Here is a 144,179-nt window from a genome sequence, read left to right as displayed (position 1 = left end):
GAGTTCAGCTTCATGGCAGTCCTTCAGAACTCAGTAAGTATCCAGAACAGTGGGATGCAGAGAACCCTCATGGTCTTCACCTTTTGAACTATCTGGAATATTCCTCTTCTACCTTCCTTCAACATGCAACAAGATTTGAACCCAATCACTAAGATTACCAAGCCAGGATGAGCAGGGTTCTCTGAAACTTCTGCAGGACCACCATGCCCACCTATTGCCCAACAAGGGGGCCATGTAGCTAGACCATGGACTAAATGGGGTAAGGGAGAGGTGAAGTATAAGAAGCCTAGAAAGGTTGGAGAGGGCCACTAAAAACCCAGTGTTTTTATATACTACCCTCTTCTACCATTCTCTTCCTTCCCACCACAGCATGAGGAAAGCCCATGCCAGCAAGGAGTCATGGCGACTCTTGTACTAGGGATTTAGGCCCCCATTCTGCATTGTTGCCCCCACTATATGGTCTCCCTGGGACATTTCTCTGTGCCCTCCCCTTAGGATCTCCACCCCCATCCCTTGCCTTGGGTGCTTCCCTTCTGGTTTTGAGTTCAGGTGGGGCTAGTCCTAAATTCCAGTTTTCTTTTTTAATTGTGATTTTGAATTTTTATTTATTATTTTATTTTATTATTTATATATAACATATAAATATATATTTATCTTTAAAAATAATTATTTGATTTTTAATTGTTATTGATTGCTTTCATTTTTACATCACTTCCATGTTTGAACCCATCTCAGCCCCCTTCTCTCCTCATTGAGCCATCCCTTGTAATAAAAAAAATCCAAGCAAGCAATTCAGCAATGAAGTCTTATAGTCCATGTAATGTTCCACACGTAGAGTTCCCCAGTTCTGCAAATAAGGGGTGAGATGCATTTTCTCATCTTTGGAATCAATCTCTGTCATTCCACAGGATTAAGCTTCAAGCATTTTGTTTTGTCTTCTTTATTTGTCTAGGGTTTTTAATTATTTTTTGTTTTTGCTTATTTGCTTTGCATTTACCTTACTGGAGTGATTGTGTATATTGTTTTTCCTAATTCTGCTTGTTTCACTTTTCATCATAAGTCTTCCCTTGCACCTCTGAGCTCATCCTACATCTTATTCATTCTTCCTAAAATGTGATAATATTCCATTATATTCATTTTCCACAACTTGTTATTGTCAGTCCTTAATGTATGAGCATCTCTTTGTTTCCAGTTTTTTACTACCCCCCCAAAATGATGTTATAAATATTTGGGCCAAATAGGACCTTTCTTTCAGACTTTGACCTCCTTGAGATACATGCCTGGCAGTGATATCTCTACGTCAATGAGTATAGATGTTTAGGCACTTTTCAAAAAGCCTAATTCTGAACTACTTTAGAGTCATTCTGGAATATTTTGCATTTCATCATCTGGACCAGGTTGCAGACTGCTCTTCCCATCCTCCTTCCCCCTGAAATAGAACTATTCTTGTCCCCTTTTTGGCCGCCTCAAGCTTTGCCCCTCCCTCCCTGCCCCTGGGTGTCTTGCCCTTTTGCCTCCCATCCCTTTCCCCATCTTCTCCCTTTGCTCCCTTGTCTCCCCTTCTGGGAGCCCGCTGGTCCTCTGCTCCTAGAATGGCAATCCAGATAACCCCTCTTGCTGTGGTATTGATGGCATCCTCGAGGCCTATCACCGAAGCCTTCGCACTGTGCAGCTCTATGGCCCTACCAACTTTGCGCCAGTGGTCACTCACGTGGCCAGGTGAGTCCCTTTCGACACCCTTCCAGGAGAGACCCTCCCCCTCACCCCCTTCTCGGAGAGACGCACTCATCTCTGAAGACACATGCCTTTAGGCCAAAATACTGGCACCAATGTCTTGCTTCAGCCTCACTCGGGTCCTTCTCAGTCAGTTTCATACACAGAGTTCCTCTTCCTGGGTGGGGGAGAAAGGGAAGGTGATTATGTCTAGAGGCCACCCCATCCCCTCCTCAGACCCTGCCTAGGTTCTGCCACCTAACCCCCCCCAAAAAAACCCCAAAAGGCATGCAGCAACTGTACAAGATGGTTCCCAGTACTCCGTGCTGCTGATCATCACAGATGGGGTCATCTCCGACATGGCACAGACCAAGGAAGCCATCGTCAATGTGAGTCTGAGGGAATGGGATGGGCAAATTCTTGGGTGGGGATCTGAAGGAAATGTCATGGGGGTGGCTTTGGATCTTCTTTTGCTCATCCCCGCCTCTTTTGTGGCCTTGCTGCTAGACACCCAGTGTTTGGCCTGAAACTTTGTTCTGCATGTGGGTATAGAGTTGTAGGGAGAACCTGGGAGGGGGCCTGAGGTTCTTTGCCTTTTTAGCTTTGGATCAAATGAATTCAGACCATTAAGGGGCCTGAATTGATGGAGGAAAGAAAAACTCAACAAGGGCAGTCCTAGAGGATATGGCTGGGGGGAGGTGGTGGCAGCCCTAGTGTCTCTCCCTGCCCCAAATAAAACTTAGAAGAATCTCCTATTGCTAACCCAGCAGTGTCAGGTTCTTACTGGTCAAGGTTAAGTTTGGAGAAAAACGCAGAGGGGAAGAGCCCATCCTGGGTGGGCTCCTGCTACTCCTGGGTGTCAGACTTTAGACCAATCCCCGCTTTCCCTGTCTCTCTCCCTGTTTCTGATCCTCTGTCTGTCTTTTTGTCTGACTTTGTCTGACCTTCTTCTCTGACTTCTCTTTGGTCTTCCTTTTCTCTCTTACCTTGCCTTTCCCTTTTTCTTTCTCTTCCCTCTACTCTTTCCTCCCTCTTTGTCTTTTTATCCCTTTCACTCTACCTCTTTCTCTCTGTATCCTTTCTGCTGTTCCTTATGGTTCCCCCCACCCCCATCTCTTTGCCTCTTCTCCCTCTCGGTGTGCTCTGTTTTCCTTCTGGCTTCCTACACTGGTGCTCTTTGCCCAACAGGCTGCCAAACTCCCCATGTCCATTATCATCGTGGGCGTTGGCCAGGCTGAGTTTGATGGTAAGACCCAGTTGCTTTCCTTTTCCTTCTTCCTTTCCTATCATTCTATGCTTCCCTAGGGGCACCATGGGACCCATGGGGTGGGCTCCAACTGCTTCTCTCCATGAGAGAAGAGAAAGAGAAAAGAGAGTTAAAAGAGAGAGATTGAGAGGGGGGAGGGAGAGAAGAGAAAGAAGAGAGAGAGGAGAGAAGAAAGAGGGGGAGAGAGAGAAGAAAAAGGAGAGCAAGCACATGTGTGCAAGAGAGATGGAGAGAGAGGAAAGAAGAGAAGAGAAGGAAGAGAGGAAGGGAGAGAGAAAAGAGTGACAAGGGAGAGAGGAGAGGGAGTGTGTGTGTGTCTGTGTGAAAGTCTGAAAGGAAAAAAGAATGTATGTATGAGGGATGTAAAAGAGAGAGTATGTGAGAGGAAAGAGAGAAAGCTTATAAAAGAGAGAGCTTGTATGAGAGAGATAGAAGAGAAAGAAAAGTCTGTGAGAGAAACAGAGTAAAGAAAGAGTATGTGTGAGGAGAAAGCTAGTGAGGGAGACAAGACAGAAAGAAGGGAGTGTTTATGAAAGGAAAGAGAAGGGAGTGTGTGAGGGAGGAACAGAGAGAGAGAGACGGAGGGAGAGAGAGAGGGAAGGAGGGAGGGGGAGAGAGAGAGAGAGAGAGAGAATGAATGAGAAAGAACAGGAATAGAGAGATCATCACTGGTTGTGTGGATGTGTTATCTTCTGCCCTGCACCACCAATGATGGGCGATGTGATCCTTGAACAAATTATTTCACCTTTTTCTGACTCAGTTTCCTTATCTGTAAAATGGGCATTAAAAACCCCTGCTCTCCCTATCTCCCAGGGGAATTGGGAGGATCAATTGATTTGTGTAACAGCAAAATGCTATACAGGCTGTTATTTTTATCATTTTCATGATGATCATCATTGTCCTGAGGGAGGACAAAATTTAAACACTTAAAGGAGATGTGGGGACATTTCTTCCCTCCCCTTCTCCCCCAAAACTCTCAAATAAGTCTCGCCTAGATGACCCCTAAGGTCCCTTCTGGCTCTAAATTTATGTTCCTGTGAATCCAGGTAAATTTTGCAAACTGTGGCTACATTTACATGCTTCAAACACTGTGTGTAGGTCTCAAGGGGACAGGTATCTGGTTTGACCAAACAGATTTCTGGGAGGAAAGGAATTTTATTCAGGCTGGTGGAGAGGGTCAGGCTGTGTAGGGAGGACAAATTCAGGGTTCTAAGAATGATGTGCAAAGGCAGGAATGGGAGATTCATATTCAGGTGACAAGGGACAAGTAATTTATAGTATTTGAATTTAGAGCTAAAAGAGAATTCAGAGGTTAAGTCATCTAGAACATTCCCCTCATTATACAGTTGAGGAAAGTGAGGTTGAGGAAAGTTAAGTGACTTGGCCAAGATCACATGTGGACTAAGCATCAGAGGCAGAATTTGAATCAGCACTGTCTGACTCTGGGGCTGGTCTCCTCTTCCCTGGGGGCTGGTCCCCTCTTCCCTGTAAATGCTATATAAACGTTAGCTATTATTCGGATAATGATCATCATTACCTGCTGCCTCCTGGCTAGAGTGGAAAAATCTGCCCTGGGAAGTAATGAAGTAAAGCCCTGAGATGTGTGTGAGTTGGTGAGTGAAGGTGTGGGTGTATGTATGCATATATGCATACACATGTATGTATGTATGTGTGTATGTATATATGTGTGTGTCTGTGTGTCTAGCTGGCTGTCCCTAGTGGCAGGTGAGTGCACAGAGTGATATTTGTAAAAGGAAGGTGTGGAGCAGTTCCCAATGTCTATGAACACACACACAACTCTTATGCATTGGTCTGGGGTATACAAAACTCTCAGTCACCCTTCAGCTGCCTTTCTTCACTGCCCTGCCCAGCAATGCCCCAAATCCCACTCTTCTCACTCGACTTTGAGAACCTAGGGGAGGAGGAGAGGGTTGGCAGTAGGCTATTGAGGAAAGACCTCTGAGGGGGAAATCTAGAAAATGGTCTTCATTCCAATTTTGCCCTTTCCCGTGAGACCTTGGGCTAGTCAATTCCCTTCACTGAGCCTTAGTTTCCTCACCTGTAAAATGAAAGACTAACTTCCTCCTCTGATTCTTGGCCTCAGCATAAGAGGTGACCCTGGGTTCTCAAAGGCTCTGTCAGCAGAGAACAGGCCCTGGTGGGATGGCTTTAGGTAGTGACTCTGGGAGAGGCGGTATGTCTGTTGTCCAGGCACCAGCCTGATTAAGGAAAGAGAGGCTGGCTAATCACCTGGTTGGCTCAGTTTCTCAGTTATGGCTATCCTCAAGGTTTTTAACTACGCTATAGGGATATAGTGGTTTGTGCCAGTGGTGAGCCAAACCCAGTCAAACCATGACTCCTTGTGATTACAGTTTTAGATGAAAGAAAAATTAAGGCTTGGATTGGGTCAGGGGCTCACAACATGTTCCCTCTCTTATATCTCTTAACTTGCAGTAGAATTTCCTACAATATAAAAGGAAATAAAGTCCAGCATTTACTATGCATATACACAAAAGAAATAACTAAAATAAAAAGATTATTTTTCATAAAGAAAGCTTTACTCATTACATAGGAACATTTGTTCACTAGCTCTAGTATTTTGAAATATTTCCATTTTATAATAGAACTATTTGCTAGATATTCCCCAGACCCTTCCACAAGTTCCTCTACAGCTTGAGTGTATGTGTACCTCAGGTTGGTGGCTCCCAGACTAGATGGTCTCTAAGGCCTTATCCAACTTGGACATTCAGTGAATCTGTAATTGTGAGTGGAGATGTGGGAATACACAAATTCAGAGGAAGCCCCTCCAGGCAGAAACCCTACTGTGGTCAGGCCAGGCCTATACCTCAATTAAACCTTCATGATCTTTTCTTCTTGGTACAGCCATGGTTGAGCTGGACGGTGATGACATCCGGATCTCCTCCCGGGGGAAGTTAGCAGAGCGTGACATTGTCCAGGTAGCTGTCCAAAGGCCCCCATCCCTGAGTTACCCAGCCTGTCTGTCTCTAGTCTCTCAGCTGAATATGGTACCCTCTCCTCTCCCATGGGGACTTTACTGGGGAGGACAAAGGAAGAACAGTACTTGGAACCCTGGGCCAATCTGGATGAAGATGGGGACTCAATTTCATGCTTCTTACCACCTCCCTATCTTCGTGGACATGTGTCCTGCTCTTCCCACCTCCACCCTATTCCATTCTTTACCTTTTGCAATCCTACCCATTTTTAAGGACCTCCTACACACACATGCACAGACACACACACACACAGACACAGACACACAGACACACACAGACACACACACACACACACACACACACACACACCAGAGTCACACTCTCCCTCTCCCACCAACCTCCACATCTATCCAAATTCACCTCATCCTTCCAGACCCAAATCAAGGCCCACTTTCTTTAGGAAGTCTTCCCTGACTATTTCATCCCCTGATCTTGCCCAGCTAGCACTCCTAATCTATAGCATTTGGTTGGCCATTCTGTTCTTTTCTCATTCTGTTTATCCGTGTTCTGCCCATCCAGCTAGATTATAAATTCCTGGAGGGCAATGGTCATGTCTTTACTCTTTCTGTATCCCCTACAGGGTCTAGCCTAGTGCCAGTCACATAGTAGACACTCCGGTTATTTCGTAATCGCACAATTGACTAGTTTATTAGGTACCTGCAAGAGTACACAACATTGTGCCAGAAGCTCTGATGAGCACATATATTATAAAGGTAATAGCAGACACAGTCCCTGACCTCCAGGGCACTTGTTGTCACCACAGCTAGGGAGATGGGACAAGGAAAGTGAACTATGAGGTGTGGAGAACATTGACTTCTTTCCTATCCTAAGGCAAAGGCAGCACAAAGAGCCTGCATCTCTGGCCTGATGACCCTTACACTGTATCCCTTGTACTGAGTGTGCCGATAGGATGGAGAGCATCAGCATAGCTCTAGGGAATCTGGTGACCTGAGTGGTTTTCCTTATGTGTCTGAATCTGTATTCCCTTGGGTTATGTATTTCTCTGGGAAAGGCATCTGTATTAGAGGCAATTGGGTGGCTCAATGGATAGAGTACTGCACCTAGAGTCAGAAATTGAGTTCAAATCCAATCTCAGACACTTACTAGCTGTGTGACCCTGGCCAAGTCACTTAACTTCTGTTTGCCTTAATCCACTGGGGAAGGAAATGGCAAACTACTCTAGCATATTTCCTGAGAAAACCCCATGGACAGTATTGGCATGCCATGGTCCATGGGGTTACAAAGAGTTGGATACAACTGAACATCAGTAAATAGGGAGCAGCTGAAAGTCCTTCAACAAGACAGTGATATGTTGAAAAGGATAAATGAGAGATAGAAGGGAAGGGGAAATGGAGGCTAACTGGGAGGGAATTGCAGGAGTCTAGGGGTAGAGAGAAGAGACTGTGAACATGAGAGGAATGGGCAGTGAGAAATGCTGAAGAGAAAAAACAAATTGAAAATCCTCCCTGTTGGGGGTCTTCGAGCAAAGGCTGAAGGATACTGGAAGGAGTTCTTGGTCACATACAGATTGGACTAGATGGTCCCTTAAACCACTGATGTTCTGTGTTAATTAGGTCTCCTTTCGTTGTTCAGTCATTTCAGTTGTGTCTGACTCTTCATGATCCTATTTGGAGTTTTCTTGGCAAAGATACTGGAATGGTTTACCATTTCCTTCTCTATCTCATTTGACAGAGGAGGAAACTGAGGCAAAGTGTGATGTGACTAGGGATCACACAGCTAGTAAGTAACTGAGACCAGATTTGAATTCAAGATGAATCTTCCTGAGTTTAGGCATGGTGCTCTATCCACTGTACCACCTAGCTGCGCCCCCCTGACACAGACATGAATAAATACTGAATCAGAAGCAGTTCCAGAAGTTTAAGGTCTGAAAGCAGCAGGAAAAGTGGTGTCATTGATAATCAAGGAGTGATCAAGAGAAGGCAACAGATTTGAGAGGGAAAGGGGAGACAGGTAATCTTAAGATCTTGGTGAAATCTGTAAAAGTAGCTCTCTTCTAAGTACCTGAAGTGAGGAAGACTAGAGAGAAATCAGGGCTAGAGATATAAGTGGCAGGGAATTATCCATGCTGAGGTGGTAATTGGAACCACAAGAGATGACCAGTGTCAACCTAGAGGAATAGGAGAACCAGGCCTGGGGCTGAGTCTTGGGGAACAGTGATGATAATGAACAGCAGCCACTAAGAGAGACAGAAAGAACAGCCACAGAGGTGAGGGGAGACCCAGTAAAGGGGTGTCCTGGAAGCAAATAAGAGGAGAATTTCAAGAGGGACAGGTTTCATTAATCTGTTAGTGGTATCAGAGGCAGTGAAGATGAGACAGACAAGAATCAAATCCCTAGAGAAGGGGTCCTTGCCAAAAGCTTAGGCCAGGGCCCTTCAGAACTATAAGTCTATTGGAAAAATCTCCCATGTTCCTTTTAGAAATTATGATGGTACTTTGAACAGGATGGCACCATAAACTTCATTCAAAAGGGCTGTAATAGCCACATGAACTCAAAAGAATTTTTAAGTTGTTGCAGTCATACTAAATTCTGACCATAGGAGAGGTCCCCACACCCTTAGGAGGTGGATGTCTTTGATACGAGTCCATGCCTGCTTCCCTTGGCTGAGAGGATAGGGTCGGGGGGTGATCTGATTGGATGGAGGGTGCTGCCAGCAGCCTGGTCTGACAGCCTTTCTCTGTTTCTCTAGTTTGTGCCATTCCGGGACTATGTGGATCGAACGGGGAATCATGTGCTAAGCATGGCTCGCCTAGCCAGAGATGTACTGGCTGAGATCCCTGACCAGCTGGTCTCCTACATGAAAGCACAAGGCATCCGTCCCCGCCCACCCCCAGGACCTCCTGCCCACACCCCATCTCGGTCCCCTTCGCACACTCCACCTGCTTCCCCTATGCACACAAACATCTAAGGACAGGGCATAGGTGGGGTGGTAAGAGGTGTGGGTTCCCTGGGACATGCGCCTGCACACACGCACACACACACACACACACACACACACACACACACACACACACACACACCACTGAGGTTCAAATTCCAGCTCTGTCATTTACTACTGATGTGACCTTTGGCAAGTCACCCATCCCTGGTGGGGAGGGGGTGGAGAGGCAGCTCAGTCTTCTCATTTGTAAAATGAGGATTTGGCCTTGATCATCTCCAAGGCCTTTTCCCACTATACCCAGTGATCCACAATGACCAGAGGGGGTAGAGTCTAAAGGATGAGCCTGGGACCTCCTAGGCAGAACCCTTCACCATGCCTCTGACTCTCTGCCAGAGTCCCTAACCTCCCATCTTGCAGGGGCCCAGCACCAGCCCAATTGTTCTCCCCACCCAGAGCCCTGACTCTTCCCTCTGTTTCTCCTCACCCACACCCACCCCCTAGCCAGTGTCACAAACATCTGGACCTCCTGAGGATCGAGGCAAGGAAGAGGGACTCACTGGGTTGGGGGGGCAAGGCTTCACAGAATAATAGGGAGACCCAGTGGCTTGGGACAGAAGAGAATCAGAGTGGATCAGATCAGGAGCCAGGCACCAAGGCAGCCCCCCAGGAAACTGTGTCCCTCCACAGTCCCTGGGCTCGCTGCCTCCTGTCTCCCTTGCCAAATGAGGTGCGGCAATGTGAGGGCAGACCTCTCCTCTCAAGGACAGAGGGCATCAAGCCTTTCCCTTCCCCCACAAAGGATTTCCCAGGAGCTCCAGAGCCCGGGGCTCGTTCTGCTGGAGCTGAGCCAATCAGATGGGGAGCTTCTGCCTACCCTCTCCCCACCCCCACCTGCCAGCTTACCTCCTGACCCAGCCCCTGAGGGGGACAGGAGGAGGGAGAGGCTCTGAAACCTTCTCACTCCCTCCTCTGTCTGGCTTCTTTCCTGACCATTTGAGCTTCAGGAGGGTGTTAAAGAATCTTTCAGCCAGGGCACAATGCAAGGCAGGGAGGGGGCTGTGGGGCAGTCCACACTCCGGTCTGTGCAAGGTCAACCCTCTGACAAAAGTGTGCAGCAAACGAGAGGGGTGATCAGGCACACCCTTCTACCTCCCCTGGTAACCTGACTCCTCTACTTGCCCCCCACAGACCTGAGCTCCCTCCTATTTCTATTGCTAAAGATTGCCCCATTTAGGTATGATAATGGGATATTTGCATGATATTGGGGGGTCACTGAAGACTCCCCTCAGAACAGACCCAAAGAAATGGATCTCTAATAGTGGAATTTCAGATCCTGGAGAGGAGAGAGATTTGAATTATAGATGCTGCAAAATTTGTGGCTCCCTCCTCCATGCCCCTGAAAACCTGTGTCCCCAGTACCCGGGCCAAGCAAATGCCCCCTCACTGGAGTAATGTCTGGTCAATAGTCCATGCCAGATGTGGACCCCCTTTGAGTATAAAGTACCCCAGTTGTATCCAGTCCTAACTCCAGTCTTAGGAGAAGCAGGCCCCACAAACCTAGATGCAGCTCTCCAGGATGAGGGCTATCTCTGCCCAAACCTGGGAAGGTGTTTTTTCTGGGTGGCAGGTGACATGAAGAGGCTGGCTCCCCACATGCCCACCCTTGACCCCCAAGTAGGTAGTCGGTGATGCATGCCAGTCCATCCTGCTGCATGGGGCTGCCTGTGCCCACTGAACACTCAGCTTCCCTCAAATCCCCATTGGAGACACTCCCTTGTTTGCCCAGCTCCCAAGTAATACATCTGTGCCCAAAGCCGGGGGTTCCCTGCCTGCCGGTCCCTGTCCAGTTCCATTCCTCTTTGTTCTGTGCATGATGGTCGTATTTCTAACCCATGTTGTCCTCGGTGGAGTCTTTGGTGGGAGCTGCTGTGTATTGACACTGCCTTAAACTGAAATAAATTGGATCCTTTTATTAAAAGCAGCCACCCTCGCTTTTCTTCTGTTCTGTGGGAATCTCTCTGGTACCTGTAGCTAACATGGATGAAGTCCTAGCCAGGTGGTAGAAGTGAAGCAGGGGAGTAAGCCTATCACACGACTTGGGCAGAGCCATTGAATGTCAGAGCTGGGAGGGACCGGAGAGGTCACCTACACCAGTGATGTAAATTAACTCAAATAGAAAAGGTCCACTAAACCAGACCCAAGGATCCCTGCAGGCCACCATGATTTTACTGACTTAGAAAACCACATGGTAACATCATCTTATGATCTTCTACTGTATTTTTACTTATTTTGTTAAATATTTCCCAGTGATATTTTAAACTGGTTCAGGTGGCATTCAGGAATGCTGCAGGTCCTACTGGGGCCTCTACTCTAGACTAACTCTCTCATTTTTACAGAGGTGGATACTGTGACCATGTCACCCCTCCTACTTCAACCTTAGCCACTTACTGTGGCTCCGTATTATCTCTGAGACAAAATGTCAGCTTTTCTATTTGACATTTAAAGTCCTTCCCCATCAAGGTTTGGTGATCAGTGTATGCCCTAATGACAGGAAACAGGGACACTTTTTTGGACCAAGGACAGCAGTCCCATCCCTTTCCTTCTCTGAAATGAGGAGAGCTTCTTGAGAAACTGGAATTTTTTGAAGACAGGAGAGAGAACTTTAGGATGATAATTAGTGGAATAAAGCAGGGGAAAATTAACTTGAGAGCCTCAGTTCAAACCCCAGGTCATTTTGAGACATTATATATTTCTCCCTTTCGTGAACTCTGTATTTCAGCCAAATTAATCCATTTGTGGTTCTTCATACATGATATTCATTTTCCTATCTCCAGGCCTTTGCCCCATGCCTTCCTCCTCATGTTGGTCTCTTGGAGAAGGGGCTCTTGGTCACACATGGATTGGACTAGATGACCTTTGAAATCCCTTCCAACACTAACATTCTGTGGTGATTGGGTCCCTTTTTGTTGTTCAGTTAAGTCATGCCTGACTCTTGGTGACCCCTTTTGGGGTTTTCTTGGAAAAGACACTGGAGTGGTTTGCCATTTTTTTCTCCAGCACATTTTGTAGGTGAGGAAATTGAGGCAAACAGGGTGAAGTGACTTGCCCAGTGTCACACAGTTAGTAAGTGCCTGAGGCCAGATTTGAACTCAAGAAGATGAATCTTCTTGACTCCAGACCTAGCACTCTGTGCACTTCGGTACCACCTAGCTACTCCCTTATAATTCCTAGCTTCCTTCAAAACTCAACTAAATGCCACCTCCTCCCTCCTACAGGAGGCCTTCCCAGCTGCTGGCTCCTCCTTCCTACCAAACTACTTTAAATTTACTTCATATATATTTGTATTTATGTCTATGTGAATCTGTTGTTTTTCCCTAAGGAAAGGAAGTTCCTTGAGCCGAGGGATTATTTTATTTTATCTTTGTATCCCTTCAACCTAGCAGAGTGCCCGGTATACAGCAGGTACTTCATAATGGCTTGGTTTTTTATTAAATTAATTTTTTTTGATGAACAAAATTTATTTTCTCTCCTCTTAAAAGAAAAAGAAAACCCTTGTAACCAGCATAGTCAAACAAAACAAATTTCTATGTTGGCCATCTCAGAAATGTATCTCTCATTCTGTGAATCCATCAGTCGCTTCCAGCAGGAGATGCATAGTGTGCTTCATCATCAGCCTTCTAAAGCAATTCAAATCCAGCCTCAGACACTAGTTGTGTGACCTTGGGCAAGTCCCTAAATCTGTTTGCCTCAGTTTCCTCAATTGTAAAATAGGGAATAATGAATGACAGCAACTACCTCTCAGCATTGTTTTGGGGATCAAATGAAATATTTGTGTAGCACTTAGCATGGTGTCTGGATTTTAATTGGCAATATATAAATGTTAGCTATTATTATTTTCATTATTATTGCTACGATTGGATTGGCTATGGCTTGGAGAGGTTGATTCAGATGACTTCGAAAGCCACTTTCCAATTTTGTGAGCTTATAAGTGAAAGGATTTGTTGTAGTGAAATAAAGCAACAGATCTGGAGTCAAAAGCCCTGGGTTCTCATGCTGGCACTGCCACTGCTTATCAATATGACCTTTAGAAATTGTCTTCCCTCCCCCCACCCCACTCCCATGGACCTGAGTTTCCTCATCTATAAAATGAGGAAATTGATTCCTTTGGGATGATCATTAAGATCTCATTCAGTTGTAAATCCTATAACCTGTGTAAGCTATCACAGTAAAGTCAGTCACAAAGCAGGGATTGACAACTGGGTCTCTTGTCTCCCCATCTTTCCCTCTTTCAAGTGGCCAAAACTCTCTTTCCACATGGTCTGCTGCCTTTTCATTATCCTCATTTTAAAGCTTAAATGAGACTTGTACAAACTGCCCATTTTACAGATGAAATTAGGTCACTGAGTATCTGAACCATGATAGACATCAAGGAAAAGGAGGGAAGTGCTGCATGCTGGCAGGGTTGGTGGGTTCAGTGGTTAGAACACAGTGGTAATGAAGGCAGGGCTCCACCTCCTGTGAGGGGCCAGCTAGGTTGGCTGTGTTCCCAGGTCAGTGGCAGCAAACAGCCCTAACCCCCCAGTCAGCTGTCTCACAAATGTGTCCAACAGGTCACAGAAGGTCCGACTTGGGTATGTGACTGGTTCAGGGCAGACTCATCCATCCCCAAAGCTGAAGAAACAGCTCTGAGAGTATGCCCTGATCATAGGAGACAGGGACGCTTTCTTGGACCAAGGACAGCAGTCCTATCCCTTTCTTCCTCTGAAATAAGGAGAGCTTCTTGAGAAATTGGGGTTCCTTAAAGGCAAGAGGGAGAACTTTAGGATGATCATTAGTAGAATAAAGCAGGGGGAAAATTAGCTTGAGAACCTCAGTTAAAACCCCAGGTCTTTTATTTTATTATGAATGTGATCTTGGGCTGACTCTTTCACTCCCCCATGCTGAGGACTCAGTTTCTTCATTTGTAAAATGAAATGATTAGATTAGATGATCTACAGATCCTGTAAGGCTGGGCAGAGAGACCTGAAAAAAGACCCAAAGGGCAAGGAAGAAGAAGAGGAGAAAAAGAAAGAGGGTGAGAGTCAGGCTGGGGATTGGGGAAAGAAAGGGACACTTGGAGACATGTCACTGGTTCACCAAGCAGAAAGGGCCTGGTACTGGACTCTGTGAGTGTGTGTGTGTGTGTGTGTGTGTGTGTGTGTGTGAGAGAGAGAGAGAGAGAGAGAGAGAGAGAGAGAGAGAGAGAGAGAGAGAGAGAGAGAGAGAGAGACCTTGACTTCAAGAAACTTACATTCTCCTGAAGGTCCACCTGTCCACAGGTAAAGAAATATGGGATATAAATAAATAAATACATGAATGAATGAATGCTGGGTCATTACAGGATGGGCCGAGGGCCCTAACAACTACTGGAAACAGGAACAGCTTTTTGAAGAAGGAGGCAGTAGAACAGAGGCTTGAAAGTAGAATTAGAAGCAGTTGATGACTCAGTGAGCTGAACTCCAGACCCAGAGTCAGGGAGACCTGAGTTCCAATCCAGCTTCTGACTCAACTCAGCCAATCTAAATAGCATGGTTGAGGTGGGAGTGAAATGACTCTTGTGGGGAGTAAACGATTGTCCTGGGGGAGAACCTCTACTCTCTAAAACCAATCCAAAGGAACCTTACCTTGAACTCGGGGCTTCTTTTCATCTTGTGTGTGTATGTGTGTATGTGTGGGTGTGTGGGTGTGGGTGTGGGTGTGCATGCATGTATTGATTTTATTTGATTGGATGGTGAAGAAACTCCCTCTACAAAGCAGGTCTGCAATTGATAGTCTGAGAGAGCTGCCTGAGGAATTGAGGAATTCAGTGACTTGCCCAAGATCACACATCCAGGATGTGTGTTAAAGGCAAGACTTGAACCCAGGTCTTCCTAACTCTAAGGCCAGCTTTCTGTCCTCTATACTATCCCTCTCATCAGAGATGATAGACTCAGCTGGAAAGACTTTAAGAGGTTATGCCATTCAATTCCTTCATTTTATAGATGAGGAAACTGAGACCCAAGAGGTTAAGTGGCTTCCCCAAGGTCACACAGCTGTTGTTTAGTTGTTTTTGTCTCATTTTGGGGTATTCTTGGCAAAGGTGCTGGAGTGATTTGCCATTTCCTTCTCCAATTCATTTTACAAATGAGGAAACTGAGGCAAACAGGGGTAAATGACTTGCCTGGGGTCACAGCTAGCAAGTTTCTGAAGTCATATTTGGACTCAGGTCTTCCTGACTCCAGGCCCAGCAGTCAATCCACTGAGCTATCTAGCTGTCCCCAGTCATATAAATAGTAACTGCCAAAGGTCAGATCTGTAGTAGGTGCTTAATAAATTTGTATTCATTGTTGAATGTCACCTTAACAAAAAGTGATTGAGTGAAGATTTGAACCCTCCATCCCTCAATTCTAGAAACCACCAATGCTTTAATCCAGAGTATCACAAGCCAGGGAGACTGGTCCTTAAGAAAGCCAGTATAGGGGATGCTCACTGACATTACAATGGGCATTTTTCCCCACATAATTCTGGTAAAGAACAGTTTCTCCCACCAATTCCCTTGCCCTGAAGCCTCTGTTTGTACATCCCTAAAATGGAGGAGGTCAGAGAAGGATCACCTTAGATGAGACTTCTAGGGAGTCCCTGCCAATCAGAAAGGAATCAGAAATAGAGACCTCATAACACAGGAGATGGAAATCCCTTGTGTAAACAGTTGGCTCCCTTGTGCTGCTTTCTCTTCTCCGCTCCCATTGCTATCCCATCCAGACTCCCATTCCCTCTTGCCTGATTATGGCAATAGCCCAGCTGCCTTCAGCAGGGGAAGTCGTGGAATAGCTAAATTAATCTCCACAATGCATCAGTCTGATCATGCCTCCCTCTGTTCAAAGCCCTTCAGTGGTTTTCTGTTATCCACCAGCCAAAGTCTAGAATCCATAGCTCGGCATTCAAGGCCCACTTTAAGAGAATGAAAACACAGGAAAGCAAAGGAAGAAATGAATTGGAGGGCAGCATAATAATTTGGAACTGAGATCCACCTATAGCTACTTCTATTATTCACTTATATGAACTGATGCAAAGTGAAGTGAGTAGAACCAGGAGAACATGGTACACAGTAACCACAGCGGTGGAGCAATGATTACCTGAGAAGGACTTGACTCCTGTGATCAATACAATGATCCAAGACAGTTTCAAAAGACCCATGATGAAAAATGCTATCCACTTCCAGAGACAGAACTGATGAATTCTGAGTGCAGATTGAAGCATATTTTTTTTACTTTCTTTATTTTTCTTGATTGTATGTGTTTTATTTTGTAATATGGCTAACATGGAAATATGTTTTGCATGACTTCACATATTGTGAGCACAAGCAAAGGAGGATATTTTGCTGTTTTTGTTTATACCAAGAAGTATAATTCCTTTGAATAATGGATTAAGGAGGATCTTTCCCACCCATTGTTGACCTGGGAAGATTTGTAGGAAGATCCACACCTTTTGTTAATGAGGCACTGGTTCTCAAGGGATGTGATGGCCTCTGGCTCTAAAAAGTGTATAAAGACTCTGAGGTGTGGTTTTATTTTGGTGCTGAGTTTTTGGAAGAAGGTTTGTGTGCCAAATGAGAGACTCTGGGAAGCCACTAAGCAGCCTCCCAGCTTTGAAAACTCAGATGTTGGTGCTTTCCTTTCTGGTAACTATGGTCAGACAGTTGGACCTGTCTGTTGATTTGGGATGTATGTATTGATTATGGTCAGACAGAGGAAGCCATGTCAGTTGATCTTTGATTTCTCTTTATTTTCTCTGAAGTTCAGGGTGCTGACTCCCCTGAACTAGGTGAATGATACCTGTGCTTGATTAAAGTGATTGTTAACCCCTCAAAAGCTGCCTTTCATTTTAGAGAAACAGATCAAAGAACCTGTGGTAGCACGCCCCCCTGTGTATGTTGGGGTGCTTACTGTTACACAAATTTAACCAATATCATATTGCTTACCATTTCAAAGGTGGGGTAAGGCCGGAAGAGAGAAAATTGGGAACTCAAAATTTCAAAAAATGAATGTTAAAATTTTTTACATGTAATTGGGAAATATTTAACAAAGTAAATAAAAAAATATATTTAGAAAAGAATCTTGCCTTGAGACCTCAGAAACCTGGACCCATGGATAAAGCCCAAACTCCTTAGCTGGGTTTTACAGGCTGTTTATATTGGCATGGGATGGCATCCTGTGGTCTCAGGCATCATTTACAGATCTCTCCTTGACTCTGGAACCCATCGCCTACTCCCAATCCACCCCACTACCCCCAAGCTAAGAGAAGGGAGGGCAGAGAAGAGAAAAAGAAAATATGGTCAAGACAAGTTGTTCAGTTGTTGATTTAATTTTTGTTTATTTATGGGGGTGGGGGAAGGGATAGAGAGCTGGCAAAAGAGTTAAGAAGACTCAAGTTGAGTCCTGACATATACGGGTAGTGTGACCCTGAGCAGGTCACTTGGTGACATTTTAAATATAATTATTATTATATTATTAATACTATATATTATATTATCTATATAAATTGCAGAGTTGGTGCTATATTGATGGAGCAAGTTTTCACACTGGGGGTCCCATACAATGATGAGATCAGAGGTCAAGTTAACTACTAAAGAAATGGAAGGGAGGAGAAAATGTGAAGGGCCCTGTGAGACTAGGTCATGGAAGGAGAAGAAACCATGAGTCGCATGCAACCTTTTCTTCTGCTTCTGAGTGCCATCAGCCTCTGCTCAGTTCCTTCTATCAGACAATTCTCTTAGCCTTCCAGTCTTCTTTCCCTTCATCCCTTTAGATATTCTACTTATTTCCATAGCCTATTATCCTTTCTCTGGACCCAATTTCCCCTCCTGGCTCCCTCTTCTCAGACATCCTTCAGTCTTCAATCTTACCTTCACCCATCAGTTGTCTCTCCCTCAGATTTCTCATATTCTACTCTATTTGATTATCTACTGCATAAGAAAAAGCAAAATAATGAAGAGAGATCTTTGGCCTGGGACTCAGGATACCTAGGTTCTGTCTTTTCTTCACTACTAACTTGCTGTGTGCCCTTGGGCAAGTCATTTCCCCTTTCCTTGGCCTCAGCTGCCTGATTTGTAAATGAAAGGGTTTGGATTACAGATAAGGAAACTGAGTAAATGACTTGGACTTGCCCAGGGTCATACAGCTAGGAAGTGTCTGCAGCCAGATATGAACTCAGGTCTTGCGGAATCCACTGAGCCATCTAGCTGTCCCTTGTCACATAAATAGTAACTGTTGAAAGTCAGATCTGTGTCCTGACTCCAAATCCAGCACCCTATTCATGATACCATGACCCCAAAGACTCCACATTCTGTGGTTCCTATGAGTATATTTTTAAATTTTATTTTTTTAAATTTATGGAATAAAACAAGCATTTCCATAGCATAATACAACAAAAAAGATGATTGCCCATGAAATCACAAATTCACTTTGTGCAACTTGCTGTTTCTTTTGAACACGTAGCAAAGTTATCATGTAAATTTCCTTTTCCCCCTCCTTTTTACTCTCTTCTCCCTTCCTCATCCTTTAGACACAAATAGGTATGTGTGTGTGTGTATATATATTTCTCTGGATGCAGATGGCATCTTTCTTCATATGTCCTTTATAGTTAATTTGGGTACTTATAATAGTTGTACTGACTCATTCACTCAAAGTCATTCTTAAAACAATATTACTGTTACTGTGTACAATGTTCTCTCGGTTCTGCTCATTTCACTCTTCATTATTTCATCAAACTCTTTCTAAGTTTTCCAAGACTATTGAGCTCATCATTTCTTGTATTCCATCACAATCATATACCAGAACTTGTTCAGTCATTCCCCAATTGATGGGCATCTCTGCACTTTCCAATTCTTTGCCACCATGAAGAGAGCTGCTACGGATATTTTAGAAAATATAGGTTCTTTTCCTTTTTCCCTAATCATCTTTGAAAGAAGACCTAGTAGTGGTATTGCTAGGTCAAAAGGTATAGGTACCTTAATAAGTCTTGGGGCATAATTCCAGATTGCTCTCCAGAATGGTTGGATCAGTACACAATTCCACCAACAGCGAATTAACGTGCTAATTTTTTGACATCCCCCATATATTTGTCACTTTCCCCTTCAATCATTTTAGTCAATTTGATAGGTTTAAAATAATATCTCAAAGCTGTTTTAATTTGCATTTCTCTAATAATGATTTAGAGCATTTTTTCATATGACTACAAATTGTTTTGACTTCTTCACTGGAAAACTGCCTGTTCATATCCTTTGACCATTTATCAATTGGGGGATAACTCATATTCTTAGGTTTCCATGAGTTTATGATTCTAAACATCTCAGCTCTCCATCTTGCCCCCTCCCTTCAGGCAGGGGTTCCCCATAGACTCCCTGGGGCTCCCACCCTTCCACTTTCACCTCCCTGGACCCCATGTACCACTCTACCATGTCTTAGGACTACCCTTTCCAGGGTGGAGCTGCAGAAGAGGTCCTTGAGCCCTGCCTGGAACTGCCTCGAGAGACAGAAACAGAGAATTGGGCTGATGGCACAGTTGGAGTAAGCCAGGATGGTGCAGAGGCTGGTAGCCACAAAGACTGTGAAGGTATTGGGCAGGTCTCCTGAGGCAGCCACATAGCCCAGCACAGAACAGGGCCCCCACATGACCACAAAGACAACTAACACCACCAGAATGAGGCCAGTGGCTTCTCGGTGCTGTCGGACATCCAGTGGGACCTGGGGCCACTCACTGCTCCACAAGACCCAGCCCAGGTGAGTGAAACTAAGCACCAGCACCAGGGCAAAGGGCAGGAAGGCCAGGGCCCCAAGGAGGGTGAAATAGCAGGAGGTCTGGGCGGGGCCCAGGAACATCACGCAAGAATGGATAAGCTTGGATCCAGGTCCCCCAGCTTCTTCCTCCCCATCTTCCCTGCCCTCTTCCACCACTTTCTGGTACAGCCAGTTGGGCAGAGACACAGAGAAACCCAGGATCCACATGGTCAAACAAAGCAATAGCTGAGCCCCTCTGCCAGCTGGGAAGGTCAAAGTGGGGAAGGCCACGGCAGCATGGCGGAGAAGGGCAGTGGCCACCATGCTGTAGAAGGTGCAGAACATGGTGGCCATGTTGAAGCTCTGGCTGATGGTGCAGATGGAGGAGCCCAGCCACCAGTCCTCCTGGAGAAAGGTTAGCAGCAAAACAGGAACCACACAAACCACGAAGACCAGATCTGATAGAGTGATGTTCACCATGAGGCTATTGGTCAGAACCAGGAGTGAGCCCGGGGCCTGGGCCCTCAAGCCTGTGCCCCTGCTCAAGATAATCAGCATCAGCCCATTGGCCAGCAACCCAGCCAGCAGGATGAGGCCGCAGAGGGTAGCAAAGACAGGGCGAAGTTGAGACTCAGACAGGCTGTAGTGGTTGTCCTTGGTGGTGGCATTGAGTCTTGGAGTGAACTCCATCCTTCTCCTTCTGATTGAATCCCGAGATGATAGGTTAGGAGGTTGTCCTAAAGCCCAGTGAGCAGAAATTCAGAGGATCATAGAATTTAGAGCTTGAAGGAGATCGAAAGACCTCCTCGTCTAATATCCTCATTTTACAAATGAGGAAATGGACAGAAGTGACTTATTTAAGGTCACAGAACTAGTATTTGTCAAAACTGAGGCTATTACTCAGGTCTCATGGCTTCCTGCTCCTTCCACTCCTCCACGTTACCCCTTGGGGTACATTCCTAACCTAAAGGGTCTCCCCCAAACTGGACTGAAATCTCATACAGCCACTCAGTTCCCTGAGATTGGACTAGAATTCAGGGGTGGGGAACCTGAGACCTCGAGGCCACAAACTTGTTTGGATTCAGTCAAAGGGCTGCACTTGAGGACCTAGAGGGCCACATGTGGCCTCCACGCTGGACTAGATTAACTCTATTAATAGCTCCAGGCACATTAAGGGCAGCTGAGTGGTGCTGTGAATACAATGCTAGACTCAGAACCAGGAGAACCTGAGTAAGAATTTTACCTCAGCTACTTACTATGTAATCCTGAGCAAGTCACTTAGCTACTTTTTGCCTCAATTTCTTCGTCTATAAAATGGGGATAACAAGAGCACCTACCTTTAAGGGAGCTGGGTGGCATGATGGATAGAGTGCCAGGCATGGAGTCAGGAAGATTCATATTCCTGAGTTCAAATCTTTCCTTGGACACTTACTAGCTCTGTGTCCCTGGGCAAGTCACTTAACCTTGTTGGCCTCCATTTCCTCAACTGTAAAATAAACTGGATAAGGAAATGGCAAATCACTTCAGTATCTTTGCCAAGAAAACCCCTCTCGAAGAGGTTGACATGATTGAAACAACTGAACCTCTCAGGGTCGTAGTGAGGATCAAATGAGATCATTTTTGTAAAGTACTTAGCAGAGTACCTGGCACATACTAAGCATTTAATAAATGGTAACTGTTATTATTAGTAGGTGCTTAATAAATGCTTTCTGATTCATTGGTTAATCCATGTTCCACAACTGGATTTTGCTGGGTAACCTGAAGCAAGTCACTTAGCCTCCCCCATCCCTCCACAAATCAACAACTCCTCATTGAGTTCCTCCTGTGGAACAGCACCAGATTCTGAGATTTGATTTTGGCCAGAAGTCAGGAAGACTCCCAGCTCCGCTGATGATTTTCTCTGTGACATTGAGTAAGTCACTTGACCTCTTTGGGCTTTAGTTCCTTCCTCTGGGAAATGGGGATGATAGTTCTTGCCTTGCCTATTTCATTATGAGTCAGCTAAGTGTCTCATAATAGATAGAGTGCAGAACGTGGAGTCAGGAAGACCTGAGTTCCAATCCAGCCTCAGATACTTACTAGTTCCCTAGGTAGGAAGCTGCTAGCTAGCTATTTGGTGGTCCTTCACAGCCCAGGCCTATCTCGATTTTCTAGCCTTATTACACACAACGTTCTTCATATAGCTGATGTTCCAGCCACGCTTGACCTTGCTGTTGCTTACACACACACCCCCACCCCAACTCAACTCAACCCCCCCATAGCTATGTCTTTGCACTGGACACCACTTTACATTGGAGAATGCCCTGTCTCTGCAGCTCTACCTCTTAGAATTCTGGGCTTCCTTCCAGAGGGAATTCAAGGGCTGCCTTTTGCCTGAGGTCCTTTCCTGGGCTCCCCTCCCTCTCCCCAGCGGCTAGGGCTCCCCTCTCCCATCAAAGTACTCTGTGTCTGGTTTGTATGTGTTTTATAAACCCTTTTACAGCATGTCCCAAAAGTCTTTGTGCAATTTTAAGCTTTACTAGCCACTAAAATTTAAGCTTTAATAGCTAAAAACTGCCATAAGGGTCTTGGGACACACTGTATATTTGCATCTTGTCTCCCTTGTTAGAATGGCAGTATCTTAAGAGCCTTGCTTGCTTGTATTTTTATTCCTTGTACCTAGCATATTTAGTGCCTGGCACATGGTAGGCACTTAATAAATTGTAGATTGATTGCTCAAAATCATTTAGGTCTTAGAATTTAGGGAATGGGCACCTGGGAGAAAGGGAGGGATAGAAGAGACATCATGAGAGAGAAATCATTCCTGCCCATCCCTGCTCCATATAATTTCATTCCACTTTCATTTTACAGATAGAGAAACTAAGGCCCAGGGAGGAGGAATAACTTTGAGGGCCAAAGAGCATGGTAGTGGCAGAGCTGGGCTAGCACATTATTCTTCTGATTCCTAGTCCAGTGCTCCTTTCACCACCAAGGGTTGCCTCCCAGAGCTGGAAGGGACTTGGAAATGTCAACAGATCCAGTCCCCTGCCTTCAGACGGGGTGGTCAATTAACAACAAAATGAAACATGTCTAACGGAGCATAACCAAAGTTTTGAGCAGTCATAATAAAAATGCCAAATACAGCTTAGTTGTGGGAACCAGGCTGTTTAGTCTGGAGATAAAAAGGCTCAGGAGAGAGAGTTTGTCATGTACGTGAACATAAGAATAAAATAAAGAAACTGATTCATTTTAATATATTATATTTATTACATATATTATATACAATATATACGTAATATAATATATTTAATATTCTATAATTATTTACCAAATATTTTCTGACACACTTTTCATACTCCTGAGAGGGTTGGGAATCCCTGTAATAGAGCCTCCTCTGAACACCTAAAGAGTTGTCTTGTGAAAGATTCATTTTCTTTTACCTGACATTCTATGAGCCTGATCTGCCTGTTTGCCCTTGTTCACTGTCATAGGGTCTTGTAGACCCTAGCAGGCAACGTGGGATTGTAAGACCTAGGCTCAAATACTAACTCTAATACTTCTCAGGTATTGGGCAAGTCAAACCTTGGACATACAGTCTTAAAGCTGGAAAGGACCTTAGAGGTCATCAAGTCCAACCGTCTCCTTTTACATATGAAGAAACTAAGTCCCAGAAAGATCTTGGCTGTAGTCAGCCAAGTAATATGTGGCAGAGCCAATATTCAAACTCAGGTGCTGCAGCTCCAAATTTGAGGTGCTTCCTATCGTACCATGTTGTTTTCTTCTGGGTTTCAGTTTCCTCATTTGTAAAATGAAGAAGTTGGATAAAGACCTCAGGTTCCTTTTTTCTAAATGTATGATTTTTGGGGGGGGGAAGCTCTATCTCTATTTAACTTGGGCAAAGAGCTTTATAAAGTCACATGGGTGGGTGCTGCCCCACCTCACTGATGGTAGAGAAAACCTTTACAGACAAAACTTGGAATATCAGGGGAGAAGAAAGAGAATAAGACTTTCTTAATCACCTACTATGTGCCAATCATTGTGCTAAGTATTTTACAAATATTATCTCATTTGAGGATTTTATTTGATCTTCATAATAACCCTGTGAGGTGGCTGCTATTATTATCCCCATCTCACAGGTAAGGAAACTGAAGCAGACAATGGTTAAATGACTTGCACAGGACCATACCACCAGTAAGTGATTGAGGCTGAATTTGAACTCAGGTCTTTTTGACTTCAGGACTGCAGTTCTATCCACTGTGCCACCTAGCTGCCCTTGTAACTACCTAGCCGATTCGGTTTCCTCCTTCTTCCTTCCTCTCTCATCCTTATCAGAGTTTCTGTCCTCTCTTGCTTTCTCTTTCTCTATAGCCTGTTCCCACCCCCCTTTCCTGGTCTTTCCAACCACCATCCCCCACCTCAAACTCCTCAAACTAAGAGCTGACTTTCTATTCTCTAAATATTCTATAGAGAAGTGCCCCACCACCAAATCCTAGGGTCTCTCCAAAGTCCGAAGCTCATCTCATATCTTCACTTACATGTCTCCTGCTGCTACATACCCCAATTGTGGCTCCTGCTTCTGTTGGCTGACCTTTGGGGGTAATGGCTCACTCCATTCACTCCTTAAAGGCTAGAGGCAAAGATGGCAGCTCCACCACTGACCAACTCTGGCTGAGAGGAAGCAGGAAGATAAACTAAGCGGAGAGGGGTTGGTCCCAGGGGTCACCCCCCTTTCAGGACCTGCTGAAGACAGATGAGAAGACTGTTATATCCTGTGTGTGCCTCCTCTAACTCACACCTTGCCAACTCTGCCTCATTAACACATGCATCCATGCATCCCATAGGGCTGAGATGTCCAACCTAGCCCCAGCCCTTGGGCCCGAGAGATACAGGGAAGGGTTGTTGGCAAAACTGTAGGCAACCAGCACTCAGTTACTGCAGTTGACATCCCCCACCTCCTCTCTCTCTCTCTCTCTGTCTCTCTCTCTCTGTCTCTGTCTCTCTCTCTCTGTCTCTGTCTTTGTCTCTGTCTCTCTCTCTCTCCCTCCTCCTACTCACTTTCTTTGCATGTGTCTCTTTCTGTCTCTGCCTCTCTCTCCTTTATCTTTCTTTGTCTCTCCCTTCCCTCCCCCATGTTTCCCCCTCCCTCCTCTCCCCTGTTTCTTTCTTTCTCTGTCTCCCTTTCTGTCTCTCTTTTGGTCTCTCCCTCCCTTCCTCCCCCTCTCTTTTTATCTCTGTCTCTACCTTTCCCTCCCTCCCAGCTCTCTCACTTTCTTTGTGTAGGTGTGAATGTCTCTCTGTCTTTGCCTCCCTCCCCTTTATCTTTCTTTGTCTCTCCTTCTCTCCCTCCACCATGTCTCTCTTTCTGTCTCTCTGTTTCTCCCTCATCTTTCTTTCTTTCTTCCTTCTTTTCTTCCTTCCTTCCTCCTTTTCTTTCTTTCTTTCTTTCTTTCTTTCTTTCTTTCTTTCTTTCTTCTTCCTTTCTTTCTTTCTTTCTTTCCCTTCCTATCTCTGTCTGTCTCTGTCTCTCCTCTCCCCTCTTTCTCTCTCTGTCTCCCTTCCTATCTCTCTCGGTCTCTTCCTCCTTTCCTCTCTCTTTCTTTCTGTCTCTCTCTCTCTGTGTCTCTCTGTCTCTCCCTCTCTCCCTCCCCCTCTCTCCCTCCTCTTCTCCCCTTCCTCTAGAAACAGCTCAGAGAGAGGTGAAGAGAGGGTAGGGAGAGGCCAGTGGAGGAAACCTGTGTCAGATTTTTGTTCTGGGGTTTAGCAACAAGGTGATTTCAGCTTAGTCATTCCTGCTCTCGAGGCCTCCGCTTCCTCATCTATAGAATGAGGTACTGGAACTGAGGCTCTTCAAGATCTCTGCCAGCTCTCTATGAAGTAAGGATAAGGACAGAGGCTTAGACCATTCTAGACTGAAAGTGAATAGAGATGTAGGCCAAATCCTTCATTTTACAAATGAGAAACTGAGGACCAGAGAGGTCCAAGGTCACCTAACTGTTTCAGGGCAGCTAGGTGGCTCAGTGAATAGGGTGCCAGACTTGAAGTCAGGTACTTACTGAGTTCAAATCCAGTCTCAGAGACACTTATGAACTATGTGATTCTATGTTACTTGACCCTGTTTGCCTCAGTTTTCAAATTTGCAAAATGAGCCTTAGATACTTACTAGCTTATGTGACCTTGGGCAAGTCACTTCACCCTGTTTGCCTCAGTTTCCTCATCTGCAAAATATGCTGAAGAAGGAAGTGGCAAACCACTCCAGTATCTTTGCCAAGAAAACTCCAAATGGAGTCATGAAGAGTCACTGAAAAGGACTGAACAACAACATCTAACTGCAAAACCAGCTCTCTTTTCCACTGTGTCACGGTTCAGGGTGGGGACTTGAAGGAGCTGGGTAATGGAGGAAATGAGTGGGTGAGGGACAGAATCCCAGGGTCAGGGGAAATGTAACCCAAACAGAATCCTCAAGAGCCCCAGCTGGAGGAAGAAGCTTTGTTAGTGAAAGGCAGTTTGGCATCATAGAAAGTGAAATGAGGATCCCAATATGAATCCAGGCTCTGCCACTTCCTGTGTGACCTGAGGCAAGTGATTACATCTCTCCAGGCCTTATTTACCTCCTCTGTAAAATGCTTCCTCCTCCAGATTTTCCTACTTTGCAAACTGAGAATCATCCCTGCCTCTTCCTCTCTCCTGCATCCCCCTCTACTCCATCAGTTGCCAAGTGGTCAATTCTTCATTCACAACACCTCTGACCTCCATCTTCCACTGCCCTTTTTCAGTCTTTTATCACTCTTTGCCTCAGCTGTCACAATAGCCTCCTAATTGATTTCCCCTCTTCCCGTCTCTTCCCTCTTTTATCCATCTTTCCACAGTTGCCGGATTGATATTAATAAAACACAGATTCAAGAGTGTGAGTCACTTACTAAAAATTTTTTCATGACTCCCTATTGCCTTTAGGATAAAATACAATAAGACTTCCCACAATATAAGTCTCATCTACTTTTCCAGTCTTTTTTCAAACTAATTCCCTTTACCCATTCTCTGTTCTAATCAATTATTCTGTTAGCTACGCAATCTATGCCTTTCCATTTCCTCAACTTCATGTGGGTCCCCCATGCCTAGAAGGCACTTTCAAAGTACAACTTCATCAGATGCTCCCTCTTACACGAGGCTTCTCTTGATCCCCTCAGGTGTAGTTGTCTTCTCCCTCTTGAGATTACTTTAACAACATTTCCAGTTTATTTACCAGTAGGTCCATTGTACTCACACAATAGAATGTAATAAGTTCCTGTGCCCAAAGGGCTTATAATAGTGGGCAAACCCTTTGACCCAGCAATATCACTTCTAGATCTGTATCCCAAAGAGATTATAAAAAAGGGGAAAGGACCCTCATGTACAAAAATATTTATAGCATCTCTTTTTGTAGTGGCCAAGAATTGGAAAGTGAATGACTGCATAAGGTTGTAGTATATGAATGTAATGGAATACTATTGTACTATAAGAAATGATGATCTGGCAGATTTCAGAAAAACCTGAAAAGACTTATATGAACTGATGCTGAGTGAAGGGAGCAGAACCTGGAAAACATTGTACACAGTAACAGCCACAGTGTGCAATGACTAAATTTGATACACTTAGCTCTTCTCAGCAATATAATGATCCAAGAAATTCCAAAAGACCTATGATGGAAAATGCTATTCACATCCAGAAAAAGACCTAGGGAATCTAAATGCAGATCAAAGCATACTATTTACTCTCTCTTTTTTTGTCTTTGTTTTGTTTCTTCTTTATTTGGTTCCTCCCATTGGTTCCAATTCTTCTTTACAGCACGACTAATGTGAAAATATGCTTAATATGGATGTATATGTAGAGCCTATATCCCATTGCACATCATCTTGGGGAGGGGGAGAGGAAGGGGAGAAAATTGAGAAATCAAAATCTTATGGAAGTGAATGTTTAAAACTAAAAATAAATAAATTAAAATTAAAAGAAAAAAAAGAATATAAGTTCCTTGAGGACAGAGACTGTCTCATTTTGGTATTTCTGTCTTCAGCACCTAGCGGAATATTTACACACAGACCCTTTATAAATCTTTGTTGAAGTGAACTGAATTGGTTGGACTGTTGTTTGTAGTTTTCAATCCTGTATGATTCCTTGTGACCCCATTTGGAGTTTCCTTGGCAAAGATACTGGAGTGGGTTCTCCAGCTCATTTCACAGATGAGGAAACTGAGGCAAACAGAGTGAAGTGACTTGCCCAGGATCACCAACTCATGACAATGAGTCTTCTTGACTCCAGACTCAGCACTCTATCCCCTGTGCCCACTAGCTAACTGAATTAGATGATGCCTAAAGTGTCTTTCAGTTCTACATTTTATGATTCTATGATAAGGACCCAGATTCAACACTGACATTTCCTGGCTGTGTGACTATGGTAAGTCATTTAACCTTTGAATTTTAGTTTTCTTATACGTAAAACTAACTGAGGCAGCTAGGCGATAGAGGGGATGGAGTGCCAGACCTGGAGTTAGGAAGACCTGAATTCAAATGTAGCCTCAGACACTTATTAGCTACGTCACCTTGGACAAGTCACTTAAACTCTCTTTCACTTTCTTCATTTGTAAAATGAGTGTAATAATAACACCTACCTCCTTAAGCTGTAAAAATGAGATGGTTTTTGTAAAGTGCTTTACAAACCTTCCAATGCTATCTAAATACTGACAATTATTAAAATCAATTAAAAAATAAACCCCAGTATCTCCCTATTATCTCCAGGATCCAATGTAAATAAAGAATTTTATATTAATATAAAGTTCATATATAAATATATGAATATATTTATGTAGATTAACCATTTCGTTTTTGTTGTTTGATCATTTCAGTTCTGTTCAACTCTTAGTGATTCTATTTTGGGGTTTTCCTGGCAAAGATACTGGAATGGTTTGCTTCTCCAGCTCATTTTTACAGATGCCATACAAGGACACTCTCAAGGTCTCTCTTAAGAACTTTGGAATTGATTGTGTGACGTGAGAGACACTGGCACAGGACGGCTCAGCAGGGCGTACCCACATCAGAGAAGGTGCTGTGCTCCATGAGCAAAGCAGAATTGAAACACCTCAAAGGAAACGTAGGATGTGCAAATTCAGAAAATCCACCCCAAATGTCCACATGGACTATTTATGCCCACCCTCTGGCAGAGCATTCTGAGCTTGTATTGGTCTGATCAGCCACAGTCAGACACACTGTAACTTGACTCTAGGATAGTCATATCATTTTGGTCCTCTTTGAGAGCAAAGGACAATCAACTAACCAACTAACCAACAGAGGAGGAACTGATTTGGTTAGTGATTTGTCCAAGGTCACACAGCTCTGAGGCCCAGTATGAACTCATGCTATTCACATCCTGCTTTCTGCTTTCTAAGCCCAGTGTTCTATCCACTATGTAACCTCACTTCCCCACACTAAATAGATATTTATATAAATACATGTACATAAATACAATGTCCTTTATATTTGATCCTAGAGATACTAGGGAGACGTTGGAATTTTTCTTCATGGGGGAATGGGGAGTCAGTTAGTCAATAAGCGTATATTAAGCCCTTACTGTATGCTAAATACCAGGAGAGCTTTGAGGCAGCCCTGAAAGCATGTGGACTTGACTGGGATCCTGTCTCGCTCTATAATACTTTGTTACTAGAGGCCCCCAGGGCCCGCACATCCTCCAGTACAAGTGACTGATTTAGACTGATAAATCAAATCAGTGAACAGAAGTCACACATGACAGTTTTCCAACCATGCCCTGTCATCACTACGATTTGAGCTACTGAGCAAAGCCATTTACTTTCCTTGGTCTCACTAAGTCGGTGACCTACAGCAGCTTGGTCAGTCACTTCTAGCCTGCTGAAGCCTGAAGGTTAGATAACAGAAGCCAGGGAGAGTAAATAATCAAGGATGACTCTGCATTTTTTAATCTGGGAGGGTGGTAGTGCGGGGGAAGTGTTGAAATGAATTCCATTTTGGATGTGTTGAGTGTGAGATCCCTATGGGACATCTGGTTAGATGTTCAACATGTAGTTAGACTAGAGCTCAGGAGAGAGATGGGGGCAAGATATATAAATTTCAGTCATCTCCATAGAATAATCATTGAAATTATGAAAGCTGATGAGCTCACTCAGAGTGTAAAGATGAGAAGAGGGTCCAGCAAAAAGTTCTGAGGGACACCCAAGGTTAGGGTGTGGAACTAAAAATTGACATCTCACTATTTTTGTATTGTTTTTGTTGTGGTTTGTGTTGTCATTTTTTTAGTCATTTCAAACTCTTTGTGACCCCATTTGGGATTTTCTTGGCAAAGATACTGGAGTGGTTTGCTATTTCTTTCTCCAGCTCATTTTATAGAGGAGGAACCTGAGGCAAAGGGGGGGGGGGGATTTGAGTGACTTGGCCAGAGTCACACAGCCAGTAAACATCTGAGGTCAGATTTGAACTCAGGAACATGAATCTTCCTGATTCCAGGTGTAGAACTCTATCCCCATCATCATGTAACTGCCTCATTATTTTATTAAGGTTTAATCAATTTACTATGTAGTAACGATCAAGTTACTATGGATTAGTTACTTTCCCCTAATATGTGAATTTGAATTCTCTCTGAACTTCTTACTCCTGCAGTTGAAAGTTCTCCTCAGGAGTTTCTAGTCACAAAATTCTAGGCTATAACATAATCTTTCAAAAGTTGCTGGTATTTAAACCACAAGTGCCCTATTCTCCCTCAGAAATTGCCAATCACGGGACTTTCCGGAGGATGTTAGTCCACCTGGTGATAAATAGATGTAATTTGGGGTTAATGACTTTAGCACTGACCAAACAGATGTGAGATACATCTTTGCTATTCCAGATTGCTGTCAGTCGATTTTTTTTCTTTTATGTGACTACAAAAGAACTTCTCTGACTGTCAACTGTATCCTTGGCTACTGAGGAGCCTTCGATCTCTTCTATTGGCTGTTGCTAGCCTTGCCAATAAGTTGAACATGCTCAGAATTTTATTGCCTCAGTTTCTCTTTAGTGCAGATTGTTTTTTTTTATCATGACAGAACTGGGATCTAGCAAAGGAAATTGAGAGTCGTCAGAAAAGTAGAAAGTGAACTAGAAGAGAGCAGTCATGAAAACCCAGGGAAGAAAGAAGATCTAGTAGAAAAAAGTGATCAGGAGTACATCTAGAGATTCAGAAAGGTCATCACATTTATTAATTAAAATATGATTGTATAGCACCCCATTGACATTTGACCATTCAGAATACTACCTTAGATTTGAGGCTCATTGAGGGTATGATCTAGCATCTACTTAAATCCTCATGAACCCCAACCAATGTATTAATTTTTTACCAGAAAGGATATATAGATTCAAATGAGAAAGATATTTAATTAAATGACAGAGTAAGATAAGTAAGCAAAAAAACTGCTTCAGGCAAACAGGAGTACGTTCTTCCACTGGGTACTCACCATCAGTGGTGAAATGGACCAGGAAAGAGACATAAAGACAAGATGTATTGTGACCAGGACAGCTCATACACCTAGAGCTACAGAATCCCCAGTGTCCTCTGGTGATGCTATTATGTTGCTTCTTGCTATGTGTTGAGTCATCTTTGCTGGGTGAGTTGTGTCTCTGCTAAGTACAGAGGTTTCATTCTGTATTGGGAATCTCTTTAGGTATTGTGGTCCTTGAGCTACATCTACCATGGCCTCTTAAGGACCATTTGCTGCTCTCTGCTAGTATTTGCTACTAGTAAGTTTAGTGGCTACTAAGCCTCTCCCTGGAAAGGGAGGACTAAATTTCCAATCAGGTAGCTAACAAAAGATTACAAAATGCCCCAGACTAGGATTAATATTGAGTGGTACCAATCTGAGAACCAAGTAAACTGTCTGATTTACAATGAGAAAGTCCTTTATAACTTCTTCCAAATTCCTTAGTTTTGTTTGTCTCCCCTGGAAGTATTTCAGGGATTCTATTCAACAGTATCGCCACATGAACATGGTAGTGTAACAGGTGAAAGATGAAATGACTGAAGAAACAAAAGTTCAAGCTTCCAAGCATTTCAATTTATTAAGCAATGCATGCCAATTGCAAAACAAACTAGGATCAGACTTCCTCAGCTTAGGCCTGGACCCTGAATATAGGGGGAGAGAGTTTTTTATATGTTAACAAACAAGACTGATTCATTAAAAGGAAATAATTAACCAGGGTACAACATTAAGTAATCTGATTTCTAATTGGAAGAAAGATTAGGGACTTTCCAAACCGGAAGAAGAAGAGTAAACAGGTATGATTTCCTGAAATCAGAAAAAAAGGTGTCCCACTTCCCCACCCCCAAAGTGTTTGTGAGCAATCAAAGGAATGTGGAAACAATACTGATTGATATATGGGGCCAGTTTTCAGATAAGATATAGGCATTGCTTGAGATATACAGTTGTGAGAAAACTCACATCGATCCTTGGGTCTGACCGGGTTTCTACTCAACAAAAGCTAGGTTAAGGGTCTGTACGCAGCAAGTAGAGGCGGTCCAGCTTCCCAGTCATGCAGGGCTAGGTTCAAACAATGTAATAAAGTTTTCTCATGAGATAGAAGTTGGACTAAACCCATAATTGAATAGAAAGGGAATGGAGTTAATTCCAGAACTGAGTCACAAGATGGAGTCAGTGTGGTTCTCTTAATTCCCACCACCTCTTGCTGTTCCAGTCCTTTCAATTCCCTCAGTAGATGGGGTTTGTTGTTACCCTCCACTCCCATTTTGGCCCCTGATTTTCATGCAGATGAACCTGAGGGTAAAAGCAAAAAGGCTTAGACCCAATGGACTTCATCTCTGTTCTGTATTCCTGACTTTATAATGCCTGTCTGATCACAACCAAACCATTGACTTCAACCAGGTCAGGGCAAACCTCCTATAACTCCCTACAATTGGTACCTTGGAGAGGGCAATTTCAGTTGCATGGTGAAATCCAAAACTAGATACAAACGGGCTACAAAGTGAGTGGGAGAGGAAGTGGAGAGCCTATCAATCACTGTCAGTAAACATCTATTAAGCTTCTACTATGTTAAGCACTGAGAATATAAAGAAAAGGGGGATGGGGGGAGGGGGGTAAGAACTGTCCCAGCTCCTAAGGAACTCACAATCGAATGGGGGAGATAACATATAAACTATGTACAAATAAGCCATATACAGAATAAATTTGAAATAATCAATGAAGGGAAGGCATTAGAATTAAGGTGAACTGGGAAAAGTTGTCTGTAGAAAGCAGGATTTTAGTTGGGACTTGAAGGAAGCCAGGAGGCAGATATGAGATGAGAGAGCATTCCAGGTATGGTGAACAACCAGAGAAAATTTCCAGAGTTGGGAGATTAGATGTCCTTTTTTGAGGAATACCAAGGAGGCCAGTGTCACTGTATAGAAGATTTCATGTGTGTTTGTGTGAGGTTCAGATGGAGTGTAAGTTTTAAGAAGACTGGAAAGTGGGAGGGGGGAGGCAGGTTATGAAAAGTTTTGAAAGCTAGAAGATTTTATATTTGATCCTAGAGGTGATGGATAAGGAGTTACTGGAGTTTATTGAGGAGGAGGTGAAAATAATGGACCTGTTCTTTAGGAAAATCCCTTTGACAGCTGAGTTATAGATAGTGTGGAGTAAGGAAAGACTTATAGCAGGGAGACCAGCTATTTCAATAGTCCAGACAGGAGATGATGAGGACTTGCACCAGTGGTAACAAGATCAGAGGAGAAAAGAGGGTATTAGTTTGACGTGAAATGCAATAGGATGATAACTGAGGATATGGTTGGGTCATTTTTTGTTATTTATGTTGTTTTTGAGAATAAGGAAGAACTGGATTGTTTGTAGACAGTGGGGAAGGAGTCTATAGATATGAAGAGACTTGATGGGGGAGGTTGAGGGGCCTTGAGTGATGATTGAAGAGGGTGTGATCAAGAGTTCAAGAATGGAAACTGTTCTTGATGGGGAGAGTTTTGATGTCAGAGACTGGCACAAAGGAAGAGAGAATGCAGGATGGTATTAAGGGACATGGAGGTGTAAAATAGAGGAGGTAAAGAAGCATCACCTATATTTTCTACTTTTCAGGTGTCAAGTCAACAAGTATTTATCAACTGCTTACTATGTGCCAGTCATTATGCTAAGCAGATGAAGTCCTGTCCTGAGAGGGAGTGGGACAATGTAGGAGAATCTAAGTGGAGAAATGCAGACAGGGACAAGATATGTTGAGGATATAGAATCAGTGAGAGTTGATCACTCATTGATCAAGACAGAGAGACATTCAGTCTCTCCTTTCTCCCACAAGGAGAGAAGATTTGGAACATTTGCTGGGGGGGAGGGGGGGGAGGGAGGGAAGGCAATGGAAATTAGGAAAGGATAAAAGGTCTCCTGATTCCCAAACCTGTGTTCTGGTCAGTAAACAGTACTGTCTCTTCTTTCCATTCACACTAAGGATGGTTTGTCTCTCCTCTGAATTCTCGCATTTCCATTCCCTGAGGCTAAGACTTGTGCTCAACATGTCATACAAACTGATTGGCTGTCTGTCAGCTGGGACAAATAACCACTTCAGAGGGCATCCAGAGGGCACTGGGACAATGGATGTCCCCTAAATGCAAGTTGCCCATTAACGATGGATGCTTGGTTGGAGAACAGGAAGAAGAAATTGTGTCATAGGCCACCATCACTCTTTGGTCCTAGATACACTGATTTAGATGAATTGGAGGGAGAGGGGCCCTTCTCACTGATTAGAATGAACACCAAGTCTGAACTGCAGAATATTTTCAAGGAAATGCATTTTGATTATTTTTAAGTGCATAGTAATAAGGCTAACCCGTGTTGCCAAGTAGAGAGCCTTGGGGAACTTTTTTTAATGAACAGGTAAGAACAAGATGTAATTAACTAGCTCAAGGAGGATAGGGACCCGTCCTTATCTAAACTCTGTATGTCCCAGCTTAGGAAAGTGTTCTTCAGGGCAGGTGCTTAATGTTGCTTGAATAAATTAGCCTAGCCAGGTTAATGAGCATTCAAGTTTCAATTCTTTTAAAACATTTGACTGGGTCTAAAAATGGTTCATTCCCTTAAGGGATTTAAAACCATTTAAGTCTGCAATTTCTTTTATGATATTAATTTGCTCAAGCAAATTTCCTTCAAAGTACAAGCCTGAACCTCAGTCCAGACCGGATCTTGATTATTAGGGCTAGGGATTAGACCTGGAATTTCGTCAGTATAAGAACCCCCATGTGAGGAAATTTCATCAACACATGCAGGTTGGCACCTTCTCTGCAATGAATGGTCTTAGAGAGTCTCCTAGAACACTGAGAAGTTAAGTGACTTGCCCAGGATCACCAACCAGTTATGTGTCAGAGTTAGGAAATGAACTCAAGTCTTCTTGACCTCTGTTACCATCATTTTGTCCCTGTTGCTCAGTAACGTTCAACTCTTTCGTGACTCCATTTGGGGTTTTCTTGGCAAAGATACTGGAGTGGTTTGCCATTTCCTTTTCCAGCTCATTCTACAGATGAGGAAACTGAGGCAAATAAAGTGAAGTGACTTGCCTAGGGTTACACAACTAATAAGTGTCTGAGGCTAGATTTGAACTCAAGAAGGTGAGTCTAGTCTTCCATTATTGCAACTCCTGAATCCCCAGAAGTCCAATTCAATAAGTTTTAGGATGTATGTGTGTTTATATATTTATATATGAGTATGTGTATATGTGTGTATACACATATATACATATACACATACATATATGCACATATATACATACATAAATGTATATATAATTTTTATTATAAACTCAAAATTAGCAAACATAAAGACTTCAATACACAAAGAAGACAAGAAAAGGAGAATTATATATGAAACTGAGCTTGTTCCATACAATTCTTTTAAAATTTGTATTAAATTTAACACAAAAGTATGCACATTGCCCTACTCATCTGTGCCTGCTTTCAAACATTCTTCTGCTTTTTTTCTGTGCATTTTTTTTAAAAAACATGTCATGGATACTCTTTTCTTTGAGTTCAAGATCCATGGATTTTCTTGGTTTTCCTTGCTGTTGCTGATTCTCAAAGTCAGATGGAAAGGAGGAGGAACTGAAGGGATTGAGTCCTGCCACCTTTGCACACCACTGGTCCAAGCCTGCCAGGCCCATGAGGCTCAGGAGCAGCAGCCGGCCTTCTTTACCTCCTTCTTCTCCAGCTCCACCACACTGTGTTTCAGTTTGGCATCCTGTTCCTTCAATAACCTGTGAGGTGACCCAGGTAGTGTGAATGAGTCAGTTAGGGAAGCCTTTGGATCTGCAGGCCTAGAGCTCAGGATCCTACATTTCTGCAGTAGGAAAGAAGATCAGCTGGGCCAGCCCCCTACTTAAAGCTTTATTGTCTCTGAAACATCCATCCTAAATAGCCACCCCCACAAGAGCTCCTGTACTTCCCTGTTTCATACATGTGACCATGCAATACCATGTGTTATGCTTATCTATATCTGATGCCCTTGATGACAGGGACTGTCTTAATTATTACTTGTGTTAGCTATTACCAGTCATGTCCAATTCCCTGTGACTCTATTTGGGGTTTTCTTGGCAAAGATACTGGAGTGGTTTGCCATTTCCTTCTCTGGCTCATTTTACAGATGAAGAAACTGAGGCGAACAGGACTAATTGACTTGCCCAGGATCACACAGCTAGTAAGTGTCTGAGGTCAGATTGGAATTCAGGTCCTCTTGACTCCAAGTCCAGAGTTCTATCCACTGGGACATGGAGCTGCCCCACCTACTACCTACAGGATGAAATATAAATTCCTTGGAGGACAGACTAGCTAAGCCCCCAAAAGCACTGACTTTAGAATCAGACGACCTTAATTCAAACCTCTGTCTCTGTCCCTTATTCCTTGTGTGACCTTCAGCAAGTCACTTATCTGAGACTTTCCAGGCCTCAATTTCTTCATTGGTAAAATGAGGGAGTTGTACCAGATGACCTCTGAGATCTGGTATTTAAAGCCTGCTACAACTGGGCCCTATTCTAGCTTTCTAGGATGATTATTCCCATTTGTAAACTCTCCAGTACAGTCAAGCTACCATCTTGCTCATCAATTTCACTCCATCTCCTGTCAAGGAGCCTCTGCTTGTGTGCTTCCCCTGCCCAAATCCTAGTATCTCCCCACCTATAACATCAGAGATGGAATATCAGCCAGACAGTCCAGAGTCAAACCCACAGCCTTCAGAAGGCTTGCTGAATTACTGGTGTAGGATCCAAATACCCCACATATCTACTGGGAAGAGAGGCAGAGAACTGGAGAAACTGGTGTGGGTTAAGGTCAAGAGTGATTTCTCTGAAGGACCCCCAACTCTTTTCTTTTTTTTTGGCCTCAAGACCCATCACACCCAAGGTCTGGTGATCCTGCCTGGGCAACTGAGATCTGCTATTATCTTTGGTCTTGAATCTCTCATCTCTTGTCCCTGCTCCTCCATGACCCTGTATCTGTCCCTGGGCATCTCACTTTAGGCCTTGGTTCTTCCTTTGGGCAAATTAAAATAGGCTTCAACAAAGACCTGTAGCTTTGTGCTTCACTGCCCTGTCTTATTCTTTTGTGAAGACCTCTTTTCAGTCCCAAAATTGCTGCTAAAGACTTGGAAATCTACTATCTTCTTCACCCTCCTCCAAATGTACTCTTAGTTGTCTCTTAAAATGACAGCTGATCTTTTTTTGAAAGTGAGATGGACAAAGCCTTTTCTGGGCTTCTCAGAAGCTTAACTAGGGCAAGAGCAGCTGCCAAAAGTCAGGAATACCTTGGTTCAAATCTCACCTCAGCTACTCACTAACTGTGTGACACTGGCAAACCTCTCTGAACCTTCCTTTCCTCATCTGGAAGATGAGGCAGGAGTGGGGAGCTGGACTCAATGACCTCTAAGGTCCCTTCCACCTTTAAATCTATAATCCTATGGATAGAATGAGCTGTGTGACAGCAGATAGGTCACTTCACCCCTCTGAACCTCAGCATCTCCATTGCCTTATCATTTTATGATGCAAAATTCTGTATGTTACACAGAACAATGAAAATATATATATATATATGGCAAGGCAATCAGGTTAGGTAACTTACCCAAGGTCATACAACTAGTAACTGTCAAGTGTCTGAGGTTGGATTTGAAGGTCCTCCTGACTCCAGGGCCAGTTCTCTATTCAGTGCACCCTCTAGCCACCCCCAATTTATATATATTTTTTAAAGGAATGAAGTTCATGGAAGAGAGTATGAGTACTCAGAACTAGTGAGATAAAGTAGGAAATGTGAGAAAAAGTAAAGTGATGGTTTAGTAGGATGTGAAAAAGGAAGCTGATAGAGAAGAGCTCCAGGGATCTGTCCTTGGTCCTGTACAGTTCAACATTTTCCCATTGGCTATGAGGAAGACATACAGAGCATGCCTATCAACTGTGTAGATGATACCAAGCTGGGAGGGATACCTGTCACATTAGACAACAGACTTAAAACTTGAAAAGGTCTCAGAAGGCTAACGTGATGGCCTGAATCTAAGGAGATGACATTTAAGAACGATGGGTATAAAATCTTACACTTGGGTTTTATTTTTTTTAAATCACATCATGAGTATAAAATAGACAGTATGTAAAAGACCTGGGGGTTTTAGTGGACTTCAGGCTCAAGAGGAGCAAATAGTGTAACAAAACAGTCCAAAAAAGCCCATACAATCTCAGGATTAAAAGATGGCTAGGGTCTAGAAAGAGAGATGTGATACCTCCTACCTTCCCCACCCCCACCTCTGCCCTTGCCCTTGCCACTGTATTCTATGCTATCAGACCACATTTGAAATATTTTATTCAGTTCAGGTCATCACATTCTTCAAACAGCACTGAGAAACTGGAGGAAAGCAACTAGGATGTTGAAGTAACAGGAGAGAATGCTGGATGTAAAGTCAGAAGACCTGGGTTCAGATCCTAGCTCTGCCATCTTCTGTTTGTATGATCTTGGGAAAGTCATTTAATTTTCCTACTCCCCAGTTTCCTTATATGTAAAATGAGGGGCATAGACTAAATGACCTCTATGGTTCCCTCAAGCTCTTAAATATATGATTTCATGATTTTTTTAAACTGGAAATGTTTAACATGGAGAAGAGAAAACTTTGGAGAGGAATAGAATGGCTGTTTTCAAGTACTTGAAGAGCTTTCATGTAGAGGGAGGGTTAAGGATTGTTCCTGAACTAAGAGCAGTGAGTAGAAGTTATAGGAAGGAAGATTTCAGCTTCGTGTTAAGAAAACTTTCCAACAATTTGTTATTGTTCAGGCATTTTAGTCATGTGCAATGCTTAATGATCCCATTTGGGGTTTTCTTGGCAGAGATACTGGAGCAGTTTGACATTTCCTTTGCCAGTTCATTTTACAAGATGAGGAAACGGAGGCAAACAGGGTGAAGTGACTTTCCCTGAGTCACACAACTAGTATAAGTGTCTGAGGAAGGATTTGAACTCAGGTCTTTCTGACTCCAAGGCCAGCTCCCTTACCCACTGCATTATTTAACTACTCATTATCTCTGTCCAGCCTCAAAATAACCTTGTGAGGAATAGGGGATGGGAAAAAGCATTTACACGTTGCCTGTTACATGCTAGGCACTTAAAAATACTATATCATTTGGTCCTCAAAACAATTCTGGAAGATAGGTGTTAATTATTATCTCCATTGTATTATCTCCAAGTGAATTGCTTAGAATTCCACAGATGATGAGTGTCTGAGCTAGGATTTGAATTCAGGTCCTTTGGACTCCAGGCTTAGAGCTCTATTCACCACCGTATCACAGACTGTAGTAGGAACTACAGATACTGTTATCCCCATTTTACAGATGAGGAAACTAAGACCTGGAGAAATTAAATTATTTCAATTGACAAATATTTGCACCAGGCAGTGGGGAAAGTCTCTTGTCTTTAAGAACCTTTCATTCTACTAAAGACACACATATTACATATGTACAATATAACATGTGTTAATACATACACATAAATGCAAACTCATTAGGGGCTCCAGGGGTACTAACTAGAGGAATAAGGAAAATCATCTTAAAGGACATGACCCCTTTGAACTGAAGCTGGAAGGGAACTGAGTGTTTCATGAAGCAGAAGGGAGGAAAGACAGCATCCCTGCTTCGAGGGACAACCCATGTAAAGGTGAGAAGATAGCAGATAGACAGTCATGTAGGAAGGAAAACAAGTAAGACAGCTGAGCTGGAATAGAGGGGGAGTGTGGAGGAATCATGTTTAATCAGGTAAGGAAAGATAGGCCAGAGACAGCTTGTGAACGGTTTTTAATGTCCCAAAAGCGAAGTTTATATTTTTATCCTAGAGCCAATAGGGAGCCATAGAAATTCAAGCAGGAAAGTGGGGAAAGTATGGAGTGGTGGATAGAGGATTGGATTTGGGGGTCAGGAAGATCTGAATTTAAATGCTACCTTGGATACTTCACTAGGTTGTGGTCCTGAATAAGTCACTTAACCTTTCTGTGCCTCAGTTTCCTCATCTGTAAAGTGAGGAAGATGGCCTCTAGATAACCTCTATGGTCCCTTCTAGCCCTAAATCTGACTCTACAATTGGATCTGTACTTTAGGAATATCAGTTTGTCAGAAGCTAATAAATGTCATAAGAATTTGAACGTAGGTCTTCCTGACTCCAACTATGGCCCTGGGTTCACTATGCTGCCCTTTGTTCTGGAATCTCTCTTTTTATTTTTTTTATTACAGAGCCTCGCCTCGGTCTTCGCCCTGGACAAACAACAAGCAATTGTGCCCTGCCTCCACCTCCTTGTACCTCATGTCTCATCAGAAGATGAGACTAAATATTGTTTGCTCTCAAAGACATTACATTCCATTGGGGGAGGCAAGAAAATTAGGACTCTAAAACATTATATAAAGTGCTATCTTAATAACATTATAATCCTAATGACTCGATGGGTCACCTTCTTATCTCCTTTAAATTCCCTCCAATTCACTGGAATCCCCAAGCCTACCCTGTGCAGAAGTTCACACACACACACACACACACACACACACACACACACACACACACACGCAGCCCTATGCACACAGGCAGAATATTAATGCCAGGAGGGGATACTGGGGTATACGAATTTGGGGACAGGTTACACTCACCTTGCTAAGGTCACAATAGGCTCCAAGATGTTATGTCCCAAAACAGCACTGCATTCCCCAAAGGTGACCCCAATTTCCTGTAAAACCAAACAGAAACACAGGATATGTGGCACAGAGTCAGGCAATATCTGCTCTCAGATGATCAGTCTGGAATCTGCCCAACAGTTTTCAGAACAGGGGAACCAGCTCCACAAATAGGGGGAGTGGGAGGCTGCTACTGTCATGTGACTTAGGCATGAAGAAGACCCTGGACATCTCTCCTTTTAGACAATCGTGGTACCTGAAATTCCATCATTAGAGTTATCTCTTTGGGTTGAGACACTGACTCCAAAAGGTCCCTATTAAATGCACCTGGGAGGAGGAATAACACTATAGTCAGAATTTGTTACTCATCCTCCCATCATCCAGAAAAGGGTTTGGGATATGGGACAAGGAGCCGTTTGAATGTAGGATAGTGAATATCAGGCAAAGTTTAAAGCATGGAAGCAGAGAAAGTACTGGGTGGAGATAGAGAGGTATTCCTGGGCAGAATTCACTACTTAAATGTAAGATGTCCTAGGAGCCTGAGCACTGGTTCAGTTCCTAGCTCTGGACCTAAATCTGATGCTAGCTGCTTCCAATTTTTTTTTAGGTTTTCTATACTATTTTCCATACAAATAATTTTCTTCATTAAAAACGTTTAATTTTTTAATAATTCTCATTTTTTGTTTTTTAAATTCTCACTTCAATTTGTATATGAGAGTTTTTTACTTTCTTTAACTTTTTATATGTGACCTTGTGGTTTTCTTAGCTTTCCCAGTTTATGTTTCATTTCTTTTAATAGGGTGGTTCCTCTTAACTTTGGAACCAAATATAATCTCCTCTGTTTAGCATTAAAAGCCCTTCTCAGCCTGGCTCCAGCCTACTTTCCCAAGCTAATGATATGTTACTTCCCTTTACATACTCCCTATCAGATCAAACTGAACTTCTCGAATCTCCTCACAAATAACACTCTCATCTCTTTCTTGGGCATGAGGTGTTCTCTCCCATGCCTGGAATGTACTCCCCTCTCCTTCTTAGAATCTTTACTTTTCTTTGAAGTTCAGGTCAAGTTCCACCTCCTATATGAGGCGTTCCCTGACTCCCCCCAAAACTAACCCCTGCTCCTTCCCCAAACTGCTTTTTGTTTACTTGGTATATATTTTGTGTATATGCTCATATATACCTTGTCATGTTAAAATGTAAACTCCCTGAGTGCAGGAGCTTTCCCATTTTTGTTTTTATCCATGACCAACTAGCATGGTGCCTGGCACATAGCCAGTACTTAATAACACATTCTTAATGGATTGGTTTTTCATTGATTGGAATATCTTGCTGACTGGGCAGCTAGGTAATGAAGTGGGTAGAACACTAGGTCTGGAGTAAGGAAGACCTGAGTTCAAATTCAGCCTCACACTAGGTGTGTGACCCTGGGCAAGTCACTTCACCCTGCTTGCCTCAGTTCCTTATCTGTAAAATGAGCTGTAAAAGGAAATGCCAAACCACTCCAGTTTCTTTGCCAAGAAAATCCCAGATGGGGTTACAAGGAGTCAAATGCTACTGAAACAACCAAACAACAAAACTATTTGGAACACTGATTGATTGAAATATCTATATCTGGTTTCTCTTTCCACTTCCAGTGTTTCTGATATATTAGCTGATTCAGCTGGTCTATAGAATTTTTTGAAAAATAGAACTGCCTATGGGCTATAGAAATCTATCTTGCCCTACCAGAAAATAGAGAGGAAGGGGATAATAGAAGGTGCATGATAGAAGGGAAGGCAGATTGGAGGAAGGGGTAATCAGCATGCATACTTTATTGGGGGGGAGGGGAGAGATGGGGAGAAAATTTGGAACTCAAAATCTTGTGGAAGTGAATGTTGAAAATTAAAAACTAAATTAATTATTAAAAAAAACAATGAATAAATAGAATTGCCTTCAGCTTTGCTCCTTTAAAATTTTATTGGTTTTCATTTTCTCGCATTTGCTCTCTTAGCCATTTTACTTCTCTCTGATGTTTTCTATGGGCTGTGTGAGGAGCCGGGCTTCATCCTCTCTTTCTGACATCCTGGATCCACTCCTGGATACACAGGCTTTTTAAATATTAATTATCAAAGCAAATCAAATGATTCTAGAACTGGAGGGGATGTCAGAGACTGTTTAGTGCAATGCCCTTAGTCTGTAACAGGGAATTGACAGATGAGAGCTCAGTCCTCAGCTACATGCATAGTTTGCTCTGCCTGACACAATCCCCTAAGTGCATGCTTGGGGAGCTTGCTTCCATGAATGCCTAATAGAAGATCCTCCTCTGTGGACAGGTATCTCTTGACTGTTTCTCATCTGCTTGCTGGGTAGCAAAGAGGGGCCTTTTGACTGGTTGCTGAGCCAAGACATGGGGTGCACACAAAAGTCATTAATAGTCAAACAGACCTCTTTTCTTCCCTGGCTGTATTTGAACTAGGAGGATAAACTGCTGAGAGCTTCTGAGTGGGGAGGCACCTTGGGTTCCCTTGAACCTAATGAGTACGTGGCCTCCTAGGCAAATCTACATCTAGGATAGGGTGGCCTCCTGTTTGTTTCTTCTCTCGTTTGATCAGGGTCTTAAAAAGTCTTGAAAGGTCAGAAGTCCATACCAAAGGCCACTGTTCCCCATGCCTGGAAAACTCTACCCCCTTAACTCTGCCTATTGACCTCTCTGGGTCCCTGTAAGTCTCAACTAAAATCCCATCTTCTATAGAAAGCCTTTCCCAGCCCCTCTTAATTCTATTGCCTTCCCTCTGTTCATTATTTCCTATTTATCCTTTATTATATTAATTAAATATTAAGCCTATTTGATTGTTCCTTGTCTCCCTCATTAGAATTTGTGCCCAACCTATGGTGGAGCATTTGGAGCTTGTATTGGTCTGATCATCCACAGGCCGACACATTGTACCTTGACCCCAACATGGCAATGTCATTTTGGTCATCTTCAAGAATGAAGGACAACAACCAATCAAACCACCAATAGACTATTAGTTTCTATTAGCCATTCCTATTCATATTAGAGTTTCCAATTCAAAATACAATATGAGCAAGGACTGGGTTTTTTTAAACCTCTTTTTTTTTTTTTTTGGTATCACCAGCATTTAGTGCTTGGCACATAATATGTGCTTAATAATCGATCAATTTAATCAATTGGTTTATTTTAATTGATTGATATGGATGAAGAAACTGAAAACCAGAAAAGTACAGTAATTTATTCAAGGCTACACAGGTAGTTGGTTAAAAAAATCCAGATTTCAAACCTAAATCTTATGATTTTACAACCATTATGACTTCCTCCACCCCATACAGCCACCTTCTATCCCCCATGCAGCCCTAGCTGCCTGGGTCCCTTGCAGTATGGCTTCTTGAGATTGCCCTTGGGTTTCCTTGACTAAGGGACAGTTCTGTCTCCATCTCACAGGAATTGTCCCTCCTCTGAGAACAGGCATATCTGGGATGCTCACCAGGACACTTACCTTGGCCAGGAGCTGTCCAGCCTCTGTGGACACCTGCCTTTTCTCCACACAGTCTGTCTTGTTCCCAAGGAGGAGGATGACAACATCTTCAAGTCCTGCTTCCTGCAATACAACACACACACCATTTTTGTAGAAAGGGGGTACAATTTTCTTTCCATCCCAAGAACCTCTAAAGATGCTGTCTTCAAGGCTCCATTCTGTGAGATCAAAGGGAAGAGTTGGGAAGGAAGAGGGGCAGGTCTTCAGGGGCTAAAGGCTAGGCAGAAATTGGGTAGAATCTGAGCCACCAAAAGGTTAGGTTTATTCTTCTTACCTAACCTGAGCTTCCACTCTTACCCACATGCTCCCCTCTGCTCCAATCAGGGCTATTTCTTAACTCACTGTCATCCAAATACACTAAGTTCTATCTACCTTTATTATCTTTTCTCAGGCTTCTTGTCTACCTAGAGTCTTTAGTTATCTTCAAGGCCCTCCTGGTTTAAAGTCTCACTCTTTATGGCAGGTATAGGTAGAAAACATACTGGATAGTAGACAGCTGGAAGTAAAGTGGGCACCTCTCCATTGGGCAATAGCCAAACAGCTGGTGGCATATTGGAACATTATTTCACTGTAAGATGGATATGAAAAGTTCAGAGAAATTTGGCAAGACTTGTTTGAACTGACATAGCATGGAGTGAGAAGAACCAGAAGAATAACTTACATGATGACCAGTTATATGAGGGAAAACAACATTGAAAGACCTCAGGACTCAGACCCACAATGACCAGTCGTGACTTCAGAATGCTGACGGTGAAGTGTGCCTCTCCCATCTCTTGCCAGAGACATAATGGACTTGGGGTACAGAACAAGACTCGAATTTTCAGTCATGACCAATGTGTTGATTTGTTTTCCTTGACTCTATTAACTTGTTACAAGGGAGGGTTACTAAGGGGTAGGGGCAGGGGATTTTATTACTACCTTGTTAAATTTAATATGCACTTTAAGAAAAACAAACTGTATGGAGCAGCAGTTCACAGTTTCATACACAATTCTCTTCTTTGTTCTTTGTCTGTCAGAATGCCTGTGTTTATTGATGACTGCTAAATTCAAAATAAAAAAAAAGTTGTTTTTTTAAGTGTTCTGGTCCTAGGAAAAGCTATCTTACACTCATTGCCTCTACTTTCTCTCCTCCTGATCACTTCTTAGCCCATTGTAATCTGGCTCCTGAAACTGATCTCTCCATGGTTATCTTTTAGTGACTAATTCCAATGGCCTTTATTCAATCCTTGTCTTTCCTGACCTCATTATTGACCATCTGGCTGCCTCCTCTCTCAGTTTTCATTACCCCACTTTCTCCTGATTCTCCTTCTCCCTGTCTGGCCACTCCTCCTCTTCCTTTCTGGGTCATCATCCAGGTCTAACCCTATTTAACCATGGATGTCCCCCAAGCCTCTGTCCATGGCCCTCTTCTCCTCATTCTCCCTCTCGATGATTTCATTAGCTCCCATGGTTTAATTAGTAGCTTCATGGAGATGATTCCTAGATCTTATCACTATTCTGAGCTTCTGCCCTACCTATACCACAAACGGTCAGACAATTCCACTTTCTTGTTCTATCAACATCTCAAACTCAATATGTACAAAACAGAATCCACTGTCTGCCTCTCCAAATCCACCATCACTTTTCTGCTTCTCTTGATAGCACCATCATCCTTCCAGTCAATAAGGTTCCCAACTACAGTCTTCCTCATCTTTTCCCTGTCCTTCATCTCCCTCCCTAGTGAATATCCAATCAAGTCTCCACAACACCTCTCACATCTATCCCCTTCTCTCATGGCCACCATGCTAGTTCAGTCTTTTATCAGTTCTTACTTAGTCTATTACAACACCTTCTTAATTGGACCTAACGTTTCTAGGCTCCATCTTTGCAGACATTTCACCTTACCTCCTTTATTTCCTTTACAATCCAACCAAACTGACCTATTCATAGTTACCTAAGCCCGTCATTCCATCTTCCATACCCGTGCCTGAATTGTGCTACCTTCTGTTTCTGCTTAAAGAATCCCTACGGATCAAATGAAATAATATTTGTAAAGGGCTTAGCGTAGTGCCTGGCACATAAGTAGGTGCTTAATAAATGTTTGTTTTCCTTTTCTTTCCCCTTTTTGCTCCCCTGGCTTCCTTTAAGGCTCTGCTCAAGTGCCACCTCCTACAGGATGCCTTTCCTGATTCCTCTGGTTATGAGTGCACTCTCATACAATCTTGCGTATGTGTACATGCATATATATACATGCATGTGTACATGTGTGTATATATACATGTATATGTATGTGTGTACATGCACACATCTGTTTACATGTTACATCCTCCCAGCAGAATGGAGCATCCTGAGGGTAAGGACTGACTTTTATGTTGTCTTCATATTCCCAGCACCTATCACAATATCTCTCTGTACAAAGTAGGTACTTAATAAATGCTTATTGGATTGGGTCTTGAAACCTGGTTTCTGATCCAGGCTCTGACCCTTGCTACCTGTGTCACTCATCCTGTGCAAGTCTTTATAAACATTATGAGCCTTAGTCTCTCAGATCTCTGCATGTTCCTCCTCCCTTCTAAATAGTCATAGTGTCATAGTGAGGGCAGTGCTTGTGAATGCAGAACCTTCCTTGATTATTCCAGTCCCACAGAGATGTCTTCTTTCTCTCAACTCCAATTTTATTTTTATTTTTGGATCATTGTGTCTGACTCTTCCTGACCCTCTTTGGGGTTTTCTTGGCAAGGATACCAGAGTGGTTTGCCATTTCTTTCTCCAGCTCATTTTACACGTGAGGAAATGGAGGCAAACAGATTTGGGTGACTTGCCCAGGGTCACACAGTTAGGAAGCGTTTGAGGACAGATTTGAACTCAGGTCTTGGCTTGGCACTCTATCCACTGAGCCACCTCATTGCCCCCTGCACAAAGAAAGGCAGCAAAGAGCAAAGCCAGAAAAAGAGGCAATGAGATGCTCTAAGTTTGGAGTCATCAGACTTGGGTTCAGATCCCTTCTCTGACATTCCTGAGCTGTGTGACTGTGGAATTCAGAACTGCTGAGCCATAAAATGGGGATATTAATACCTGCACTATTGAGTAATGCATTGGGTAAGGAAAGTGCTTTGAAACTCTAAAATGCTGGAGAAATGTGGACTACTCTTACTTGGGCTCTACAATATACCACTTGGAGATATATGGACACCTACATGAAGATATCTATGCATAAAGACAGGTATGTATGTGTATACACACATAGAGGTATGTACATATACCTGTGTCTATCTGTATACATACAGATATGCACACATACTGTTTTATGTATGTATGTATGTATGTATTTTTACGTATAGAGGTATGCATAGATATATGAATGCATGTACACAATATTGTATAGATCTTTATACAAATGTTGTTTTTGTGGTTGAGTTGTACCCTACTTGGTGACCCCATGGACCACAGCAGCCATTGTCCGTGGGGTTTTCTTGACAAAGATACTGGAATGGTTTGCCATTTCCTTCTTTGGTGAATTAAAGCAAACAGAGGTTAAATGACTTGCTCAGGGTCACATAACTGGCAAGGGTCTGAGGCTGGATTTGAACTCAGATCCTCCTGATTTCAGGCCCAGTACTCTATCTGCTCAGACACCACTCAGCCTCCATGTACATAAACATATGCATATATTTGTGTGTATAAGCAAGTATATGCATACAGATATATATGCATACATGCATGTACTTGTAGGTCACAAGTGTGTCTATGTATATAAGCACATGGTACAGTACACATATGGATAGTCTATGAACATGTGTGCATGTATACATATGACTGAAGTACACAAAGTAATGTTTTACATTATATATACATGCCTTGCATGCGTACATGCATGCCTGTGTATATGTACATTATATGCACACATAAATATGCACATACACATGTATACAACAAATATGAATGAATGAATGAATGAATGAATGAATGAATGTTTGTGAATAGATTCAAGCATGTGTGTGTCCTTTCTCCCCAAACAGAATGTAACCTCCTTGAGGGCAGGCACCATGTTTTTTATTTCTCTCAGATTTCTCTCACCAAGCAGCACTGGGTTGGAAATATAGCAGAGCCTCAGTAAAGTCTTACTGATCAACTGATTAGGAAGTGGGAGCAGAATGAGCCTACCTATCACAAGACCTGGTTCAAGAGTTATAGGTCTCCATGATAGCCAAGGAGAGGGTATCGTGACTATATCCAGGGTTAATGTAAGGAGGGACAAATCACAGGATATAGAGGAAGTGGTTTTTGTCCAAGGCTCTGCTGTGTGATTGTGGCTTTATAGTACTGGGCCTGTTTTCTCTTCCCTCCCTTCACTATATCTATTTGGAGGGTGGGGACGCCTACTCCCTCTTTTGTCAAATCCACGTTCCTGATAGGGAAAGGAAATCAAGAGCAAATAGACAGTGTGCTGGCCCCCTCCAGCCAGGATCAGCCCTGGCTGCAAGCCCACTCACCTGGATGCAATCCAGCCAGTAGCGCACATGGGTGAAGCTTGCTGGGCAGGTTACGTCGTACATGAGCACAATACCATCAGCCTTCCGAAGAAACTGCTTGGTTATGCTGTGGTACCTACCAGGAGATTCCTAGTAAGACACAGGCTGCCTTAGGCAACAAAAAGTCTTAGATCTGAGAGGTGGAAGAGTACATGAGAGATCAGGTGTTGGGTAGACAAGTTGTCTCTACGAGGATTCAGGCCTATGGAATCTGTGACATATCAAAGAATAAAGAGCAGGGGAAAACAGTGATACATAGATAGCTAGATAGACAGACACAGACAGACAGACAGACAGACAAACAGACAGAGAGATAGACAGACAAATGGATAAACTCCCCCATTTTACAGATGAAGGAATTGAGGCCCAGAAAAGGGAAGTGACTCATTTCCACTGAGGTAGGACACCACAGACTTTAGTGATTCCTCCTTCAGAACACTGGATTTGGAATGAAAGATTCAGTTGTGTTTGACTCTTCATGATCCCACTTGGGGTTCTCTTGGCAAAGATACTAGAGTGGTTTGCCATTTCCTTCTTCAGCTCATTTTACAGATGAGGAAATTGAGACAGGGTGAAGTGACTTGCCTAGGGTCACACAGCTAGTAAGTATCTGAGGACAAATTTGAACTCCTAACATGAATCTTCTTGACATCAGGCCCAGGACTCTATCGACAGAACTACCTAGCTGTGCCTTAGACTCAAAGGACCTCGGTTCAGATCCCAACTTTTGCTACCTGTGTAATTCTGGACAAGTCCCTCTTTGGGCTTCAGTTTCCTCACCTATAAAATGAAAGGGTGGAGTCCCTTGAAGCCAATGTCCCCACCAGAGTTTGACAATGAAGAAGGTTCATTACCTCTCCTGCCCTGCTGTGTCCCAGAGCTGCAGCGCAAACCGTCTATTATCCACCACTAGGTTTTTGATCCGATAATCCATCCCTAGGATACATTGGAGAGATGAGAGGCAGGGTCCCATTCCAAGGTGAGCCCCTAGTGGCTAGAGCATTAGCCTTAGAGTCAGAAAGAACTGGGTTTAACCTCCACCTCAGATGTGTATTCATGTGGCCCTGAGCAAGTGATTAAACCTCTCCCAGCTTCAGTTGGCTTCTCTTTAAAATGGGTATAATAATAGCACCTAACTCACAGAAGTCTTGTGAGAACCAGATGATAACAACAGATAATTTTAAAAACACTTTGTTACTCTTATAACCCTATACAAATGGGAGCAATTGCTATTATCCCCAAATTCTAAGACCAAGGTTACCCTCAGGGATGCTGCTTAGAACAAGATGACAGTCAATAAGAATTTATTAAACTCCTACTATGTGCCAGGCACTGTACTAGATGCAAAAATTCCTCCATTTGAGGAGTTTACAGTCTAGAGAAGGGTGCTAGTGATGCCCTCCTCCATTCCAGCGAGCTTGTGCTCGGTCTCTCTGTCTCTGTCTCTCACACACATATACACATACACACAAAATAGATTTCTATATGTATGTGTATACATACATGTATACATGCATGATATATACATGAATGTATATACACAAATATCTTCCAATGTGTGTATATACACATTTACATACAATGTATGTGTATATACATGCATGATATATGTGAAGGTATACACACATATCTTTTGATGTGTGTATACATGTATGATATATACATAAATGTATCTATACATGTGTGTATATTAATAGGTACCAGATCATTGGGATGGGGAGGGCACTCCTAGCAGACGGTGGGATCAGGAAAGACTTCAGGCCTTTCTAAGAGAAGGCAGCCCTTGAAGTTGGCCTTGAAGGGGAGGAAGGAAGGAATTCTGAGTGGTAAAGAGGGATGGCATTCCAGACATGGGGGAGAGACAGTGCAAAGAGATAGAGAGGGGAGATGGATCCCCATCTCAGCCCTGGCAGAGACTTGCTCTCTCATAGATTGGAAGAGACTTTAGAGTTTTCTTGCTCCCATCCTCATCCCCTCTTGTACAGAGGAAGATATGGAGGCAGGGAAAGGGAAAGTGATAGCAGCCTTCTGCTATGAGGGGTCTCTTCCCACTCCTCTCTGGAAGTTTGGGAGTGGTGCATCCCCATCCCCAGTTCCAATTCCAACCAGACCTATTGTACCACACTGCCTTTCTTGTCTCTCAATGAAATGACAGTTACATCTTGGACTCCCTGATACCCTGGAGCTCAAATTCAGTTCTTGGGGGAGGATCCCTCCTCATACTTAATGTCAGGATTATCCTCTCAAGACCTCCCCACCCCAGGACAAATGCTCAAAGCTGATGCCCATCAGTACCAGAGAGGAACGTCAAAGATGGGCTCCTTAACTGAGCTCACCCACTGAAAAACTGTACAGCACCTGAACACCCTCATGGGATTCCCAATTCCCACCTCTGCCTTTCTTTCCTGCTCTTTCCATGACCCCACCAGCAAATACAGAACCAGAAGATTAACTACCATAAGGGGCCTTAGAATACATTTGATCCAACCTTGCCCTTTTCCAGATGAGAACACTGAGACCCAGAAAAGGGAAGTAACTTGGTCACACAAGTAGGGCATAGGAGATCTGAAATTCTCCCTGTGTTCTTGCGTCTCCCTTCCTGATAAACATCTGATAAACTCACCACACCCTAAGGTGTCAGAGATTAACATGTCCCCCTCTCAAGCCAGTTCCTTGCCATTGGGGGTGTGCACCTTTTTAAGTAACGTGAATGGGGAGAGGGTGACCTACAGCCTAACAGCTGTATTTGTGCTTAACTCTGAAGCCACAGGTAAGTACTGGTGGACTTTAGCAAGGTCTCGTCCTAAAAACAGTGGAGCATTGCAAAGTATTATCCCATTTGGGAGTAATGGTCCTAGCTAGAGCCTACCCTGCCCTTCTCCAGTTACATAAAAATGTGGTTCTCTTTATAGGTTCTGTTAGTACACTATTTCAGTGTTCAGCCCTGAATTTCTGGCAGTGTAATAAAAATAATTCATATATCCATGGTGCCTTTAGGATTACAAAGCACTTTCTTCCCAAGAGCCCTTGGAGAAGGTAGGTAGTGTGAGCATTATTATCCCCATTTCAGAGATGAGAAAACAGGCAAAAAAAAAAAAAGTTAAGTGGCTCACAAAAAGTCACACAGCCTGGTTAGAATCAGAGGTGGGATTTGAACTCAGGTCTCCTGACTCTACAAAAGAGACATTCCTAACTAGGCAAGAGATTGCCATTGTCCCTTAAATTCTATTTTGTTGTTATCATTGGTCAGTCGTTTTCAACTTTTTGCAACCCTACTTCAAGTTTTCTTGGCAAACACACTGGAGTGGTTTGCCATTTCCTTCTCATTCTATGGATGAGAAAACTGAGGCAAACAGGGTCACACAGCCATTAAGTGTCTGAGGTCGGATTTGAATTCAGGTCTTCTCTGATTCCAGGCCCAGCACTTTATTCACTGCACCACCTAGCTGAACTCAAATCCTATAGCAAATATCTATTTTGGCTTCCCTTGCCAGGCATGAGGTTCTCTGAGATCCCCCTGAGTCTAAATTTCCATCCCTTCCCCCATACCCAGGGCTAGGAATCTTACCTACAGTCGCTGTCAGGTTTGTGGCAAAGGAATCATGATGTAACAAGTGCAGAAATGATGTTTTGCCCACGTTGGAATCTCCCAGGACAAGAACGTGGAAGAGGTAATCAGGGTCAGGAGACTTTCCCTCTGGGCTGGCTCCGGCTGCCTGGGCTTTGGTTTCCTTAGTGACTCCGGACCTGTTTTCTTCCCCTGGTTCTGAGGAAAGGGGTGTTATGTGTCCTCCCAGAACTTTGGATCCGAACTGCTCTCCTGCCTCCACCAGGATGGATGGAGCCTGTTCTGAATCCCGAGGGTCAAGTGCATTCCCAGAAGAATCCTTTGGAAATAAGGACCCTTCCTGAGTTTGCCTCTGGAGTCCCCTGTCCTCTGCTCTCAGTACGTCTTCAGGGTTCTGGAACTGCAGCCCTCCATATTCTGGAATGACAGGCAGTACATCTGGCCTGGGGGACTCTATGTAGTCAGGTTTTTCCTCAGGAGCATCCCCTACACTTGGCCCAGGTGACTCTGGGAATTGGACTGCTTCATCAGAAAGAATATTCACTATTGGCCTAGAGGAGTCTATGAGCCTGTCAGTTCCCTGATGAGGATAATCACCCATATCTTGGCTGGGAGAATGCACAATCTCAGTTGCCTGACCAGGAGCACTCTTCACATCTGGCCCAGGTGACCCTGTCTGCCTTACTTGATGATTAGATCCATCATTCACACCTGCCTCAGGGGACTCCAAGGGCCCACTTTCTTGACCAGGAGCCCTTTTCAGATTTAGCACTAATGACTTCTTGAGCTCAGATTCCTGACCAGGAAAATTTTCCCCCTCTGGCCCAGGTTGCAGAATCTCAACTTCCTGACCAACAGCATCCCTCACATCTGGAACAGATGATGGCATTAATTGGGACTCCTGATCAAGAGCATTTTCCACTTCTGCTCTATGCAATTCTGTGGCCCCAGCTTCCTGATCAGAAGCATCTCCCACATAGAGGCCAGGTGACTGCAGGCTCCCAGCTTCCAGACCAGCAGAATCACTCACCCCTGGTTTAGGTGAGTGCAGAATTTCAGTATCCCGAGCAGAAGCATTTCCAAGACCTGCTTCATATGACTCACTAAACACAACTTCCGGACCAGGACCAGGACTCACATCTGTTTCAGGTGACTCCTTGACTCTAGCTTCCTGAATAGAAGTCTCACTCACATATGGCCCATGTAATTCCACAACCCCAGCTTCCTGACCAAGAGAATCATTCACATCTGGGACTGGTGAATATATAATCTCAGCATTCTCAGTATCAACCATACCTGTCTCACACAATTCCATAAACTGAGCCTCCTGACCAAAACCCTCACCCCTATCTGAGCCAGGTGAGTGCATGGTCTCAGCTTCCTGACTAGGAATATCACCCATTGCTGGTCCATATGATTCCATAAGTCCAGTTATCTGATCAGGTCTAGAAGCCTCACCCACATCTCGCTCATGTACCTCCAGCATCAGAATTCCTTGACCATTAACTGTAACACCCTCATCTAGGCCAAACTCAACTTCCTTACTCAATGCATCTTTTATACCTGCCTCATAAGGTTCCCTAAACCCAGCTTCCTGATCAGGAGCATTCCTCCTATCTGACCCAGGTAACCCTGTCTGCTCAGTTACCCAACTAGATCCATTATCCACACCTTCCTCAGGTGACTCCAAGAATTTGCCTTCTTGAGCAGGAGTCTCTCCCAGACCTCTTGACTCCATGAGCCCCACAGCATCTTCCTCATCTATCTCACAAGATTTTCTAAACCCATCTTCCTGACTAAGAGTATCATTCACATCAGACCCAAGTGATTCTATCTGCTGAAGCTGATGATGAGACCCATCATCCACACCTGCCTCAGGTGACTCCAAGAGCCCACCTTCCTGACCAGGAGGCTCTTTCACATCTGGACCAGGTAAATGCAGGCTCTCAGCTTCCAGACCAGCAGAATCACTCACCCCTGGTCTAGGTGAGTGCACGGTTTCAGTATCTTGAGCAGAAGCATTTCCCACACCTGCCTCATATGACTCACCAATCACAATTTCTTGACCAGGACCAGGACTCACTTCTGTTTCAGGTGACTCCAAGACTCTGGCTTCCTGAATAGGGGTCTCACTCACATATGGCCCATGTAACTCCAAAACCCCAGCTTCCTGACCAGGAGAATCATTCACATCTGGGACTGGTGAATATATAATCCCAGCAATCTCAGTATCAACAGTATCTGTCTCACACAATTCCATAAACTGAGCCTCCTGACCAAAAGCCTCACCCCTATCTGAGCCAGGTGAGTGCATGGTCTCAGCTTCCTGACTAGGAATATCACCCATTGTTGGTCCATATGATTCCATAAGTCCAGTTATCTGATCAGATCTAGAAGCATTGCTCACATGTGTCTCTTGTGTCTGCAGTATCAGAATCCCTTCACCAATAGCATCATCCCCATCTGGGCCAAGTGAGTACAGAGACTCAGTTTCCTGACCCAAGGCATCTCTTTTACTTCTGTCATAAGATTTCTTAAGTCCAGCTTCCTGATCAGAAACACCCCTCATGTCTGCCCCAGGTGACTCTCTCTGCTCAGTTGCCTGACTAGACACATCATCCACACCTTCCTCAGGTGACTCCAAGAATTTGCCTTTCTGACTAGGAGTCTCTCCCAGACCTGGCACTGGTGACTCCATGAGTCCAAAAGTATTTTCCTCATGTATCCCACAAGACTCCCTAAACTCATCTTCCTGGCCAAGAGCATCCCTCACATCTGACCTAGGTGACCCTCTCTGCCCAACCTGATGATTGGACCCATCATCCACACCTGCCTCAGGTGACTCCAAGAGCCCACTTTCCTGACCATGAGCCCCTCCCAGATTTAGCACTGATGGCTCCTTGAGCACAGCTTCCTGATCAGGAGGCTCTTTCACATCTGGACCAGATGAATGCAAAATCTCAGCTTTTTCACCAGCGCTATCCCTCACATCTGGTTCAGATGATGGTATGAATCTGGCTTCCTGATCAGGAGCATTTCCCACATCTGGCCTATGCTGTTCTGTGACCCCAGCTTCCCCACCAGGAGAATCTCCCATATATGGGCCAGGTGAATGCATGCTCTCAGCTTCCAAACCAGCAGAATCACTCACCCATGGTCTAGGTGAGTGCAGAATTTCAGTATCCCGAGCAGAAGCATTTCCCTCACCTTTCTCATATGACTCCCTAACCACAACTTCCTGACTAGGACCATCAGTCACATCTATTTCAGGTGACTGCAAGACTCTGACTTCCTGAATAGGGGTCTCACTCACATATGGCCCATGTAATTCCACAACCCCAGCTTCCTGACCAGGAGAATCATTCACATATGGGAATGGTGAATATATAATCTCAACATTCTCAGTATCAACCATACCTGTCTCACACAATTCCATAAACTGAGCCTCCTGACCAAAATCCTCACCCCTCTCTGAGCCAGGTGAGTGCATGGTCTCAGCTTCCTGACTAGGAATATCACCCATTGCTGGTCCATATGATTCCATAAGTCCAGTTATCTGATCAGGTCTAGAAGCCTCACCCACATCTCGCTCATGTACCTCCAGCATCAGAATTCCTTGACCATTAACTGTAACACCCTCATCTAGGCCAAACTCAACTTCCTTACTCAATGCATCTTTTATACCTGCCTCATAAGGTTCCCTAAACCCAGCTTCCTGATCAGGAGCATTCCTCCTATCTGACCCAGGTAACCCTGTCTGCTCAGTTACCCAACTAGATCCATTATCCACACCTTCCTCAGGTGACTCCAAGAATTTGCCTTCTTGAGCAGGAGTCTCTCCCAGACCTCTTGACTCCATGAGCCCCACAGCATCTTCCTCATCTATCTCACAAGATTTTCTAAACCCATCTTCCTGACTAAGAGTATCATTCACATCAGACCCAAGTGATTCTATCTGCTGAAGCTGATGATGAGACCCATCATCCACACCTGCCTCAGGTGACTCCAAGAGCCCACCTTCCTGACCAGGAGGCTCTTTCACATCTGGACCAGGTAAATGCAGGCTCTCAGCTTCCAGACCAGCAGAATCACTCACCCCTGGTCTAGGTGAGTGCACGGTTTCAGTATCTTGAGCAGAAGCATTTCCCACACCTGCCTCATATGACTCACCAATCACAATTTCTTGACCAGGACCAGGACTCACTTCTGTTTCAGGTGACTCCAAGACTCTGGCTTCCTGAATAGGGGTCTCACTCACATATGGCCCATGTAACTCCAAAACCCCAGCTTCCTGACCAGGAGAATCATTCACATCTGGGACTGGTGAATATATAATCCCAGCAATCTCAGTATCAACAGTATCTGTCTCACACAATTCCATAAACTGAGCCTCCTGACCAAAAGCCTCACCCCTATCTGAGCCAGGTGAGTGCATGGTCTCAGCTTCCTGACTAGGAATATCACCCATTGTTGGTCCATATGATTCCATAAGTCCAGTTATCTGATCAGATCTAGAAGCATTGCTCACATGTGTCTCTTGTGTCTGCAGTATCAGAATCCCTTCACCAATAGCATCATCCCCATCTGGGCCAAGTGAGTACAGAGACTCAGTTTCCTGACCCAAGGCATCTCTTTTACTTCTGTCATAAGATTTCTTAAGTCCAGCTTCCTGATCAGAAACACCCCTCATGTCTGCCCCAGGTGACTCTCTCTGCTCAGTTGCCTGACTAGACACATCATCCACACCTTCCTCAGGTGACTCCAAGAATTTGCCTTTCTGACTAGGAGTCTCTCCCAGACCTGGCACTGGTGACTCCATGAGTCCAAAAGTATTTTCCTCATGTATCCCACAAGACTCCCTAAACTCATCTTCCTGGCCAAGAGCATCCCTCACATCTGACCTAGGTGACCCTCTCTGCCCAACCTGATGATTGGACCCATCATCCACACCTGCCTCAGGTGACTCCAAGAGCCCACTTTCCTGACCATGAGCCCCTCCCAGATTTAGCACTGATGGCTCCTTGAGCACAGCTTCCTGATCAGGAGGCTCTTTCACATCTGGACCAGATGAATGCAAAATCTCAGCTTTTTCACCAGCGCTATCCCTCACATCTGGTTCAGATGATGGTATGAATCTGGCTTCCTGATCAGGAGCATTTCCCACATCTGGCCTATGCTGTTCTGTGACCCCAGCTTCCCCACCAGGAGAATCTCCCATATATGGGCCAGGTGAATGCATGCTCTCAGCTTCCAAACCAGCAGAATCACTCACCCATGGTCTAGGTGAGTGCAGAATTTCAGTATCCCGAGCAGAAGCATTTCCCTCACCTTTCTCATATGACTCCCTAACCACAACTTCCTGACTAGGACCATCAGTCACATCTATTTCAGGTGACTGCAAGACTCTGACTTCCTGAATAGGGGTCTCACTCACATAAAACCCATTCACCTCCAGAACCCCAGCCTCCTGACCAGGAGAATCATTCACATATGGGAATGGTGAATATATAATCTCAACATTCTCAGTATCAACCATACCTGTCTCACACAATTCCATAAACTGAGCCTCCTGACCAAAATCCTCACCCCTATCTGAGCCAGGTGAGTGCATGGTCTCAGCTTCCTGACTAGGAATATCACCCATTGCTGGTCCATATGATTCCATAAGTCCAGTTATCTGATCAGGTCTAGAAGCCTCACCCACATCTCGCTCATGTACCTCCAGCATCAGAATTCCTTGACCATTAACTGTAACACCCTCATCTAGGCCAAACTCAACTTCCTTACTCAATGCATCTTTTATACCTGCCTCATAAGGTTCCCTAAACCCAGCTTCCTGATCAGGAGCATTCCTCCTATCTGACCCAGGTAACCCTGTCTGCTCAGTTACCCAACTAGATCCATTATCCACACCTTCCTCAGGTGACTCCAAGAATTTGCCTTCTTGAGCAGGAGTCTCTCCCAGACCTCTTGACTCCATGAGCCCCACAGCATCTTCCTCATCTATCTCACAAGATTTTCTAAACCCATCTTCCTGACTAAGAGTATCATTCACATCAGACCCAAGTGATTCTATCTGCTGAAGCTGATGATGAGACCCATCATCCACACCTGCCTCAGGTGACTCCAAGAGCCCACCTTCCTGACCAGGAGGCTCTTTCACATCTGGACCAGGTAAATGCAGGCTCTCAGCTTCCAGACCAGCAGAATCACTCACCCCTGGTCTAGGTGAGTGCACGGTTTCAGTATCTTGAGCAGAAGCATTTCCCACACCTGCCTCATATGACTCACCAATCACAATTTCTTGACCAGGACCAGGACTCACTTCTGTTTCAGGTGACTCCAAGACTCTGGCTTCCTGAATAGGGGTCTCACTCACATATGGCCCATGTAACTCCAAAACCCCAGCTTCCTGACCAGGAGAATCATTCACATCTGGGACTGGTGAATATATAATCCCAGCAATCTCAGTATCAACAGTATCTGTCTCACACAATTCCATAAACTGAGCCTCCTGACCAAAAGCCTCACCCCTATCTGAGCCAGGTGAGTGCATGGTCTCAGCTTCCTGACTAGGAATATCACCCATTGTTGGTCCATATGATTCCATAAGTCCAGTTATCTGATCAGATCTAGAAGCATTGCTCACATGTGTCTCTTGTGTCTGCAGTATCAGAATCCCTTCACCAATAGCATCATCCCCATCTGGGCCAAGTGAGTACAGAGACTCAGTTTCCTGACCCAAGGCATCTCTTTTACTTCTGTCATAAGATTTCTTAAGTCCAGCTTCCTGATCAGAAACACCCCTCATGTCTGCCCCAGGTGACTCTCTCTGCTCAGTTGCCTGACTAGACACATCATCCACACCTTCCTCAGGTGACTCCAAGAATTTGCCTTTCTGACTAGGAGTCTCTCCCAGACCTGGCACTGGTGACTCCATGAGTCCAAAAGTATTTTCCTCATGTATCCCACAAGACTCCCTAAACTCATCTTCCTGGCCAAGAGCATCCCTCACATCTGACCTAGGTGACCCTCTCTGCCCAACCTGATGATTGGACCCATCATCCACACCTGCCTCAGGTGACTCCAAGAGCCCACTTTCCTGACCATGAGCCCCTCCCAGATTTAGCACTGATGGCTCCTTGAGCACAGCTTCCTGATCAGGAGGCTCTTTCACATCTGGACCAGATGAATGCAAAATCTCAGCTTTTTCACCAGCGCTATCCCTCACATCTGGTTCAGATGATGGTATGAATCTGGCTTCCTGATCAGGAGCATTTCCCATATCTGGCCTATGCTGTTCTGTGACCCCAGCTTCCCCACCAGGAGAATCTCCCATACATGGGCCAGGTGAATGCATGCTCTCAGCTTCCAAACCAGCAGAATCACTCACCCATGATCTAGGTGAGTGCAGAATTTCAGTATCCTGAGCAGAAGCATTTCCCACACCTTCCTCATATGACTCCCTAACCACAACTTCCTGACTAGGACCATCAGTCACATCTATTTCAGGTGACTGCAAGACTCTGACTTCCTGAATAGGAGTCTCACTCACATAAAGCCCATTTACCTCCAGAACCCCAGCTCCCTGATGAGAAGAATAATTCATATCTGGGTCTGGTGAATACACAATCTCAGCAATCTCAGTATCAGCCATATCTGTCTCACACAATTCCCTAAACTTACTTTCCTCAACAGTAGCATCTCCCATATCTATCTCCCATGATTCCCTGAATTTAGCTTCCTGACCAAAAGCATCTCCCATCTCTGGCCCAGGTGACTCTATTAGCCCAGTTTTCCCACAGGAAACATTCGTCTTAGCTGATCTTATGAGCCTAGTTTCTTGAGCAGAAGCATTTCCCACATCAACTCTAGACAACTCTGTGACCCCATGTCCCTGAACAGTGGCATCGTCTACATCCACCCCAGATGGCTCAATGAGCCTAGTTTCCTGACCAAGAGCATCCCCCACATCTGGGCCAGGTGAGTACAGAAAGGCACTACCTACATCAGGCCTGGCTGAGTCAGAGAGCCTGGTTTCCTGGCCAGGAATGTCCCCTATATCCAGCCCAGATTCTGCATCTATGTGCCTGGATCCTTGAATAACAGTTGTACCCACATCTGTCTCAGGTAACTCCATGAACTTGTCTTCCTCTCCAGGAGAATTTACAAGATATATCACTGATGAATTCATGAAATCAGCTTCCTGAATGGCAACATCATTCACATCTGGCCCAGCTGACTCTATATACCTGGCTCCCTGGCCAGGAACATCACCCAAATCTGTGCCAGGTGAATACAGAATCTCACCTTGTTGACCAGAAGTATCTTCCATGTCTGTTTCACCTGACTGAATAAACCCATTTTCCTGACTGGGAGTATCATCTACCTGTAACTCAGGTGACACTATGACCCCAGATCCCTGATCAGAAGCATTTCCCCCATCACCTCTACACAACTCTATGACTCCAGCTTCCTGAACAGTAGCATCACCTACACCTGTCCAGGCTTCTTGACCAGTAGCATCAGTCACATCTGGCCCAGGTGTGCTCATGAGTTTATTTTCCTGTCTACAAGTCTCTCCCACATCTGGGTCAGGTGAGTGCAAAACTTGAGCCTGCTTACCAGAGGCATCTCTGATGTTTATCTCCCACCTGGCTTCCTGGCCAGGGACATCATCCCCATCTGGCCCAGGTGACCCTGTGAGCCCAGCTTCCTGGCTAGGAGCATCTGCCTCAGGTGATGTCATGAATCCAGCTTTCTGATCAGGACCATTTCTCATAATTAGCTTATGTAACTCTGTGCCATCACCTACACCTGGCTGGTATGACCCTAGGGGTCTGGTTTCATGACTAAGATAAACATCCACATCTGGACCAGGTGACTGAAGGAGCCCAGTTTCCCAGCCTGGGTGATTATGTCTCTCTAGCTCAGTTGATTCTAGGAGCCTGATTTCCTCACTAACAATATTTCCCACATCCAACTTGGCTAACTCCAGGACCCCCACTTCCCAAGCAGTAACATTGTCTGCATCTGCTGTGGGAGACATTACGAGTTCAGATTCCTTTTCAGAAACATTTCCTGTAACTGCCTCAGGTAGCTGCATGACCCTGGCTAAATGGATAAGCTGGGTCTTCTGATCAGGAGTTTTCTCCACATCTAACTCAAGTGATTTTAAGATCTGATCTTCATGACTTAGCACAAAGTCCACATGTGGTATGGGTGATTCTACATGACTGATTTCCTGTGCATGGGGATTACCTATATCTGGTCCAGGTGACTGTGTAAGTCCAGCTTCCTGACTGGGAGAATTTTCCACCTCTAGCCCAGGTGACTTTGTGAGCCTGGATTCCTCAACAGGAACTTCACTTACATCTGGCCCAGGTGATTCTGTGCTTTTAGATTCCTCACCAGGAACCTCACCCACATCTGGCTCAGGCGATTGGCTCCTGGATCCCTGGTCAGGAACTTCACTCACATCTGGTTCAGGCGATTGGCTTCTGGATCCCTGGCCAGGAACCTCACCCACATCTGGCTCAGGTGATTCTGTGCTCCTGGATCCCTCACTAGGAAACTCACTCGCATCTGGCTCAGGCAATTGGCTTCTGGATTCCTGGCCAGTAACTTCACCCACATCTAGCCCAGGTGATTCTGTGCTCTTGGATTCCTCACCAGGAACCTCACTCACATTTGGCCCAGGCGATTGGCTCCTGAATCCCTGGCCAGGAACCTCACCCACATCTGGTCTAGGTGAGTCTATGCTCCTGGATCCCTCACTAGCAACCTCACCCACATCTGGCTCAGATGATTCTGTGCTCTTGGAGCCCTCACTAGGAACCTCACCCACATCTGGCTCAGGCAATTGGCTCCTGGATCCCTGGCCAGGAACCTCACTCACATCTGGCTCAGGTGATTCTGTACTCCTAGATCCCTCACCAGGAACCTCACCCACATCTGGCTCAGGCAATTGGCTCCTGGATCCCTGGCCAGGAGCCTCACTCACATCTGGCTTAGGTGATTCTGTGCTCCTGGATCCCTCACTAGAAACCTCACTCACATCTGGCTCAGTGAATTGGCTCCTGGATTTCTGGCCAGTAACTTCACCCACATGTGGCTCAGATGATTCTGTGCTCTTGGATCCCTCACTAGGAACCTCATCCGCATCTGGCTCAGGCCATTGGCTCCTGGATCCCTGGCCAGAAACCTCACTCACATCTGGCTCAGGTGATTCTATACTACTAGATCCCTCACCAGGAACCTCACCTACATCTGGGCTAGGTGAGTCTATGCTCCTGGATTCCTCACCAGGAATTTCACCCACATCTGGCCCTGTTGACTCTCTGACCCCGGTTTCCTGACCAGAAGCATCATTCTGTTTACTGGCCTCAACTTCCCACCCATATGTATTCATTTTTTCTTGTTCTTGATCTCTTGTGGGAATGCTTTCTTGTATCACTAGCTCAGGAGTCTCAACAGGCACGTCTGGTCCAGGTGTGAATATGTCATTTCCCCAGGACTCCACTTCTTGCTCTGAGCCAGCTGGATGCAGACCTGGATGAGGTGTCTGTTTTGGACCTCCTTCCCAGGTGTTGGCCTGCATGTCTGCAGAGGAGCCAAGTGTCTGCAGTGCCTCCTCAGAGCTGGAGCCCTTGGAGAGCATATCTGAAATGGCCCCATTTCCCTGCCCCACCTCATCTCTATCCATATCCCTGACCTTACCAGACCCATCCAGGTCCTGACTAGGCAGAAAATCTCCTAACACAGGACCTGCCTGTCCCTCAGTAGTGATTGCTGGCTCCCCAGAAGGTGCTCTCTGAAAGTCCCACTGGAAAGTCTCTTCACGACTTGGCTCACCAGTAACACTGAGTTCTGGTACAACAGCAGGGGCTGCAGATGGCCCCAGGGGGGCTTCTTCTGGGTCTGAAGGAGACTCCTGATTGAGTTGCCAGGACTTTGGCTTAGTAATGGAGATCTGCCTTACCACTCGGGGTGTACGGTGTCCCTGCAGGGAAGTTGGGGTTGGGGAAGGGCTCCAAGAGACCTGGGTGGTGTTCCCTGCCAGGGGACTGGTGAAATTGGTCAGAAGCTGAGTCCATTCACCTTCCTCAAACAGTGACGGCAGTGGATTTTCTTCAGGAAATGAGATAAGGTGTTGGGAGTCCGAGGCATTCTTTGGGCCAACTGGAGGTTCACTAGAGAGGGTGTAGAGCAAATAACATCGGGAAGAAGAGGAGAAAAAAGCAACACTGACTATGTGGCATTCAGGTGGGCTTCCACATTGTCTGTCCCATATACTACATCCCTTCCAGCCTCAATATCTTTACTCATTTAGTTCCCCCTTCAAGAAATGCCCTCTTTCTTTCCGTGGATCAAAAACCTATCTATCCTCCAAGTTGTAGCTCAAGTTTGGGGTCCTCTCTGAAGACTTCACTAGCCAGCCAAGGCTATGGGGAGGGGAGATAGGGAAAAGATATTTATATAACACCTACTATGTACCAGGAGCTGTGCTAATTACTTTTTTCACACAAATATCTCATTTGATCCTCACAACTCTTTGAGGTGGGTGCTGGTATCATCCCCACTTTATAGTTGAGGAAATCGAGGCAAACAGAGGTTAAATGACTTGCCTGTTGTCACACAGCTAATAAGTGTCTGAGACTGGATTTGGACTCAGATCTTACTGACGTGAGGCCCAGGGCTCTATTCACTGAACCACCAGATGCTTCTATAGGGAATCTTTCCTCTCTCTGAACTTTATTCTAAGAGTTTCAGTACCCAAGTAGAGGATGGAGGAAAAAGATCTGGAGGTGGTAGTAAGAAGCAAACTCAATATGCATTCACAGTGCAGCTAAACAAAAAAGCTGATGCTTTTCATGCAACATTAATTAAAATTAATTGGGGCAGCTAGGTGGTGCAGTGGATAGAGCACCAGTGCAGGAGTGAGGAGGACCTGACACTTGACACTCACTAGCTATGCAACCTTGGGCAAGTCCTGGGTCATCTCCAATCATCCTGATGAATATCTGGTCACTGGATTCTAAGATGGCTCTGGAGGAGAAGTGAAGCTAGTGACCTTCACAGCCCTCTCTCACTCAAAACAAAGTCAATTGCAAGTCATGTCATTATTTCTCTGATGGCATGGTCTTCTTTGGCAATGAAGGATGAACACACACACAATTAAAATTAATACTGTACTGAGAGACATCATTTTCAGGCCCAGGGGGGTGACCATCCCATGCACTCTCTCTTCCCTGGTTAGACCACATCTGGAATGCCTTGCTCAGCCAGGATAATCTGCAGTTGGAAAGGACCACCCTGGCCATCTAATCCAATGCCCTCAGTTCACATTCTGGGCACCCCATTTTAGGAAGAAGAATAATGATAAACCAGAAAGCATCTGAGGAGAATGAAAAGGATGGTGAGGGGAAAGAAGACTGCGCCTTATACAACTCAGTTGAAGAAACAGAGGTTGTTCAACCTAGAGAATGGAAGACTTTGGGATGCCTAAGAGTTGTCTTCAAGTATTGGAAGGACAAGTGTTGGAGGAGATCTCAAATTTGTCCAGAAGGCCAAACTAAGAATACAAGGAGAAGTTGCAGAAAGTCAGATTTTGGCTCCTAACAATTAGAACCATCCTGAAATGGAAAGAATTGCTTTGGCTAGGAGTAGGTTAGGCATAGAAACTGGATGACCATTTGTTGGGGACATCATAGCAAGAATTCTTGGTCTGGGATGGGTTGGCTTCTGAGCAGGGATGTGTTCATAAATGTTTAACAACCAGCTCTTGGGGGAGGGAGGGAAGTCCACATTGCATTATTGACATTTTCTCCACATTCTTAAGCTCAGACCAAGGGTGGGGAACCTGAGGCCTTGAGACCACATGTGGTCTTGTTTTGTGAAGTTTAGATTCAGTCAAAGGGCTGCACTTGAGGACCTAGGGGCCACATGTGGCCTTGAGGCTGCAGGTTCCCCACCCCTGGTTCAGACAATCAACAAAACAATAAATCATGCAAGCCCTGATTTGTAATGCTTGCCAATTTCCAAGCTATAAACATTCACACTGAAAATTAAACAATGGGCTTCACCCAGCTTGTTCAAGCTAGTTTCAGCACACACCCCTGCCTCTAAGGTCTCTCTGCCTTCTGAGGTTCTAACTGCCTGTTATGAATCAGCAAATATGGCCCGGCCCCATTCTGAGCCTAACATGTATGTTAGGCAGATATGGGATATATGCTCCCCAATTGTCAAACCATTGAGTACTTCACCAGGGGCTGGGCTAAAGGAAAAAAGAACAGGCTATGAGAAGGGGACAAGCATTTATTAAGCACCTACTACTAGCCAAGACCTGTGCTAAGCACAACAATACTGGGTGGTAAGCACTATTGTTAATGCCATTTTACGTCTAGGCACAGCTAGGTGTCACAATGGATAGAGTGCCAGGCCTGGAGTCAAGAAGATCTGAGTTCAAATGTGGCCTCAGCCACTTACTAGTTGGGTGACCCTGGGCAAGTTGCTTCACCCCGTTTGCCTCAGTTTCCTCATCTGTAAAAGTTAGAGAAGGAAATAGAAAATCCCTCTAATGTCTTTACCAAGGAAATACCACATGGGATCATGAAGAATCAGACATGACTGAAATGACTGAACAACAAACGATAATTATTAGAGAAAGAAAGATATACTGGGAAATAAAGGTGAACTAAAAACAAATCATATCACTAAAAATTTAAAAATAAAAAAAGGGCAGTCTAGACAGAAGGTTGGGTGGAGGTGGGGTGGGGTTGGACAGCATTGTCTATTTCAATATATTCAAGTGAGAAAATCTAGAAGCTTGGTATCAGAGAACATCTGGGTAAAGATCTAGGAAAGTAGAAACAGAAGCAATATTGTTTTAGAGTTGTACTACAGACCACTGATGCAGAAGGAAAAATTCAATGAAGGTTTCAGAAAACGTATTGAACGTGTGGTACAGGAGTATGTCATTGTGATAGGAAACTTCAACTATCCAGTCATCTGTTAGCACTCTGCTAAAAGCAGAACTAACAAATTTGTGACTTGCTGTGATGATCATTTCATCTTCCTAAAGCTAGAAGTGACCAGGAATCTCTCTTCTAGACCTGTCTGTCACTACCCAGGAAGACAGAAATTATGGTGCAAGAGACTGCTCCATCACTGAGTTCATGACAGAAACAGAAGGGAAAGTCAGGCATAGTCTGATATGCATCCTAGGTCTGGGGACAGCAGACTTCAGAGTGTTCTGGGGGAAAAAATAGGTACAATAGATTAATATTTTGATGGAAAAGCCAAACAAAGAGGAAAAGGAAACTTTCAAGGATGAAATCCTAAAGACTCAAACAGAAAGTATCCCAGTGAGGAGGAAAAAAGAGAGCTGCCTAAAGAGACCAGTATGAATGCATAGGAAACTCAGTGATGGAGAAAATGTTAACAATGCAGATAAAAAGGATGTAGAACCTACTTTTTTAAAAACCTGATTGTTAAACGTTTACTAGCATGCCAATGGATAGTTTTCATATTGGGTGGTAAGAGTCAGAATCCCAAAAGATCTCAATAGGCTAGAATGATGGGTTGAATCCAAGAACTGAAGTTCAATAGGGAATCAATGTAAAGTTATGCTTGGGTTCAAAAAATCAATTTCATTTAAGTATAGGATGAGGGACACATGACTCAACAACATCTGGGAGTTGTAGTGAGCTCAAACATGAGCCAACAGTGTGATACAAAAGTCAAAATGTGAAAACAATTTTGGGTTGCATAGTATCCAGAAAAAGGGGATGTGATAGTTCCCATGACCACACTTCAAGCTTTTTGTTAATTTCTAGGGACCAAATTTCAGGAAAAGAAACGGAGAAAGGCAACCAAGTTTCGAAATAAAAAAGTAAGTACAACTTACTTTTTATCTGTATTGTTAATATTTTCCCCATTACTTTCTTAAGACTAGATAATCAACAAAACAATAAATTCAGTTCTGGTTTGTAGCATTTGCTGAGGCGTAACCACTCATGGTGAAAATTTAACAGTCTGAGAACTGGTGTGTTAGCTGGCTCCAGCACATGACTACAACTTTCTCTCCCTGAATACAAGTTGGACTAGAAAACTTTTGAGGTTCATGGAAGCACTTAAGTTCTACGATATTGAGTTCTGACCCTTACTTAACCTAGATACATCACTTTATTTCTCTGAGTCTCAAATTCCTCATCTGTAAAATGGGGATAGTATTTACCCCACCTACTTCAAAGGGTAGTTATGAGGGAAGTGCTTGGTAAGTAGAAAAGTACCTTATAGATACATGCTATTATCACTGGTTGATTGGTTCCCTCACATAGCCCTGAAGCTTTGGGGCCTCTATTACATTCCCCTCCTTCACTGTCCTCCTCCCACTCCATTCTTCCACCCCAGGCCTGGGCTGCTCCTTGCCTGGTCTCCTCTTCCACCTGCCAGGGCACTTGGCCTCTTGCTAGATTCAGGTGATCCCTGGTCACTTGCAGATGCCCTTGGACCTGCTCCAGTTGTCCAGTCAGGTCCCTCTGGGTTTCCTGGAGTCTCTGGTTCTCCATGCTAACCTCATGGCGCTCGCGTCTCAGCAGGTCAATCTGGGCTTCCAACTGTAGAGAAGAAAGAGGAGTCAGGCTTATTCTCCTGGACAAGGCCAGCCTTCCACCATCTTTGTTTGTGCTTTCTTTCCCTTTCCTTTATCCTTTCAATCTGAGTTTCTTTTGGAAAAGTCAAACCTCATCTTTGCTAAACTAAAGGAAAAGAGGTTTTCTCCTCCTCTGGCAGGGTAGGTAGAAAGAGCTGCTGATGCTCAGCCAGATATGGGGGATGGCTGCCCCAGTCCTGAACTGGGGAAAACATAGCAGACCTGGAACAAGTGGGGCTAGGGACTCCAGGAGTGAAAGAATGGGGAATTCTTATCCTCAGATCTTAAGACTTTACACTTACTTGTTCATCCCATTCACATTCAAAGTTTTAAGTGAATTTTCTTCCATTTTATTTTTTACTTACTATTTTTCTTCTCAGCCTTTCTTTTTACCCTATCCCTGTTACTTTACTTTCTCCCCTTATCCTCCTAGTCTTTATTTTATTCGCCCCTCCAAAAGTCCCTCCCTTATCTTCTCCCTATACCCTCCTAAATCTTAATCTATATGCCCTTCCCAAAGTCTCCCCCAACCTCAGCCCCACTCCCGTTTTCTCACCTCTTCAATTTCATAAGCAATCATCTTTTTTATTATACTACAATATGGAAATACTTGTTTTATTCCATAAATTAAAAAGAAAAGGAGAGAAAAAGAAACAATGGGGAGACAGATGTGGATAGTCATTGGAATTGTAGCCCAACTATGAATTTTTCTAGAGAGTTGGCAGCTGTAACATCCTTGAGGAAGTCCTGGAACCCAGAAAAGGGATTTGAGAGGACACATAGGGAACTTCCTGTTGGACCAGGAGCATTTCTCAAGATGACCCAAGAAGTTGGAGAGCATTTAAAGGGAAGGATGAAAAGAAAATTTAGAACAATGGTGTGAAACCCCAAGCTGTGCAATTGCTCCTCCTTTAAAAGGGGGCAATGGGCCTTGATACCCTCCCTCCCCTAGGAGACCATGACAGAATCTTCTCACCTCTCTCTGGCCCTCAGTTAAGTGTTGCATCTCCTGTTCCTTGGCCTCTAGAGTCTGGTGCATCATGGAATTGTAGGCCAGACCCTGAGTGTTGCTCTAGAAGGAGGGAAAAAAGAGAGAGCCTCAGTCAATGCCACCTCCTCCTTCCTAGGCGGCTACCCATTTCCTCTGGCCCAAGGCCATACCTGAGGCTGCTACAGGAGACCCTCCCTATGAAGCAATCACTAGGAGACACGTAAGCTCAACACCCATTTTGGGGCTGTAAAGTAAGGTCTGAGACTCCCAGAGCAGCTGTTGAGTTGAAAGTGACCTTAGAAATCATTTAGCATTTTATTTTTACAAAACCTGAGGCCAAGAGAGGGGAAGTGATTTATTCAAGGTCACACGGCAAGTCGGTGGCAAAGCTTACAAGAGAATCCAGATTTCCTAGTTCCCGAGCTATGTCTATACCCATCACACCACACTGCCTCTCCTAGCCTGACAAAAGTCCCTCCTGCCCTCGTAGACAATATTTCACTCCCCTCAATGCCTGGCTACCAGCCAGGACTTTGATGAAGCAAGCCACTATATAGAGAAGGGAAATAAACTCTCCACTCCCAGGTGGGTTCACTGATGCCTAAAAAGCAGGCAGGCTAGGTCACCAAGTTGCCATGGCAACTTCCACCAGCTCCACTGAAAGGATGCAAGTAACACATAGACATGATGAACGGAGGTAGATGTCTTTATGGAGGGCTCTGCGACTCTCCAGGCTCCCACACTTAATCCTGGGGTGCCTGTGAGAAAGTCTTTGAACCTCAGTTTCCTCAACTATAAAATGGAGGCGGGGGAGGGGGTGTGTGTGTGATAGATTCACTCTCTGTCTTATGGGATTGTACTTAGCAAAGGACTTTGTCAGCCTGAAAGTGCTATAAAGAACTGAGTCATTACTGGAGACAAAAGGGCAGCTCTTACCAAAGATGAAGGTCACTCTGATTTGATTGGGGCAGTTCCAGGATTTTGGTAACCTCTACCCAGTGGATTTACAGCCCCCTAGAAAATATCCTCAGGCAGGCTGCATTGAAGAGAATTCAGGGTGTGGCTCTGGGTGTATTATGAAATGCTTTGTGCTCCTCTCTTATTTACTGTAGTAAAACTGGGTGTAGGGGCAGTGTGACCATTAACAAAGTCTTACTTACAAGTTTAACATAATTTCAGCTTTTGAGTGTGGGAGAAGATGTTCTTTAGCCCAGCAAGCAGGACAATATGTTTAAGGGAATCCTTCGGGGAGGGAAGTTCTGATGTTCCTTTCTTGCGGGGCCCCCTCCCCCGCCACAGCATTGTAACTTAGTCTGGGGGCTTCCCAGAAGGAAAAGAAAGTGAGCCCTCTTATCCTTCTCACAAGAAAAGGCTTGTAAGGTCTTCAGGCAAAGGCTAACTTTTGAAGACATGTTGAGAAGGGGATTTTGCTCTGATTCAGGTTAAATGAGACGATCTCTAGGATCCTTTCAAACCCTGGCATGCTGGGATTCTCCAGGTCTACTTTGCCTCCTCACCAGAGAATTACAGACCCAGAATTTAGAAGGGATATTAGAGACCATATCATAACAACAAAAATGACTGATTATGACAGTGATGATGATGCCACACAGTTATGTGGTACAGTGACTTTTATCTTGCCACTGGACTTCAATGACTGGAAGGGAGAGTGAGGCATCACACTAACTGCATGCAGCTTTGCTCACTTAAATACAACTCAAGATCGAGTCAAGACATCACCCTGTAATTCCACTGGTCCTCCTTGAAAACAAAAACCACCAGCAACAGTAGATGGATGGCTGTACCTGGATTCAGGAAGACCTGAATTCCAATGTGACCTCAGATACTTAATCTCTTTGTGATCCTCTGCAGGTCACTTAACTGTTGCCTCCCTCAATTTCCTGAACTGAAATGGGGATAGTAACAGTACTTACCATCTGAGGTTGTCATAAGGATCAAATGAGTTTAAATTTTTAAAATACTTTGTCAATTTTCAAGTGTTAAATAAATGCTATTATTATTATTACCAACAGCATCTAATCTAATTCCTTCATTTTTTAGATGAGGAAAATGAGGTCCAAAGAAGGTGAAACCCTCTCACACAACAAGTAGTAGGCAAGATCTGAACCCAAGTCCAGTGACTCCAAAGGAAGGAAGGAGGAAAGAATAAGCTTTTTTTTTTTTAATTAAGTAAATACTATGTGCCAGATAGGGCAGTTAGGTGGCTCAGTGGAGAGAACACTGAGCTTAGAATGAGGAAGACTCATCTTCCTGAGTTCAAATCCAGCCTCAGACACAAATCACTTCACCTCTTTGTCTCAGTTTCCTCAACTGTAAAATGAGCTGAAGAAAGAAATGACCAACTACCCTAGGATCTTTGCCAAGAAATTCTCCAATGGGGTCACAAACAACAACGTTCCAGACACTGTGTCGAGTGCTTGACAAACATGATCTCATTTGATAAGCCATTGCTTTTCCCATTGTCCCACACATGTGCAGTTCCCCAGTCGTAGGGCTGTAGATCCCTTCTGCAGAGGAGACACTGTGTGAGGTGAAACAGATGCTTAAGAGTCCCAAGATTCAAACTCACCACTGTCTGGAGTCGCTGCTTCTCACTGTGAATCTGCTGTTCCATCTCCTCATAGAGCTGCTGGACCTCATGGTGGTGGTCATCATCACATCTGGGGAGAGAAGGAACCCTATAGCTTTTTTGTGGTCTTTCAGTTGGCGTGGGGGGGATTTGTGGGCTATAGTGGTCAATGGTTAGAGAAAATCATGCTGGCTCCCTATGGCACATGCTCAAACAGATCTGGGATTTCATTGATTTGGACATCCCATCCACCAATGCAGAACACTACCCATCCAAACCTGCTCACTCTGTGAGACTTTTATTTATATCCTACTATAAGCTCACCACAAGGGGACATTCTGAGGGTACCAGAGAAACATTCTAGCCATATACCTGCCATCCCTTCCTGGTGCCTTATCTACCCATATTATCCTGACCCCACTATGTCACTCCTGATATTTCTATTGTCCAGACATTCCTCCAAACCCCAATTCACTCATCACCCTCACCCCCATCCTAGTGACCTCATCATACTAACATACCCAGATCCCCAGGTCACCTTGACTCCATCATTACCCACTCCCTTCCCACCCTGAGCCCCTCATATTACCTCAAAACCTCCTATAAAACTCTGGTCAACATGATACCCAGCCTGTGTTCATTTCTTCCAGGAGGCTAAATTTATCTTTCTGGGTACCCCCACATCATTGTGAGCCCCCATAGTTCCATGAACCTCTCCCATCTCTTGTCTCATTCACCATCCCATACAACCTTTGGTCCTTCCTTCCCCCTTCCTCAAGTTTCCACATGGCCCTGACCTTGATTCTCTGTCTCCAAAGTCTGGGGTATCTAGCTCCTTTCAATGACTTTGAGGATTCTCAGACCCATGATAAGCACCTAGTTAGGCCTTATGAAGGAGGCAGAGACATGTCATTAGCTAGCTTCACTTCTTTTTTCTCAGTTTTTGAGAAGAATTAATGAATTATGAGTACTATCTCTTCTTCAAAAGTTTGACAGAATTCTCCCATGAATCCATCAGGAGCAGATTTGTTTTCCTTTGGTAGTTCTTTTACAGCTAGACCTAGTTCCTTTTCTGAGTGTGTTATTTAAGATTTCTGTCTGATCTTCTAATGTTTTATATTTTTATATATTTACATATGTCATAGTAAGGTATTCTTCTATCTTCTATGATCTTAGTTTTGCTAGCACAGAACTTCCAGCATGATATATTCTGATTACTCTTTTTTTAATTTATCTCTTCTGGTTTGGCCAGACTCACTTTTTCAGGGTCATTCGCAGAGCCTCCTTCTCAGCTCGAGTCTCCTGAAGACGACTGGTCACCTTGGCCAGGAAGCCCTCCAGATTCCCCACCAGGTGGGGCTCCTCCTGCCTCAGTTTCTTCCACAGCTGCCAGACTTCTGCTTGACTGAAGGGAAGAGAACTCTACTCTAGGGGTTGAAGTGGGCAGTGTTTGTTGGGCGAGAGCCAAGAAGAATTAGAAGGGATTTTATCCCTTTTGTTCCTTCAGGGTCCAAGATTTTAATCAGCTACTCTGGTGACTAATCTATGAAAATGGGACAGGGTTAGAGGGTTCTTTTCCCAGAGACCATTGATATATTTCCAAGGGGTCCTTTGGGAGATGACAGCCTCTGCTGTCTGAAGGCTTGGTGACTCTAAATGTTGATCACTACAAACCAAGAACAGCCATGTTGGGCAAGATATTTGGAGCCAAGTATTTGATCCAATCACATTGCTTAGATGACTGGCTATGATCCCTCACAGGCATGACCAGATTCTTTGTTAACTAAGTGATGAAATGGATAGGGTACTGGACCTGAAGTCAGGAAGACCTAAGTTCAAATCTGGCTGCAGATTCTTACTATCTGGGTGGCTCCAGATAAGTTCCTTAACCTCTGTTTGCCTCAGTTTTTTCAATTGTAAAATGGGGACAATAATGGTACCCACCTCCCAGAGCTTTTGTGAGGATCAAATGAGCAAAATTTATAAAGTGCCTAGCACTGTACCTGGTACATATTAGGTGCTATAGAAATGCTCATTGCCTTCCCTTTTCAGAAAAATGTTTTTAAATGCATGAAATATAGGAGCAACTACGTGATGCAGTGGACAGAGAGAGCATGGGCCCTAGACTCAGGAGGATGTGAGTTTAAATCCAGCCTCAGATACTTGTCACTTACTAGCTGTGTGACCCCAGGCAAGTCACTTAACTCCAATTATATCACACACACACACACAAAAGTAAATGCATGACATGAAATATACAGAATTACAAAGGAAATCAATTATACTGAAATAGTTACCAATATATGTCAACTATACATAGTACCAATATATCTATAAACAAACAGATATATTGTATATTTAATGTTTAATGTATCTTTTGAAATATTCAATATATATTGTGAAAAGGCCACAGACTCCAGGTTTCAGAACTGCTAATCTAGTGCAACCCTCTCATTTCACAGATGTTTAAGAGAAATGACAAGACTTGCCTGAGGTCCCATAGGTAGTAATAAGCAACAGAGTCAGGATGTGAACTCAGAGCGTTTGATACCACCTCTCTGACCATACACCTAAAGGAGACCTGCACCTCTGTAATACCACTCTTGTCTCACTGTCTTGTTACTGTGGGGTTCAAAATAAGTTGTGCATATAAAAGTGCTTTGTAAACCTTAAAAGCTTGTCTAAATGGCAGCTATTTCTCTTATTACTGGCATTATTATTTATGAGAGAGTAACCTATTAAGTGGGAGATAGCTAGGTGGCTCAGTGGTTAGAGTGCTGGGCCTAGAATCAGGAAGACCTGAGTTAAAATCTGGCCTCAGAAATTTACTAGCTGTGTGACCCTGGGCAAGTCACATAATCTCAGTTTGCCTTGATTCCCTGGAGAAGGAAATGGCAAACTGCTCCAATATCTTTACCAAGAAAACCCCATGGATGGTGTGGTCTGCAGGGCGTTGGACACTACTAAACAACAACCTCTTAAGTTCCTAATACCTCAGTCAGAGTAGGCATAGAAGGGGGCAGCTTGCAGAGGTGAAAGTGGGGGGAGACTTGTGGGAGGGGCAGAAACTTTAAGGGGGTCCCTTCCACTTGACAGTTTTGGTTTTGGTTAGCACTTCTGTCTCCCAAGTCCAGATTTGTCAGTGAAGGACAGAGGTAGATGCTCTCAGTATTTTTCTTACTCAAGAAATAAGTGGTCAGTCCCCAGCTGTTCCATGAAGGACAGGAACCATCTCCTCTCTTCCGGGTCAGCTTCCTCCAGGGACTGGTCGCTGGTAGGCTCCTCCTTGGAGAAGATCCACGTCCTGGTCTTCCTCTTCCTCGGTCCTGAGATTCTGGTTTGGGAGCTGAAGACATTCTCTAAGGGCAAGGAGAGGACAGCCCTCAGCTCTTCGCATCTGAAATCATCCTTCCCGATTCTTCATCCCACCTGAGCCCAGGAAGTTGTCCCCTACGGGGGTGTCACTGAGGGTCCTCCTACCCCAAACTTGTAGCACCCAACCTTTGGAATGATCATAGAATCATTGAACAGCTTGGGACAATGTAAAACACTGTCTCTGGAGTCAGAAATCCTGGGTTCAAATCTCACCTCTAAAATCACCTTGTGACCCCAAAGCAAGTCGCTTGGCCCGTGATCTGTGAGGGCAGAGGGCATGTCTTACCGAAACTCTGCCATATGATATTGGTATTATATGGAGTTTATATAGAGGTCAATGTATTTCAACATAATTGGTTTCCTTTTCCAATTCTGTGTATTTCATTTCACTCATTTTAAAACATTATTCTGAAAAGGGAAGGAATTAGTATTTATATAACACCTGACATGCACCAGGCACGGTGCTAAACACTTTATAAGCACATTTTCCTCCTCACTCAGCACAGAGAGAGGTTACTGTTAGATGAATGATTCAACAAAAGCAAGCATTCATGACTAAAATCAGGCGAACGTTGATTCAGTAATAATATACTAAGTCCTCGCTGTAGTTTGAAGGTTGGACTAAAACCAGAGACCCAGGTCTTCGTCCTCCTCTGCCCCTTTCAGCTCCCTTTTTGACACTGTGTTCTCTCCTAGAATGTAAGATCCTTGAGGCCAGGGATTGTTTTTTATCTTTTTCTTGTATTTGTACTCCCAGTGCTTAGCACAGTGGCAGCCACGTAGTAAATGCTTAAGAAATGTTTCATCCATCCACCCATCCATCCATCCATCATCCATCTATCTATCCATCTATCCATCATCCATCCATCCATCCATCAGTCTCTATCTCCTTACCTATCTCTATCTGTCTACTTACCTATTTCTATCTATCTACCTATCTCTATATCTATCCAATTATCTGTCACTATCTACCTATCTCTGTATCTATTTATCTACCTCTCTATCTACCTATCTCTATCTCTCTACCTATATCTCTGTCTACCTATTTGTATCTTTCTACCTATCTCTATCTACCTACCTATCCATCTGTATCCATCCATCCATCCATCTCTATTTATCCATCTATCTATCTATCTATCTGCCAATCATCTATCTGGCCCTGATTACATTAGTAACTTTCTGTGTGAGCTTAGACAAATCTCTTCTTTCTCTGGGTCTCAGTTTCTATAAATGTAAACTGAGAAACGAAAAGATTAGACTCCATATTACATAAGGTCACTTTTAGTCTAAAGTTTTTGATTTATGATCTTCAGTATTTCAAGGATTTACACTTCAGGGATGTGGTACTCTCTCCATTGAGGCAGATCCCCACCCCTCAATAGCTTGGTAGATATTATTCCAGAGTTTCTATGACCAAACAGTTCATCATTCCCAGGTTCACCTTATGATGAGTCTCTCTGAACTTCAGAGTCTATCATCAAGCACACATACTTTCACCCTGGTAGGACCTCCAGATATTGGGGTTTCATCATCAAAACTTTTAAGAACATAGGATAATTTCCATGATGCAATAAAATATTAGAGGAAGATCAGTGATGCAAGATCTGTAAACTAAGGATCTGAGTAGACTGTCTCTCCAGTCCTTCCCCAAGCATATAGTAGGTGCTCAATAAATGTTGAGTGAGTAAGAGCCCTGAAAGCTTCTCCAAACTGAGAAGCCTAGGCATGCGTTGATGTCTACTGTGGGGGTCTCAGCATCACTAGGCACCACTCCATCTTGCCTATTTGCCTTCTTGCCCCTTTGACCCAACTCCACGTTAGGAGACATACTGAGTCCAGAGGTAAACTCCTTAGGTGTGAGGCTTCCTTTCCTCTCTGGGTCCATCCAATCAAAGATTAGCTGTAGCTCTTCAGGGCTGCCCAGGAAGCTGAATTTTGCCTTCTGGAAAAAAAGAACAGAAGTTGGAGCCAGTGCCGAGGATGGGAATGCCATGTTGCCCAGAGTTTAAATCACACTCAAACAATACCTTTCTTTGGAAAAATTATGAAACAACAGAACTCTAGGATTCTGGAACTGAAAGAAACCTCAGAGATCATCTAATTTGCCTCTCCCCTTATTTTACAGATAAGGAAACAGAGATCCAGAAATGGAAATGACTTACTCAAGAACATACAGCTCTAGCAGCTTTATGCTTCCTACCACTAGTAGTGGTAGGATTTGAACCCAGATCTTCTGACTCCAAATCAAGCCTCTTTTTCCACTCTACCACATTACCTAGTCTTCAGTGTTCCTCATATTTCCTTCAGTGACCTGATTTAGTGGAAAGAGCACTGAACCTGAAGTCATGAGACCTGAGTTCAAATTCTATCAATAATACCTCAACCCAAAGGAATGATTCTAATGATAGGAATTTCAGGAAAGGCCAGTGGAGAAGATAATTTTTTGCAGCAATGTTCTATAGTCCTGCTCAAATGCATACATACTGCATTCAGTCATTAGTCAGTCAAGTCAAATCAGCAAAGATTTATCAAGCACTTACTATGCACTAGACACGGTTAAGTACTGGGAGTACAAATACATGGGGAAAGAAAGACAGTCCCTGGCCTCCCTCAGGGAATTTACATTATAATAGAGGAAGTGTATATATGAAAAGAAGAGAGGTGGAAAGAGTGGAAGGTATCCAGCCAGAGGAGCTGGTAGAGAAAGTCCAAGTGGTCAGAAAAGCTCTCTGGAGAGGGAAGTCAATCATGCAATGATTCACTCATTCTTTCATCACTCATTCATTCATTTATTCAACAGATTCATTTCACAATTAATTTAATCAATCATTAATTCATGCATTCAATTGCTCGTGCATTAATTCACATCACATTATGTATGTGAATTACCACTTGCTCAGCCCATGCATAGTGCCAGTCTTACACCTGCATGTAAGAGGCTGAGGTTTTCCTAAGATTAACATGACCCTCTCTGCAAATATCACGCCTGAGCAGGGGCCTGTGGGCATTTTCAGGCCCTTACCATCACCAAACCATAAACACATTAGAGCCAAGTAGGCTTGTGCCTTGAATCTCTCACGGTTAACTATCAGAGCTGAAAAGGACATCCAACCCAAACCTTCATTTTACACATGAAGAAGCTGAAGCCCACAGGGAAGAAATAACTCATCAAACATCACACAGCTAGGGACAGTGCTAGGACAGGAACCCAGGTCCAGCATTGACACAGAACTCTTCCTACCTCACCATGCTGCCTCAGAGGCCCCAGTGCCATCTGCCAACTAAGGCCTTAGATACCACTATTAAGAATTCATTCCTTTGACTTAAAGTCCATTTAAGATGCAAATTCTCCTTGGGAGTAGGCCAGCAATAGAGCTTATCCATCATTTGCATCTCAGAATTGTGTCAATTTCAAATTATTTCCTGAAAATAGGTTCTGAAAGAAGGAAGACCAGAATGACTGAAAGCCTTGGGCAGGAGAGGGTGGGAGACAAGAATATGAAAGATAGAAAGGAAAGACTAGGGCCAGCGGAGGAAATATTTTTAGGTGCAGGTTTTGCTGAATCTTTCTCGGGGCAGTGAGTGAGGAGGGAAGGGGAGGGAAAGATCTACCCCACTGGACATGCAGCCATGAGCTCACCTTCAGATCTTCCCTAGTAATGAAACCCTTATGTTCAGCTCCACATTCCCGGAAGAAATCCTGCAGCTCCTCTGTGGCCTGGGAAGGCCACTGCTCTGTGTCTAGCGCTGGAGGAGCATCCTCATCTTCGACCTCCCTCAGTTGATGCCGCCGTCGGGATCCCAGCTTCCTACTCTTCCGGCCAGCTCTTGGGTTACCCTCCATGGTGTCTCAGCTGTGGGCACAAAAGACGATTTTGAATGACCTAGAACAGTGGCAAACTCTAGCAAGGTCCAGTAAAGGGCACTGATGGGGAGAAAGGGAACTAGGACCCTGGCAAAGAGAGGTTCAAGGACATTACCACAAAACCATTCCTTGCCTCCAAATAGAAGGCCATAGGATCATAGATTTAGAGCTCACAGAGATTTAGAGGTCATTTTGTCCATTTCTCCCATTTTAAAGATGAGAAAACTGAGAGTCCCACAGTTAGTAAGAGTTAGAAGTAGAATCTGAACTCAGGTTTTCCTGATTCTATCTACTTTGCCATTATTTGCCACCCTTGGGTCATATAGATGGCAAGACACAAGAATTACTTGCCTCCTGGATCATTTCCGCCTGTTGAAACCCTATTCAGCTATAAGCTCGACTTGGAATTAAAGACTTGCATGAGTAACAAAATTTAAAGGTAGAAGAGCACCTAGAAATCACGGACTAGCCCCCTCATTTTGCAGATAAGAATTCAAGTAGTTCACGCTCCTCCGGGCTTCCACAGCCTCGGGCCCCCAGTGAACTATGCCGCAGATGGCAGCCCGAATCGGGGTGGGGGCTTTGACTGCCGGTGCTTAGCCAGACGGTCACCTCCGCCCGGACCCCTAGCTCAGATTCTTCCTGGACTGAAGCGACTAGGGGGAGGACTAGCTGACCAGCCCGGGGCTGCTGCTGAAGAGACAGACAGAAAAAAAGAAAGGAAGAAATGTGGAACTGGCAAATAGAAGAATTTTATGATAAAAGTCCTCAATTTTTTTTTATTCTGAACTTAAATACCAAATTAAAAGGGCATTTCCTTATATGTAATCAAACAGAAAAAGAATAAGTAGAATTTGTAGCTTTCTAGGCTATCCTGCTTATCTGTGCTTTTTTCTAGACTTCCTTCTGTTCTCTTCTCTGCAATTCTTTTTTGAATCCCTCTATGACCTTCTTTTCTTTTTCTTTTTTATCTCTATCCCATCTTAGCCTCCCATCCACCCCCATGGTGGGGGAAGGAGGATCGGGGAGGGGAAGAGAAAAGAAAGGCAGTAGAGAGACCGGGGCTTGGAACTTGATTCTCTGGGGAGGGGAGTTCCCATCCAGGGGACCCGAGTAGCGACATTAGGAGTGGCCTCAGTTGATTATGGAAGATTCCCACAAAAGTAACATTTCAGAGACAGCACCACAACCGGGTACAAGAGTACAGGGTGCTCATATCTCTCCGATTGCTCGACAGCTGTCACCAAGCTGTACCAATGACAGTCGTACATCTCTCTGGAGAATGAGTAGAGAGTCAGGGGGTCATCCAGATTGCTCCGTCATCTTCAGAACCCCCGCCCCCAACTCCCCCTCCTTCTCCTGCAACTACAGACAATGCAGCGTATCATCCCGGTCAGATTAGTGAAGATTTTCAGGATTCATCTGCTAGCATAAACTCTTCCCAGAAATCTCAGGGGATTGGTACCCACCTTACAAAAAATCTTGGACAATCTTTCTTCAGAAGACGCTAGACATAGGAAGGGAGACAGAGAAAATCGTGGAGTTTCAACAGTCACATTTATGTCTGTCCCAACTCCCATCTACCAAACTAACACTGATCAATACATTGTCATTGCCTCAAATGGGGGCAAAAATTAGAATGGCCAGTCCAAGCAAGTATGGAGTACAGGGGCTGCAGGCATTAAATGACAAATGCAGTCTGTAATACTCAACAAGGAACAACAATTTTTTAGTATGCACAGACATCTGATGAACTACAGATAACTTGTCCCCAGCAACCAAGTGGTAGTACAGCCTGCATCTGGAGATATGTAGACTTATCAGATTCATGCCATACCAGCAAATTCTAACCTTCCACAGACAGTAGCAATGACATCTCTAGTTACTCTAACATCTGACAATCAAAACAGATGATCCACAGTTGAAAAGAGAAATAAGATTGAAAAATAGAGAAGTTGCTCAAGAATGCCATCGAAAGGGAAAAAAGAATGTGTTGTGTCTGGAAAATCAAATTCCAATCTTAGAAAATCAAAACTTTAATAGAAGAATTTAAAACTTTTAAAGATCTCCCATAAAAAGTGTCTAAAAAGAAGATAAACAAATTGTATGGACTTACGTAAAAAATTAAGTGGATTTTCTTTTTATATGGAATTTTATAAACTAAAAGGTCAAAAATGAAACTTTTAAAACTAGAAGTTGCAACATGAAAATTAAAGGTTTTATTTACAAGATGCTGGTATCTCATGGAAATAAGAGGACTTCAAGCAAGCACCTGACAAAACTGAAATCTCTTTTGGAATTAACATTAACAAAGGTACTTGATCAAGAGAATGTGAATTTTCGACAGTTTGAATTTCCCAGACAATATTTATCAACAAAGTTTGCAACTGAGACAATTCGTTAATGGAAGTTTGATGGGGGGAGAGGGAGAAAGAGGGTTAACCATTTTTTCATTACTTACTATGTTCTGAAATATGCCTTTTTCAATTGTTTGCGTAAATATTTTTATCTGCCAATATTCTGGAATGTAGATTTTTTAAAAAAATCTAATGCTTTGTAAAATGTATAAATTGTGTGTACTTTGTTTAACTGTCAAGTCTTTAAAATGATCTTTTTTTAAAAAAATATTTCTTTACAAGAGGTTTAGCAAAAAAGCCAAACAGGGCATAATCATTTTTCAGGTTTTCTCTTTCAAGATGTCCAAGTCACATGGACTGAAAATGAAACTCTCAAAGAAATATTCCAATAATTTTATAAAAACATTTTAGTAAACTAGACAGACTAGTATAAATACTTGAGAGTTTTTTTTTTTAAAGTCTTGATTTTGGTTTTTTGGGTGTGGTAACTTTCTCTAAATGGATTATAATAAATCATGTGCTTATTCCATAATACAGCTGATATGCATTACTTATTTTATTGCTCTTTAATAGAAAGAAATGTTTACACAGCCCTAAAATTATTTTAGAGGATTTTTAAAAATCAACTCAAGATACATACCAAAGTAGTTTTCCAAGAGGGTTTTTCTAATTAAAATCTAATGTAGGATTTACAAGTTTAAAAAAATGCAATTTTAAAACAATTATTCATGTAGAAAATATTTTGTGAGGTTAATAAATGGTACCTTTATAAGAAAAATTGATTATTTTTGTATAGTTCATCTTCGTAAATTCTAAAGTTGTGCTTTTATGCTTATTTTATCTGTTTATACAGCTTTTACTTTAAAAAATATTTTGTGTCAGATTATCATTTTTATATTTTCGTGGGGAATAAGGTTTCCTGAATTGCAACCATCTGAATTGTGTGCATTTCTGAATAATTATCTGAAATGCAAAATATGCTGTTAGTACATCAGTACTTCTGTAATCAAACTGCTCATTTTTGAGCTTATCTACAAAAACATTGTCAACTATTGATATTGTATATATTATTCTTATAAATACATATTTATTATATATTATTCTTGTAAAATCTTATTTTTGTAAATATTCTTATTCTTGTAAAAATCAAAGGACATTAGAGATAAAAAAAGAAAAAAAAAAGAAGTCAAGTAACCTGTCCAAAGTCACCTGGAAAGCTAGGTGGTATGGTTCACAGAGCACTGGCCCTGAAATTAGGAAGCCTTGAATTCAAATCTGGCCTCAAGTACTTACTAACTGTGTGATCCTGGACAAGGCACTTTAACCTCTGTTTGCTCCAGTGTCCTCATCTGTAAAATGAATCGGAGAAGGAAACGGCAAACCACTCCAGCATCTTTGCCAAGAAAACCCAAAGGGGATCTTGAAGAGTCAGACTTGACTGAAATGACTGAACAGCAGTAACAAATTCCACATATTAGTAGGGATAATAATGGCACCTACCTCCCAGGGCTGCTGTGAGGATCAGATGAGATAATAATTGGGTAGCATTTAGCACAGTGCTTGGTGCCCTAAGTGCCATACAATGTTAGTTATTGTTATCAGCAGAAGTAGTAAATTTAAGATTCGAACCTAGGTCATTTGACCTCAAATTCAGAGCTCTTTCAATCAATCGATCAACAAGTACTTAAATACCTATCATATACCAGGTCCCATGCTAAAATACAAAAAAAAATGTGGACAATAAAATTTGTATTTGTAGTACAAATACAAATGTGAAACAGTCCCTGCCTTCAAAGGACTTCTATTCTCCCAGGGGGGGGGGGAGGGGAGATAGGAAGGGGGGAATGAGATGGGTTCATAAATAACTAAATAGAAGATATATGTGTGTGTGTGTGTGTGTGTGTGTGTGTGTGTGTGTATATTACATATGTATGCATATATACACATGGTTATTTAAATACAAAATGATGGGATGGAGGGTACTATCAACTAGGGGAATCAGAAAAGGTCTCTTGAAGGAGGTGGTATTTGAGCCGAGGCTTGGGAAGAGTGAAATGACTGAATTGTTCAACGCGAAATTCTCACTTAAAGTAAGTTACAAAATGCCCAATTTATCAATTTTTGCTCATAGACTAAGTGTGAAAAAGTCCTTCAAACTATTGGACAAGAATCATGTTCTTGAACCACTTTCTGGAGGCTCTAGCCGCCCCTGAGAAGCAAAGGTAGGACTGAGTTGTGTCAGAGAAGGGAGTTCTTGAAGGCCATCAGCTCTATAGGTATCTCTGAGCAGAAGATCCAAGCTAAGTGAAGTCCCAAGAAAAGGTTGGCTCTTTCACTTATATCCCTTTCTGGTGCCTATTTATCCACAGAAAATATTATTATATTAAATTATTATTTTAAAATAACCTTCTATTTTATTACCCAAATGTTCCTAGTAAATTAAATTTTGCATCAACCACGAAGAGGGAAGGGGTTAACTAGAGATAGATATCAATGTAAAGTTAAGAAATTCCCAGTAAATTGAATTTTGCTTCAACCACAAAGAAGCCCTAATTAGAGATAAAATTAATGTAAAATTAGGCAGAAAGCCAACTTCTGCCTAAATGCTAGGAATTTTCCTAACTGGGGACTCAAAAACAGTTATGCCTGAACTCATATTTTTTCTTCTTAAAAAAACTTCCTAAAGTGAAACAGGATAGAATCATGTGAAATTTGTTGTTCAGTCATTTCAGTTGGATTCTCGATCTCATTTGGGGTTTTCTTGGCAAAGATATTGGAATGGTTTGCCATTTCCTTCTCCAGCTCATTTCACAGATGAGGAAACTGAGGCAAACAGGGTGAAGTGACTTGCCCAGGGTCACATAGCTACCAAGTGTCTGAGGCTGGATTTGAACCCAGGTCTTCCTGACTTCAGACCCAGTGCTCTATCCACGGTGCCAACTAGCTGTCCTGTGTGCAATTTAAGAGCCATTATGTTACCCTGTAGACTTAAAATGAGCTAATTGACCAAGGGGGTCAGAGAAGAGAGAGAAGATTTAAAACATAGGGGGACAGCCTGTGTCATGTATGTGGAACAACAAAAAGACCAGTTTAACTGTAGCACAGAGTATAAATGGAGTAATTAATATAAAATCAGACTGAAAAGATAGCTTGAAGTCATGTTGTGAAGAAAATTAAATACATAACAGAGGAGTTTGTAGTTTATGGAAGAGACAATGGGGAGCCACAGAAGATCATTCAGCAGCGGAGAAGTACCATGGTCAGATCTATGCGTTAGGAAGATAATTTTAATAGTTCTTTGGAGGATTGGTTGAAGAGAAGAGAGATTGTAAGTAGGGAAACCAATTAGTGGTTAATGTAATAGTCTCAGGGAGATGTTGATGAAGGCCTGGGCTAGGGTGATTGATTATAGTACAGTAGAAAGAAAAGGCTAGGGCAGCTAGATGGCACAGTAGATAGAGCACCAGCCCCGGAGTCAGGAGGACCTGAATTCAAAGCTGACCTCAGACATTTACTAGCTGTGTGAGTTTAACACTAATTGCGATAGAAAGGAAGAAAGGACAAACCATATTTGAGAATTGTGGATAAAGTAGAATTAACAAGTCTTGGTAACTGTATGGCTACAGGAAGTGTGACAATGATGAGTGGAGGATGACTGTGAGCTTGATCTACCTGAGTGACTAAAAGAACAGTAGCTCCCTCAACAGAAATAGGGAAGTTGAGAGAAGGGACTGGGTTTTGAGGAAAAGATAATGAGTTCTACTTTAAGTATATTGAGGTTGAGAAAATTGTGAGACATTCAGGTGGAGCTGTCCAGTAGATAGATGGAGACAGAGGACTGGAGAGGACTCAAGAGAAAAATAAGAAGTAGATATGTTGGTCCAAGAGACGACAGATGAATCCATGAGAAGAGACAAGAGAGAGTATGGAGAAAGAGAGGAAGACCAGACTCAGACAGAACCCTGAGGTAGACTCATGTATAGGGAGTTGGACATGAACAATGGTCCTGCCAAGGTGACCAAGAAGAATTGGTCCATCAGGCAAAAAGAGATCCACAAGAGAACCTAGGGAAGAAACAGCTAGCTAGGGTAAGCAACAGCGTCAAACACCATACGGAGATCAAAAAGGGTGAATACTAAGGAAAGGCCTTTGAATATAGCAACAAAGAGATTGTTGTGACCTTGGAGAGAGCAGTTTCAAGATAGTGGTGGGGTCAAAAGCCAGATTACTAGGGGTGAGAAGTGAATGAACAGTGAGAAAGTGAAGAGGATAGTTTATATTAGGAATTATTCTAGGAAATGGGGGAAAGACACAGAGATAGCTTGGGGGAATGGTAGAGTCAAGAGAAGGATTTTTAAGAATGGGGGAGGCAGAGCCAGGCATGTTTGTAAACAACAAGGAAGGAGCCAGTAGATAAGGAGAAGCTGAAAAGCAGAGAAAGAGAGGGGCTAGTCAAAGGAACAAGCTGCCAAAGGAGATGGGATGGGTTCAAGGCAAAGGAGAGCCAGTTCTTCATCACAGACTAGAGCCAAGGACGAGAATGATGAATTCATCTGAAATGTGAAACCAGTGGGGGCAGTTAGGTGGAGCAGTGCATAGAGACTGACTCTGGAGTCAAGAGGACTTGAGTTCAAATGCTGCCTCAGACATCTGACAGTTACTGGCTGTGTGACCCGGGGCAAGTCACCTAACTCCCAGTTACCTCACCTCCCTCCACCACAAAAAAGGGGAAGAAATGTGGAACTGTCAAACAGAAGAGTTTTATAATAAAAGTCCTCAATTTTTTTTTATTTTGTACTTAATAAATACCAAATAAAAAGACATTTCCTTATATATAGTCAAACAGAAAAAAATTACGTAGAATTTGTAGCTTTCTAGGCTATCCTGCTTATCTGTGCTTCCTTCTAGCCTTCCTTCTCTTCTCTTTGCATTTCTGACCTTCTTTTCTTTTTTTTAAAATCTCTATGCCACCTTGGCCTCCCACCTATCCCCATGATGGGGGAGGGAAGATTGGGGGAAGAAAAGAAAGGAAAAACAAAATCCTTCTAACCAATATGTATAAATAAAACAAATTCCCACACTAGATGTATGTCTCGTTCCACATATTATGTCTATCACTTCCAAAGGTGGTTAACATGAGAAGCCTCAAATTTATCAGTGAAGTATGAGGCAGTTTCCTCTTGTGAGAAGGAACTGAGAAGGGATGGTATCAGTGACTTGTGAAGAGGTCTAGGAAATACAATCGAGATCTGTCAGGGAATAGAAAAGGAATTGAACTGCAGCAGAAAGGGCCCAGTTGAGACTGGCTTACAAATTTGTAGTGGATCCAGTCAGCATTGTGGGGTTCAACAGGAAGGCAGATGATGGAGGTCATCCAGGGTTGGTATTTGGAAAGGGATGAACAACCATAGGATAATGGGGCAAGTAAGGGATTGAAGGGTAGAAGATGGCATGAAGTTGAACTGGTTAACTAAAGCTTGGAAAGTGAGGATAGAGTCTCCATGACTGTGTGGGGCTTAAGGAAGGATTGGGTGGAGTGATAGGAGCTATCTGTGAGTCAGGATTTAAGTGTAGTCCAGCAGGCAGCATGCACACATTTACCATGTGTCAAGCACTGTGAGAAGCTCTGGGGATACAAAGAAAAGGCAAAAAATAGCCCCTGCCCTCAAGGAGCACACAGTCTAATGGGAGAGTAAACAGCTATATATAATCCACTCTGGATAAATAAGATAAAGGATAAATTGGAGATAATCTCAGAGGAAAGGCACTAAGGGGGACTGGGAAAGGCTTCTTGCAGAAGGTGAGGTTTGAACTGGGACCTGCAGGAAGCCAGGAAAGCTCAGAGTCAGAAATGAGGAGGAAAATAGTTTCAAGCATGGGAGACAAGCAAGGGTATGCTAGTAAATGTTTAACAACCAGCTTTCCCAAAATGTATGACCCATTTTTATGTTTAATCTGCATGATTAACATTTTCTTCATCACTTTCCTAAGTCTAGACAATCAACAAAACAATAAATCAGATGCTGATGTATATCCTTTTCTGATTTCTAAGTTGTAAGTGTTCACTGGAAGTTGGCATCAAGTTCCTTCTTGCATGTATACATGCATAGTATAGACCACAAACTCAGTAAGAAGAATGTTCCAGAGAGGGAGAAGTCAGGGCTTGTGTAGAGGAGATAGGAGGAGGAGGCTTTTTGTAGGAGGTGAGATTGGATTTTGGGGCTTTGGAGGTCAGGGGAGAAGAGCAGCAGCCTTCCCAGAGCAGTGAGAAAGGAATCAAGTGGAATATTCTTGAAGATTGAAACCCACTGCTAAGAAACATGCAGCTCCACACTGGTATGAGAGGTCAGTGGGAAGCCTGGGGCCTGTTCCTCCTTTGCATATACAGGCCCCTGATGAGGCTGCTAAGATCTGCCCACTGTGGCCAGGGAAGCTCCTCCCTCCATGCTTGCTTTGTAAGATTCTCATATGTCCTCAACCTGGCCCTCCCCACTAACTTCTGCATTTCTGTTCAAGGTCCCCCTATTCTCTCAGTTACCCAGGCTCAGAACCATGAAGTTACCTTGTCTCTTTCCTCTCTTTCATCATCTCATTTCCTATTAATTGTTGAGATCCTCCTACCTCTGTGGTATGTCTCACACCCAGCCACCTCTTTCTTTTTTTCCTTATGCATTCTCTTAGTCTTCTAACTGAAGTCTTTATTGTGTCTCATCCAGGCTATTATAATATCCTTCTAAAATGCTCTTCCTACCTCCAATCTACCTTCTCTTCAGTCAGTCTTTTAGGCCTAAGTGACTAAGGTACCCACCATTATGATCATGTCACTCCTCTGGTCAAAGACCTTCAGCAGCTCCCCATTGCCTAACACAGCAAGTGTAAACTTCTGATCCTGGTGATCAGACCCCTCTACCTAGGTTCCAACCTGCCTTTTCCAGACTTATTCCATATAATTCTTTTTCACATCTCCTAAGTTTGGGCCTAACTCTTTGCCTCTTCCACTCTTGCCCTGCCCTCTCCTATTTCCATGAATTTCCTTGTGATATCTCCTTGTGTCGTACTGGTTTGTCTTTCATCCTCAAAGAGGATTATGATATCAGGGAAGGGATACCATGACATGCAAGTGGATTGGTTTTAAGTGAGGGAGGGCTGTGCAAAGTCACCAGTTCTTTGCTCTAGAGCCATCTGGGTCTAGTGGCCAGATATGGTTATTGTCCTTTGTTCTTGAAGAGGGTCAAAGTGACATCACTATGCTAGAGTCAAGTTTCAATGTGTCCACTTGTGGTTGATCAGACCAATACAAGCTCAGAACGTTCTAGCACAAATAGCCCGTGTGAACATTCAGGGGTGGACTCTCTAAATTTGTGCATGCTGCGCTTCCTTTGCACTGTTTAAATTCTGCTTTGCTCATAGAGCACAGCATCTTCTCTGATGGGGGCACACTATGCTGAGCGGTCCAGTGCCAGTGTCTCCCATGTCACACAATCAATTCTAAAGTTCTTAAGAGAGATCTTGAGAGTGTCCTTGTATCACTTCTTCTGACCATCATGTGAACGCTTACCCTGTGTAAGTTCTCCACAAACAGTCCTTTTGGCAAGCATACATTTTGCATTTGAACAACATGGCCAGCCCATCTGCATTGTACTCTCTGAAGCAGAGTTTGAATGCTTGGCAGTTTAGCTCTAGAAAGGACCTCAATGTCTGGTATCTTATCCTGACAAGGTGATCTTCAGAATCTTCCTAAGACAATTTAAATGTGATTTGAGAACTCAACTGAATTGCTTTCATTTAGCCAATTATAGATCGGGATGACTGGAGATGACTCATGATGCACAGAAGGGGCTCCTTCTACACACCACCTCCATTTATTTCAGGCCTTTCCTTCCTTCAAGGTCCAACTAAAGAGCCCCCTCTTCTGTGATGCCTCCCCTAACACCTATAACCCTAAATTTCACAGTAAGACATCCCAGGAGATCTCTCTGACCATTCACCTTCCATGTTCCAAGCTGGAGTACAGCCTCAAAACTAGCTTCACACTACCTGTTAGAACTGAGTTGTCAAAAACAAGCCCTGCATACAGCTCACAACACTCCCAAGCATGGCCCAAACTAGATTAAGATGTGATTGGGAAATATTTTACAAAATAAATAAAAATACAATAAAACATAGATTTCTTTTTAAAAATGTAACATTTTTTTGAGTTCTAAATTCTCTCCGTTCTTCCATCCCCTCTCCTACCTATTGAGAAGACAAAGCGATATGATACCCATTAATAAAACATAGGTATTACATTTTAAAACATTCAATATGAGGCCCACAAGGATCCTTATGTATAATTTAGTGGCCACTGTTTCTATCTGAGCTTGACAAAACTCTTAGAACCACAACCAGGAAAGGTGATGGGAGCTTCACCCAAGGGTGCTGATATTTAGAGGGTGCTGCCAGTACTTATGGTCTTTGAATAGGCAGAAACAACTGAATTTAGTGCCTGAATTTAGCATGAATAAGTATTTAAAACCAGAAGCCAACAATTGGTGCTTCCTCCTGCCACCCTGTGTTCACCCAACCTGTTGTACCAGAGAGATGAACTCCTACCTTATCCTACCTCATGGTGTCCTAAGATTTGTCCTGTGATTTTTGCCCAATGGGGTTTTGTATTCTAAAATCTAAGGACTTTTTAACACAATTGTTGTGTTAAAAAGTTTATCTTAAACACCTTTGACTTGAGTGCTAGAATTACTAGCTATTGCTCTGTGACCTCCAAAGGTTATTTTGAATAAAATTTCACCCTCATAAACTCCTAGGACTGACATGAGTCAGACCGAATTTCTCTTCCCATTGCCTTCTACCTGTCCAAAACCCAGACTTCTATGACCTAGAACCTAGGCCCTGTCCAAGTTCCCACGCAATCCCTACAAAGCCTTCATTCGCTGTTTCTGTCCGTATCATTAATATCTATCTCCAAACCCCTCTAAACCTCAGGCTATGCCCCTTACAACTGGGCACTTGAGTCAGAGCTGAAACTAGGGTTAGTTGCTACCTGGGGCACCACACAAAGGGAGCACCAGGAGGGACAATTTTTCATATTTCTTTGTAGAGATGTAACTATTTGTAATGTCAGAAAACAAAGTTCTCCATAGCTGAAGTATTTACTGTGTTACAGTAAGGGCTAAAAGCCTCCTGTGGACAATAACGCACAGTGCCACAATTTTATTCTCTTTTTCTCTGTTATTTCTGCATCATTGAAAGCCATCCTATTTTTCATTCATTCGGTAACTGATCTTAACTTCAGAGAACTTAACACAGTGCCTGGCACATAGTAGATATTTCATTAAGGTTTATTGACCGACTTCTACACAGAAAGATGGTGGATTATAGGTACAGAATGAAGCCTACGTTGTAACTTGTGAGTTTGTTCTATTTAACTGGATTTTTTGGTTACAAGGGAAGGCTCTGTTTCAGACAGTGGGGGTACAGCCATTGGGGGAGTAATAATTTTTTTTTCTTAAAGCATCATTAATTTTTTTACTCCATCACTGTCGGCAGGAGCACCATTTCCTACCTTTGTCCAGGACTCACAAATGCTTTATTCTGGCTCTGAATTGACCATATGCTATCTCGTATTACTTTTTAATTGCTTCAAAAACAAAAATACAACAACCTCATTGTTGCAAGCCTGTGAAACCTGGACAATATACCTGTGCCATGCCAGGAAACCGAATCGCTTCCATTTGAATTGTCTTAGGAAGATTCTGAAGATCACCTGGCAGGATAAGGGTACCAGATACTGAGGTCCTTTCTTGAGCTGAACTGCCAAGCATTCAAACTCTATTGTAGAGCATGAAACTCTGATGGGTTAGCTGCACAGTCCAAATGCCAAAAGTATGTTTTCCTCAAAGCTATTTTATGGAGAACTCACACAAGGCAAGCATTCACGTGGAGGTCAGAGGAGGCAATACAAGGACACTCTCAAGGTCTCTCTGAAGAACTTTGGAATTGATCGTGAGACGTGGGAGACACTGGCACAAGATCGCCAAGTCATGGTGCACCCCCGTCAAAGAAGGCGCTATATTCTGTGAGCAAAAACAGAATTTTGAACAGTAGTTCAAAAGAAACAGGAGATGTGCCAATTTAGAGAGACCTCTACTCCAAATGCTCATATAGACTATTTGTGCCCAAGCTGTGGTAGGGTCTTCTGAGCTTCTATTTGTCTGATCAGCTACAGTCGGACATACTACACCCTGACCCAACATAGTGACATCCTTTTGGTCCTCTTTGAGAACAAAAGACAATCACCTACCAGTTTCTTCAAGTGAATTTATTAGGACTTCCTATAAGATTGCAAACAGAGTGTTAATTTAGTTCGATGCAATTTAATTAGCATTTATGAAGCACTTAATATATCCCCAAACTCTTCTATCTTTTGATGTTCCCACATAGGCTCTATCTCAACTTTGAGCATGTAGTAGGTATTGTTTAATACTTCTTAATTGATTGATTAAGCCCTCTCTCCTCTCAATTACTGCTTTCTTTAAAATATCCTGAGGAGTCTATAAAAACTCCAGGTTCCTAGAGTCTGGCAACCATTAATGTGTAAGTATTATTGTATTCATTTTACAGGGACAGCTAGGTGGCTGGCTCGGGGGGGGGGGGGGGGGGGGGGAATAAAATGCCTGATCAGGAGTTCAAATCCAACCTCAGACACTTAGTAGCTGTGTGACACTGACCAAATCACTTAACCCTGTTTGTCTTATTTCCTCATCTGTAGAATAAGCTGGAGAAGGAAATGACAAACCACTCCTGTACCTCTACCAGGAAAACCCTAGATGGGATCATGAAGAGTCAGAATGAACAACAAAAACTCATTTTACAGATAAGCAAAGGAAGGGTCAGCTAGGTGAAATGACTAGAAAAGCTAGTGACATCTTTTGTATTTATTCCACTTTTGCTCCTCTATATTTCTCTCCCCACTATCCATCTCTTGTGATTAAGATTAAATAAAAGAAAGAAAGAGAAAAGAAAAAGCAGTTTGGTAAAACTAACAAAAATCTCAACTGAGTCTGCCAAGGTATACAGTGTTCCACACCCACAGTCCCCCACCTCTGCAGAGAAGGGAGGGGGAGGGGTGTGTGCTCCTCTCTTCTCGGAGACCACACGTGTCCTTTATAATTACACACGTGTTCCGGGTCACTGCTTTGTTCTTCTCATTTACGTTGTAGTCACATTGTTCTTGTGGGTCCTGCTTACCTCATTCTGCTGCATTTCATATAAGTCTTCCCAGGGTGGTTGTGTTTTAAAACGTCTTCCTGATGCCTTTTGTTTTTACTCCATGGTCATTTCTGGAAATACCTACAGCCAGTCCCCTGCCCCTCCCTCTCCCCCTACTACGGAGCTGAACTCTCCCTTGAAACAGCAAGAAAAATTGTTCTGCAAAACTACAGACTCTGTCTGACAGTGGAGACAACTCTCCTCCCTGGTAAACCTTTCCTCTCTTCTGAGAATCTCATAGGCTTCTTGAAACAGTCCAATGTCTTTTTTTTTTTTTTAACAGATGAGGGATCTAAACAAGTGAAGTAATTTACCCAAAGTAACACCAGGGGCAGAGGTGGTATTTGAGCCCAGATCCTTTCAGGGCTGACTTCTTCGTGGAGTCAAGAAGACCCGAGTTCAAATTCAACCTCACTCCCTTACTAGGTTTGTGACCTTGGGCAAGTTACTTAACCTCTGTTTGCCTTGGAGACAGCTAGGTGACTCAGAAGATAGAGTGCTGGGCCTGCAGTCAGGAAGAGTCAAGTTAAAATCCAGCCTCAGATGCGTACTTAGCTGTGTGACCCTGGGCAAGTCACTTAACCTCTGTTTGCCTTAATCCACTGGAGAATAAAATGGCAAACCATTCCAATATCTTTGCCAAGAAAACTTCCTGGACATTATGGTCTACTGGGTCACAAGGAGTTGGACACAACTGAAATAACAACCACCTCGCAAGCCAAATCACATTTTACTATGCCATATTTTCAGCAGTGGGGGGTGGGGTGGGAGGGGTGGTCTTGCATAGAAGGGGATTCATTCACTATTTTCTAGGATCATTATTAGTTTTCCAATTACTCAGAATTTGGTTTCCCATTAACAACCATTTCTTAATATATATTGAGTGTTAGTCGAGTAAATCAGAGATGCTGCTTACCATTTTTGACAGTCAGGAAGATTTAAGTTTGCATCCAACCTCAGACATTTAACTAGCTGTGTTACTCCAGACAAGTCACTAAATCTCTGTTTGCCTCTGTTTTCTCGGCTGTAAAATGAGGACAATAGTAGCTCCTGCTTTCCAGGGTTGTTATAAGGGTTGAATGAGATAGTATTTATAAAGTGTTTACCACAGTGCCTGGCATACAGTAGGTGCTTAATAAGTGCTAGTTTTTCTACCTCCTTGTCCAATGTCCCTTCATAGTTGGCAAATGTTATTGACTCCAAGCTCCACCTTCTGAGATAGGAGGGAGATCAGAATTGTCCTGTCCCAAAAGAGCCCCAACATCTGCACCCCCACCCCCCACCTGTTTTGTTCCCTACTCCTTTCTGGGCTCTAGTCCCAAGAGCATGATCCATCTGGTCCATCTAGAAAATGGAAGTTCAATGAATCAACAGCTGCGTCCTTGAGACTCCTAAGAAAAAGATAGTCCTACAATCCTAGCATGTCAAAGTTAGAAGGAGCCTCATTGTTGTTATTCAGTCATTCCCAACTGTACCTGACTCCGGGGGGTTCTCTTGGCAAAGTTATTGGAGTGGTTTACCATTTCCTTCTCCAGTGTGTCCCCATTTTACAGATGAGGGACTGAAGCAAATAGGAGATAAGTGACTTGCCCAGGATCACACAACTAGTGAGTATCTGAGGCTGGATTTGAACTCAGGTCCTGCTGACTTCAGGCCCAGCACTCTATCCACTGCGCCACCTAGCTGTTCCTAAGATTCAAACGCAGGTTTTCTGACATCAAATCCAGTAAACTTCCCACTCTTATCATATTCTTTCCTCACCTTGGAGTTTCAAGCCCTAACTTTGCTTGCTAACTAATGACCTTGAGTTGAGTAAGTCACTTGTCTCTTTGGGCCTCAACTTCCCCACTCTTAAAATAGGAATGATATTTGTACTACCTACCTCACAGAGGGATTGTGAAGAAAAGGCTTTATAAACTGCAAATTGCTACAGTAGGGCTCCTCCTCCTCCTCATTTTACTGTTATCATTATTATCATTACCAAAAATATCTAGGGGCTCCTCCCATGTTATGCAGAAAACACAGTGTTTCTCATCCTGGTCAGTGTCTCAACATCCTGAAAGTCACACGCTTCTCTTGCTATATTATCTTGGTAGTGCTAGACAATATCTCTCGTGACACTGTCTTTGACAAGGAAATAACCACTTGTTGGGCATAAGTTGATGTTGGGCTCAGATGACAAAAAGTCAAGATATTGGTGGAGGGGCATTGACTCAATGTCAGAAAAGCTGGCTCTACTCCATCCTTTTTTTCTACAATAAACTGGGAAGGACTGAGTGAGCATAGGTGTGGTAGGAGGAAACTTGACATCTACTTCCTGTGAGAGATAAGATATGATTTCCAGGACCAAAGGTCATTACGAATGATCTATTGACAGAACAGAGTTCTAAAGTCATGGAATTTTGCTGGGTCTACTGAGAGTCATGAATGGAGGAAGCAAAGATCCTCAAAAAATGTCCTCTGGTCAACTCTGGGATTGCCAAATATATAATCCAACATCTGTATTTGAACCAGAGTTTCCAGGAGATGGGTGGTTGCATACTGCAAATCACGGGGCTCACTATAACCTTATACCATCCGAAAGAAAGAGGGCAGTCAACCTCCAATCTCATCAGAACCCTTCTTCAGTCAATATCTTTGCCCTCAGCATGTCCCATCTGTCTTCACAATCCATCTACAACAGCACCATCACCACCACCTCCTTCTGTCAATACCCACCTTTCATAATTTGTCAATATTCCTATACATACAGAGTCTCCCAAAGAGAACCTTCATAGACCCTAAATGCCACTACCACTACAGTCCATCAATACCTTCATCACAAATCAGTATTCCTATAGAGTCTGTCAACACAATTTGGAATTTGTCAATATTCCTATGTACAGAGAGTCTCTCACAAGAGTTCCTACTACCAGGCTATCAATACCTTCATCAGAGTATAATTTATCAATATTCCTATACATAGAGTCAGTTAAACATACAGTCCTTCAATCTCTCAACAACTGTCCTTCATAGACTATTGATAACTTCCTTCATAACTCATCAGTTATCATCATTGATAACTCCCTTCATAATTGTTCACAAGATGTCAACACCCACATTTATTTCACAGTCCATCATCAGATACCCTCATATACAATCTATCAGTACCACCTGTCAGTCTAACAATTACCCCTCTAAGGTCCCTCCACACCCTCCCTACCACCAGTCTGTCAAAACAATCGCCATACTGTTAACATTCCCATGTCAGCTGGTTCACCTTTCACAGTCCATCAAAGCACCTCCTCCAACAGTTTGACAACAAGACTCTTCACAGGTCTTCAATGCCCCTACTACTGGTCAGTCTATCAACATCTCACCCCAATGAGTCAACACCCACCCTTCATAATTTGTTAATATTCCTATACACACAGTCTGTCAACACCTCCTTTCAATCTCTCAGCAATTATCCTTCAGAAACTATCAACAACTCCCTTCCTAATAAGTCAATAACCCTGCTCAGACTGTGAACATCTATCTTTCACAGATCGTCAAGACCATACACACACACACACACACATACTCAGAGTCTATCAATACCACCTTCAGTCTGTCAACATTCTCCTTGTACTGTCAACATCATTCTCAATCAATATCCACATTTCATAAATCATCTTAAAGTCTGTCAATATCTCTTTAGTCTGTCAACAATACCACTCAGATGATCTGAATACTCCCTACCACTACACACATAGTCCATTAACACACTTGTCACAAGGTGTGGGCATCTACTCTTTGACATTTAGCAACGTGTCTCTCAGGTACTATCTGTCAACCCCTTTCTCCAATCTTTCCATGCGGAGCCCTATCAACAACTCTCCCCATAGTCCACCAACAATAACCCCATGTCTGTCAACCTTTACCAGTCCATCAAGACATTCCTCCATTCAAAGTCTGTCAATGACCTTTCAGTTTGTCAGTCACCCCTCAGAGTCCCTCAACACTCCCCTCTACCACACAATCGGTCAATAGGCTTACTATAGTCAACATCCCCAGTTGATCAGCACCCACCTTTCACAGCCTATCAGGACACCCCAAACAGAGATACATAGTCTGTCAATAACGCTTTCTGTCAGTCACCAACCATTCCTCTCTTTACCACTGACACATAGTTAGCATCATCATTTACAATCCATCAACACCCCTTACACTCACAGTTTGTCAGTGTCACCAGTCCACACATTTCTGGTTCCTTTCAACTCTTTAGGTCAGAATAGTAACTCCAGTTCACCAAAAAGTTGTGGACTTTCACATAAAATGATACAATTTTTTGAGGTCCCTTTGAGATAAAAGGTAAATCCCTATTTCCTCTTTGTCTCCTTGCAATTTCCTAGACAAGTTGCAAATTCCTTAGCCTTTGGACTTAACTTTTTTAAAAAGGGGGTATATATGACTAACTGGAACAAAGTAGGTGTCCTCTGATTGGGCATTAGATTAATTAATCAAAGGAGGAGCTGTTACTACATAGAGATGGGAGTAAAGGACATGAAGGAGCAATATGGACCTATCTGTACATGAATCGTGAAGGTTGTGCATGTGTATTTCCAGCACTTAGCACTATTTCTTGAACATAGTATGTGCTTAATAAATGTTTACTCACTGACTGACTGAAAGCTGAACAAATTGTGTTACATGAATGTGATGTACTATCCCTGTTTTGCAAGAAGTGATGATTTGGAAGCATTCCAAAAAGTTTGGGAAGACTGGTATGAACTGATGCAAAAAAAATAAGTAGAATCAGGAAAATAGTGCAAAATGATCATGTAAATGGAAAAAGGACAATCAAAGGAAACTGAACTCTGTACAGACTTCCTATCTGGCCCATGGGAGTTGAGAAAATCAGTTGCAGAGGTATAAACTATAGGATGTACACAGGCTCTTTTGGACTGGTTTAACTCATTTTTTTCCTCTTTAATAAATGTTAATTGAATGATTCCCAAAGTAGAAGGGGAGATAGAAATGAATGTGATAGAATAACAAATTGCATCAATAAAGTGTTTTTTAAAAGAGGCTACACAATTTTTGTTAAAAGGCATGATCTTCTGAGAGGGGGAGAAGAAAAGGATACCTTGGGAAATGAAAACAAGAGAGGCTACATAAGAGATGGAGGAAAGAAAGGAAAAATGAGAGGGAAAGTGAGAGTAAGGGAGAGATAGAAAGGGAAAATGAGAGAAAGGGAAGAGGGGACAGAGAGGAAAAGGGAGAGGGAAGGAGAGAGGAATATGAGAGGGAAGGGGAAAAGGGAGAGGGAGAAAGAGAGGGAAAGGGAGAGAAGAGAGAGAAAAAAGAAAAAGGAGAGGGAGAATGGAACAGAAAGGGAGAGGGAGATAGAGAGAGAGAGGGAGACAGAGTCTGGACAGAGAAACTTGAAAATGGACTACACACTTGGATCCCTGGAGAGAATTCTCCATGTCCATGCAGCCCCTCCAAGGAACGATGAAACACTTACACCACCACCAAAAGAGGAACCAGATGAAGACGCAGACCAACACAATGATACGGACCCATGGGGAGTGGATGGAGACACACTAGAAACTGGAGGGAGGCCAGCACAGTAAACATATGGCTCTCCCAACACCACCCCAAGAACGGAGGAGCTGTTACTACATAGAGATGGGAGAAAAGGACATGAAGGAGCAATATGGAGCTATTTGTACATGAGTCATGAAGGTTGTGTAGGTCCAGAGGGAAGAAGGACTCTATCAAAGTGGAGGGTGGGGGAAGCAGAGGAGGGGCGGTCCTGGACTTCTTATCTCTCTTTCTTTTTTCAAATGGAAACTCTCTAGCTAGAGTAGTACCATAAGTATTTAAGTCCCTGGACAAGGCAGAGCTCACCATTAGAGATAAAACCTTGACTGGTTTCCCTTGGCAGGGAACTACCAGCAAAAAACTGGGCAGTTGCCAAGTAGTCCAAGCAAGCATGTGCTGGTAAATGTTTAACAACCAGCTCACTGGGGAAAAAATGTACCCACCACACACTCATAAGTTTTCTGCATTGTTAACATGTTCTCCATCACTTTCTTAAATCTAGGCAATCAACAAAACAATAAATCAGTCTCTGATTTGTAGTGTTTGCTGATTTCCAAAGTGCGAATAAATGCACACACTAAAAATTTAACAATAAGCTCTGGCACCAGCACACCTCTGACTCCAAGCAAGCTTCCCTTCTGGTGGGCCCCATCCTTCCTAGGAAAGTCTGGACAATGCTATGGATTCCTGAATAAAGCGGATGTCTACCAGAGAATGAAGAAAAATATATCTTAATTATTTAAAAGTTTGTGTGTAAATCTTATACATTTTTGATGAGTTAAATAAAACACGCCAGTTTTAATACTTTGTTAGCCAAGGTGCTTTAGGGAACTAGCCAAATTCTTATGTTCTCGGAGGAAACTCTGTGAGAAGGCAAAATGAATCAACGAACATAGAAATTATTGAAAACCTCTCCTCCACCCCCAAGATTGAACCTAGTAATTAGAAATATGGGGCTATTTGGCTTTTGTCTGACTTCTCAGCACCCAGCCTGCTGCTTAATAAATGTTTATTAAACTGAATGAAATCAAACCCAGTTCTGGGGAGTTGAGAGTAGCAGTCCTAAGCCACGGGACACATGTTTTAATTCCTTTGTCTTTTGCCTTGGTCAGGGAAGTCAAAGTTCCATAGTAGGAATGAATGTGGGTAGCACGTTGTACCATCAGAAACTGCTTGGCTGAAAGCGAGCCTGGGATTGTAAGGATGAGCTATGAGCTCCATGCAGAGCCCCCAGGCAGGTGAATCCTGTACCAGTGGTAATTCCAAGGTGTTCTGGTGTCAAAAAGGACATTCTCTTTGGGCTCAGCAAGAATCTTGGCACCAGGGAAATGTAGTTAAACATTAGATTCGAAAGCTCAGGCACCGCCCAGTCTGGAACTGAGTAGTTTTCTTTTATGAGTGCTTCTAATTACCTTACCCTGGTGTGTTATTTCTGACTGTATATATTCTTTCTTCCCCCTTGTAAATAAACCCTAGAAAACCCACTGTCATCGTCTGGACTATGTGGAGACAGGGGTAAAAAGAGAAAGAGGACGTCAGACTCCATGCAGTTACAGCCATGGTGACAGCAAGGACTGCAGAAAGGATAAAAGATAATTAGGAATGCAGGATGGGGTGATACAGGGGAAAGAGCACGGAACATGGGATTGGAGAACCTGGGCTAAACACCACCATCACCACTCACTCCCCCTTCTTGGGCCTCAGTTTTCTCTTCTGTAAAATAAAAGTCAGAGTATGCTTTCCTGCTCTAAATTGAAAAGCCTACACATGAATAATTTCTAAGGTCCCTTCTAGATAAATCTTATCTTAAATCTAAATCCCATTCTCTCTGAACTCAGGGAGTCAGATACTCAGGCACCAGGAAGGCCCCCAGGGTTGGTATTCAGACATCAGAAGATGTAGAGAAATGAGTAAAAGGTGAAAATCCTGAAGCCAAGAGCAAAGTTCCATGGGATGGGGTCCCAATTTGGTGGTACAGTTGCTTGAACAATGAACTATACAGTCAGGAAGACCTGAATTCGAACCCTACCTCAGACACTTAGAGTTGTGTGATCCTGGGCAAGTCACTTAACCTATGTCTACTTCACTTTCCTCATCTGTAAAAGGGGGATAATAATAGCACCTACCTACCAGGATTATTATGAAAATCAAATGAGATCATATTTATAATGTTTTTTGCACAGTGGCTGTCACATAATAGGTGATTAATATATGCTTGTTTCTTTCCTCCAGCTACCCCTTCCTTCCATCTTTTCTTCCTTCCTCTCTTCCTCTCTCTCTCCCTTTATCCCTTTTCTTCTCACTTTCCTTCCTTTTTCCTTCCTTCCTTCCTTCTTTTCTTCTTTCTTTCTTCCCTTCCTCACTCCCTCCCTCCATTCCTTCCATTCTACTTTCCTTTCTTTCATCCTTCTTTTTGCTTTTTTCTTCCTTCTTTCCTTCCTTCCTTCTCCTTCCATCTCTTCCTTCTTTCCTTTCTTTCTTCCTTCTTGACCTTAAACATACATTAATTTGCCCTTACTAGTGGGTTACAAGGATACACATTGTCAATATCTAATCCAACACGTGGAACTTTGGGAAAACTATGTTCAGTCATGAATGACTCAGGGATCCATACTTTATGATGGTGAAAAAAGCTTTCTGGTTGGCTTAGGATCTGAAAAGAATGATAATTCAGTTGAGGCAGACAGCACATACAAAAATTCAAATGTACAATCTTGTTCCCTTTTCCTTGGCTGTTTTCAAGTGAAGAACTGCTGTGAACCACCAAGGAGGGGGAAGGACAGCTGACTATTTATTCCCCCTTCCCTCACCCTGCTACCATGTGTCCTTGATTGTATGGTACCTAATTGTGTGTGTGTGTGTGTGTGTGTGTGTGTGTGTGTGTGTGTGTGTGTGTGCATGTGTATGTGCACTTCTGTGATTATTCGTTCCTGATCTTAGGTGAATGAATGTTTGCTGATGGAATCGACCAAGTTATGACTTTCCAAGCTTCGAAAGGTCAGAAGAAACATTAAAGCAACTGGACATTTCAGCAAGTGGAGTTGGTAGCCAAGACTATCCTAGCTGATAGCAGCAGCAGTAGCAATTGAGACTGGCAAGGGACCAGTTGAGCAGCCCCGCTTGACCCAACTCAGCAGTGAATCAGCCTGACAGCTAAGACACCATGTTCTGGAAGGGGCTAGCCAACTGATCAAGGGAGCAACACATCCTTCAACAATAGAATGCCCAGAAAGGAACGTGGTGGGGAATCAGCAAAGATGGGGGGAGGCAAGATCAGGTACCCATCAGGCCACATGGGCGCCCAACTACCTTTGTTACATGAAGTTTGAGTCTACTTCTTCCAGGGACCTCATGTATGTAAGAGAAGTGTGCATCCCTGGTTTGGAGGCGGGGAGGAATATTTTTGCAATTTCCTTTCTTGTTTATCTCTTCTCAGTAAATGCTCTTGCCAAAGCTAATGGACATCAACTTGCCAATTGATATCAGAGGGAACTCACAGGATAGGGGCATGTGAATAAACAAAACAATTAGAAGCCACAATGTTACCCATAGAATCCTGAGAGTAGAAGGAAGAAGCTGCCCTTTGGGGACTCAACCTGACAGGAGGAGTAGGAGTTGGGAGAATGGGGCACACAAAATTACAGTATTCAAACTAGTATTTGGATACTATGGGATTTGTGATTTCACAAGTATGGGGATTTCCTGGTGTGGGAAACTCACTCTGTTGAGCAGACAAGAACAACCACCACAACCTACCATGACAGAATAGATAAATCCTGTGGCATTGCCTGAGACCCAGAAAAATTTAGTATCATCCAGAGATAACGCCACTTGTAAGCCCAGAATACCATCACCTATACCCTACTGTCCAACTCATATCTAAACCAAAATTCCCTCTCCACCATCTCCAAAAGGGGCCACATAGCCTTCACCTATAAAGTCAGTGATGGGAAAACAACTAGCTCCCAAAGGCAGTCCATTACATTTTGGAATAACTCTAGTTGGGATGTCTGTCTCTTTAAATCAAACCTAAATATACCTTTCTTCAACTGTAACCCTTTGTTTGTAGTTCTGTCCTGGAGAGCCAAACAGAATGTCTCTCCTATGACAGTCCCTTCAGATACTTGAAGTCAGTTGTTATTTCTCCCATAGTTTTTCTTTCTCTAGGCTCCTGGACTAATTCCAAGGAGGAGCTGAGATTCCCAAGGACTTGGAGGATATCAGCAGAACCTAAGGCTCCCGGAAGAACCTTTCCTAGGTAGATAGACCTAGGTACCTGGAACATATGACTTCTATGTGACAAACACACAGGAATCCACCCCTCCACTCTATATCCCCAAGTCAACTGGTTTTTTTGCTGTCAAATCATCAAATTTCAATATGTTGCCAGAAACACGTTTAAATCAAAGGATTTAGAGTTGGCAGGAACCTTAGAAACTATCTGGTCTATCATCTTACAAAGGAGGGAACTGAGGCTCAGAGAGGCAAGTCTCATGTCATCATGACAAAGAAAAGAGAAAAAAGAAAGGAAAGAGAGCTAAACTTGATGTCACCAGGACCTGAGTTCAAATGCAGCCTAAGACACTTATTAGCTGTGTGACCCCAGGCAGGCCATTCTCTGGGCCTCAGTTTTGTCATCTGTAAAATGGGGGTGAAACTATCCACTGGAGGATGTCTTGGATGGAAGTGTGAGTCACTATTATCACTTGCCTTTCCTGAGATCATACGGTTATAAAGTAGCAAAGTCAGGATTCAGATCTATATCCTCTGTCTGAGAACCAGTGTTCTTTCTAGTACAGTATGTTTTGTAATTCTTAATAAAAAGATTTGTTCTGTAAAACTTGGGCTCAGTCAAAAGGCCACATCCAAGGACCTAGAAGGCCACATGTGGCCTCAAGTCCACAGGTCCCCCACCCTTGGATCTTACTTTTTTCCTTATCATGTAGAGTTTGCCTTTAGCTATACTTTTTATTCTAAGCTACTTGAGGCCAAGATTTCTTTGATCTGTTCCCCCTCAAACCATTGCTCCTCAATAAAGGCCAAACTCCTCGGTCTGACATTTACAACCCTCCACAATATGTCACCTCTTTTTTTCACGTTTATTGATTCCATTTTTAATCGATAGACTAAAACAAGCATTTTCATAACAGTATAATAATAAAAAAGATGATAGACATGAAACTGAAAATCTATTATGTACAACTTGCTATCCCTTGTAAATATATAATAAAGTTACCGTAAAAAGTTATTTTTTTCTTTTCTTTTTTCCCCCTCTAACCTCTCCGACCTTTCCATGTACACGTCACACTTGTCCCTTTCAAGTGCTTTGATGCTCCAGCCAAACTGGATGACTTTCCTTCCCCGCTGCCATGACTTTGCTTACATAATTCCCTCTACCTAAAATGCCCTCCTCTCCTCCTTTCTTTACCTGCACAGTTTTTTACTAATCCTCTGAGGTTCAACTCAAATGCCTCTTCTCTCCCAAAGCCTTTCTTCTAAGTCAAAACACAAATGATCCCCTCATTGAAAATCTCAAGGATTCTCTTATCTTGGGCTCATAGGTGTAAGAAGGGCCCTTAGGGACCATGTAGCTCAACCTCCTCATTTTACAATATAAAAACTAGGACCCAGGGACTTTGTGTCTTGTCTAAGGTGGTGTCACAGGCAAGACTTGAAACCAGGTCCTCCTCAGAGCCTGTGTTCTTTCCACTGTGCCACATTGCCTGCCTCAGGATTCATCACATTATAACTATCTTTTCTGTTATTTGTGAACGTCTTGCCTCCCCCTCACCTCCAGATTGTCAGCTCTGAGAAGGCAAAACTATTTTTTGTTCATTTTTGTATTTCTCAGAGTACCCATAGTAGGTGACCAAGAAATACTTCACCACAACATGGAGGTGATGTTGGGTTATCAAAGTGAGGTTACCATTTACCTTATGGTGGGAAGAGTAATGACTCTTTAAATTTGCATGGTTTTGTTCCTTAACTAATTATAATTGTAAGGCCAACCCTATATATATGTGTGTATAAATATATATGTGTATATATACATATATGTGTACATGTATACATATGTGTATATACATATGCACATATACATATATACACATACATGCACATATATGCATATGTAATTTTATACTCCTTAAAGAGCCAGGGACAGGGTAGGTGATAAAAACATGTTTGTCAATTGATTAATTTAAGCACTCTCACTTCCTTTATCTCACTTGAGCTTTACTGAGACTGTTAGAGGTAGGCAAGGTAATCTTGCCTCCCCATTTGACAGATGAGGAGACTGAGGACAAAGAGTCAAACTGGGCGTCATAACTCTTAGCACTAACGTCCTTCCTTTAGCTAACTATCTGGAAGCCTTCCGCACTCAGCAGAGGTCTCTGCCCCATCCCCCAAACTGCCCTGCAGTAGCCCTCTTTCTCCCCAGGAGAGCACCGAAGCAAGGCAACAACGATTCTTACCTGTCAAAGGTCCTGTCAGTCCCACAGTGCTCACTGTCCCCCTCGCTGTGCCAGAAGAGCCCTCTTGGGCCCTGGAGTTGCTGTGGAAAGCTGGAGCTGTTAGCAGCCTTACTGTGGGCCACTTTGTCACTTCTCTTGCTTAATTAACTACTCCTTCCGTTACTAAACCAGAAAATCTACTGCCCCAATCTAGAGGTTTTCCTGTTGAAGTAGCTTCTCTCTGTGCTTCCCTAATCCTGACTCATCCCACCACAGTACTTTATAGACTATCTAACCGAGGGGCTCTCAGCCCCCAGGGAGTACAAAAAGCTTGTCAGGGGGATACTTAAAATATTAAGCAAATAACTCTATTTTCCTGTTGAAATGGATTAACTTCTTTTTAAAAAATTCTTTTATGCATGGTAAAAGCTAGAATTTATTTCCTTTCTTTTCAAACGCAGCTTACAGCAGAGAAGGTTTCCTGAAATTCACGAGCTATGAAGACTGTAAAAGTTCAGGCACCCCAACATAGAACCAAAACACCTTTCATTTTACAACTGAGGGACTGATGTTCAGGGCTGGACATTCAAATTGTTGTTGTTGGGACTGATGTTCAGGGTGGGAAATGACTTTCTGGAGGAGCCAGGATTAGAATTCACGCCCAAGGATCCTCTCTCTAAGCCTTGTCCAAAAATGGACAGGGAAGGGCAGAGTTATTTATTGCTGGGGAGGAATAGGGGAGCAAGGGCTCAGCCCAAACTTTGAAGAGTCCAGAGCACTTGGGGGTTCTGTGATGACAGCAAAAGTGATAGACATACACCATGACACTCCCAAGGGCCACCCAAGCCAAATTAAAATGGATTGGGGAAATAGTGAACCTGTTTTGTTACAAATACAGTAGAATCAACCACTCCAGTATCTTTGCCAAGAAAATCCCAAATGAGGTCACAAAGAGTCAGATACGACTGAAATGACTCAACAGAAATAAATGTAGAGTTTTCAGACACAATCTGGATGACATTTGAAATCCCTGTCAGTGTCTGTTTATATACTCCTTTTTAACCTCTGCCTTTTGGAATCCTTGATTTCTGTCAGCCCCATTCAAAAGCCGCATCCTCTGCAAGTCCAGCCCTAGGAGGTTGGTGACATTCCCCAAATTTCCCTTGCACATATTTTGATAGACTTATATGTGGACATATTTTCCCCTCATAAAATGGAAACCCTGTGGGGGAAGGGCAGTCTTTGTATTTCCAGTTCTTGGCAAAATGTCTCGCACATATTATTAATAAAATAAAATTAATTAAATTTAAAAATTAATAAAAGTTTGTTGATTAAAAAATATAGTCGAATCTAAATATTAATATGGTCGAAATCATTATGAAGGCCCATAGAGATCCTTATTCATGGTTAGTCATATTATTGGTACAGAGGAAAAAGCTCTGAATTTGATATCAAATGTTTTGGATTTGAAGTTCGGCTCTGTTACTATTTGTATCATCTTGGGAAAGTCACCTGCCCTTTTTTCTAGGTCTCTGTTTCCTCCTATTTCCATGCAATTAATTTCAATAAGCATTTATTAAGTATCTACTATTTGCTAGGTGCTGGGGATACAGATACAAAAAATGAAACAATATCTACCCTCAAGAAGTTTACAATAATAATAATAAAAATTAACATTTATATAACTCTTACTGTGTGCCAGGCACTATGCTAATGCTTTACAATTAACACCTCATTTGACCCTCACAACAACCTTGGGAAGTTGATGCCATTATTCTCCTCATTTTACAGTTAAGGAAATTGAGGTAAACAGATAAAGTGACTTGTCCAGGGTCACACAGCTAATCTGAAGCTGAATTTGAACTCAGGTCCTTCTTCTGACTCCAAGCCCAGCATTCTATGCACTTCAACACTAGCTGTAAAATGTCCATCACGGAAGCAGAGATCATGTGAATACACAGTGAGTTTTTGAGCGCTATGGCTCACTTAGCCTCGAGTCCTCCATCACATCCCGAGCCATCACCAGTGGTCTTGATTTTTACCTTGTCCCTGGACTTTGATGTGTCAGGAGGATAGAGTGAGGCTGATGACTTTCTGAAACTCTGCCTCACTTAAATCCAATTCACTGCCAAGTCAAGGTATCACCCCATGATATCACTGGCCCTCTGTGAGAACAGAAGCTTAAAGATTAGACCCTTGATTTCACTGGTACAGGGAATTCCCAGGTGAGGAGACTCCCTTCTACAATGCAGGTCACACTTCACTCTCCAACTTTAAGTCTTAGAGAGCTGCCTGGAGTGAAGAGTCATAGCCAGTATGTGTCAGGTGTAGGACTCCAACCCAGGTCTTCCTGGATTCAAAGCCAGCCCACTACCCCCAGTGCTATACTGTCTTTACATTCAAAATATATACAAAGAAAAAATTTCCAGAGTCAGAAATGTTTTCCTATTGTTACTAACTAGTTCAGGGGTGGGGAACCTGAGGTCTCGAGGCCACATGTACTCTCTAGGTCCTCAAGTGCAGCCAGTTTCCCACTCCCTGAACAAGGGCGTTGGAAAAATGCTTTCTGTGGCGGGTGGTGTTTGAAGGAGCCAGGTATGACAAGACAAAGAGGTCAGGAAAGACAGTGTCCCAGCAATGAGCACCAAACTATGGAAGCAAAAGGAGGGGTAGATGAAATGTCACGCTTAGGGGAGAGCAACCAGGATGCTTTCATGGTTTACAAGCGATTATAGGGAATGATACAAAATCAGGTTGAAAAATAGGCTGAAGCCAGATGGTAAGGGGCTTTCAATGGTAAATGGCAAGTTGACTTTGACCTCTTCTTTGAGCTTACTCAAGGAGGTGATACCCTGACCCACGATGCCTTCTCAAGAGTGTGTCTGCTATTTATCTTTTGAAGGGAGGAATTTTTACATACTTCGTTTTTCTCTTAATTTTCTCCAGAACTTTTCTATCCATGGTTTCGTTTGGTCCTCACAATCACTCTGTGAAGTAGGCAGAGCCAGGATCATTATTCCCATTTTGCAGATGAGAAAACAGACACTTGGGCTTATACTGACTCAACAAGTTTTTGGCAAATCCAAGAGGAAGCTCTTGACTCCTATTCCATTTTTCTTTTTGTATCATCGTCATTGTTGTCATAACTGAAATTTAATATTTTCTATGATTGTACATATACAGCCTATATCATATTGCTTGCCCTCTTGGGGAAGGGGGGTGGAGAAGGAGGGAGGGAGAAAAAAATTTGGAACTCAAAATCTTCTAAAAGTGAATGTGGAAAACTATCCTTACACATAATTGGAAAAAATAAAATACTATTATTATTAAGTAGGGAGGGAAAGAAATTTAATGTTTCCACTCCATGACTGTTTCTTTCTGGCATGGAGGTGACCTTGGTTCTGGAAGGATGTGCCAACAGAGCACAAGGGTTGGCATGTCCTACCAGGCTGGCTTTGAGTTAGGTCCAGTGATAGACAATAAGTCTGTGATGTGCAGACCACTTCAATGAAGTTCAAAGTCATGACAAAATGAGGGGATAATTTTGGGTTTTGTCTTTGTTATCTGCAGCATCTGGAACAGGTGGCTTGCATATAGTAGGCATTTAATAAATTAATATTTTAATTAAATGTTTGATAAATGATGAGTGTTTGTTGAATTGACTTGCCCCATTATTATATCAAAGTATTTTCATCTCATTTAACCTCATAATTTAAATACTTCAACAATTCCGAAGATCTGTGGCATTTTCTGTGTCAGCATTTTCTGTCATTCGAATATGCAACCCCTCCTTGTCTTCATAAACTTTCTTCTCATAAAAGGCCAGGAGAAGGAAAGGGAATCTCAAACCCATTTTAGAGATGGGGAAAGTAATGTTCACTGAAGCTGAGTGATTTTGCTGCAGGAGTTTATAATCAGTCAAGTGAATATGCATGTATGTGGTGACCTGTGAAGAAATAAGCTACTTACCAATCACTTCGTAGATGGGACCTGCCCAAGTGCAGAGGAAGCTTGATTTAGTTCTTTTTTCATGTTTTATTATTCAAAGTAGTATGGGCTGCAAAGTAGAGAGCTTAAACTAGACTTAAAGCCAGGGAACTGGGTTCTGGTTGGAGTCACGAAGATTTGAATTCAAATCCAGCCTCAGACATTAACTAGCTGTGTGACCTTTGGCAACTCATTTAACTTCACTCACTCTCATTTTCTCAACTGTAAAATAAGGAAAATAATACCACCTACCTAAAAAAAAACCCAAATCTGTGAGGATTGAATGAGATATTATTTGTAAAGCGCTGAGCACAGTGCCTGGCATGTAACTGTTGTTCAGTCATGTCTAACTCTGTGACCCCATTTGGGGTTTTCTTGGTAAAGATACTAGAGTGGTTTGCCATTTCCTTCTCCAGTTCATTTCACAAATGAGGAAAGTGAGACAAAAAGGGTGAAGTGACTTGCCCAGGGTCACACAGCTAGTAAATGTCTGAGGCTGGATTTGAACTCAGGTTTTCCTGAGTCCAGGCCCAGTATTCTAGGGACTATGCCACCTAGATAACTCCTAGAACACAGTAGCTGTTTAATAAATGTTCTTTTTAAATAGTACTGTCAATAAATGTAATTTTTTAGTAGTCCTGTCAATAGATGCCATTTTTAAAAAAATAGTCCCATCTTTGCCACTGTGTGATTGAGACAAATGACGTCCCCCCTCTGGGCCTCAGTTTCTCTCAATGCAAAATGAATTTGTGATTCTGAAGCCAGCCTGATCACGTACAGGTGTGGCCCAGCCAAGATGCTGAGGTGAACTGGTGAGGCTGAGACAAAAAATGTGTGATTGAAGGGTGGAGAGAGGAAGAAAAGGGTATAATCTACAGCCAAAAAAGCAAATGTCCCTTTGGTTTGGACTGCATCAGGCTGGGGAAACTCAAGGAGGACAGTGATTGCTGAGATAAGGATAGAACCTACTCCAATTGGGACTGGGACCCTAAGCTTGGGTTGACGATGTTAGGGATAACCACTGGGCAAAACTTTGACACCCCCTACCTCTTCAGTGCTCCTTTCTCTCCTGGTGCATCCCTGAGTATCCCACTGCCTTCACATTCTCTAGGGCCTTCTTCCACCCATGCAGGTCTGAGTTCCTCATGCCCCAAACTCTGAGCTTTCTGCCTCCAACTAAATCCTTTCCCCAGTCTTTCTCCTCCCCCAAGTTCCCCCAAAATGTTCCTCCCAGCTCTTGGGACCTTTAAAACATTCTGATAAACTAATTCACAATGAGTTGTTAATGAATAGCAGCAGTTTAATGCCTTGGCCCTTCCAGTAGCATTTGACTTTTAACCTTATAAGACTTAACTCAAAGCAATGAGTTTCAACAGTGAAGTTTCAGACATTCGCCAAAAGCCTACAGAGGTTATATTTGGGGAAGAAGGAGAGGAGGAGGCTTTGTTTGACAGTATTTTTGTGAAAATTACAGTGATGACTTGAAGGCAATTATTTGTGCATCTAAACCCATCTAAGTCTCTGTAGTACTAGGCCCAGGCTTCAGATCCTGCCTCTGATGTACCTGTGTTAACCCTGAGCAAGTGTGTGCATGTAATCTCTTCCATTAGAGTGGGATCTCCCTGAGGATAGTGACCCAGCCCTTTATGTGGTGCTTGGTGCTTAATAAGTGCGTGTTGACTTGAAAGCCTCTCTAGGACTCAGTTTCCCCAAACAAATGACCCTTCCAGCTCTGCATCCATGATCCTTCCTGGAGCCATATAGCATCACCCTATATGAATGAATCCGACCCTGACTTGCTCCATTCATTCAATGGAGCTGAATTAACAGGCTACAAGACAAGCCCTTTGCTTTAGTCACTGACCTAGCCTGCACCACACACACATTTCATCTCAGGCTTAGCACCAACTCACCCAACCCCACAAGCTGAAAAGATTCTCCTCTTTTTCTCCCCACAACACTCAGCCTCCCCTCACCAGACTCTGTCCTCCCCTCCTGCCCCAACCAGACCACATCCCCACCACATTCTGACCTTTCCCACCTCCTCAACAAACTCTGCCTATCCTGTCTTGCTCTGTAATCCCAGGCCCTACCAGTCTGGTCCCCACCAAACCCAGTCCCTCCCTACCACACCAAGCTCCTCCCCCTCTTCTCACCAGACCAAGCCCCTCCCTGGCTCCTTCCTCACCAAACCCTAACCCTGTCCCAATCTTTTTCCAGTGCCAAACCCAATCCCTCCCTACCACACCATGCCCCTCCCCTCATCTCCTTACCTGACCCTTTCCCTCCCATACTAGGGCTCACCAGATCTCTCTCTTTGACTCCTCCCCAGCATTTCCAGTGACTCCCCAGCTACTCCTATAGAACCTGACAGCTGTCTTCTAGTATTTGGAGAACTGTCTTACGGAAGCTTGCTTTGCCATGCCCTACTGATGAAAGCTGGCAGAGAGAAAGAGAACATAGCCTTAGGCTTGATGTGAAAAATACCTTCAAGTATGGAATGAGAGGCTTATGACCACTCATGGGGAGTGTTGCAGAGGGCATCCCTATTTCTAAGCTAGATTGGAATATGCCTGTAAGATCCCTTCCAACCCTAGAGTTCTATGACTGTGTTTCTTCTGTTTCTTATCAGACTACATCCCTCCTGTTCTCCTCCCACCAATTGCCTTGTTCTTTCCCTACCTTCAAAGTCTCTTCCAAGAAGCTTTCCCAGAATGACCCTGATGGCTCTAATTATTCCTAATGCTAAGGATGCCAGTTACTCTGACAACTTTTTCCACACTGAGCATACCCAGTTTGTACCTGCTTTGAGTACAGCCTTGTGGTTTTTCCCAGCTTGTGTAGGAATGGATATCTTGTCCCTAAACTGCCTTAAGGTGGGGCCTCTAGGATTGAGAGTTGGCAGGGACCTGAGATCATCTCATCCAAGTTTTTTTTTTCTCTTACAGATGACAAAACTGAGGCCAAGAGAAGAAAAGTTGGAATCCTATTCCCAAACCAGCCCATCTTCCACTTTACCAGATACTGAGATAAAATCACATTTAACAAAAATAAAAACCCAACCCAGAACCCGCCACCAACACAAAACCCAAGGGATAAAGAAGACAACAACATCGTAGAAGTGTGGTTAGGTCAATAAGTATTATTTACTGAGCACCTGCTATAATACCCAACCCTGTGTTAGGGGTCATGTGGGATACAGAGAAGTATGAGACACTGTCCCTACCCTCAAAGAGCTTACAGCCTAGTTGAGGAGACCAAGACATACACATGAACCAGAACAAGAGAAGACAGCCTAGAATCAAGTGCTCAGTTGTGTGGTACAGACTCCAAGTGCTTGCTACCTACTCTCCCCTCGAGGGTCAGTGCCCAGGCTGGGGTTTTGTCCACAGGACTTTTGGGACAGGGTAAGTCAGGATGGAATGAAACCTGTTCCTTCTGTATGCAATCAGCAATGGCCCCTCCCACCTTTCCCAGAAAGGCCAGAAAATCCTCATCACCCTGCCTCACTTCCAAACCACCATCACCTTGTTCAGCTGCTACACAAAGTACAATGGGAAGGGAGGGGAGAAGGGAGGAGGAAAGAGGGAATGGGGGTGATGGAGTGGGGAAAGGATGATGCGGGAGGGGAGAGCTGAGAGGAAAACCTAGCCATGGAAAGGCAGCTAGGTCTCTGTAGAAAGTGCAGGGCAGGACAGCACCAATAAGGGACCGGGATCCTGAGCAGCTTGGCTGGTCCACCTTTGGGGAACGGATGCCCACCTGCCTACCCAGTGCCTGAGGGCAGGCAAAGAGGGAGGGGGTGGGGGACACACTACAGGAACCAACTCTCTCCCCCACCTCTCAGCTGAGAGCAAAGCCAATGGGGCCAGTGGGGTGGGACCCCAGCCCTTCATCCCTTGACTTTGGACATCTCAGAGGAGGACAGTTACTTTGTACCCCTACCAATCCTATCCCCATCCCACTCTCCCAACAAAGTGCCATCTGTTTTTATTTTTTTATTTTTCAAATTAAAATTAACTTAATTTAGAGAACCCGGGAGAATTCCACACCACCTGATGGTAGATAACTGCCCTTGGGCATGTCACCTAACCAGGAGTTCCCAGGTAAGGAACGAGAGGCAAGGAAGTTAGCAGCATTTTGTAGCTACACCAATCTCTGGCCTGAGGCCAACTTCATTCTATCTTATAGGATAGAGGAAACATAGGACAAGGACATTTTAAATAAGGTTTCAAAACATAAAAATACCCGACAGTCCGACTTATACAGCGGGGGCGCAGCTAGCTTTCCACTGTCGTTTTTTGTGGTTTTTTTAAATATTCTCCATGCTATACAGGCCAGGGCCCATCTAGCACGAAGACAGCGTATATATACAAAGAGGAATTTAAATTAAAATACGAACAAATAATTAAAACACACACACTGACGAACAGAAAGCTAGAGTATCTGAACTGGGGTGGTCATCATCACCCGGCCGAGAGACACTGGAGCGTCAGGTCACGGCTTTCTCTTGTAGATGAGCCTTCGCTTTGAATGGTAGAAATCTGTGAAGACAGCAAGGAAAAAAAGTCCAAAGGTGACCAGGTCAGCATAGCCTTGCAAAGAAAGACAACACAAAGTGTTTTCCTGACAAAAGTTCTGGAAGCCACAGGGTGAAAGTATTTATCATTCCTACTTTACTAAGCACCAGAGAGACTGAGTGACCTGGTCATCGTCACAGGATTCGAACCCAGTTCTCAGGACTTCACGTCCGGCATGCTTCCCCCCAATCCTGTCTCTCACAAAGAAAGAAACAGAACCCCAGAAGTGTGCCTGTCCTCCTAAAGAGGACTTGATGGATGGATGGAGAACTTCATAGAATCAAAGGCTGGAAGGGACCTTGAAGGCCAAACTAGGTCTATCACTGACTGCAAGTCATTCTCTCTTCTGGGTCCTAGTTTCCTCATCTGATTTGGTTTGAACTAGACAATCTAGACCTAGGGTCAGGTGAATTAGAGTTAGAAAAGAACAGCTAGAAAATTTTAAAAAAAAATTTTTTTTGGAGGCAATCAAATCAAGGTTAAGTGAGTTGCCCTGAGACACACAACTAGTAAGCATCTGAGGCCGGATGTGAACTCAAGCCATCCTGAGTCCAGGGCCAGTATTCTATCAATGCACCACCTAGCTGCCCCCTGACCCCATCATTTGATAGAATAAAGTGATGCCCATAGAAGTTAAAGGACTTAACCAAGTAGGACAAGTCTTAAGTAGGAAAACTGGGATTCAAACTCAGATTTTTTGCCACTCAATCCAGAACTCCTTTCATTTTCTCACGCTTCTTCACGATTCTAGCTCTGATATTTCACAATTATGGGAAGCAGAACTAAATAATCAGTAAGGTCTCCTTGAATAATAAGATTCTGTGGTTCTAGGTAGTCCCTCCCTCTCCAAGACCATTCACTACTCACCCGTCATGCTGGTTTGCTTGTGTTTTCGGGTTGGTTGGGAGGTTCCAGCCATGGACCCTTCCTCCCGCTCTGGGGTCAGGGGTACAGTGCAGGAGAGGGACAGGTCCACATGGTCTCCCTGGGCAGACATCTGGAGCAGGGCTGGGGAGCTGGGCCGGGGCTTTGGTCTCTTCCCCCCCAGGTCCTCCCTGCCCCATGGCCCTGACGGACGATATATGGAGGGCAGATCCAGGCCTCGGACCCTCTCCCAGGCAAAGTCACCCTCCAGGGGGGTCTCAGTGATGAAGTCGAAGTTCCATCGGCGCTGCGCCTCCTGGGTGCAGCTCTGCATCAGCTCTTGGCAGTCCTGCTGCAGCTGCTCATGGTCCACAGGTCCAAAGAGGTTCCGGCAAAGTTTCCCACTGCAAGGGATCTGACGGGTTCTGCTCGGTGACTCAGACATGGTGACGTCTCTGGCTGGGAGACAAAATGACATTTAGTTGACTAGGGAACTCAGGAACATAGACTGAAGAGCTGCACAGAACCTTCTGGGGCCACCTAATTCAATCCTCTCTTTTTTTGCAGATGGGACACCTGACAAGTTTTGCCCATGGTCCCAAGTCAGTGTATTATAGCTGGAATTCTGAATACAAATCTAGCATTTTCCCCGGCTTCCTCTCCAAAGTTCTTCCATAAACACCCTCCTCTACTGCCACCCCCCACCCCAACTCACACACAGCAATATTCATGTACACACAAGCACAGAAGAAAAAGGCCAAGAAACCTGAGTTCCCTTCCCAGCTGTCACAGATTCCCCTGTCTATGCAAGTGACTGTCTGATTCTGGGCCTCAGTTTCCTCCCCAGTAAAATGATCCTAATAATCCTTACACTACCCACTCCCTGAGGTTTAGGGGAGAAAAGAACTTTAGAGATCCTCCAGGCCTTACAGAAACAAGAGCCATCTTTGCTGGTATAATGTGAGGGGTTCCAGGAAATCACTGAAGACAGGATGTTTATGTTTACAGAAGTGCAGCGACATTAGGATATCATCTCACTGGATCCTCCCAGCAACCCCCAGAGGAAGTAAGCCAAGGCTGTTATCTCCATTTCACAGATGAGGAGACTAAGGCCCAAAGAGGCTGCGGCCTACCCAAGGTCACATGGCAAAGGACAAGGAAGGACTGAGGCCCAAGTTCAGGTCTCCTGTCCCAATCTTCCCGGAGTTGGCTTGAATACAATAGCAATTAAAAGATCATATTTACAGAATTGCAGCTAGAATCGATTTATTACCAGCTAGCTCTCTTAGCGTGTTGCTCAAACATGCTTGAAATTCACAAGTATGTTTGAATTACACCAGGGTAAAGTGTTTTAGCAAGGACCCAGCCCAGGAAACATTTTTTACTCATTTTTCAGCCCAGGGGTAGAAAATGGTACTCTTTCCCCAAGGAAAGTAAGACCAGAAAGACCTTTACTAGGAAATTTGTCAATCGCCCTTCCCTTTCGGCCTTCAGAACCAAGTTCAATGTCCCAACTTCCTTTTTTCAGCCCATGACTAACACATATTCGTAGACCACAGGCAAACTAATGTAAGCCCACAGACCCACAGTTATATTAAAGAATATCAGTGTTTAATTCACTGCTAGTAGACTTGTGAACTAGTTCAACCATCTGGGAGAACAATTTAAAATTAGGTCAAAGGGTAATAAAACTGTGAATACCCTTCAACACAGCAACACCACTACTAGGTGTGTATCCCGAAGAGGTAAACGAAAAGGAAAAAGGACCCACACGTACAAAAATATTTATAGCAGCTCTTTCAGTGGTGGCAAAGAATTGGAAATCGAGGCGTTGCCCATCAATTGTGAATGGCCGAACAAGAAATGATGAGCAGTATGGTTTCAGAAAAAAACTGGGAAGACTTGTATGAACTGATGCAAAGTGAGGGGAGCAGAACCAGGAGAACATTGTGCACAGTACAGCACTATTATGACAAAGATCAGCTGTGGAAGACTTAGCTAATCTAATCAAGACAATCATCTGAAGCAAATCCAAAGTATCCATGATGAAAAATTCACCTCCAGGAAGACAAAGAAAGAATATTAAGCACAGAGTGAAACATACTTTTTTCACTTTATTTTTGTTTCATTTTGTATTTTCTTTTGCAACATAGCTAAAAAGAGGGAAAAAAACATAACAGTTTGACAAGACTTTTACATATAATCCCTCATTTGACCTTTACAATAACCCTGTAAGGTAGGTGCGAGTCCCCATTTTATAGAGAAGGAAACTGAGGCTCAGAGAAATTAAGAGGTTGGCCCAAGGTTACACAGCTAGTGAGAGGCACGATTTGAACTGAGGTCTTTTTGTCACAAATATATATATAAATGTGTATGTATGTATGTATGTATGTATGTATGACAAGTCCCACTTAAAATCCCAGGCTTCTACAGGAAGCCTTTACCCATCCCTCTAAATTCTAGGGCTTTCCTTCTGTTGATTATTTCCTATTAATCCTGTATATACTTCGTTTGTACATATATGTTTGCATGCTGTCTCCCCCATTAGATTGTGAGCTTCTTGAGAGCAGGACTGTCTTTTGGTGTTTTTCCTTTTTTGAGGGGGGGGGGGGATTGGTATCTGAAGCCCTTAGTATGATTCCTGGCATACAGTAGGTGATTAATAAATGTTAGTTGACTGATTGATAAACCTTAACACATACACACACAGGCACGGAAGGGAACTTAGAGGCCATCTCTATTTTAGAAACTAGGAAAATGAGGCTCAGAGATTAAAGTGACTTGCCCAGGGTCCCACAGGTAGCAAAAGGCAGTGGGGAGGGAAGAGAAGGGGAACAAGCATTTACATAGCACCTACTATGTACCAAGCATTTTTACAAATATCTTCTTTGATCCCCACAAAAACCCTTTGAGATAGGTGCTATTACTACTTCCACTTGCAGTTGAGCAAACGGAGGTTAAATGATTTACCCAGGGTCACACTGCTTTTAAGTCTCTAAGGCCAGTGGCTAGATTTGAACCCAGGTCCTCTGACAGCAAAGCCAGTGCTCCATCCCCTGCCTCTAATGCACAGAACATGGGACACAACCTGGCCCAGACTCAGAAGTACATACGCACTCTGGCACAGGCCCACAACCACAAGGACCCATATTCTTTCTCGGGGCTTCCCCAGGCTGGGATCTACTCTCCCAGGCACCTTAGTGCCAACTTGCCTCACCCTGAGTTTCTGGTTCTCTGCCCATAACCTAGACAGCCCTACAAGGAAGTAAGCAGAACTAAAGTGTTGAAAATAACCTTTGGGCTGTGGGGGTGGAGTGATGACTGGTGGAGCACAGCTGTGTGTATGTGTAGATGCCCCTGTGACATCACCAGCAAAAGGCATTGTTCCTTGGCAAAGTCAACTTAATGCTCTTTCTAAACCCTCAGCCCACCACTCCTACCCCCTTCCCTCCAGTACAGGAGAAAAGAGTCAGGAACTAGAAATCAGGAGACCTAGGCTCTAGACCCATGATCCAGTAACTTGCAACATAACCTTGACTGAATCATTGCCTTTCGTCGGGCCTCAGTTTCCTCTTCTGTTAAAAGTCTCTCTCACAAGACAGAGGTGAAGACTGAAAAATATGAAGGATTTTCCACTTCTGTATGGCTTGCACAAATTCCTTCCACCTTGCCTTTCCTCAGGACTCCCTTCCCAGGCTAAGTGGAGGACAAATCCACAGACACTTGCCTTGTGACTATCTCTATGGGCTGAGGGAACAGACATTTAAGGAAAAACTCTGGAACTATGTGGGGTAGTAGAAAACACAACCAAGGTGAAGTCAGAAGACCCAGGATCAATGCTGGCTCTATCACCTACTACCCAGGTGATCTTGGGTAAGTTACCTTCTCCGTAACTATACAATGAAGAGGTTGGAGTAGATCCCTAAGGTCTTGAAGGCATGAATTTCAAGTCTAAGAATGATCCCAGGTAGAGGAGGTGGAAGCATTGGCTTGAGGTATCAGAGAGTCCCATGTCTGGAACTAGAAGAGACTCAATGTCTATCTAATCCAACTGACCCATTTTACAGATAACGAAACAGAGGCCCAGAAAAATTAAATGCTACTCACACAAGCTCACAGACTCATGTGTACAGATCTTTCTGACTCCAGGTTCAACACTCTCTCCAGTATACCACACATACTCCCAGAATATGCTCCCACAAAAACTTATCACAGACACATTGGCATATATCGAAGGGTCTTGGGTTTAGAGCTGGTAGGCCCTTCAGAAACTATTTACATTTTAGAGATGAGGAAAATGAGACACAGAGAGTTAAGTAACTTGCCCCATGTCACACAGGTAGTATGTAACAGAGATCATATTTTCACCTGGGTCCTAGGATTGGTAGGATGGGATGGGGCAGGACAGGGCAGGGGCCCATCAAGGGAAGAAAGGAGACACGCTATATCCTGAACAGACATATCAGGTGATTTCAATGGGCTAGACACTGAGCTCATTGGTTTTTAACTGCTTGACCCCAAGAGGCTACATTTCCAAGCACCAAACCAACACAAAACACATCTGATAAGGCTTTCTGGGGCCCCCTACCTCCACAGTTTTCAAGGCTCCTCCTATATCTGGTGTCAAAGGAGACCAGAAAAAATAAGCTTACCTATTTATGGTGACCTTGGCACTTGCCCCTGCCCTACTTCATATCCTGACATCAGCCAGGCTTCTGGGGGTTATTGGCAAGACTGGGCAGGAAGTCTGTTTTTAGGACAGCAAGTCCAGGCTTGTGTCTACCCAAGGGACAAATACCCACTGAGTTAACCCCCCTCCCCAGGGAAAGGGGGAGCTTGAGTCAGTCATCCAATCAACAAACATTCATTAAGTGCCTACTGTGTGCCAGACTCTGTGCCAAGCCTATGTCCCACCTACTGCTATATTCATGGAATCATACCATGGAAGAAATGGAAGAGATCTTAGAATTTTTCCAGTCCAACTCCTTCCCATTAAAGATGGAGAGACAGAAGATCAGGGAAAGAAAACATTTTGCCTCAGGGTTACAAAGATGACAAAACCAGAATAGGGCTCCTCCACTCACTCCACTCTCTCAGTAAACAGAGCTTCACTCTCCAGCATATTCCATTCCCATCTCTCAAGATGGGAAATATATCCTGTGCTGACCTTCCCCATTCCTTCTCACCCTCCCTCCCATCCTTCCCTGCCCAGGACAGGATTAGAATGGAGTAAGATTGGGGAAAAGGAGCAGAGGGTTTATTTTCAGTGTCCCTATAATCCAAGGATGGCTTGTCAGGTGGCTACAACTAGGACTTTGTTAAGTGGCAACATCAGAGAAGTTGACACAATGTCATTGCTGAACAAATGTTTTACACCAGGGAGAAGTTACAGAGCAACAATGCCCCATCCCAACTTGTGCCTTTGAGTCTGAATCCCAGTTCAGACATTTATTAGTTACGTGACCTTGAACAACTTACTTCCCTTTTAAGGTCTCAGTGCTCGGTACTACTCTGCCGGCAGGTAGGTGGTACAATGGACATAGTGCTGGGCCTAGAGTCAAGAAGATCTGAGTTCAGATGTGAGCTCAGACATTTACTAGCTGGATGACCCTGAGCAAGTCACTTAACCCCGTTTGCCTCAGTTTCCTTGTCTGTAAGATGAGCTGGAAAGGGAGATGGCAAACACTCCAGGATGTTTACTAAGAAAACCCCACATGGGGTCAGGGAGAGTCTGCTATGGCTAAACAGCAGCGACATATCCCACTCTAATAAAATGAAGGGATTGTTCTAGCTCCTTGAGGGCAGGGTATCTCCAGTGCCTACAACTTAGTGCCTGGGATGTGGTAGGCACTTACTAAACTCTTACTAAAATCTGACTGATAGGTGTTTAATAAATGTTGTTCTACTGATCAGCTCTAGAGTCTACAAATTCCAGGCATCAGCCTGGTAAGGAAAGGGTTATTTTTGCAAAGTGGAGCAAATCAGGAGAAAAGACCGGAGTAGAGTGCGTGATGAAATGCTGGCTGGGTGTACATGCCTGCTGAGCTCAGGACAGAAGGTTCTCTGGGAGTGAGACACAGGAAACAAAGGCCCCTAGGCAAGAGTCATTTGGGAAATTTCTTTTGAGAAATGCTGGGGTAGGGTGGCTAGACTATGCAGCCCCTGGTCCAGGAGGGGGCGCCTGCCTCTAGGAAATCCCCCCCCTCACCCTTCCACCCCCCACTTCTGCAGCCTGCTCTGGTGCCTAGGGCAGCGGGACAGTCCAGAAGGGAGAAGTTGTAGTGAGTCAGTTTCCTGAACTGCCAGCCCGCCAAAACTTGGAGGGAGGCACGTCACAGGCTCCTGGGGAGGGGCAGGGGGAGAGGAGGGTGGAGGGGTGGGAGAGGGATGTGAACACGTCACGCTGAGCCAGCCGGGCTTCCGAAACTGCACATGACACTGTTGGGAAATAAGCCTCTCTCACTCCGCACAGACACAGACAAACAAAGGCAGAGCGAGGCAGAGGCACGGACAGACAAAGACGGACACGGCCGGGAGACACGGGAGCACATCTGTGCCCCGGCCCCAGCTCCGCACCCGAGCCACCCCAGGAGACAACTGGCTAACTGGGCAAGAAAAATAGCCGCGGGAAGCCAAACCCCCAGGACTAACAACACCCCGCTACTCTTCGCGACGTGCCTGGAGCGGAGGGGGAGGAGGAGGGGGCCTGCGGAGGATCTGGGCATCGCCGCCCACTTAAAAGTATCCAATTCAGTGCAGTGCACAGCAAAGCAATTCTGCAAGTATTTGCTGGGCGGGCACACACGTGACCTCCGTGTGTGTGTGTGTGTGTGTGTGTGTGTGTGTGTGTGTGTGTGTGTGCGTGCGCACGTTCTCCAGGCTGGCCAGGATCTGAAGCCAGGAGCCCTAGTACACAAACACACACGCCTTCGTCGTTTGCATACACACACCGGAAATACCCAACTAGGAAAGGTGCCTTCGCTGCCTCCATTACCACCCCCCCGCTCTGGTCACTGGGTCACCGGCAGCCCTAGGGGCTGGGGAGAGTGGGCCCAGCATGGAACATCCCCAAGTCTCACTAGCAAAAGGGTAGCGAGGCTCCCCAGACTCCCCACTCCTCCCTCGGTCCCCGCCCCCCTGGGTCTGGGAGGGGCAAGGTCCGGCTCCCGCACAGCGGCAGAGACAAGAAGCCGGCAGGGGACCAGATACTAGAAGGGGATGTCAAGGAGAAAGAAGTCGTCCATCTCCGAAAGAGACCGCCACCTCGAGAATGCCTCGGAAAAATAAGGGAGGATGACTGTGCCCATTTTCCAGAAGGATAACCGAGGCACAAAGACTGCAGGCACCCAGGTGCCCCGGCTTTCCAGGAGCTTAGGTTTCTCCTCCCTGGACCAGGAGCAAACATACAAAAAGCCGAAACCTAGGGGAGGTCTCTGGCCGCTGTCCCCTCAACTCCTCTCGGGGGCCAGCCCCTTCCGCCCCCCCCATACCCACACACACCTCCCTTTGTTAGGGGGTAGCTCCGGAGACTGAGGCTCACAGAAGCCATGGCACTCTCCACACACTCCCCCCACTCAGCTCTCCTCCCCCCCGGGGTGGGGCTCTGACCTCACCCCGCCCCACTCCCCGGGGTCTCCGTGTCACCCGTGAGTCACCTCCTGCTCCCCCTCCCTTAAGGGACAAGTCCCCGCACGTCCCAGGGGGCCGGCGACACCACCCTCCAGACCCGGAGCTGAGTTGGCCAGGCGGGCCGGGAGAAGGGGCTAGCCTGGGGGTGGGGCTCGGGGGACAAGGATTCCGGGCCGGGCCGGCGGGGAGGGGTACAGGGGAGGTGGCCTCGGTCCCTGTCTCCCGTGCCAAAGCAAAGAGGAGAGGGGTGGTGCCTGTCGCTGAAACTGCGACATCGCCGTAGCCGGCTGGGATCCTCCACTCCTCCGGGATCCACCAAGGAACCGGCCGCCGGACCCCGAGACATCCTATTCGGAACCTACCACGATCGATCAGCCTGGGGATCTCCGCCCCGGGGCGGGCCTAAGCTTTTAACCTGCCGGGCATCACCCACTCCGGAGCAGAGGAGTCCGAAACTCGGCTCCCACCCCCAGCCCGGGCCCGGTTTGCATCGAGGGTGGGGGGTGATCCTCGCCCTTCTCACTCACCCCAGCTATGCTAGTGAGAAAGCAAGAAACGGGCGGGGTCCCCGAATCGGGGCTACGACCCCCTTCCTAACACGGACGAGCTCTAGGGATATCCCAGTCCCCCCCACCCTGTACCTTCTCTCTAGCCTCCTCCTTGGGTCCCAAGAAGGCTAAGAAAGAAAGGGTTACGCGGAGACCTGGGCTGGACCGGGCCGGGGCCATTCAGTAGCGACCAGAGAAGAGAAATCGGTGGGGAGGGGGCGCTCCAACAAGAGGCCCCTTCTCCCCACCCCAAGTCGGAGACTCGGGCCCACCTTCCCCGGGAAGAGCCTTGGACAGCCCCCCAGCCGGGAGGAATGCAGGACCCCCTCCTTACACACTTAGACACACACACACACACACACACACACACACACAAGTACCAGTAGAATTAAGGGCCTCTCCAACGCTCAAATCCTGCCTCCTTCCAGTCCTTAAATCTTCAGCTCCAAATCCCCTCTCACCTTCTCGGTCTCCCTCAGGATGTCCCGATCAAGCGTTGCCTACTCTGCGTCCCTGCCCTTGCCCCAGCTCTCGAACCCGGTTCGGTGGCGTCGCTCACACCTCCTCTTCTGGCTGGGCTGCCCGGCTTCGGAGCCTATTATAGCCGCACAGTCTCCGCCTCCGCTGAGCAGTCCACCCAAACTCCGCCCTCCGGGCTCGGCCGCGCAGGGCGCGGCGCCAGGCTCCGCGAGTGAGTGAGTGACAACGGGGCTGGGGACTGCGGCCGCCCGGCTCCGCAGCCTAGCCTGAGGGCTGGGGGCAGGGGCGAAGCCGGGCCCTGGCAGCCAGAAACTCTCCTTTCCCCGGCCGAGACTCCCGCGCGCGCGCGGTAGCGCGCGCACGAATGCACGGACACAGACACACAGACACACAGACACAGTCATACGTACATATACACACTTTTGTAGTTCTAGATTTGTCCCCCGGGTCGCATTTTCCAGAAAACTTAAGCTATGAAATCAACGTTCCCACTGGGAAGGACGTAAGGGTCCTGAAAGAAAGGCGATGAGTTTCTTAAGCCCTCTATGGCTAGCTTCACAACTCCTCTGGGTAGAAATTTACCGCGAAAGCGATGGAAGAAAATTAATGGCAGTGATTACCTCTTACAGTTGCCTAACATCTTAAGCTAATTAATGCACTTTCATTTTCTGTGTCTTTTCTGGCTCTTCGTGAAGGTCTCCTGTGTCCTTCTCCTGGGGGTCCCAAAGAACCCGGGACAAGGATCGCCATGATATCCTCATAGAAATGTGTGACTAGAAAAGGACTTAGGCAGGTGATGGACTGAGAGTGCCCCAGTGCCCCAGAGGCAGATTTATCAGACTTTGGGGTAGATGTCTCGAAAATATTTATGGGAAAACATGAACTAGAATGGCACAGAAGCGCTTCAGAGCAGCTCTGACTGAGGAACTACCTGCCTCAGGTTTCAGATCTAACGTACTGATTGGCAATGGCATAGCATCGAAGAGTGGGACCATCCAGGCCAACACCCTCTTTCTCTGGATGACGAGGTTAGGAAGAGAGACCAAGGATAGCTAATGGAAGTGCTGGGATTGAACCCGGGTCATCTGTCTTCAAAAGCAGGGGTCTTTCTGCCACCCTCTGTCCTTTGACCCCTAATTCGAGGGTCTTCTCTCTACACCCTTTATATTAACCAATCCAGAATAAACCACATGGGAGGGAAACCAAATTCCATTTCCATATCCTCATCCAGCAATTCCACCGTATTCTACCCCTAGCTGAGGTTACCCCAAATTGTTCTGTAACAAAATTACTGATAGAAAGTTGGTGGGTCTATGAAGAGGAGGATCACATCTATGTAAGTAAACAACCCTTCCTCTGTCTAGCTAAGTCCTGAGCTGCCCTGAAACAAAGTACAATATTGGGAGACTGGCTCAGGAGGGGGGCTGATTCACCTGAGCCCTCCATTCCTGAAATTGAGGCCTGTAGTGGATGAGACTTTTCCCAGGTCACTCAAAGTGGATTGAAAGGCTAGAATCTGGATGTATAGCATTCACTCTCCTGGCCCCTCCCCCAGGGTTCTACTTTGCTATCTCTGTCTCAATGTGTCATCTCTGGAAGGGAGGTGATGTGATAATGTCTGTTATTTTGTGGCCCTTTGTTTGGCAGGTGGGAAGGGGAGGGAGAGGAAGATGGTATCGATATGTTCACGTTAAGTGGGAGAAACATTTTGAAAACATCAACCAGGCAATTTTTCCCTGTTCTAAATTGCTGCTTTCTTGGACTGCTGGGACAAATAGAAAATAGCCAGTCTTCCCCTCTCCCTTCCCCCACTCCACGATGAATCCTACCTTTCTTTCCTCACCTCAGATACCTGAAGCTCCTGCCCAGGAAACAGCTGAGGACTGAGGAGGGCATCTGGACAGAAACTCAAAAAACCAAACTAGAATCCAGGCTTTGCCATAGCAATGACGAAAGATAAAGTTGGTTCAGTGACTACAGAGTTCTGCCCAGACTTGTCCTTTCCTCTTTCCTTTGCTCTCAGAAAAAGGCACTGGACGCTGGGTTTGCTGACCCCAGCTGAAGAGAAGGCCTTCTTCATTTCTCCTGTCCTTATTACAGACTCTGGAGCAGAAAGAAGCTGGCCTTACTGGTAAGGATCACAGCCCCCTTCCCCACCCTCATCTCCTCCAAGTGGCCAAGGAATCTGACCTGTGGGGTCACTAGGCCCAAGCAGCTCTGCTGGTCTCAGGGGTGCAAACTGCTCACAGAACTTAGGCTCTTCCCTTGGGCAGGAGGAAGTCACAGGGGCTGAACTGGTCAACATGGCAGCTAAAGGGGGGCATATGGAAGAAACTCTACAGTGCCCTAGGAATCCAAAGAGCATGATTCAAATCCAGGCTTTCTCCCTTTCTCTTCTCTTCCAGTCCTGGTGGCCTTGAGCAAAATTGCCACTTTTCTGAGCCTTAATGTACTTGTCTGTAAAATAGGGATAGTTGCATTATCACCTCACAGGGTTATGAAGGAAAGTGGTAAAGCTTAGAGCCTTAAATACATGTAAGTTTTTGTTATTGTTACTGTTCTTGATATTGTCTTAGCTATTGTTATTATCATAATTCCCTCCTAGAGCTGTAACCAGGAATATTTGCAAAGCAACTGAATAGAGGTGGGGAGTGGGGGCTGCTGGAGGGCCACAGCAGTGGAGGTGCCGAGGACAGTTGGACCTCCACTGTACCTCTGGTACAGTTATATAAGGAGAGGCGAGGCCTTGTTATTGTCCCTAGGGTTGGGCTGAGGGGATGGGGAGGTACAACTGGGCAAGAAGACTCTGGAGATGGTGGCCTTCTCCTAGGATTCATCTCTCCCAGAATCCCTTCAAGGGTAAAGGCCAGCCAGCCCCCTGTTACAACACAACTGAACCTCTAGCAACCCAGGCCCCAGTAAACAATGAGACAAGTTTAGGATTGGGGTCACTCCAAGTAGGAAACATACTCCCAAGGGGTAAATGAACTTTCCTAGAGGTAGGCACCTTATGGCAAAGCTCCATGGCAACTACAGCTCACAGCTGGCCAAAATTAAAAAAAAAAAAAAGACTTGATTTTGCCTGTATTTTTCCTTAGGGATTAAAAAATAGTAGGGGCTCTCATGTATCTGGAGGGTTGCAGAGCTGTGATTCATATGTTTTGTCTGAAGAGAGAAAAAGGATCCTCCCATTTTACCTGGCTCTTGTGGTGAGACACATGCCATCTAGACCACTGTATGTTCAAGATGACAACTTCAAAAGACAAACCTTAGCAGGACTTGGTCCCATGGTGGAATTGTTGAAGAGGCAGGGCATAAAATAATAAGAAACCAGCCCTGCTGGGCCATTTAATGGGTGTAAATGGTCTTCCAACTCTCTTTATCTCCATTAGAAAGGTGGGGTGTACAAATGACAGTGAACACAGGGTGGGGGACTTTGTGGATGATTCTGGAACTGTGGTATTTCAGAATCTTTGAAAATATTCTGCTCATTCATCTTGAGTGGATCATAGGGCCATAGGATTATAAAATTAGCAAAGGATCGATTAAGGCTTCATGGGGGTAGGTGGAAAGAGGACATTCTTGGTGTTGTTGAAATGTCAATTTTTGTGTTTACCCACCTGCTTCATTTCAATATGAGCTCTTGGATTATGGTATCTCTTCCGAAAAGATACCCTTGTCTGATCTGGGAAACAATTCCTGGAGTTCTATAAAGTTCAGTCCCCAAACTGTTACCATTAGCACTGGAAAACTCTTTTCTAGGGGTAAATGATCTCATTACTAGCATTGCTTGAGAATTCAGCTTTAAGGAGGTCTGCTTGATGAAGACAATTACTGAATGTTCACTCCGATTTTGACAATTATAAATCTGCCTGAATTTGGTTCCGATATAGTTATGTTGGTGTTCATTTGTGCAGGTAGGTGGTGCTATGGATAGAGCGCTGGATTTAGAAGTAGGAAGACCAGAGTTCAAATCCTGCCCCTGCCCCTGCCCCTGGACAAATCCAAAAAAATCCAAATCCAAAAAAAATAATGGGACCATCATGTGCTTGGGTAGTTGTGAGGATCAGGCAAGTAAAACATACACTATTTCGTCAGTCATTTCAATTGTGTTGACTCTTCATGACCCCCCACTTGGGGTTTTGTTTGAAAAGATAGTGGAGTGGTTTGCCATATCCTTCTCCACCTCATTTGACAGATGAAGAAACTGAGGCAAACAGAATCAAGTGACTTCCCCAGGGTCACACAGCTGGTTTTGAACTCAGGGAAATAAGTCTTTCTGAGTCTTGGCTAGGCATTCTGTCCATTGCAAAATTGAGGCAGAGAGAGGTCAAAAACTTGCCCAGGGTGTTTGAAGCCAGATTTAAATTCGTGTCTTTCAGACTCTAGGCCCACTGTTCCAACTAGCTGCCCTAGTACTTTGTAAACCTTTCTGTATAAATGTTATCTCTCATCAACTATGATAATTATCATTATTAATCACACCAGACCAGCATTTTCACTGACCCCAGTCAAAATATGCCAACTTTCTTAAGGGAGCTTCATATAGCAAATGGAGCCCTTGCACGCTGGAGCCAAGAGAGACCTGAGTTTAACTCCAGCACCAGGATTGAGTCTTGTGTAATCCTGGCTAATCTCTGACTCTGATTTCCTCATCTCTCAGTTCCTTGATGGGAAAACATTTATTTCCATTCCCTGCATTGCTTTACACGTAGCAGACACTCCATTATTTAAGCTTGTTCACTTGAAAATGGAGAAAATAAACTTGTGCATCCTACTTCACAGAGTTTTGTGAAAAAATATGTAGGAGGTGCATGCTCAGTGTTTGTATTTGCAATCTGAAGATGCTACAGAGAAATGTGGAAAATATCCCTCTGCCTTTTTTTCAAATTGTTCATTTCATGTCAGCTGCTAAAATGATCATTAATTAATATTTTATGTTAATATTAATAACATTTATGTCCTTAATATGAAAAAGTGCATGTTGACTTGACTCCACCAAAATCCTCCTCTGATATCCTGTCATGGCCCAGAGGTGACCCTGGGTGCCCAAAAGCTCCACTGATCAGCTACAAGCCCTAAGAGCCCCTATCAAGCTATGGAGCAATACCCAAGTAGTTGATCCATCAGGAATCATTGATTAAACTGTTTCAGCCACTATATAAGACAATGGAGATAGACAGACAAAAATGAAACTCTGGTTACCCTCAAGGGACTTGTATTCTATGAGAGGACCAGTCCAGCCAGAGAGGTTCATTAATAGAAATCTGACACCAGAAGATAGATTGATTTCTCCACAGCCATTCCCAAGGATGGCCGTAATCTAAGTAAGACAGGGAGGAGGCATCTTTCCTGAGTGAAACCATAGCTCTTTTGCATAGTGAAGGAAAGTTTTTTTTCTGGTGATAAGTGGCAGCTTGGTGTCCTCCTGGTCCCAATTCTATGTGCCCACCCTAGACTGGGAGGAAGAGATGATTAAACAAATAGAGTCTGCCCTCTTCCAGAGACATCTCTCCCCTTTCCTTATCCCTGAAGAAGCAGATGGCTGGTCCTTTGGATAGCAACAGGCCCAGTGAAGAGGCAGCCCACTCAGGTAACCCCCTGGATGGACCAGAATGAATCATGACCTGATTAGACTCTAGCTGGTTTAGTGCCATTTACCCAGGACTCCATCAGCCTAGTGCAAGCTGAGACATGCCCCAAAGAGCCTGGTGGACCACACCCAAAAACAAAGCCTGTGAGGTACATATTGTCAAGCGGGCTCTTGGTCATCTGTTTAAAACTAAAAATAGGCTTTTGGGTGGGAATGAGGCACAGCCATTGAAAAATCTCAAGAATGGAACTGTAGGTCTGACTCTGCCATTAACTTACTATGTTAACTAACCTAAAAGAAGTCAGGTCCCTTCTCTGGGCTTCTGTAATATCCTATGAAAAATAAGGGGGCTGAAGAAAACGATCCTCAAAGTCATCATACGGTTATAGAAAAAGCACCAAATTCAAAGTGACAGGCCCAGGTTAGAATCTCAGCTCTTCCATCTACCACTTGAGCAAACCTGGCCACATCACTTAACTTCCCTGGACCTCAGTTTCCAAATCTGTAAAATGGTCACTGAACTGAATGGCCTCTAGCTTCCCTTCCAGATCTATATATGTGAAACCAACTCTGACATGCTACGGTCCTATGAAACACAATTCACTCCAGCCAGTGGTTTGCTTGCGCCAACCCAAAACCAGGGGAGTGAGACAGATGCAGAGAGAAAGTGGAAGTCCTGGGACTGTGTAGAAGGAGGATGTGAAGACTCTCGTAGTGAAGAAAGGAGTCTGCCTAAGAGAGGAGGGGAAGTATTTGGGAAAAAAGATGTCACCATTTCTAAGAACGCACTGGGAGAGTCCCAAACAAAAAAGAAACTCAATTCTGAGCCACTAGATTTCAGGGGAGTCTTCCACTCTATTCATAACCAAAAAGTCCCTGTGAGGAAAGAGAAAAGCCATCTTACTAAAGTACCAGGGCCTGAGTCGAATATGGACATAGCACTGGAAAACAGAGCACTAATACTCAATAAAGACCACTACACAAAATAGATAGCATGGCCAGCCACTCAAGTGGCTTGACTTCAGATTTCTCCCTGCTACCAAATCTTTCCTCTTATATCATTCCCCTCCACCCTCCACTCCCCAACCTCTGCCTGATACCTGAGGTTCCACCATTAGAGATTCGTTCCTTTAGCCAAGACTCAATAGATGGCAAAGCCCTTACCTCTATCACTGCAATAAGCATTATTCATCATAACCCTTTACAGGGGAATTACTTGTTCTAAGGATCAAAGTGTTAATTCATTTTCTTGGGGTTTCCTTGACTGGAAGATATCTCCTTGTTGGGTCTTAACTTGATTAGCTTCCTATCCCTAGGTCTTGGGTCTGCTGCCTCCACTCACAAGCCCTAGGGACTGAAGGGGAAGAAAGTCAAGCAAGCTAAGTTTTAGTAAGGGAATGAACAGGAATATGTCCTAACGTTGATCCTGTGGGCTAGCTTCCTGCTTTCTTATCCAAAGCCCTCCCTGGTAGATTTGCTACTTGGTCCTGGGAGCATGTCAATGGTAGAGGTCCATAGTCCAAGCTTACCACACTGGGCCTTGGTGAGAAGACAAGCTTTGAGACTAGCTTTAGGATACACTTGGCAAGGTTCCTACTTTTCCATTCCCAGAGCTTGTCAGTGGTGTATGGGACATGGGAGAAAAGGACTAGAGCATGGAGTGGGGAATCTTAAGAATTATAAAGGTCACACTTAAGGATTTAGAAGGCCACATGTGGCCTTAAGGCTGCAGGTTTCCCATCTCTAGACTAGACTTTCTTTTTGGGGGGAGGCAAAGGGAGTTAAGTGACTTGCTCAGGGCCATGTAGCTAATAAGTGTAGGAGGCTGAATTTGAACTCAGATGCTCCTGACTCTAGGGCCCATGCTCTATCCACTGTACCACCTAGCTGCCCCTGGTCTAGACTTGCAAATCAGAGAACCTGAGTTGTGCTTCCATCTAGGCCACCGACTTTGGTGTATGTCATATTTCCCTCCTGTGGGCTTCATTCCCTCTCCAGTAAAATGAACAGATTGTACCAGATGACTTCTAAAGTTCCTTCCAGCTCTGACATTCCAATTGCTATCAGCCTGGGTAGGCTCACAGGAGCATAGATCTGGCATTGGATCTCATCCAATCTTCTCCCTTTCCGAAGGATGAAACAGTCCCAGAGAGGTTAAGTAACTTGCTCAAGGTCACACAGGTAGTAAGTGAAGACAGCTAGACTTGAACTCCATTACTCTGACTTCCCAAGTCTAATGTTTTTCCTAATGTGCTAAATAAATCCAACTATTTATTTTAACTGAAGCATCCTTTTCCCCATCCATAGGAAGTTGGCAAGGATAATCCAACTTCTGGAACATTGAGCCTTTCCCAAATTATCCTACCCTTTCCAGGCACCAAATTATTTTCTAAAGCCATGGCTGACCACTAGCACCCTGGCTACATGATATCTGGTGTAGGGTATAAAAAGAAATGAGATGTCTTGGTGTACTTTAGGGTGGAATGAGTGAAGCATAATTCTCTACAGCAATGTTTCATGCTGGGCTGTGGTGATCGTAGGACTTTAGAGATGGAAGGAACTTTGCAGATCATTTACTCCAACTCAGTTCATTTTACAGAGGAGAAAACTGAGGTCTAGAATTGAGAAGTGGTTCTCTTCAGATCATCCAGCTAAGAAGCAGTAAAGCCAGGATTGCTACTTTTATTACTAAGTATCTGATAAAAATGTATGCCCTGAACATAGTATGAGTAATTTAATGGACACAAGGAGGGATCAATGTTCAAATAAATCTTGCTTTGGCAAGATAAGCACTTACACAGTTTCAATCTTCAGTAATCGTAGGGCAAGAGGAGTCAAGAAATGTTCCCAATCTAACTGAACTAAAATAATTCTCCTATAAATTCTTTGTGACTCAGTTGGTCCTTCTGTAAAATAAGGCCAGGCTATAGCTAAATCTCAGGGAAGCTTACTAGGGTTCTAGCTAATTGTAAAGCGTGACAATTAAAATATCTTTCTTGAGCCTCTCCTTAATCTCCTCAGGTTTCTGTAGCTTAATTTACCTGAACCTACAAAATTGGGAATATTCCAAATTTGTCTGCCAGCATTCCTCCAGCTGGGGTTTTCATCCACTCTACAGATTACAGTCAGAACGTCACCCTTGGCAAATGGTTTCATTATCGCTCAAGGAATCACATGGGGATGTAGGCAGCCTGCCAAGGCCAGCCAGGTATCGATGTCTCTTATTGATTGGCTGGGCCCATGGCACATATTGTTACCTGACCAATGGGGGAGTCAGGCAGAGCCTGAAGGTGAGCAGAGCCTGGGGCCCCAGGCAGATCTCCTAGGAGAGAAAGAGGCCATATGAGGTTGGAGCATTGTAAGGGAGTGTGCTGGGGGGAGGAGAAGGTGGGGTTGGGGAGAAGGATGAGCTCCTGTTTCAAGTATGATAGACTCCATGTGGTCACTTGGGGCTAGGGTCCAAATCAAGATAGGCTGGAGACTAGCTTTGAATTGTGAAGTATAATACCAACCAGTTTTTACTGGTCAAATAAACTTTGAGCATTCTGTTTAACTCTATACTACCTTTCATTTTACATATGTTTCTGTTTCCTTTGCATAAATTATGACTGTTTTGGGATTGTGGACAGATGATTGAATGACCAGGGACTTGGGGTATTCTGGATCACAAATCTAGAACTGAAAAAAATCTCTGAAGCCATCTAATCCAACTCTTTCATTTTACAGATGAGAAAACTGAGGTTGCTCAGGAAGACTATGACCTACCCACTGTCAAGTATCAGAGCCAGGTATCACACTTCCTCTGACTCCAGAGCCTGAGTTCTTTCCCCTGCACCACTCTGCCTCTGATTTCTGTGGTTCAAGATTCAGGAAGGGACCAGACCACAGTAGGACTTAAAGCAATGGACTGGCCAGATCATCAGAAACTAAGAGTAGAAGAATTCAGGATGGAGACAGGGAATATAAGCTCCTTGAGGACAAGGGACTATTCCCCACTTTGTATCTGTATCCCCAGGATCTAGCACAGTGCCTTGCACATAGCAGGTGCTTAATCAATATTGGTCACCTAAAACTGAAATGGAGTTCCCAACCATAGTTCAAAGTCCAGTCAATGATCTATTCTATCCCTGGGATTGTCATGGGAGCAGAGGCAGCTAGATCCCTTGCCTTTCTGACATTCTATGTTCTAAGTCCCTTTGAATTCTGATATTCTGTGTTCTTGTGGTCCCTTCCAGTGCTAACGTTCTTTATTCTAAGGTTCTTTGCATTTCTGATACTTCTATGTCATTTAAGCTGTGTGACTTTCCATAACCTTACAGCACTTCATACTTTTCAAATCACATTTTAGACTATCACTTCATCTTTTTCTCATAACAAACCTGTGAAGATAGGTAGGGAGATAGTTATTATCAAAGTCTAAGCCAAAAAAAATGAGAAATCAAGACCCAGAGCGGGAGGTGACTTGCCCAGATTTACACATTTGGTTAGTGGCAGAGAAAGAATTAAAACCCTGATATCCAGACCTTCCAACTGAGGGCTCTTCCCACTATCCAACAAGATGGTGGCTGTGAAATCTGGTGAAATGTGCCTGGTAACCCACTAGTCCCAGGATGTTGAATGATTAAATAGGCTTGAAGAATCTGATGGGGGCTTGGAAGAAGGGCCTTTTACCTTTGAGAGAGCCACTTACAAGAGGTCTAATAAGGAATTGTTGTGTTACCCCAAGTTCAGTGGGCATGTACATCTGAGAACAAGGCCTTCCTTAACAAGGCTTGGAAGCTTGGAATTGTTGGTCGTGGGGGTGTGGAATTAGATCTGGAATGAGAGGACCTGAATTTGCATCTGGCCTCCATTAACTTCCTCATTATGTGACCTTGGGCAAATACCCTCCCCTCCCTAGGCCAGAGTTTCCTCACATAAAAATAAAAAAAAAAATGAAGGGATTGGACCAGATTAGAGATAGGAAACACACAGACTATAAACTCTTTGGTGGGAATGAACCAGACCAGATTAAAATGTAATTGTGAAACATGTAACAAAATAAATATATGGTAGAAGATAAATCATGTCAGTGTGGTTTTCCAAATGAATACACATCTGACAGGGATCCTTATGCACAATTTAGTAGCCCCCTTTTCTATCTGATCTTGATACCACTGAGCTAGATGATCTCTAAGGGCTGGCCTGATGCTCCATCCCATAATCCTAGGGGAGGTGATTTCAGGAGCTTGAGAAAGACCTGTCTCTTTAACCTCCACCCTTGACTGATGTAGGGGGCAAGAGAACTTTACTGTGAGTTGCATAAGAGTCAAGACACCCTGTCATGTAAACTCTGTATGTCCCTCTACACCTAGCACAGTGCTGTGCTCATAAAGGCTGCTTTAGAAATGGTTGTGGAATGAAGGAATGATTCAGGAGAACTGGCTCTGAATCTTGGCTTGAAAACTAAATCATGAGCAGGTCCTTTCCAACCCCTAGTTCCCCCAGCTATGTAATAGATCACTCTGCCTATCTCAAAAGGCTATTGTAAGGAAAGCAATTTGGAAACCTTCACACTCTACCAAAATGAAAGCTATAACTATTAACCATTTGAGCTTCATCAAAAGTCCAGGGTTAAGCTGTCATCAATTGTCTGTGCCTCAGTGTGACCAAAGGAGCTGAGAGAAGCTTTGGATGGGAGTCAGATGGAATGGAATAAAAGCTCCTTGAGGGTAGGCATTTTTTTTTTTGTTTGTTTTGAACAAGTGTCTTGAACAAGCATTTAATAAAAGCTTGTTGGATTGGGCCAGAGTACTGAAGAGAAGGGGATACACTCAGAGGGCTCTGCCTCATGGGGTCAGGTAGAGAGAGGAATGGAGTCCCATTGACAGGAGAAGTAGACATTAAGGCCAAGGGTACCTGAATATAAACTTCTGATGTCTCCCAATTTTGCTCAGTGCTGAGCTGGCCCTGGAGATGGGACCCCATTGGAGTACATCAAAAACAAGCCTTTCTTTTATTCCCAGTGCCCCATATCCCCACTCATACACGATACACCTCCCCGGCTAGCCCGGTTACTGTCCAGAATATGCTCAGGCATGTTCCTGATTGCATCATTCCATAGGGCGGTCTCAGAAATGTCCTGCTGCCAGATGGGCACCACCCACACACCCCTACATGAAGCTGGGGAATAGGATCCTTCAGAGAAGCCAGGGGCCACAGGGCAAGGACAATGAAGCATTTTCTGTTTTACTCGCCAGGTCTTCCTAGCTCTGGGTGATTTTCCCTCTTTTTGAAATAATGATAAATCAGAATGAAAATCAGAATGAAAACAGATGGAGGCTTGCAACTGTTATTCCAGTAGAATGGGACTTTGGAGTCCAAATGGACCTCAGATAACATCTATTCCAGGAGTATTTATCCTTTTTGTGTGTCCTGGACCCCTTCAGCAGTCCAGTGAATGAAGACCCCTTCTCAGAGTAAGTCTGTTGCCTACATTCATAACTGAAGGAAATGACAAATTTCAGTTAGAAGTTAGTGAGAGTCACTATGTAACTTTCCTCCCTTTTTCAGGTTCATGGATACCTTAAAATTTATCCATGGACTTCTAACTTAAAAACTCCTAATCTAGTCCAACTCCTCATCTTACAAAGGAGGAAACTGAGGCCAGAGAGAAGGAACAATTTGAATACAATCAGTTAATAGTAGAAATGGGATGCAGTCCAGTAGAAAGAGCATTGTACCTGGAGTCATGGGACCTGGGTTCAAGTCTTGCCTCTATTAGTTTATAAGCTTGGGCAAATGATTTAACTTCTCTGGGTTTCAGTTTCCAAGTGTAAAGTGGACGGTCTGCATTTGAGCAACAATTCTAGAACTTGGTTCCCCTGACTTCCAGGGCAGTGCTCAAAGCTTTCTATTAAGTATGGTGGCTCTCTGCACAACAGAATCTTCCAATAGATCAGAGAAACTGCATTCCTTTCATAATAGCAGTAATGATAATAGTATCTTATCTCTATTTTAAAAATATAAGTTATAGGATGTCCCTTTGAGAACATTTTGAGGGGGAGGTAAACCTGTGATTTCATTGGTGTGAAGAATTCCTGGTAGGGAGGCTTTTTCCACCACAGCTCAGCAAATCTCCAATGTCTGCTCTCAGAGAGTTGGCGATGAGAGAGGATCACAGAGACTAGGTTGAAACCCAAGTCTTCCTGACTCCAAGGCCAGTCCTTTTATCTACCCCAAATCCAAATAAAACAGTCACCCCCTAAAAAAAATCCTCTTTCCGCTATGCACCCTTCCTCTTGTCTGCTCCAGTGAATGTGTTTTATAGATGGGGACATTGATCCTCAGAAAGGGCAAGCGTTTCATCCAAGGTCTGTGAGTCAATAGCAGATATCCAGTTACAGATTGGAGGGTTTGATAGGTTTGAAGCATCCCTAACTTCCATCCAGGAATAATACAACTGCTCTTTCCACCACACCAAGGGAAACTGTCATGTCTTCTAGATAACTCATAGAACCCTTGATTTAGAACCATAGATTTTAAGCTGAAAGGAACCTTAGAATAATCTAACTGAAACACTTCATTTTACAAGTGAAGAAACTGAAAACCAGAGAGGAAAAAGCTAGTAAGTAGCAAAAATGGGTTTCTAACTCATGTCCTCTGACTCAGCATTCTTTCTGTTGTTCCAAGCTGAAGATATAGGTGTAGTGGTCAAAGAGGTAGGAGGAAAACAAGAACGTTTTTATTTCTATGGAAGCCAAGGAGTGAAATTTAATAAGGAAGGAGTAGTCAGTAGTATCAGTAGTATCAAAGGTTAGAGAGAGGTCAAGATGGACCTTGACCATCAAGGAAAGGTCAATTGGCTGGTAATCAGTGATGCTCACAAAGGAAGATGCAGTAAAGTGATAGGCATGGAAACCATGGAGGATTAAGCTGTATATAATTAGCTGCCTGAGGCAGCTAGAAGACTCAATGAGCCTAGAGCCCTGGGTCTGGAGACAGGAAGCCCTGATTTCAAATCTGGCTTCAGACAGTTAGTAGATGTGTGATCCTGGGCAAGTCACTTAAACCTGTTTGTCTTAATCTGCCAGAGAAGGAAATAGCTAACTACTCCAGTGTATTTGCCAAGAAAACCCATGGACAGCACTGATGCTCTATGGTCCACAGGGTCACAAAGAGTTGGACACATCTGAACAACCAAGCAACGCAACAAGTTAGAAGCTTATTTGAAAAGTTTTGGGGAAGAGATATAGCAGAAGAAACAGAAGGGAGAGATGAGAAGCAGAAATTATGACCTCCTTTATTTCTTAGTGTGCATTCCTAACTAATGTTTTGGTGTAATCCTTCCTGGAAAAGCAGGGCTGGACTAGATCACCACTTTATCACAGTGTCAGAAGACACTTTAGAGATCATTCAGTCATTGGATGAGAGGATCAGCTATTTAGAGATAGAAGGGACCTTAGAGATCGCCCAATAAAAACTCTTCATTTTGCAGATGAGGAAACTGGAAGTCCAGTTTCTGGAAACCTCAAGAAACTGAAATGACTTGTCCAAGGTCACAGAGGCAGCAAGGGACAGAGCCAAAATGGTCAACTCAGGTTCTCTGAGTCCAAGTCCAACACTCTTTCGACTGCATGCTTCTTTCTTCATCAACCCTTCTTGTTTTACAAAGGAAGAAATCGAAAGAGAGAGAAACTTAACCAGCTCGCCTAGTTAGAAGGCAGCATAACTGAGATTTGAACTCAGGACTAGCAACTCCCATTTCTGGAAGTTTTCAAGTACACTAGGTGAGATTGCCACCAGCATTCTCATTGAAGTTAGAGGCGCCTAGATTTTTCTTTCTAGTTTGTACATTCTTCTGCAATTTGAAAATGCACTCAGAGCAAGGGATGGAGGCACTTAAAACACAGAGTCAATCAGTCATTCAATCTCTTAACAAATCAACACCTTATAAAACAACCAAGATGCGCGCTCTCTCTCTCTCTCTCTCTCTCACACACACACACACACACACACACACACACAGTTACTACAACAGAGATCCCAACCCATGAAAAGTCCCTAAGAAAGTGATTCAAGAAGTCACAGGCCCTGTGAACTTCGTGTCTAAGCTGTGGACCAAATGTGACTTATACTTTAAAGATAATTATATTGCATGCAGATGGAGAAGCATTGCCCAAGATCACACGTGGTCTGCCTGAGATGAGATGAGCACATCTTTTCTTTAAAAACATTTTTAAAAAGTTATCCTTGATCACCTCTACTACATATATGTCATAATGATACATAAACACATCTGCAGGTCATCCAGATGTAGCAAGCTATATGCTATCTTGTCATATATGTCCACTAATTGGTTCTTATGTGAGTAATGATTTTCTCCCCACCTAGAGGTGGTGCAGTGCATAGAGTGTTGGGACTGAAGTCATAAAGAGTTGGATTCGAATTTGACCTCAGATACTTACTAGCTGTGTAACCTCGGGCAAGTCACTTCACCCTGTTTGCCTCTGCTTCCTCCTCTGTCAAATGAGGTGAAGAAAGAAATGGCAAATTATTCCCAATATCTCTGCCAAGAAAACCCCAAATGGGGTCACGATGAGTAGGGTTAACTGAACAACAGTGATTATAGTCTCTTTCCTGCCAGGGAGTATGCCTTATATCTCTCAGTTTCCAGCCTCTGTGTTAGACCATTTGGAAGTATCCAGCAAATTATAGTAGAAAGAACATGGAACACACCCATATCCCAACCGGGTTGTTTGCTAGCAGCATGACAAATCAGCTCACCTCTGCTACTCTCAATTTTCTCATCTGTCAAATGGGAGTAAAGACACTCCACCCACCTGACAGCACAGTTGTGGGAAAGTGTTTTGTAAACCTTGAAACTTGGTATAAATGTAAGCTATTATTAATAATCTATACTTTGTTGGCTGAGTGGTGGATGCAGGGCCCCATTTGGTCCAGGGAGTGCCCAGCCAGGGGCAAAGCTGGGTAGAGAGCCAGCTGCTGAGTCTGGCTATGGGGTAGGGCTGGGTGTGGCCACACCTCATTAGCTGCTTAATAAAAGGTTTCTGATGTTGAGATACAGGTGGCTCCCTAATCCAAACATCTCAACCAGGGAAGCAGTGTGGGGAATTGGAAGGAGGACTGGCTTTGGAAGGAGAAAAATCTCGGCTGGAATGCCAGCTAGCTCTGCTACTTAGTAGCTACTTGAGGCTGGGTAAGCTGTTTAACCATTGTGATCTAGGGAGAAAAAACCACTAGATTTGATGTAGGCTCAAACACCACCTTTGTCACTACTTAGGACAAGTCAACCTTGGGCCTTGCTTTCCTCATCTGCAAAATAAGGGAGTTGAACCCAAGGTTCTCTTTAAGAGACATCTCCTGTGTCTTTAAGAGACATCAATCTGGTGATATCTTCTCGTACCTTAGTTTTCCCATTTGTAAAACAGAGGTAATAATAACAACAGCATTACCTGACTCACAGGAGAGTCAGATCATTAGGAACTAGACTTGCAATTTCACTGATATAACGAACTCTCAACTGAAGAAACTCCCTCTGTCAATGTAGATTGACAACTTGGGCCTACGTTCCTCCTTGTTTCCACCCTTAGTAGACAGATTTCTAGGGATCTGTGAACTTGGATGGGGGAAATGACATACTTATTTTCTTTAACTTTTAACTGAAACTCAACATTTCCTTCAGTTATTTGAAAACATTATTCAGAGGAGTATAGGCTTCACCTGACTGCCCAAGAGCCCTGTAACACACAGGAAAAGCTTAAGAACCCCTGATTTAGAGCAACTGCTTGTTGTCTAGAGATTAAATAAATTTCTCTATAAATTTATTATTGTTGTTCAGTCATGTTTGACTTTCTCTGATCCCATTTGGAGTTTTCTTGGCAAAGATACAGCAGTAATTTGCCATTTCCTTCTCCAGATCATTTGACAGAAGAGGAAACTGAGGCAAACAGCATTGAGTGACTTGCCCAGAGTCTGGATTTGAATTCAGTTCTATCCTGACTCCAGGGCAGGCACTCAAACTGCTTCAGTTCTATAAATATAAAATATATATAGATATATATGTAAATATAAAATATTTACATAAAAATAAAATATAAATTAAAAATATAAACTGTCCCAGTCTGTAAATATAGAACACTAAAGATATAGGAAATATAAGGAGGAAAAGGTCAAGGGGGAAGGAGAATATGTCTACCATTCATATCTTGCACAGCCCTCCCTCACTCAAAACATAGTCAAGTACAAGTCATGTCATCATTTCTCTGATGGCGTGGTCTTCTTCAAAAACGAAGGAGGAACACAGACATCCAGGTGGAATCATTGTGTGCCTAGAGTATCAGAGCTGGGGGGAAAAAAAGACCTTTGAGACTATCTAATCATAATTCTCTCATTTTACCGAGTATAAAACTGAGGCCCAGAGTGTTGAAAGATTTTGGTCAAGGTCACTCAACTAAAGACATTACTCTTTCTAAGAGTCTACCACCTCTACCCTATACTCTAGAGTATAGGGTATACTATACTATGCTCCTAGGAGGAAGGTTTCTTGGCCTCAAGAGGCATCTAGCCTGTCTATCCAGCCTGTCTGTCTCTCAGTCTGGGAGAGAGCTAATCACTGGATCCCTAAGTTTCTCTTATTCTTTGGGCCTCAGTTTCCACCCCTAGAATAAAAACAGGGCTTTGGAGGAGATGGTCCCAGCTCCGGCACTTTCGTTCCCGTGATAATAAGAAGGGGGTGGGGGAGAAGGCGGGAGCCTCAGTCAAGGCTCTGACTTTGACTCCAGCTGATCTGAAATTCCAAGTGGAGGAAGCTGTCAGACAGTGCAGCGAATTCGAGGCTGTGAGTCACCTCGGCCCCTGCTTCTTCGAGGGGGGCCCTGGCTGGGGCAGGGGGCGGGGCCCAAGCAAGGGCCAGGAGCCGGCTCTAGGGACATGCCCAGGCTCATATCCTCCTCGGTCCCATGCTGGGGTGTTTACAAGCCACTCACATGGGTTCCTGTTTTCCCTGTCTGGAGGACACCGGGGCCTCGGAAAAGACAGCATTCTGGGACATGTGGGCCACACCTGCCTATCCATCAAGGCTGCTTGGGATGGAGTGGAGTGGGGGAGGGCATGCAAAGAGGGACTGCAGAGTGCCATGGGCTTGTTTGGGAACCAGAGACAGGAAAAGTCAGACCAAGAGGGTGTCCTGCTTTAAAATAAACAGGAGCGGAAGTGAGGGGCTGGGGCTGGGACCTAGAGGCCCCGGCTCAGGTTTCCCCTCCCTCCCTCCCCTTTCCCTTCCCCCCCACTCTAGTCCCATCACGTGATCTGAGCCCAACACCCTCCCCCACCCTCGCCAGGCTCAGCTAAGGATTTTCCAGTTAGAAGGGACCTTAAAAGAGATCTGTCCCTTGCCAAGTCAGAACAGTCCTTGTGCCTCCCCAATTGTGCAGGGGGATTAGGGTTTTCAGAGGGCAGCATTTACAGAGCACGTGTTTATTAAGCATCTGGCTGGTGCCTAACACCACCGTCCTAGGCCCTGCTCAAGGACAGACAGAGGGACAAGAGAGGACAGTCTCTTGCACTCTTATGGGCTTATGGTTTGGTAGGGGAGAGAAGGTGACCTGAGGTGTTATGTCTAGGCAAACAGTTACAAAGTAACATATGGACAATTAGAAGATACAGTTGAAAAAGTATCAAATATGGGAGGTGGAGCCCTCGGAGGAAGGAGTCTTTCTTTACAGAAGGAGGGGGCAGGGGTACAAAATAGTGCCTACATTTATGGCCAGGCACCATTAATGTCTTTTTTTTCTTCCTCTTTCTTCTCTGTTCTCTGTTGCAAGGGCCCCTTGCTGAGGCGAAGGAGTAGGGAGGGCTAGCTGCAGAAATGAAAATGATGCAAGAGCAAAGAGATGTCAATAACATTTTAAAAAAACTAAAATTGGAAAGAAAAAAGAAAGACTCTGATGTCAGGGGACCGGAATTGAAGCTCTAGCTTATTTTCCTCATCTGTGAAATGGGGTAATAATCTTTGCACCCACTGGATCTCATAGGGATTGTTGGGAGGAATCTGGCCTTATTACCCTTAAAGGGCTATAAAATTATGAGTTATTCCCAAAGCAAGACAGAGATATAAAATCTAGAGTCGCAACAAAAAGGAGAGGAGAACAATGAATAACAAAAACAGAGAAAGGAGTGAGCAAGGAGAGGGGGAGAGCCAGCCTCGGTTGGCAAGACATGCAAAGGCCACCTGAGGAAGACTGTTCAATGCTTTATTATGGGATTGTCCAATTTAGAAGTGGAAGGAATCTCAGAAGTCAGCTAGTCTAACACTTTCACCTTGGTGATAAAGAAATTGAGACCAATAGACAAAAGGTTCCTAACCTGGAGTCCATGAATGGATTTTGAAAATATTTTGATAACTATATTGTTATCCTGTTCTCCTACCCATTTTATCTCACCCTTTTAAAACATTCTGAGAAGAGGTCCATAGCTTTCATCTGAGCTGGGGAAGGGGGTCGTTCATGACATGCAAAAAAATTAAGAACCTCTGCAACAGAGGCTGACAAAGTACACGGTGAAAGAGGTGGGAGGTGAGCCAGTATTTGCTCAGACACCAGACACAGCACTCTTTCTACTATAATACACCCTGCTATTAGGCTGAGACATTTGGATTTGATCCCATAGGCAGTAGGGAGCCATCTTAGGCTCTTCAAAAGATAATGTTAGAGATGGGAAAGATCATGAAGATCATCCAGGCCAACCCCCTCATTTTACAGATGGGGAAACTGAGGCCTAAAGAGATGAAATGTCTTAGCAGTGGTCACGGAAAGAATCCTCGGGGAAGAATTGCAGACTCATAGAATATTAGCACTGGAAGGCCCCTCAGAGGTTATAAAGCCCAATGTCCTTATTTTCCCCTGTCAGGAAATGACTTGCTTTTGCTAGTTAGTGGCAAGATTAGAACCCAGATCTTTAGACTCCCAGTCCAAAGGAAGAAAGGTTCTGCCTTGAAAAGACAGGATGAAGAAGGGAGCCCCACTGGGCATCTGTGAGCAGCACTGAGTAACTCATGGGGGAGAAGGGAAAGGAAAAATAGGTGAAGGGGACATGAATCCAAAGATCTGGTTTGACTCCTAACTCAGCTACTTATTAACTAGTTCAACTCCATCTTCAATTTAATAAATATTTATTCATTTTCCAACCCTGACATTCTCTGATGGCCTATGCCTCCCAAAGGGAAGAAGTGTGTGTGTCTGAAGCAGGGGGCAGGGGACTGGATGGTGCTGAAAATAAACTTCTCTGATTTCACAGCTTTGCCCTTGAACGATGTGGGGCCAAGCAGCCAGCTGTTCTGGGGATTACCGGCGCCCACAGAGACACTCCTATGCAAAGGCTGCAAGTGGCCTCCCCACTCCCCAGGCTCAAAGGTTGTCTTCCTTCAGCTGAGAACACACTGCTGCCATTCTCCACGGATATTGTGCAGCCTGCTCCATCATCCCCCCGGGGAGAGTCATCAGAGCAGGGTGCCACAGCTGGTATCCCTGCCCCACCCAGCCCCACCACACCACCCTAACAGCTCTTCTCGGCTGTGTAGATGAGAGAGAGCCTCCCGTCCACCTGCCAAGGCCCAGTGGGGCCCTCAGCCAGATTCCAAAAGTCTGAAACAGGTCCAACTGCTTAGAAGGTGCCGGCTGCTTTCATCAGGAATGCCGGTGCCTGTTTCAGCAGCTGGGAGGGGAACCAGGGAGCATGGCTTGGGTGGTTCTGGGTCACTTCATAGAATGGGAGGATGTTAGAGTTGAACTTGAGGGACTGTTTGGTCTCTATCCCTCATTTTCCTGGAGAAGAAACGAAGGCTGACAGAAGGGCTCACCCAGTAAGGAAGTGGAAGGTTCTGGACCGGGACCCAGGTCCTCTGACTTTGCAGTCCAGTGATCTGTCCACTATGAACAAACTCTCGAGCAGGAAGGCCATTTGTAGAGAGAAAAAAAAGCCACCAGCCCTGAAATTAATCGGAGGCAGGGCACTGGGCCAAGAAGGACCTTGCACCTGTCCTAATGGCTGGGTTATGGATCCGTCAGGAATTTCAGCTATTCCAGGGACTTCCAAGTTCTCAGCCGAGGAGTGGTTTTGTTTGCCTGGCTTTGGGAAAGAACACCTCTCAGAAAAAAAAGGGTGGGGTCTAGCTTGGAGAAAAACAACCTGACAGAGGGTGTGGTGTCCAGAGCTCTCCCTCCCCTTTGGGGCGTGGCAGCTTTGGTACTGGACTGGGAGTCAGGAGATCTGGCTATACCAATCATCACTCACCTCTTCGATTTGTACCTCAGTTTCCTCTTCCGTCAATATGAGCAATTTGCAGCTGATGCCCCCTGAGGTTCTTTCCAGCTCTGATATCCCAAGAGTCTATGATTCTAGGAATTGGGGTGCTGGTCTTGGCCCCAGGAGGTGGGAAGACTGTGCTTAACTCTGACTAGGCAGCTGGGCAGGTTTTAGCCAGGGTTCCCAAAGGAGACAGCCAGAGGGGAGAAAGAAGTCCTTGTGTAGGCTGGTGTTTAAAACCCAAGACTAACAGTCTGCCCCAAATTCAGCTCCACCCATCCAAACCACTATTATCAAGGCAGTTAACTCTTATTATAGACTGCGCTTATACCTTATTTTTTAACAGTGTGATACACAAACATCGGCAGATGGTTTTAATTGCTGGAGTATAAGACACATAAGATAATAAACACACACACACTGTATAAAATTGCATTTCCCACACTGTATTTTGAAGAGTCTGGTGTTCTACAAAATGTGAATGGGGTTTTCATGAGTATTCCATACTTGTGCTATTTTTATCTTTAAAAATAGTATATATAAATATATCAAACCAAGAATTCTAAATACTTATTAAGTGGGAAAATTTTTTCCAGTATGAA

The 144,179-nt window shown here is 44.0% G+C and overlaps 4 protein-coding genes, 1 long non-coding RNA gene and 1 pseudogene across 10 annotated transcripts in view; 3 read left to right on the top strand and 3 right to left on the bottom strand.

The window, feature by feature from the left end:
• The window catches only part of CPNE5 (copine 5), a 209,361-nt gene extending 198,484 nt beyond the window's left edge, over positions 1–10,877 (top strand). For 4 of the 5 annotated variants that reach the window (XM_072641939.1, XM_072641940.1, XM_072641943.1 and 1 more), the window contains 5 exons: positions 1,592–1,719; positions 2,000–2,102; positions 2,902–2,959; positions 5,864–5,937; positions 8,705–10,877. In XM_072641939.1, coding sequence (XP_072498040.1) covers positions 1,592–1,719; positions 2,000–2,102; positions 2,902–2,959; positions 5,864–5,937; positions 8,705–8,923 — 582 coding nt within the window. In that variant the 3' untranslated portion in view covers positions 8,924–10,877. The remainder of the gene's footprint in view (positions 1–1,591; positions 1,720–1,999; positions 2,103–2,901; positions 2,960–5,863; positions 5,938–8,704) is intronic. The other variant, XM_072641941.1, reaches the window with a different exon arrangement.
• An 8,413-nt stretch (positions 10,878–19,290) lies between these two features.
• LOC140522766 (allatostatin-A receptor-like) lies at positions 19,291–20,596 on the bottom strand. Its single transcript, XM_072638045.1, has one exon. It carries the CDS (start codon positions 20,380–20,382, stop codon positions 19,291–19,293), a length of 1,092 nt encoding a protein of 363 aa, XP_072494146.1. The 5' UTR covers positions 20,383–20,596.
• A 14,867-nt stretch (positions 20,597–35,463) lies between these two features.
• Positions 35,464–111,596, bottom strand: RAB44 (RAB44, member RAS oncogene family). Its single transcript, XM_072638044.1, has 14 exons — positions 104,615–111,596; positions 78,727–78,940; positions 76,917–77,028; positions 74,893–75,070; positions 72,970–73,116; positions 71,712–71,802; positions 69,107–69,202; positions 67,734–68,095; positions 52,476–63,757; positions 49,762–49,843; positions 48,869–48,983; positions 44,358–44,459; positions 40,840–40,916; positions 35,464–35,939 (listed from the first exon to the last, which is right to left on the bottom strand). The coding sequence occupies exons 2-14, from the start codon at positions 78,928–78,930 to the stop codon at positions 35,852–35,854; spliced, it is 12,936 nt and encodes a 4,311-aa protein (XP_072494145.1). The 5' UTR covers positions 78,931–78,940; positions 104,615–111,596; the 3' UTR covers positions 35,464–35,851.
• LOC140522764 (cyclic AMP-dependent transcription factor ATF-1 pseudogene) lies at positions 80,345–81,026 on the top strand (annotated as a pseudogene).
• Positions 111,597–111,702: 106 nt separating the features above from the next.
• Positions 111,703–123,000, bottom strand: CDKN1A (cyclin dependent kinase inhibitor 1A). Of its 2 annotated transcripts, none has more exons than XM_072641937.1 (3): positions 122,663–123,000; positions 114,028–114,483; positions 111,703–113,124 (listed from the first exon to the last, which is right to left on the bottom strand). In XM_072641937.1, exons 2-3 carry the CDS (start codon positions 114,467–114,469, stop codon positions 113,078–113,080), a joined length of 489 nt encoding a protein of 162 aa, XP_072498038.1. In that variant the 5' UTR covers positions 114,470–114,483; positions 122,663–123,000; the 3' UTR covers positions 111,703–113,077. The 2 variants fall into 2 exon arrangements, with proteins under 2 accessions (XP_072498038.1, XP_072498039.1); XM_072641938.1 differs by having other exon boundaries at positions 114,028–114,479; positions 122,663–122,985.
• Positions 123,001–124,683: 1,683 nt separating this feature from the next.
• LOC140526028 (uncharacterized) lies at positions 124,684–133,337 on the top strand. The gene is made up of 2 exons (XR_011974209.1): positions 124,684–124,812; positions 132,001–133,337. It is a non-coding gene; the product is annotated as an uncharacterized lncRNA (long non-coding RNA).
• Positions 133,338–144,179: the final 10,842 nt, after the last annotated feature.

Source organism: Notamacropus eugenii, chromosome 2 (assembly GCF_028372415.1).
Source record: "Notamacropus eugenii isolate mMacEug1 chromosome 2, mMacEug1.pri_v2, whole genome shotgun sequence".
NCBI classification, from domain to species: Eukaryota; Metazoa; Chordata; class Mammalia; order Diprotodontia; family Macropodidae; genus Notamacropus; species Notamacropus eugenii.
This window is presented reverse-complemented; position numbering and strand designations above follow the sequence as displayed.

What these genes read in the sequence shown, in the direction of transcription:
- RAB44 (XM_072638044.1), bottom strand. Translation starts at nt 78,930, where the DNA reads ATGGAGGGTAACCCAAGAGCTGGCCGGAAGAGTAGGAAGCTGGGATCC. An exon ending in CCAAGCACTTCCCTCATAAC is followed by an intron (nt 63,758 to 67,733) that starts TACCCTTTGAAG and finishes TATATGGGACAG; the next exon opens with ACAATGTGGAAGCCCACCTG. An exon ending in ACTGGCTGGATTGCATCCAG is followed by an intron (nt 44,460 to 48,868) that starts GTGAGTGGGCTT and finishes GTTGTATTGCAG; the next exon opens with GAAGCAGGACTTGAAGATGT.
- LOC140522766 (XM_072638045.1), bottom strand. Translation starts at nt 20,382, where the DNA reads ATGGAGTTCACTCCAAGACTCAATGCCACCACCAAGGACAACCACTAC.
- CDKN1A (XM_072641937.1), bottom strand. Translation starts at nt 114,469, where the DNA reads ATGTCTGAGTCACCGAGCAGAACCCGTCAGATCCCTTGCAGTGGGAAA. An exon ending in CAAGCAAACCAGCATGACGG is followed by an intron (nt 113,125 to 114,027) that starts GTGAGTAGTGAA and finishes CTGTCTTCACAG; the next exon opens with ATTTCTACCATTCAAAGCGA.